Source organism: Panthera uncia, chromosome X, assembly GCF_023721935.1.
Source record: "Panthera uncia isolate 11264 chromosome X, Puncia_PCG_1.0, whole genome shotgun sequence".
Lineage (NCBI taxonomy): Eukaryota > Metazoa > Chordata > Mammalia > Carnivora > Felidae > Panthera > Panthera uncia.
The window spans coordinates 82,854,862-82,999,040 of NC_064817.1; the positions used below are offsets into that span (position 1 = coordinate 82,854,862).

Consider the following 144,179-nt stretch of genomic DNA (forward strand, 5'->3'; position numbering starts at 1 on the left):
TTCAAGTAAAATGTCTTGTTGTTTAAATAAACTCCGTGTTTAAAATGAAAAAAAAAACAACAATTGGGTTGCCCTTATCCTTATTGATTTGTAGTTCTGTATAATTCTGAATCTAAGTCCTTTCTCAGATACAGGTATTGAAAATATTTTCTCCCATTCTGTGACCTGCCTTTCACTCTCTTAATAACATCTTAATTTTAATAAAGTGGAATTTATTTTTTTTGTTTAGGGTTAGTGCTTTTTGTGTCCTTGCTAAGGAATGCTTGAGTATATCAAGGTCATTAAGACATTATCCTATGTTATCTTCAATAACTTTCATTTGTTTAACCTTCCACTTTTAATCTATGATCCATTTGGAATTGAATTTTGCATATAGTTTGAAATCAATGCAAAGGATTATTTGGATTTATTGGCTAACCCAGGTAATCCAGAGCCACTTACCAAAAGGACCATTTTCTCCCCTGCTGCATTATAATGGATTATTTTTATCATAAATGACAATATACGTATAGATCTCTTTTCAGACTCTACCATTGTTCAGTTTTTCTATATTTGCAAAAATCACACATTGGTTAAATTGTTATAGCTTTGTAAAGTAATTTGATTTATGTAAATCATCAAATTTTGTTTTTCTACAAGATTTTAATTGCTGTTATTGCCATTTGCAATTCTATGTACAATTTAGAATCCACTTGTCAATTTCCATTTTAAAAAGCCTACTGGGATTATTAGTTTGTATTGGAAATTGAGTTATAGAAAATAAACATCTTTAAAATATAGAGTTTTCTAATTGGTGGCCAGTGTACAATTCTCTTTTTATTTAGGTCTATGTTAATTTCTCTCAATGTTTTTGTACTTTTCTTTGTAGAAGTATTGCAATCTTCTGTTAATTTTATCCCTCAATATTTGATAATTTTTTAAAATAATGCCAATGGCATTATTTTTCATTTTATTTTCTGCTTGTCATTAATGTATAGAAATAAAAATCATTTTTGTATATTATGATGGTTAATTTTATGTGTTAAGTTGACTAGATCAACGTGTGCTTAGATATTTCACTAAACATTATTTCTGGGTGTGTCTGTGAGGGTGTTTCTGGATGAAATTAGTATTTGAATAGGTGGACCAAAAAAGTAGTTTGCCCTCTATAGTGTGGATTGGCATCATTCTATCTGTGGAGGGGCTGAATAAAACAAAAAAACAAAGGAAGAATTGAGCCCTTCCTACCTGATTGCTTGAGCCAGGATATCAATCTTTTCCTGCTGGCCTCGATCCTCATTCTCAGGCCTTCAGACTGACTGAATTACACCACTGGCTCTCCTGGATCTCCAGCCTGCAGATGGCAAATTGTGGAACTTCACAACCTCCCTAATTGTGTAAGCCAATTCGTCATAATAAATCCTTTCCTAAATATATCCTATTGGTTCTGTTTTTCTGGAGAACTCTGACTAATACATACAGTGATCTTATATCTGGCAAACTTGCTAAATTTATTTATTAATTCTAGTAAGTTTTTTTGTAAATACTTTTAGAATTTCCACACACACAGCCATGTCATCTATAAATAATGAAAGACTTATTTCTTCCTTTTCAATCTTTGTAAGATCCAGTTCTCTTTCTTTATTTTTTTAAGTTTATTTATTTATTTTGAGAGAGATGTAGACAGCATGAGCAGAGATGGAGAGAGAAGGAGAGAGAGAATCCCAAGCAGGTTCCACATTGTCAGCACAGAGCCTAATGTGGAGCTCCAACTTACAAAACCGTGAGATCATGATCTGAGCCAAAACTGAGAGTCTGACACTTAACTGAATTATTATGATTGAATTATTATGATTATAATGGCCTCATAAAACATGTAAAGAAATGTGTCATTCACTCTTTTTTTAATTTCTGGAGGAGTTTAAGTAACATTCATGTTATTTTTGCCTTAAATATTAGTGAGAATTTACTGTGAATCCATCTTGATCTGGTATTTTCTTTGTGGGAATATATTTAATTGTGGAACCAACCTCTTTAATATGTATAAGATTATTTGAATTTTATAATCTAATTGAAATCAGTTTTAGTAAGCTGCATTTTTTACATAACGTGTGCATTTTATGCAAAATATCAAACTTATTGTTCATAATATCTTCTTGTCTTTACAGTATCTATAGATTCTATACCGATGTCCCTTGTTTCCTGACTGATACTTATAATTTATATTTTATGTTTTTCTTATAAGTATTGCTACAGATTTATCAATTTCATTAGTCTTTTCAAAGAGCCAACTTTTGGCTTTGTTAATCTTCTCTATTGTCTGTTTTCTATTTTTTTGTTTTCTGCTCTTACCATCTTTCTCCTCCTTTCTTGCAGTTTAATTTGTTATTTTTTAATCTTTTTGAGGTGGATGTTTATATCATTGATTTTTAACCTTTCATCTTTTCTAATATATTCACATAAGGCTATAAAGCTCTAAGCACTGCTATAGATGCATTGGACAAGTTGTAATGTCATGTAATGTATTACTTAATTTTTCAGTATTTGGAGATTTCTAGTCTTTTTGTTATTGATATCTACCTTAATTGCACCAACTGTGGTCAGAGAACATACTCTGATTCCAGCCACTCGAAATGTGTTGAGAATTGCTTTGTGGCTCAGCATATGGTCAGTTTTGATAAATAGTCCAGGAACAATTTGAAAAGAGTGTGTCTTCTACATTTACTTCATACAACGTTCTAAATATGTTAGAACATATTTGTTAGTCTTATTTATGCTTCTATACCCATACCTTTGTTTTGTCTGCTTATTCTATCATTTTATTGGAGAAGATGTGCTAAAATCTCCACATTTGTTTGTAGATTTATCTGTTTATGTATGGAGTTATGTCAGCTTTCACTTAATATATTTTGGAGCTATTTTATTTTGTTTTTTATAATTTGTTGTTGAATTGATCCTTTAATCATTGCGATATGTCTAATATCTCTCATAATACTTTTTACCTTAAAGTCTAATTTGCCTTATATTAGTATAATTATAGCTGCTTTATTTTGATTCACGTTTGCATGGTGTATCTTTTTCAACATTCACTTTCAAACTTTCTATCTTCTTTAAGTAAGGTGTGTCTGTTGTAAGTTGCACATAGTTGTAGTTTGTTTTCATCCAGTTTAACAATTTTTGTGGGTTATTTAAATGTTTATTTATTTATTTTGAGAGAGAGGCAGTGTTGGAAGGGCTGAGGGAAAGGGAGAGAGAGAATCTTAAGCAGGCTCCATGTCAGTAGAGCCTCACACAGGGTTTGATCTCACAACTGTGAGATCATGACCTGAGCCAAAATCAAGAGTCAGATGCTTAACCAACTGAGTCACCCAGGTGCCCCTACAATCTTTATTTTTTAATTGGACTATTTACTCTATTAATGGACTATTAAATATAAATGTGATTTACTGGGAAATTTGGGTTTTAATCTACCATTTTACTATTTGTTTTCTATTTGCCCTCTTTTCTTTAGCCTGTTTTTTTTCCTTTACTGCTTTATTTTGCATTAACCAAGTTGTTTGTTATTTCATTTTTAACACTCTTGTAACTTGTCTGTGGTGTTTTTTTTATTAATAGTTTCATTTCTCACAATTACAACATCCTTCTTGGCTTATGAAAATCTACCCTAACATAGTGCTCTTACCACTTTTCAGAAAAGGTAAGAACCTTATAACACTTCAACTCCATTTATACTCTCCCATCTTTTGTGCTATTATCATGTATTTTAATTGCGCATATATTTTAAACTCCAAAAGAGACTATTGTTCTTTTGAATGGACAATATTTACGTAGATTTACCTGTATTAACTCATTTTAGTGTTCTTCATTTTTTCTTAAATTAATTGTTTCCATTTGGGATCATTTTCCTTATGCATAAACAACCCCCTTTAGTATTTCTTTTAGTGCATGTCTGGTAGTTATAAATTCCCTCAATTTTTGTTTCTTTTAAGCCTTTCTGATTCACCTTCATTTTGAAAGAATTTTTTCCTGGTTGGAACATATTTTGCTCAGCACTTTGCAGGTGTCAGGTCATTTTATTCTTTCATTATTTCTTTTGAAAATTCAGTTGTCAAGATTATTGTTGCTCTTGCAAAGATGATGTGTCTTTGTTCTCTAGTTACTTTAAAATTTTTCTCTTTGTTTCTGGTATCCGTCAGTTTTACTTCAATGTACCTATTGTCTGGTTTTCTTTCTCACTATATTATTTTTATATTGTTGCCATAAAGAATTACTATAAATGTAGTGACTTAAAACAACATAAATATGTTGTCTTATAGTTTTGTAGGTCAGAAGTCCAGTATGTTCCTGAATGGTTAAAGTTGTGAGCAGGGATGAGTTTCATTCTGGAGGCTCTAGAGGAAAATCCGTTATTTTACTTGTTAAAGCTTTTGACAGAATTCAATTCCTTATGCTTATAGGACTGAGGACACATTATTCTTGCAGCCTGGAAGCTGAGGGCCATTTCTAAATTCTAGAGGTCACCTGCATTCCTTGGGTCATGACCCCCTCCTCCATGTTTAAAACCAGCAATGAATGGTCAAGCCCTCATTCCACATCTTTCACTGCTGCCTTCCTCTTCCACTTTTAAGGGCCCACCAGGATCCAAGATACTCTTCTTATCTTAAATTCAGTTGATTAAAAATATTAATTTCATCTACAACTTTAATTCCCTTCTACCATGTAATATAACATATATGTAGTTCTGAGGATTCGGATGTGGACATTTTGGGGGATGAAATCAAATGAAATGAATCCGCCTGCTGCAGTCATTATTCTGCTTTAGATTCATGTAGCATCTAGAACATGTAGCTTAAAAACTTTCTTCAGTTTTTGGGGCGCCTGGGTGGCTCAGTTGGTTAAGTGTCTGACTTTGGCTCAGGTCATGATCTCACAGTTGGTGAGCCCGAGCCCCGCATCGTGCTTTGTGCTGACAGCTCAGACCCTGAAGCCTACTTCGGATTCTGTGTCTCCCTCTGTCTCTATTCCTCCCCACTTGCACTCCATCTCTCTCTCAAAAATAAAGATTAAAAAAAAAACTTTCTTCAATTTGTAAAAAAAAAAAAAATCCTTGACAAGGATTTCTTCAAATACTGTTTTTGCATTCTTTTCCTCTTGTTCTCCTATTCTAACTACATATATGTTAGATCTTTCCACCATCTTATCCCTGTCTCATTCTTTTTTCTATATTATCCAATGTTTTTCTGAACTTTAGTCTGGATACTGTCTACTGATCTATTACTATCCTGTTCACTAATCCTTTCTTCTGTTCTGTTTAATCTTTGTTAAATTTATCCATTTAATTCTTAATTTCAGTTATTCTATTATTTAATTACTGAATTTTCACTTGACTTTATTTTATAAAGTCCATACCTCTGGTAAAATTATCTATTATTTCCTTTATTTATTGAACATATTATTCATAGTTATCTTAAAGGCCATTCTGTTTACTCCAACTTTTTAATCACCTATGTGTTTGTTTCTGTTGAGTGTTTTCTGGATTTTTTTTTTTTTTTTGTCATTTGGTCCTGTTTCCTAGCATATCAGGTAATTTTTTATTTGTGCATAGAAAATTGTAGTGGTTTTGGATTATATCTTCCTCAGAATAAGATAAATTTTTTTTTTTCTAAACAACAGATAGAGTGGGGATAGATCATCTTAACACAGTTGTGGCTGGCTGGTCTATTGCCAGTTTAAACTTACTCACATGATGCAACCTTCCTTGGGCTCAACTAAAAACCTAGGTTGTTTATTAGGGTATTTGGAGATTCCTGAATTCCTGTTTTTGCCTTCCCAGCACTCTGTGATATTATGACTCTGTTTAGCTTAGCATCATTTTAGCAGCTGATTTATGCTTGGTTTCTTTGCCTCTCACCCTGAACAGGCACAGGTTAAAAGTCAGGTAATGCCTCAAGGGGAAATTTCATGCAGAATGTTGATCACAGGCCTTTGTACATCTATATATGTAAATATATAGATACAGATAATGTTATCTACATCTATATATATAAATATATATATAAATATATAGATGTAGATATATATAGATAGGTAGATATAGATGAAATATATAGATGTAGATATATATGTAGATATTTATATATATAGATGTGGATAATGTTATCTATATATATAATTAATATATAATATAATATATATTATATATATTTTAGCCATAAAAAGAAGGAAATCCTGCCATTTGTGACAACATAGATAAATCCTGAGAGCATTATGCTAAGTGAAATAAGTTAGAGAAAGACAAATATTATATGATCTCACTTATATGTGGAATCAACAAAAGCCAAAATCATAGAAGCAGAGTAGATTGGTGGTTGCCAGGGGATGTGAAGTGGGATAAATGTGGGGATATTGGTCAAAAGCTACAAACTTCAAGTTATAAGAGTAATAAGTACTTAAGATCTAATTGTAGCATGATGATTACAGTTAAAATTACTCTAATGAATACTTGAAAGTTGCTAAGAGAGTAAATCTTAAATGGTCTCACCATAAGAACATCAGCAAAAAAATTGTAATTATGTGAGATGAAGGTTGTATTAAACAACCTTATTGTCATCATTTCACAGTATATATGTGTATCAAATTGCCACATTGTACACCTTAAACTTAAACAATGCTATATGTCAATTATGTCTCAATAAAGATGGAAAAATGTAAATGGACTAACATCTGCAATTCAAAATTCCAGCTGCCATTTTTGCAGAAATTGACAAGCTAATCCTAAAATTCCCATGGAAATGTAAGGGACCCAGAATACTTAAAACAGTCTCAGAAAAGAGGAACAGGGGTGCCTGAGTGGCTCAGTTGGTTGAGCATCCGACTCTTGGTTTTGGGTCAGGTCATAATCTTGCAGTTCATAAGTTCAGGCCCCACGTCGGGATCCACGCAGACTGCTTGGGCTTCTCTCTCTCCTCTTTCTGCCCCTTCCCTGCTTGCACACTCTCTCTCTCAAAATAAATCAATAAACTTTTTTAAAAAATAAATGAGTGAATTATATTTTCTGTGAATTATATTTCAATAAAGCTGTTTTTTTTTTAAAATAAATTAGCATGGACATCTTTAAGTAAATAGCCTATTGAGAACCAACTTGCTGGCCCAGGCCTATTTCAGGTAAGGCAACCCAGTATACATACTGGTATTCATATTTCCAAAATTTTAGCCACACATATCAACAAACAAATTCTTGAGAGGAGAAATATAAACACTGAAGCATGCTGGATATGACAAATGAGAATAAGCAGGAATAAATTAATCTGTAGAATCCTGGGAGTTTGCTGGCAGTACCCCTTTCTCAGTCAGGGAAACAAAGAATTAGTTAAAAATACTCAAATCCAGGGGTGCCTGGGTGGCTCAGTTGGTTAAGCATCCGACTTGGGCTCAGGACATGATCACGGCTCTTGAGGTTGAGCCCCGCATCAGGCTCTATGCTCAGAGCCTGGAGCCTGCTTTGGATTCTGTGTCTCCCTCTCTCTGCCCCTCCCCTGCTCACTCTCTGTGTCTGTCTCTCTTTTTCAAAAATAAACATTTAAACTTTTTAAAAAAATGATCAAATCCATATTCTAATAGTCTCTTACAGATTCATAATATTGAGATTCAGAAGAAAAGCTAACACACCGAAATCTTTACAAAAATAGTAGGATTTGAAAGGACAGAAGAGAAGGGGGAAAAGCATCAATTAACTATTAATTGCACATCTAATATGCACATAGGATAAGCAAGGGCATGGGAACAAATATGAATATTTGAGTAACTGAGGGGCAAAAGGAGTCTAAAACCATTGTTACGGTAAGCTTGTGTTAGAGACCTTTGTGTGTGTGTTTGTGTGTGTGTGTGTGTGTGTGTGTGTATTTGAGTATATATGTGTGTGTGTGTATAAATATATATGTATATATATATATATATACATATCCAACAAATAAATCAAAACGTTTCTGATATCAGAGAGAAAGGTAACACAGAACATTCTTGATTCCAATGAGGTAGGGGGTATTAAAAGCTATGCAGACTCATCCTTGTATGCAGAGGAAATTTGGTTAATAAAATCATCAAGATCAGCCTTAAAAACGAATGATGTTGGTAAAGGGCAGCGCTGAGCCGGAGGTTGTCGAGCTCTGGTTGCCAAGCAGCCACCCTCAGGCCCTCTTTGGTTACCGTGGTGATGTTTGGAGAGCTTACCTAAATACTCTTTGAGATATCATCCGAACTCTCCACATCCCTTTAACACCAGCTAGTCATGCCACTTCTTTTTCTTCCTCCCCCACATCTCTACCCACACTGACAGAATCTTACATATTAGATGAACTGACAAGTGTACCTCCAATGCCCAATGCCTCAGGCCAGGAAATGATTTTGATTAACCTCCCTATTGCAAATAAATGAAAGGACAGTTAAATTAATGAGAAGATCAAACAAGGTTATTCAAAGAAAAATAACTAAAATTATAATAAACAAAGGCTTTTCAAATAAAAAACTTGATATACTTGGTGTTTAATCCAGGATCTAACTTTATGTCATGGAAAGGACATTGGCTTGGTAATCAGGAGACTTGGCTAGCAGTTCTAATTCTCCATCACTTACCACAGGGTGGTCTTGGTCATGTTAGCTCCCTTTTCTGGGCCCCAATTTCGTCATTTGTAATCAAAGGGGGTTGTACTATATAGCAGTTGTATTTATACTTTTCTGGCCACAATCTATGGTAAGGAAATCATTTTACATCACAACCCAGTATACACATACACCAACAAATCTGAAACAAAAATTTTACAAAACAATCCTTATCCTTACTTTGTGTGATGCACTCTGACATTTTCTGTTCTATTCTCTTTTTTAATGTTTATTTATTTATTTTTGAGAGAGAATGAGAGAGAGAGAGAGAGAGAGGTTGAAAGCAGGGGAGGAAAAGAGAGTGAGAGGGAGAGAAAGGATCCCAAGCATGTTCAGCACTGGCAGCTCAGAGCCCCATGCAGGGCTCAAACTCATGACCTGAGCCAAAATCAAGAGTAGGACCCTTAATGACTGAGTCACCCAGGCAACCCTGTTCTATTCTTTTTCATGTTTTTAACTGCTGTGTGTGACCCAATAAATTGACTTCATGACCTCATTAATGCCTCACAATGCTCAGTTTGAAGAACACTGAACTAGTGGCTATCTAATGGCTCCTACAGTTCTAGCATTCTATGATTTTATGTTATGCCAATATCTTCTTTTTAAAATAATATTAAGAATCGCTACCATTCATTGAATTCTAGGTATGTGCCAAAAACTGCTTTAGGCACTTTATCCATATGAACTTATTTAATTTTTCAACAACCATGACTATTTCATTAGTCCAATTTTAAAGATAAGAAAAATTAATGGGCTATTATCTGCATACCAAATTTGGTGGTCTACCAAAATTAATTTCATGATGTATTTAAAATGTTTTGAATATCTTAGAATATCACCATTTAATAAAATAAAATATTATCTTGCCTGCTTTTATTATTTTACACTCTGGAGGGCACTATAACAGGTCATCCAGATCTGAGGGGAAAAAAAAAATCAATAACCTAAATGATATCCATTATTGGCTCTAAAAGTCATTCTCTTACTTTTTTTGTTATTGTGTAAGTAACCCTAAAACAGACACTTCTAATACCACAACAGGGAACATTTATACATAGGTGTGATAACTACCCAAGTAGGTACCTTAATTCTTAGAGAGATGTACTGTCAGCAGATTGTCAGTAGAACAATACAAGACTCCAAATGTGTTATCATAGTCACTGTGCATATTTATTGTGTGTAGTATTGCAAAAAAAAGAAAAAAACATAGGTGCTATTTTTTCCTGATTCCACTAATTACTGAAACACTGAGCACCACTGCCAATATTTATCTTTTATGAATTAGCTAGAAGGACTTAGAAAATGATGATACAATACTATTCTGCATAAACTTTACTGAGTATATAGTTTAGGGGGGTGCTAATGGATCAAATATGAAAGATTTTGAACAATTCCTCCTGGATAAATAATAGAGATGGCTGGTATTTAATGTCTCTTGTAGTAAATCCAATAAAAATCCAAAATGTCATTTATTCATTTAACAAATACTATTGAGCACCTTCTATATGCTAGATACTTATTTTGGCACTGGGGATTCAGCAGCAAACATAACAAAGTACTCTGGGAGCTTAATTATTTTGTGTTTTGTACGTCTGGATTGTTTAATGTATTTGTTTATAGAGAGGCATACTTATGTGTATTCACTTTGGTGGAAAGGTGGTAGGAGTTACAAGTTTCATTTATTTAAAATATTTGAGTGCCTTTTATGCATGACAGTAATGAAAGAACTATGCAAAACAAAAAAGAATAAATCAGTTTATGCTCTTAAAAGGCTTACAGTCTAGTTAACTTAGTGGTTCCTAACCAGTGGTAATATTACCCCTCATGGGATCTTTGTCCATATCTGGAGATACTTTTGGTTGGCAGGGGAGGGAGATTAGTTCTACAGGCATGTAGGTGGGTAGAGCTCAGGAATGCTGCTAAACACCCCCCAGTGCACAAGACACCCCCACAACAAATAATTCTGTGGTCCAAAATGTTGAAAGTGTCCAGATTGAGGAACCCTGAGTTAGAGGGACAAACTACATACATTAGAAGTTTTGTTTTTAATTACAAGGTATTAGATGATAAATGCTAAATAAGCGACACATACCAGGTGATACCAATAAGAGACAGAGATCATTCTAGAATGAATTAGTTATGGGAGTCTTCATGAAGGAAGTGGGGCTTAAGCTGAAGTATGTCACTCTCCTGCTCAAAGCAGAGGAAAGCCCACAGAGACCTGCTACCTCTCTGACTTCATCTCCTACCACTCTCTCCCTCCCCCTTCCACTCCAGCGGATGGCTTTAGCATTTCCTTGAAAATATCAAGCATCCTCTTGTCTTATGGAATCTGCTTTTGCTGTTCCCTCTGATTCAAATGTACTTTTCAAAGATATCCACACATCTACTCCATCACTTCCTGTAGGTCATCACTCTGTTCAGTCTGTATTTTCATAAAGAGCCTTTCCCTAATCTTCATATTCTAAATAAAATATTAACTCTTGCCCATCCACTCCCTTTCCCCTTATTATGTTTTTTGGTCTCCATAGCAATATTGTACCCTGCCCAGGGCAGATACTCAAGAAATATGTGTAGAATGAATGAATTGGTTAAATAATGTCAGGGGTTTTCAACCCAAGCAATGAGAAGAAGCTTGGCTAAAGGATCCTCACTACGGTTATTCCCAGTGGCCTAGAACAGTGCCCGCATCATGGTAGGGACTTCATAAAGAGTTAATAAATAGTGATGAAATAGTAAAAGGTGATTAATATAATCAAAACAAGCCTATAGCCACCTTTGCAAAGTATTTTTAGGACAATTACTACATTCTGTGTACAGGCATACCTCATTTTATTGCACTTCACTTTATGAGCTTCACAAGTATTCTGTTTTTTACAATTTGAAGGTTCAAGACTTCAGTGGAGAAAGTAACTGCAGATGTGGTAGAGATAGCAAGAGAACTAGAATTAGAAGCCTGAAGGAGACTGAAGATGTGATAGAATTGCTGCAGTCTCATGATAAAACTCTCAGGGATGAGGAGTTGCTTCTTATGGATGAGCAAAAGTGGTTTCTCGAGATGGAATCTACTCCTGGTGAAGATGCTGTGAAGATTGTTAAAATGACAACAAAGGATTTAGAATATTACATGAACTTGGGGTGCCTGGGTGGCTCAGTCGGTTAAGTGTCCGACTACTGCTCAGGTCATGATCTCACGGTTGATGAGTTGGAGTTGCGCATCAGGCTCTGTTCTGAGAGCTGAGAGCCTGGAGCCTGCTTCGGACTCTGTGTCTCCCTCTCTTTCTGCCTTTCCCCATTCACACTTTCTCTCTCAAAAATAAATAAACACTTAAAAAATTAGAATATTACATAAACTTAGTTGATAAAGCAGTGGCAGGGTTTGACAGGATTGACTCTGATTTTGAAAGAAGTTCCACTCTAGGAAAAATGCTATCAAACAGCATCTCATGCTATAGAGAAATCATTCATGAAAGGGAAGAGTCAATCAATGGGACAAACTTCATTGTTCTTATTTTAAGGAATTGTCACAGCCACCCCAACCATCAGCAACCATTAACCCCTGATCAGTCAGCAGCCATCAACAATGAGGCAATCAACAAAATGACAGAGCAAGCTAGAGCAGGGGAGGGGCAGAGACAGAGGGAGAGGAGGGGAGAGGCAGAAAGAGAGAGAGAGAGATAGAATCCCAAGCAGGCTCCATCCGCGCTGTCAGTGTAGAGCCTGACAGGGGCCTCAAACCCACAAACCGTGAGATCATGACCTGAGCCCAAGGCTCAGACGCTTAACTGACTGAGCCACCCAGGCACCTCCCAATTTTTAGCAATATTTTTAAATTAAGGTATGTTCATAGTCCTTTTTAGACATAATACTATTGCACACTTACTAGACTACAGTATAGTATAAACATAGCTTTTATATGAATTGGGAAACCAAAAAATTCATTTGACTCGCTTTATGGCGATATTCACTTTATTGCAGTGGTCTGGAACCAAACCTGAAACATCTTAGAGTTATGCCTTTATACTAGCACACGTGGGGACATGTAATAAATATCTTATTTTTAATTTGGACTATTCTTATCAGCTTTTTCACTTTACATTCATTCTGTATACATTCCTTGTAGTTTAGAAATGCAGTTTCTGACCTTCTATACCCTAGCCCTCTGTTACACCAGTTATTGTATAAAACATAAGTACGTTTTAAGAATTCTAAAGACAGCTCTTTACCAAGCCAGTTCTATAATTTTCTGTTTTTATTTGCATTTAATCACTAATTCACCAACCCTGCACTTAGGGAGTCACTACAGACAATTATGCTAATAATGCTTACAGCAACAGCAACTAAGGTTTAGGGAGGACTTTTTGTGCGAGCGTCTTTCCTGAAGGCTGTGCCTACATTATCTGGTTCCGTTCATAGTGTACAAGACTTGTGGTATCACATTCATGTATATTAATGAACTCTAATTTACTTTCTGTAGCTGGCCCAAGGCCCAAACCCCCAAATACCTGAGCTACGACTACATAGCCCGCTTCCAGACACTTTCTCTTTCCCATTGCCTCCCAGCACCCTCCTTTCTAGAAGAGCTCAGAGCGCTCCTCCCCCTCCCTCCTGCTACATTTTGGGAACCATGGCGACCAACGCTTTCTCCCCCCGCCCCCCAGACATTCAGGCAAGCACCAGGTGGGAGGATCTGCTACGTAACCGCGCGTGTGATTGCCTAGTAGCAGCGCTTGTGCGTTGGAAGCTAGCCGAGAGAGGGGTGGGGCTAGAGGGCTGACGCGCGCGCGCGGATCATCTTCGCAGCCTGGCTTCGGGGCGGAGCCTTAGCGGTCGGCGGGATCAGAGTAGTGATCGTCGCCTAGCGCGCGGTTTCCTGGTCTCTCAGCTTCTGACGGGACAGACTAGCTTTGGGGAGTAAGGAGAGTACGCAGTTACCTAAAAATGTCTGGTGAGTTAGGTCAGCCTCAGGCCGGCCCCTCACATGCTGGGCTAGATTTGCCGAACCCTGAGAGAAATCGGGCTGGGGTCCCGGGAGGGGTGATCCGAAGGGCCGGTGCCCAAGGGCGCAGGTCCTGGATCCAAAAGGTTCTTGAACAAATAACGGATTCACCTCTGCAGTGGGTCACCCCCTCGGAGGTGGTGCCTGTCGCTGTGCTGGCCGTCCAGAGATACCTGTTAGAGGATGAACCACGCGACACAATACCGAAACCTCCCCTTTACTGCTATGATGTGACGATCTCAGACGGGGTATACCAGGAGAAGTGCTACCTGGACCCCAGCCTGAACTTTCTCGTATATAAAAATATTCTTAAAGTCGGCATAGAAATGAAAATTTCCAGAGTCTCGTGTCTTTACAACGAGAAAAGATTAGGCCAAGGGATCCTGTGCATAGATAACGTCCACTGTGGGGAGACCTTAGAGGATATTTCTTTAGAAACTCCATTCAGAAATAGTGCGCACGAGGAGGTACCCGAGAGGCCTTTAAGAGGCGGGAAGAGTCATTACCTGGCCCTGTGGAATAACGAAGATCCATATGGAGATATTTGGTTAACCAACAAGCAACCTGAGGAGCACAATTTTAACAGTAAGTAATTGGAGGGAATGACGGAGGGGTTAAGAAATAGTTTTCGGGAGCTTGCGTTAATGGGAAAGGAAACGGGGGTGCGTTGGTATTGTTCATTTCAAGCCGCGAGTGGAAATAGACAAGTTTTCGTCAATGTCAGATTGGCACTCGCTTAATGAAAATTTGCGCAACCCGTCATTGCTTTGATTGTTTAAGTGGCCATTCAGGAAGTGTCTGAATACATCTCAAATTTAATCTGGCACACATAGCGTGTGTGCGTTTGCCTACGGTTTAATCTTCGTTTCGTTCCATTTGTGGAAATAGTACTCTCTGTGTTGGTTGGCGAGTATATAGATTTGAAATTGGCATGAAAGGCATAAATATTTGTGGGTTTGTGTGTTTTAACCGTGATTCAAAAACGGATGTTCCGTGATTTATTCCTTAATAATTTGCATTAATGAAACGCCATCTTTATGTCTTTGTAGCAGTTATGTAAATATTGCTTTTTTTGAGCGTGTGATTTTTGTGGGCAGGCTTGGAATTTTCATTTTTATGTTTCTTATTACGTATCACAGACAATACTGAGAAGTTTAATTCTTCAGTACCAGAAGTAGGCAGTTAACGTGAAAATGCCTGTTCATCATCAGCAAGTGATGTAAAACATATTTTATCAGATATGGAAGGGGAATGATAGTACTATAGGCATGTACACGCATGGGATGGGGAACAAATATACACAAAAAAATAAAAGTGCAAGTACTGGAGGAAGATAGATGATAATTTTCTACATTTACTGCTTTTCAGGTTTTTTTTTTTTTTTACATTGCAGTCATAATACTAGCTCATATATGGTCTTACTATGACGTGTAACAGCAACAGGCTTGAAAGTGAAAAGGTGGGTCAAAAATAGGCAGTTAAACTAATATCCAATTATAAGGGGAAAATATTATAGAAATGTGTAGACAAGGATGATTTAAATAACTTAAGCTTTAAAAGCAAGATAGTCATTTCAGGGATGCAGTAATGGAATGAATTTTATCTCAAGTATGGAATAAGACAGTAGTGCATTACTACCTCTTAAGTGCTTATCATTTTTTATTTTTAGGATGGAATATATAAATGAAAAATTGGTGTCTAGAAGAATTAAGAGGGGAATAATAATTTGTAAAAATCTTTTTCTTGAAAGTAATATCTATTCATTATTCAAACCATATTTTTATTACAAAAGGCAATGTCCATGTGCTAAAAAGCCAAACTGTATATTTAAAAGTATATTGTTGACTAGAAAAAAAGCATTATAGACTGAAAAGCAAACGCATTTGCACAAGATAATATTAAAAGTCCATTATTTGTATAAACATAAAAACGTATATTGTATTAAAAATGCAAGACCCAAGTATAGTAAAATTTTGATGACAAAATTTAGAAGTAGGTATATATTGGTGGTCTTTTAGGCTTGCTGTATGAAAATTTTTAATAATAAAATGTTGGGGTGGAGTGAAAGACCCCTTTACCTCCTCCAGTGCCTTCAACTTTCCTCTTAAAACTCCAAACGTTCAGCAGTTTGGTATGTATCATTGAAAAAAAAATATTCTATGGCATGGCATGATTTGGTGTTTACACATTAAGCATCTTTAATGTACATCTGCATATATATACTTCCCTTGTATGAGGGTACCATAATTTATATAATCATGCCAATGTGAATAGGTAATTATCAATTTTAGGCAGTTACTGGTTTTTCTGTTTTAGATCCATGCTTAACATCATTAGGATATACACATACTTGTTCATTATGTTCAAGTATATCTGTTAAATAGATGGATTCCTAGAAGTGAAATTGCTATGTTACAGAGTATTTTACATTTTTTAATTTAATGGATATTGACAAATCATCTTCTGAAAAGGTTTTACTAATTTACATTCCCACTAACATATATATGAGTGCCCATTTCCCCATATCGTACTAATTTTTAAATTATATCTTTTGATTTTTCTCATTTCCTTGCTAATGGGTATTAAGGCTTTTTGTGTGCTATATATTGCAAATTGCTTTCTCACACTCTGTCCCTTTTCTCTTAACTTTGGTTATGGTGCATTTTTTGTGCTTTTTAAAACTTTTATATTAAGGCATGATGTGTACAGAGTAAAGTGGAAAAGTCTTGAAAATACAGCTTGAAATACCAAAAAAAAAAAAAATACAGCTTAAAAGTAAAGCTTGATAACCGTCTTCCCATATCAAGATCCAGAACATTTGAAGCATTTCATAAGTCTCCCTCATGCCCTCTCCTGGTCAATACCTTACTCCAAAGGTAACCGCTTTTCAAAATGGAAGTTAGGTGATGTCACTCCTGCCTAAATCTCTCCAGTGTCTCCCCATTGCAGTTAGACGACAATCCATACCTCCTAGCGCATGCATGAGGCCATGCAGCATCAGCAAACTTTCTTTAAATAGCCACATAGTTGGGGCACCTGGGTGGCTCAGTCGGTTAAGCGTCCGACTGCAGCTAAGGTCAGGATCTCAAGGTCAGGATCTCCCGGTCCGTGAGTTTGAGCCCCGCATCGGGCTCTGGGCTGATGGCTCAGAGCCTGGAGCCTGCTTCTGCTTCTGGTTCTGTGTCTCCCTCTCTCTCTGCCCCTTCCCCGTTCATGCTCTGTCTCTCTCTGTCTCAAAAATAAATAAACGTTAAAAAAAAAAAAACATTTAAATAGCCACATAGTAAATCTTTTTTTCTTCACCACACATGTGGTCTCCAGTCACAGCTATTCAACTTGGCCCTGGTATAGGGAAAGCAGCCATAGGTGATATGTAAATGATTGGGTTTGGCTGTTTTACCATAGAACTTTATTTACCGAAACTGGCAGTAAGGGGATTTGGCTCATGAGTTGTAGTTTGCAGACCCCAGCCCTACAGAACCCCCTTACTCACCTCTCTAACCCCTCCCCTCCACCATTTTGTTTCTGAAATACTAGCCTTCATTTTGGTCTCAAACCTCCTCACTCTTTCCTGCGTCAAGTACATCAAGTACATTGCTCCTGCTTTTTCCTCCTTCTGGAAAGTTCTTTCCATCCTCAGATTTCAACTCAAATTTATAAAACAGGTTAGAAAAGGGCTGTTTAAATATGTATTCCCTCCCCACTTATTACATCACCACGGAAATGCTCTTCATAGAATTGATAACACTCTGAAATTATTATATCTGTTGTTTTCCTTTTTTCTCCCATTGGTTTATGAAATTGATGAGGGTAAGGACTTTCTTTTTTTCACGGTTCTGGGGCATTTCTCTTATACCCAGAACAGTGTCACATGGTAGGCATTCAGGAAGTGTTGCATAAAAGAATGCATAAATTACATTAATGTATTTTCTGATGTTGAACCACTTTTATATCTCTGCTTGGTCATGGTTGTTACATTTACATCTGTATGTTTAAAGCAAATTTGTTCCATAGATTTTATTTGTAAAAGGGGTTACTGGGGCGCCTGGGTGGCTCCGTCAGTTAAGCATCCGACTTCGGCTCAGGTCATAATCTCGCGGTCCATGGGTTCAAGCCCCGCATCGGGCTCTGTGCTGACAGCTCAGAGCCTGGAGCCTGTTTCAGATTCTGTGTCTCCCTCTCTCTCTGCCCCTCCCCTGTTCACGCTCTGTCTCTCTCTGTCTCAAAAATAAATAAACGTTAAAATATATATATAAAATAAAAATAATAATAAAAATAAAAGGGGTTACTATTTTAGTCCAGTATTCATATTGGGTTAATTAATATTAGCCTAGTAGAATGAATTGGGAAACTTGCCTATTTTTCTCTACTTAAAATCATTTGTTCACTGAAGGTTTGGTAGAATTTACCCCTAAAACTATTTGAACCTGGGGCCTTGAGCCAGTATTGGGGGTTAGAAGAATGACTCCTTTTCAATTTCTTGTAGAAAAATTCATGAAATCAATAATGCTTCTTCTTGAGTCCATTTTTGAGAGTTGATATTTTACTAGGAAATTTCATTTCGCTAGATCTCAACATTGTATGCAGTAGTTTTACATTTTAATTTAAATTTAATATATATATATATATAATTTATATGCATATATAATTTAAATTTTAGTTTATATTTTTAAAATATTTTAGTCTTGTTTCATCCTCTATTACATTCCTCATGTTTGTGTATTCACCTTTTTTTATTAAAAAATTTTTTTAATGTTTATTTTTGAGAGAGAGAGAGACAGAGCACAAGCAGAGGAGGGGCAGAGAGAGGGGGAGACAGAGAATCAATCCAAAACTGGCTCCAGGCTGTGCAGCACAGAGCCCTATGCAGGGCTCAAATCCACAATCTGTGAGATCGTGATTAGAGCCAAAGTCGTACGTTTAACCTGAGCCACCCAGGGGACCCTGTGTGCTCACCTTTTTTATGATCAGCCTTGCCAGGGGCTTGTGTGTTTAATTGGTATTTTTAAAAAAAGACTTTGGGCTTTACTAGTTAAGTGTATATTGGGGAGATATTTTCTACTTTATTTCTGCTATCTTTTACTTTCCTTTGTTCATATTTTTTTTGTACTATGTTCTTGAGTTTAATGCTTGATTCATTTATTTCCTTGTTTCTTTCTTTCAAAAGCTTTTTAAAATTCTGAAATTTCCCATGGATATTGCTTTGGCTGTATACCATAGGTTTTGAAGTGTAGAGATTTTTTTTCACTCATTACTCATATTTTCTGATTTTAAATTTGAGTTCCTCTTCAACCCTCAAACTTTTAGAAAAGGTGTACTTATTAGGTACGAAGTCCCTATTATACCAAGTTTTAAAAATTTAATTGAAGTATTCCATATTCTTCTTATTAAATGTATTTTGCTTGCCCATTTCTTTGAGAGGAATATTGACTTCTCTTTTTGACAGTGATTTTGTTAATTTCTCCTTGTATTTCTAAAAATTTTTGAGTTAGGTGTTACTACAATGTTCGTTTCATAACATAGTAATATCTTGTTGGTGGGTTTTACCCTTTATCAATTTGCAGTTTGTCTCTTTGTCCTTTTTTTGTGTTTTGAATTCTAATTTGTCTGATAGATCTATTTACTACTGCTGTCTTTTAGTTGACATTTGGTGCAGTGGTTCTCAAACATGAATAGGCATCCATATCACTTCCAAAGTGTTTTAGAATGCAGATTTCTGGCCCCCCAACCAGTTTCTGATTGAGTAGGTTGTGGTAGGGCCTCACCATCCACTGGTGGTACAAATGCCTCGTTTTGAGAACTGACCTAGTGTATGTATCTTTGTCCATCCTTTTATTTCTATTTTGTTTTACATTTGTCTTTTTAAAGAAATATATAACTAAGATTTTGTGTTTTTGACCCAAAACAGTTATTTTTCATTTAAGAGATAAATTTAATCCACAATTAAATTTAAAGTCATTACTGATGTTTGTACCTGTTCTTGCAAAACTACTTTATGTTTACTGTACGCCTTGCTTTATGATGCTTTTTTTTTTTACTTTTGCAAGATTTAAATTTTTTTCTTCTAGTGCTTTAGAAGTTATCCATTAATTTGTATTTTCCTAGTGGCTTCCCTTAATGTTTTAACAAAATTATTTAAACTTAAGATTATTGTGCCAGTCTCCAGGATTACTCACAATTTATTGTATCTTCCTCCTGAACAATACAAGATGTTTAGGACTCTACTTGGTCATGAAGCAATTTGGCATACTGCTATATTGGATTTGAAAGTATTTGATTTAGGATATTTGCCATCATAAATGATTTGGATTTATAGGGTTTTTTTCCCTTTGTACTACTTTTGTCATAATTTTTCAGGAATTATCTATGTTTTCAAAATGAATTGTTAGAACCTGGTGCCATTTTTGGAGGTCATTATTTGTGAACTTTTTCATTTTCTTCCATGGTTATTGACGTATTCTAGGTTTCTTCTGCTTCTTGAGGCAATATTGATAATTCAGATTTTCCTAGAAGATTATCTATTTCACTGGTATTTTCAAGTTTAGTGATATGTAATCATATATAACAATATTTTTCTCTAGATTTATAGTTGATCACATTTCAAACATATTTTTGTTTTCTTTCGTCATGATTGCACTTGTCAGAGATCTACCTTTTCATTAATTTTTCCAACGAATTGGATTTAACAGTTCGTTTTTCTAATACCTTATTTTCAGCTTTTATCTTTATTCCTTTTGTCATTCCTTAGGTTAGTTCTTTTGCAGTGATTTTCATTGTATGGTTTAAGGACCCCGAGAGGTGTCCCCCAAGACCTTTTCAAGGGATTCACAACATCAAAACTATTTTTATGATATTCATTTACCTTTTATCACTCTAATTTTCTGAAAGTATATAGTGGAGTCTTCCAGAGGCTACATGATATATGACATTGGAACAGACTGAATGCCAAAGAAATAGGAGTATCCAGCTGTCTTCTGTTAAGCTAGACACTAAAAATATTTACAAAAATGTAAACCAGTACCACTCTTTTCACTACATTTTCTGTTTTAGAAAATAGTCACGTGTGTGTGTGTGCGTGTGTGTAAACATACATATATATTATACATAATAGGTTTGTTGTTATTTTAAAGGAGTTATGAATAATTTTTTATTTCTTAGTTTTGCTTCATAATATGGCAAATGTTGATAGATATTACCCACATAAATAAAAGCTTTTTGAGGGCTACGGTAATTTTTTTAAGAATGTAAAAGCTTTCTGAGATGAGAAAGTTTGAGAATCACTGTTCTATTGCTTACTATCTAACATTTTATATTGGGTATCTATTTATTTTCACTCTTTTTATAATGAACACATTTCTGTGAATTTATACAGATTCTTCATTGTCTATGTATAGCCTGTAATTTCTTTTTGGATTTGAGAGATATGTATATTCTATGGAGTTTGCAAGTTAAAAATCCAAACTGGGAAAACATTAATCAGGCAGATGTCTGATCACAGCTAACTCTCTGGATCCAATTATAGCAGAAGCAGGGGCTCTTAGAACTCTGGTTTACAAAAGCATATAACTCTTGAATTTATTCTAATCGGTGAAGGTATATGTGCCCTCCTTGATCAAGAGTGTTCTACATACATTCCAGATAATTCACATCTGATCCACAATTTATCTGGTCTAACTAAAAAGGAAATCACTTAATAATGTCAGTTCAAATATTGGGACCTATGATTCTGGGCTATTAATATTTTGGAAGAATCTACAAGGAAAATTATACAAGATGGCCTAACTCTAAAAATAGTATTTTTTATGATACAGGTATAACTACAACATTCCATTTAAATTCTTATTAAAAAGAAATTACAAGTACAGTTTCATGCCAAAATGTTGAGTAAGTGATATATTATGTAAATAAAAATGGAAGTGGGGGTACCTTGTGAAATAAAATATTGAACAAATACAAATTCAAGTTTTAAAAATTGGGACTGGCCTGTAAGGGAGCAAAATTGTAGAGAGGAATGCAGATGGAACCTCTTTTAACTCAAGGAAGAATAAAATAAAAAATACAAGTTAATCTTTAAAGATGGTGAATAGCTTTTAAGCAATTTTTGTACTTGCCAGCAGGCATGGAGATTAAAATTTCAAAGTAAATTGTATGGTGTATGAGAAGATAATAAGTGCTATGTAGAAAAATAAGATGGGAAGGGGAGTAAGTAAAGGGATCAGTTTACAGTAGAGTAGTAAGGGATAACATCACTGGGAAAGTGACCTTTGAGCAAAACCTAAAGGAGAGGAGGAGGGAAGTCACTCTGGTGTCTAAGAAGAAGACATTCCAGACAGAGGGAACAGCAAATGCAAAGGCCCTAATGCAGGACTATGTCTGGAATGTTTGGGAAATATAGAACTTACACATGAAACCACGATGAGGGCAATACAGAAATATGTCATGAAACAATTGTATAAATTAAATATGTAAGTCCTTAGTAGTGGGAAAACATTCCATGGTATTGAGTTTTTCCCACAAAATTTCTTAAGGGAGATGAGTTTATTAAGGTATAATTAACATATGGTGTTATATTGGTTTCAGGTGTACAATATAATGATTTAACTATTCTGTACATTTATTGATACTCATCAGGATTTGTGTTCTCTTAATCCCCTTTATTTGTTTCACCCATTCCCCCCACCTAGTGGGGGATGAGTTTAGATTCAAGTCTTTCAGGAAGCAATTACCCAGTTTGACAAAGTGGAGGGCATTCGAGATGGAACACTATGTTAGTTAATATAGATATTTACCTTTGTCCCAGGCATATAGTAAGGCATATTTATATATTAGCTATTATTATTAAGGATAATGAGTATTATTAAGTTCTATATGAGAAGTATATATACTGGCTTAGCTGGTGAGAAGGAGTTGCTTTAGGGATGATGTCGCTACCATTTTTAACCATGAAAACAGAATTTTTAAATTACCATGACATATTAAGTAGGATTTTTTTCTATTCTATTTTTTTTATTCTAGATACCAAAATAATTTCGCTTTCTCACCTTGAGATGACCTGGTCTAGCAGAAGGAATTTTCCTGCATTGCTTGTGAGAATCTTGCATAAATCCAAACTGCGATACTATGGAAAACCTGACAAAAAGATGATTGAGCCATACCAGGTATAAATCATGATTAACATATGACATGTTAATGTAACATTTATAGGTTATAGCTTACAGGCATGACTCCTTATTAGGATAATTTATGTTCAAATTGTATTTTATAAAAGTAATTTAATAATTTATAATTTACATAAATGTGTGTTTCAAGGTATTATTTTTATGTAATTTCTTGTACAAAAAGAAATTCTTTCTGTATTGGCACCTTTTTAGTCCCCTGATTCAGTTGGTCTACTTCATACTTTTTTCTGTATCTTCACCCTTTTCTTCACTAGTATGCTTTCTACACCAGCATATAGACATACTCTGGACTTTCATTTTAAAAAAAAGAAAAAATCTCCTTTGACCTCAGGACTCCTCTATTCCCTCTCTCCTTTTCTTCTGGTAGGCTCCTTGAAGTAGTCTCCACTAGATATTTTCACTTCCTTGTCTCCTATTTACTTCTTAACACAATTGGTTTGGCTTTTTTCTTCAGCTGGGCACTCACTAGAGACCTTTTAATTGTCAAATGTAGCTGATACTTTTCTGTTATCTTGACTCTCTGTGCTCTATAATGCCAATGAGAACTACTTCCTTGATTTCTGTCCTGTTTGTTTTTTTACCTAACGTTTTACTGTATTTTCACATGTTGTCAAGAATTATTTTAGGTGTTTTATTAAGCTTTCATTATAAAAGTTATACATACTTGGAGGCAATTTGGAAATGTAGAAAGCAGTATAAATAAAGCTGAAAAAATATCACCCCAAATTCTACCAGAGAGGGTCACTGTTAATATTAAAGTGTGTTTCATCCCCTTTTTTCATATGAACATATCACATGTTTACGTACATATATGTATGTAATATAGATCACATCTATATGTATATGTATGCATATAATATATTGCATGACTATGTGATAAATTATCTTACAAAATGGAAATCATATTGTATATACAATTTTATATTATTTAACATTTCCTTAAGCATTTTCTATCACTAAAAATCCTTCATTCATAACTTTGCATAGTTATAGATTGTACCATATAATAACTTATTCAGTCATTCCCCTGTAGTTTTGCTTTCTCATTCTTAAAATTAGAATACCCTGTAGATAAAAGTAACAAATACGTATGTGCTTTTTTACTCTTTTTTCCTAGACCTTTTTGGAAGTGGCTGACAGTTCAGGCACAGTGTCAGTGATCATGTGGAATGCCCTGTGTCCTGAGTGGTATAAAAGTCTGCGGGTTGGTTTAGTTCTTCTGCTTCAGGATTATTCTGTTAAAAAGAGTTATCCATTCAGGATGCAGCCTCTCCCTGTGGATCCACAGATCAAACTAATTTCTACAATGGGTTAAGTATTCAATAAATTTGTTGTTTTATGGCTATTTTGTTTGTATAAATGTGAAAAGAACCATATCAGCCAAAGGCTGTTAAACGTTGCTGAATCTGGGGCGCCTGGGTGGCTCAGTTGGTTAAGTGTCCGGCTTCAGCTCAGGTCATGATCTCACAGTCTGTGTGTTCGAGCCCCGCGTCAGGCTCTGTGCTGACAGCTCAGAGCCTGAAGTCTGCTTTGGATTCTGTGTCTCCTTCTCTCTCTGCCCCTACCCTGCTCATGCTCTGTCTCTCTCCGTCTCAAAAATAAATAAAAACATTTAAAAAAATTGCTGAATCTGTTAGAACCTGGTAAACTTCTAAGTTCCTTTATAACATTTTTAAGCAATCACTTAATATCTATACTTATTTATGAATACATTTATTAAGAAAAAATATGTGATATATTTATTGTTGATTATGAATGAGCACCACTTAGGATGTACTTATATCTGTTTTCTTTTTTGTATTATAATACTAAATTAATGACTTAAATATACTTTTACTGTAAGGTGCTATTCGAAAGGGCTTTGTCAGCATTTTATTTTGAAATAATTTCAAACTTACATAAAAGTTGAAAGAATAGTATAAAGAACTCGCATATACCCTTTTCATGGATAAAACAGTTGTTAACATTTACCTTTATCATTCCCTGCCTCCATAAATCTAAATACATATATATATTACAAATATATATGTATATGTATTACAAATATTTATATACATGTATTGTATATATTTGAGAGTAAGTGGCAGCCATCACACATACCGTTACCTCAAAATACTTCAGTAATATTTCAATGTTTATTTCCTAAGAACAAGAACATTCTATTCTATAATCACAGTTCAGTTACAAATTCAGCAAATTTAAAATTGATAAACTGATGTTATCTAAGCTGTGGTCAATATTCAAATGCAATTGAATTGCTGCTCTTCCTAATTAGTACTAAAACAAAAGTTTTGACATCTTGGCATCATACTAAATATTTTTGGAGCATTAATATATTAAGTGATTGCTTTCAGATATGGATATAATATATGATATGATATATGATATGGTAATATAATTAATATATTAAGTGATTGCTTTCAGATATGGATATGAATTTTTTGCCTTTCTATTTTTAGAATTGTAGATTATATCACTCAACAAGTTTAGGTATTGTTATTGGCTCATAATAGTTTTATACTGGACCTGTATTTCTTTGTATTCTGAATTCCCTACTGATAGATTAAGCTTAATTACTTGGAGAATGTGCAGATAATATAGCTTTTGTTCACTGTTTCCTTAGATAGATGTTTATTTGGGGAATCTCATATGATTCCTTATTAAAATCTTAAGGATTTGGTAGGCATCAATCATGTCTTTCTGGATTAACAAGTTATTACCTAGTAGTTTGGCACAATTAGTCTATTATCTCATTACTCTTTATCATAAAGTTGAGAAATTACACTGATATTGATGTTGGGACTTACTTGAAAAAATACAGTAAAAACTGGCAAAAAGAAGCGAATTCACAACGTGTTATTATTTCTATCAATTTGTAAATTCTTTCCACAACCAAGCATATCTAGGTGAAAAAAATTGAGACATTTGCCAATAAGAGATAAGGTAAGTGACTTTGTTGATGTCACATGATAAATCACTGGCATAGTGAAAACCTAGTTTTTCTGATACCTAACCTAGTGTTCTTTTTATGAGATACACTGTTTTCCTGGTGTAAAGAGAATTAATTTAAATCACAATTTTTACATGGCTGTGGGCAATCTAGAAATGTGTCTGGTACTAATAGCTGTTTCTAAACCTTAAAAATATATGGAAAGTAGAACAATAGACAGCATGTGGTCAATAGATAAACAGCTACTAAAACTTAACACTGAAATTGAATCAAGCACTATGCTACCTCTACTATATACAATTCTAGGGCCATATTTTCATATGGACTCCTGAAGATATGAGAGGTTATTTATACTTTCAAGTAAATAATTGTAAATACAGAAATTATTTTTTCAAATGGGAGTCTTGATGAGAATATATTGAAAATGTTTCTTTTAGTCTTTAAACAGTTTTATTTTTTATCAGTATTAGCATCAGTCTACTTTATCCTATACCCTTTTAAGAAAATTTTGTTTATTTCTTTAGAGAGAGAGTCCCAAGCAGGCTCCAAGTGGTTAGCACAGAGTCTGATGTTGGGCTCGAACTCACAAACTAGATGATTGTAACCTGAGATGAAACCAAGAGTCGGACACTTAACCAACTGAGCCACCCAGGCGCCCCTATCCCAAACCTTTTTAATAAATAATAGGACTTTTTCCCTGTTTATCAGGGGTTAGCAAGCTATTTCTGTAAATAGCCAGATAGTAAATATTATAGGCTGTACAGGCGATATAGTTTCTGTCATAAATACTCAGCTCTGCCTTTTTAAAAAATGTTTATTTTGAGAGAGAGAAAGAGAGCATGAGTAGGGGAGGGGCAAAGAGAGAGGGAGAGAGAGAGGATCCCAAGCAGGCTCTACTCCATGAGCACAGAACCCATCATAGGGCTTGAACTCACGAACCATGAGATCATGACCTGAGCTGAAATCAAGAGTCAGAGGCTTAACTGACTGAGCCACCTAGGTGCCACCTCAGCTCTGCTTTTATAGAGTGAAGGCAGAGATAATATGTAAGGAATGGGCATGGCTGTGTTACAGTGAAACTTGATTTGCAAAAACAATCATCTAATCTGCAGAGTATAGTTTGCTGAGCCTATACATATATGCAGATCTCAACACTGCCTGGACATTAGTATCACTTGGGGAGCCTTAAAGAACCGTAGACACGCCACCCTCTGAGATTCTGATTTAATTACTCTGAGGAGGGAACCAAGACATTGGCGCATCTTTAAAATTCTTCAGGTGATTCTTATATGCAGCTACAGTTGAGATCTACTGATTTATGATCTTTAAAAAGTTCAAATGTGTTAATAATCTTTTGAAGAGAAATGACAGTTCCGTAAACCATTCTAGACACAGGAGATATAAAGATAAGTAATACAGAGTTCTACTTTAAAAAAATTAGTCTAGCAGGGTAATACATTACACTGTATGTTAACTAACCAGAATTTAAATAAAAATTTGAAAAAAATTAGTCTGACGGTAACAGATTAGTAAAATGGACAGTTTACAGTAAAATGAAAGATTAATGACAGTAAACAGTAAGAAGGTATGATGAACAAAAGGAGAGAGTAAATGAACAGAAATGTAGTTGAGGAAAGAATGAATGGTTGGGAGAGTGGGAGAATGAGTTGGATGGGAGAAAGTGTAAGTGGGGGTTAGGAATAGTATCAGGGTAGTTTAAGTGTTATGACTAGGATAAATGAGAAAGAGTATGTAGTGGGGGCTGGTGTTGGACAGTAAGGGAATAAAGACTTGTGGTACCATCACTGCTTTCTAGATGCTGATGTTGAAAGACAAACTATTGGGGTAATTATCTTGGTTTATCTTTTCATATTTACATGTGTAGTTCCAAGTTACAGAGACGGAGAGATAATATTTTTTAAGACCAAATAAATGTGTTGTAAAACACAGGACATATTTGCTGGTAATGTGTGGTTTTGGAGATTGGCATTTTGCATATCATTCTGTCCTTGCCATTTTGCATATCATTCTGTCCTACCTTTTATCTTTTTTAAAAAGTTTTTTTAACATTTATTTTTGAAAGAGTGAGACAGAGCACGAGTTGGGGAGGGGCAGAGAGAGAGGGGGGACACAGAAGTCCTACCTTTTATCAAATAGTACTCACCTAGCATACCCACATAAACATTTTATTTTTTAAAATTTACTTATTTAAATTCAAGTTAGTAAACATACAGTGTAGTATTAGTTTCAGGAGTAGAACCCAGTGATTTATCACTTCCATGTAACACCCAGTGCTCATCCCAACAAGTGCCCTCCTTAATGCCCATCACTCATTTAGCCCATCCCCCCCGACCTCCCCTCCAGCAACCCTCAGTTTGTTCTCTTTAAGAGTCTCTTATGGTTTGCCTTGCTCTCCGTTTTTAACTTATTTTTCTTTCCTTTCCACTATGTTCATCTGCTGTGTTTCTTAAATTCCACATATGAGTGAAATCATTTATTTGTTTTTTTTGTCTTATTTCTCTTAGCATAATACACTCTAGTTACATCCACATTGTTGCAAATGGCAAGATTTCATTCTTTTTTTTTTTACAGTGAAACTCAATATGTATTTCTATTTAATCACAACAATTAGAAAATATATCTTTTAAAACTACAATCTATCACAGCGTCAAAAATAACAAAATAAACTAATTGATAAATATAACAAACTTGTATAAGGTTTACACTCTGAAAATTATGAGACATTATTAAGAAAAATTAAGAAAACACATATTGGGAGAAAGTTAATAATATTCCTGGACTGGGAGACTCACTATTATTAAGGTGTACAATTATCTTGAAATTGATTTATACATATAATGCTGTCCAAAACAAACTCCCAGTAGGCTCTTTTATGAAAACTGATAATCCAGGGTGGTTACATGGGTACACTCATTTGTCAAAACTTATAAAACTAAACACTTAGAATGACAGGTAAATTACGTGGGTAAAGTTGATTTTTAAAATGAATAATGTTTTACCCAGTAGACAACACCTTAGAAATGAAGTAATTTTATTTAGATAAAGTCCTATAGAATGTATTAATTAATTAATTAGTTTTTTATTTTTAACTTGTTTTATTTTTCATTTTTTAAAATTTACATCCAAATTAGTTAGCATATACTGCAACAATGATTTCAGGAGTAGATTCCTTAGTTCCCCCTACCCATTTAGCCCATCTCCCCTCCCACAATCCCTTCTGTAACCCTCAGTTTGTTCTCCATATTAATGAGTCTCTTCTGTTTTATCCCCCTCCCTGTTTTTATATTATTTTTGTTTCCCTTCCCTTATGTTCATCTGTTTTGTCTCTGAAAGTCCTCATATGAGTGAAGTCATATGATTTTTGTCTTTCTCTGACTAATTTCACTTAGCATAATACCCTCCAGTTCCAGCCACGTAGTTGCCAATGGCACGATTTCATTATTTTTGATTGCCAAGTAATACTCCATTGTATATATATACCACATCTTCTTTATCCATTCATCCATCAGTGGACACTTGGGCTCTTTCCATACTTTGGCTATTGTTGATAGTGCTGCTATAAACATGGGGGTGCATGTGTCCCTTCAAAATAGCACACCTGTATCCCGTGGATAAATGCCTAGTTGTGCAATTGCTGGGCCATAGGGTAGTTCTATTTTTAGTTTTTTGAGGAACCTCCCTACTGTTTTCCAGAGTGGCTACACCAGCTTACATTCCCTCCAGCAATGCAGAAGAGATCCTCTTTCTCCTCATCAACATCTATTGTTGCCTGAGTTGTTAATATTAGCCATTCTGACAGGTGTAAGGTGGTATCTCATTGTGGTTTTGATTTGTATTTACCTGATGATAAGTGATGTTGAGCATTTTTTCATGTGTTTGTTGGTTATCTGGATGTTTTCTTTGGAGAAGTGTCTATTCATGTCTTTTGCCCATTTCTTCACTGGATTATTTGTTTTTTGGGTGTTGAGTTTGATAAGTTCTTCATAGATTTTGGATACTAACCCTTTCTCTGATAAGTCATTGGCCAATTTCTTCTCCCATTCTGTAAGTTGGCTTTTAGTTTTGCTGATTGTTTCCTTCGCTGTGCAGAAGCTTTTTATTTTGATGAGGTCCCAGTAGTTCATTTTTGCTTTTGTTTCCCTTGCCTCTGGTGACGTGTTGAGTAAGAAGTTGCTGTGGCCAAGATCAAAGAGGTTTTTGCCTGCTTTCTCCTCAAGGATTTGGATGGCTTCCTGTCTTATATTTAGGTCTTTCATCCACTTTGAGTTTATTTTTGTGTATTGTGTAAGAAAGTGGTCCAGGTTCATTCTTCTGCATGTCACTGTCCAGTTTTCCCAGCACCACTTACTGAAGAGACTGTCTTTATTCCATTGGATATTCTTTCCTGCTTTGTCAAAGATTAGTTGGCCATACGTTTATGGGTCCATTTCTGGGTTCTCTATTCTATTCCATTGATCTGAGTGTCTGTTCTTGCACCAGTACCATACTGTCTTGATGATTACAGCTTTGTAGTATAGCTTGAAGTCTGGGATTGTGATGCCTCCTGCTTTGGTTTTCTTTTTCAAGGTTGCTTTGGCTATTTGGGGTCTTTTCTGATTCCATACAAATTTTAGGATTATTTGTTCTAGCTCTGTGAAGAATGCTGGTGTTATTTAGATAGGGATTGCATTGAATATGTAGATTGCTTTGGGTAGTATCGACATTTTAACAATATTTGTTCTTCCTATCCAGGAGCATGGGATCTTTTTTCCATTTTTTTTGTGTCTTCTTCAATTTCTTTCATAAGCTTTCTATAGTTTTCGGTGTATAGATTTTTCACCTCTTTGGTTAGATTTATTCCTCGGTATTTTATGGTTTTTGGTGCAACTGTAAATGGGATCAATTACTTGATTTCTTTTTCTGTCGCTTCATTGTTGGTGTATAGGAATACAACCAATTTCTGTGCATCGATTTTATATCCTGCAACTTTGCTGAATTCATGAATAAATTCTAGCAGTTTTTTGGTGGAATCTTTAGGGTTTTCCGTATAGTGTATCATGTCATCTGTGAAGAGTAAAAGTTTGACCTCCTCCTGGCCGATTTGGATGCCTTTTATTTCTTTGTGTTGTCTGATTGCAGAGGCTAAGAATTCCAATACTATGTTGAATAAGAGTGGCGAGAGTGGACATCCCTGTCTTGTTCCTGATCTTAGGGGGAAAGCTCTCAGTTTTTCCCCATTGAGGATGATATTAGCATTGGTTTGTTCATATATGGCTTTTATGATCTCCAGGTATGCTCCTTCTATCCCTACTTTCTTGAGGGTTTTTATCAAGAAAGGATGCTGTATTTTGTCAAATGCTTTCTCTGCATCTATTGAGAGGATCATATGGTTCTTGTCCTTTCTTTTATTGATGTGATGAATCACGTTAATTGTTTTGCGGATATTGAACCAGCCCTGCATCCCAAGTATAAATCCCACTTGGTCGTGGTGAATAATTTTTTTAATGTATTGTTGGATCCGGTTGGTTAATATCTTGTTGAGGATTTTTGCATCCATGTTCATCAGGGAAATGCATAAATGTTTATAATTGTATATAGTTCTCCTTTTTAGTGGGGTCTCTGTCTGGTTTTGGAATCAAGGTAATGCTGACTTCATACAATGAGTTTGGAAGTTTTCCTTCCATTTCTATTTTTTGTAGCAGCTTCAAGAGAATAGGTGTTAACTCTTCCTTAAATGTTTGGTAGAATTCCCCTGGAAAGCCATCTGGCCCTGGACTCTTGTTTTTTGGCAGATTTTTGATTGCTAATTTGATTGCCTTATTGGTTATGGGTGTTTTCAAATTTTCTATTTCTTCCTGTTTCAATTTTGGTGTGTCTATGTTCTAGGAATTTGTTCATTTCTTCCAGATTGCCCATTTTATTGGCATATAATTGGTCATAATACTCTCTTATTGTTTTTATTTCTCCTGTGTTGGTTGTGATCTCTCCTCTTTCATTCTTGATTTTACTTATTTTGGTCCTTTCCTTTTTCTTTTTGATCAAACTGGCTAGTGGTTTATCAATTTTGTTAATTCTTTCAGAGAACAAGCTTCTGGTTTCATTGATCTGTTCTACTGTTTTTTTGGGTTTTGATAGCATTAATTTCTGCTCTAATCTTTATTATTTCCTGTCTTCTGCTGGTTTTCGGTTTTATTTGCTGTTCTTTTTCCAGCTCCTTAAGGTGTCAAGTTAGGTTGTATATCTGAGATCTTTCTTCTTTCTTTAGGAAGGCCTGGTATATACTTTCCTCTTATGACTGCCTTTACTGCGTCCCAGACGTTTTGGGTTGTGGTGTTGTCATGTTCACTGACTTCCATATACTTTTTAATTTCCTCTTTAACTGCTTGGTTAGCCCATTCATTCTTTAGTAGGATGTTCTTCAGTCTGCAAGTATTTGTTACCTCTACAATTTTTCTTGTGGTTGATTTCGAGTTTCATAGCATTGTGGTCTGAAAATACGCACAGTATGATCTCAATCTTTTTGTACTTACTTAGGGCTGATTTGTGTCCCAGGATATGGTCTATTCTGGAGAACATTCCACGTGCACTGGAGAAGAATGTATATTCTGCTTTAGGATGAAATGTTCTCAATATATCTGTTAAGTCCATCTGGTCCAGTGTGTCATTCAAAGCCATTGTTTCCTTGTTGATTTTTTGATTAGATGATCTGTCCATTGCTGTGAGTGGGGTGTTGAAGTCTCCTACTATTATGGTATTATTACTGATGAGTTTCTTTATGTTTGTGATTAATTGATTTATATATTTGGGTACTGCCATATTTGGCACATAAATGTTTACAATCATTAGGTCTTCTTGGTGGATGGACTCCTTGATTATGATATAATGCCCTTCTGCATCTCTTGATACAGTCTTTATTTTAAAGTCTCAACTGTCTGATACAAGTATAGCTACTCTGGCTTTCTTTTGTTGACCATTAGCATGATAGATGGTTCTCCATCCCCTTATTTTCAATCTGAAGGTGTCTTCAGGTCTAAAGTGGGTCTCTTGTAAACAGCATATAGATGGATCTTGTTTTCTTATCCATTATGTTACCCTATGTCTTTTGATTGGAGCATTGAGTCCATTGATGTTTAGAGTGAGTACTGAAAGATATGAATTTATTGCCATTATGATGTTTGTGGAGTTGGAGTTTCTGGTGGTGTTCTCTGGTCCTTTCTAATCTTTGTTGCTTTTGGTATATGTGTGTGTGTGTGTGTGTGTGTGTGTGTGTGTATAAAATATAAATATTTATATATTTATATATTGTATTTTATATAACATTACGTATTATATATCATTATATTTTATATATAATAAATATAATATTTTATAAAGATTTTTAAATAAAAAATATACAAATATATATAACTATATATAAATATATATATATATATATATATATATATATATATATTCATCTTTTCTCCTCTCCTTCTATTTTGAATGACAGCCTCGTTGGATAAAGAATTGTTGGCTACATATTTTTCTGATTCAGCACATTGAATATATCCTGCCACTCCTTTCTGGCCTGCCAAGTTTCTGTGGATAGGTCTGCTGCAAACCTGAGCTGTCTTCCCTTGTAGGTTAGGGACTTTTTTTCCCTTGCTGCTTTCATGATTCTCTCCTTGCCTGAGTATTTTGTGAATTTGACTATGATATGCCTTGTTGATGGTCAGTTTTTGTTGAATGTAATGTGGGTCCTCTGTGCTTCCTGAATTTTGATGTTTGTGTCTTTCCCCAGGTTAGGAAAGTTTTCCACTGTGATTTGCTCACATAACCATTCTACCCCTGATTCTCTCTCTTCCTTTTCTGGGACCCCTATGATTTTGATGTTGCTCCTTTTTAATGAATCACTGATTTCTCTAATTCTTAAATTGTGCTCTTTTGCCTTAATCTCCCTCTTTTTTTCTGCTTCATTATTCGCTATAAGTTTGTCCTCTATATCGCTGATTCTCTGTTCTGCCTCATCCATCCTTGCCGCCGCTGCATCCATCCGTGATTGCAGCTCAGTTATAGCATTTTTAATTTCATTCTATTTTTTTTACTTCTTTTATCTCTGCAGAAAGGGATTCTAATCTGTTTTCAACTCCAGCTAGTATTCTTATTATCATGATTCTAAATTCTGGTTCAGACATTTTGCTTGTATCTGTGTTGGTTAAATCCCTGGCTGTCGTTTCTTCGTGCTCTTTCTTTTGGGGCGATTTCCTTCATTTTGTCATTTTTAAAGGAGAAAAGGTATTAATGAGGTAGAGAAATTAAAATTTAAAAAATAAAATTAAAAAATATTGTAATTAAAAATTTAAAAACACACACACACAAAAATCTAATAAATGATGCTAGATCCTAGGTGTGTTTTGGTCTGGGTGTTCAAAGTGGTTTGACAGATTAGAGAAAACAAAAGGGTGGAAGAAAAAGAGAAAAAAGAAATCACTTGAGAATTTGAAAAAATGAATACACTGAAGTAGACTAAAATGAGATGATGGGAGTAAAATAGAATTTGAAAGAATTTACACAAAAGTAAAAAATATAGTAAAAAAATTAAAAATATTTTTAATAAAAATTGAAAATAAAAATGAATTTTTCTCCTTCTGTATTCAAGAAAAACAATAGTGTAAAAGAAAAAAGAAAGAAAATTGATAAGATGGACCTGCTAACAGATTGAAATAGGAATGAGATGACTTCATTTTCCCCTAGAAGTCAGACTATGTAGCGCTTTTTAGTCCATAAACTAAGTAGGTGTGGATACTTGTATTCTTGAAGAGCCAGGTTGGCCCAGTTGGGCGGGGCTCAGTGTAACGGCTCTGTTCTCCACTAGATGGCGCCGCTAGCCTACTGGAGTGGGTTGTTGCAGTGCCCGTAGGTGTGTATGCGTGGGAGCTGTAAAAATGGCGTCACCCAGCTACCCAGTCTCTAGTATGGGAACTGTTCTCTCCAATCAGCAATTGGACACCCGTCCTCTGTCTTCAGCTTTCATCCTCTCCCTGCTTCTTCACTGTCCATGACCAAGCCCCAGGCAGTACCTTTCTCCCAAGTTTTGTCTCAGATGTGGCTGTTTTCCCCTGCCCCTTACTTCTGAAGGACTGCGGCTTTGACCTGTTCCGCCCCTCTGTGGGAGGGTCTCACCCAGCAATGGCCAAATGCTGGCTGCACCCAGGAACACCTGCTGGACCCTGCTGCTGCTGGTGCCCTGAGACTGCCGCCAGGTGCCAGCCCGCCCCAGAAAAAGTTTGCGAGATGGTGTAGCAGCAGCATTTCAGGGTATGGAAAATCACAACACACATCTAGCACCAGGCTTCACCCTTAATGACCTTGTTCCAGCACCAGCGAATGTGGTCATTTTCTGGGGTCTGCTGGGACCAGGTGGCTTCAACAGTCTCTACCAAATGCCCTTCCAGCATTGGAACCACTTTTCCCCATGTGGCCTGAGAACCTCTCAGACCCCCCCTCTGTTCCTGGGGATTCACCCTTCCCACCAGAGCACTGCCAGGTTTCGAGCTGCAGAGTTGCAGACTTTGTGCTCCCCTTGTTTACAGTCTTAATGGAATTTAAACCCTCTCCTTTCTCCCTTTTTAGTTTAGTCCCTGTGGCTGTTTCCAATTTTCCACTTTCTCTCCAGCTGCTTTTGGGGAGGGGTGCTTTTCCTGTATTCTCCCCCGCCCCAGTCTCTGTCCTCTCTCTGCCTGCAAAGATGGCTTCCTGCCCACTGCCAGCTTCTCTCTCCCCACGTTCACCACTCTATGCCACGTACCTGCTGAATTCTGTGGCTCAGGTTGTGCAGATTGTTGTGTTAATCCTCCAATCAGTTTTCTAGGTGTGTAGGATGGTTTAATGTTGGTCTGGCTATATTTCATGGACACGAGACACACAAAAAACTTCCATGCTGTTCCGCCATCTTGGCTCCTCCACTCATTCTTTTTGATCACCAAGTAGTAATCCAACATCTAAAAATCTTGAGTTTTTCAGACTGTTTTGTATAATACCTATTGAGATAAGTGTTTTGGGTTTTGGTGGGAAGGGGCTGTTTATTTCATTAAAAACCCTGGCATTTTGTAGCTGGGAGGGAACTTAAATATAATCAAGTAACTATGACTATGAAAGTGCTTTGTAAAATGCAGACTGTTGTCTGGGTGCAAGGTAATATGTAACACAAACGTTCCTCACTTATATGCGAAAAGACTAAAACTCATAAAGGTTAAATGAATTTTCTAGTCACATGGCTGATAATAGGCAGGATGAAAAATTAAGTGTCTTTGTCCTGTTTTAATCTTTGTTTCCTACACAGCAAATTCTTAGAAAATATTTCCTACTGCATAAAAGGAGATAGAAAGCCCAGATAGCTATATAACTATTAAAGAAATTGAATCAAAGTTTTAAAATCTTTCCACAAAGCATCCGTCATTTTATAGGCAAATTCTACTGAAAATTCATGGAATATATCAATACAAAACTATTCCAGAGAATAAAATAAGAAGGCATACTTCCTAACTCATTCTTTGCTACCAATATGACCTTGATAAAACTAAAGAAAAATAGTATGAAAGAGAAAAATTAAAGGCTAGCTTCAGCCTTGAATATATATAGATATTTTAAATAGAATATTAGCAAACTGAATTCACTTCTATGTAAAAAGTGATTACTCAGTGTGACTAAGTTGCATCGTTCTCCAGCAATGCAAAGTTGATTTTACATGTGAAAATCTGTAGTGTCACTCCTCACATCAACAGATTAAAGAAGATAATGGTCATCCTAATAGAGGCACAAGAGGCATTTGTGAAATTTTTACACCAATTCATAAATTTAAAAAAGAAAATAGCAAGAGAAGGAACTTTCCTTAACCCGATAAAGGATGTTTACAAAATAAAAACAAAACAAACACACCTCTAAGTAGGGAAAATTTAAAAACACTCCTTTTTCAAATGGAGAACATGGATGTCTCATATTCCTGTTTTTATTTGTTATACTGGCTGCCCTAGCCAAAGTGAAGATAAAATGCATTAAAATCATAAGGATTTTAAGGAAAAGCACAAAACTGTCATTATTAACAAATTAGAATTTCTACAAAGAATGTACAAAATAACACAAAGTATTAAATAAAAATAGTAAGATATTGGCAAAGTTAGCTATGAGACCAGTATACCAAAGTCAGTTGATTTTGTGTACTACAATAACAGTTAGGAATTGTAATTTTAAAAAAATAACTTACCTTGTCAACAATAATTACAAGGTATCTAGAAATAAATCTAACAGAAGATAAGTAAGACCTGTTTGGAGATATTATAATACTTTATTGAAAGACATTAAAAATTCTCTAAATAAATGGAGAAATATCCCATGTAGGAAGTCAGTCTCAATTTTGTAAGTGTGTCAAGTACCCCCAAATTGATCTGCAGATTCAGTCCTATTCCATAAGATTTTTTTTCCTGGAACTGACAAACTGATTCTAAAATTTATATGAAGGCACATAATTATCAAAAGTAGTCAAAACAGTTCTGAAGAAAAGTAGTAGGGAGCTGCAGAGTGAGTGAAGACTTGTCCTACAAATATCATAAGTTAATATAAAAGAATTTATGGTCATGTAATATTGGTATAGGTGTAAACAGAATGATAAGAAAATCACAATTCAATTGAGAAATAGCCCTAAACACACAAAATTTTGATAGGGTATATGTGCTGTACAGATCATAAAGAAAGGAAGAACTATTCAGTAAATAGTATTGGAATAATTAAAAATTGGAGAAAAAATGACATTATATCCCTATCTCATACCGTATAAAAAGCCAATTCCAGATATATCAAATGTAAAAGCCAAAATTTTTAGAAGAACTTGTAAGAAATATGTGTTTGACCTTGGGATAAGGAAGGATTTCTTGGATAAGATACAGGAAATAGTATTTGTAAATGAATGATTATTAAACCTGACTACATTGAAATTAGAAACTTTTTTTCATCAAAAGACACCATGAAAAGAATGAAAAACAATCCACAGACTGGGTGAATATATTTGCAATAATATAATCAACAAAGTATTAGTATTCGATATATATGAAGAAGTCCTTCAAATAAATAAGAAAAAGACAATCCAATAGAAAAGTGGGAAAAAGACACAAACAGGTATTTCACAAAAAAGAATGCATGAATGAATGATAAGTATATGAAATGTTCAACATGATTAATGATAAGGGAAGTGCAAAATAAAACTACCACAAATTGTCATTTTGTGTCACTGGATTGACAAAAAATACATTTGACAGTAGCAAAATTTGGAGAGGATATTGATCAATGGAATTCTTACACATTGCTGGTAGAACTATAAATAGGTTAATTACTTGAAAATAGTTAGGAATTAGCCTGTAGAGTGGAACATTTTCACATTATACAATCCAGGGTTTCCCTCCTGGGTATAATACCCTAGAAGAATTTTGCCTGTGTGCACAGGGAGACATGTACAAAAAGTTCATAGTGACCCTGTTTGTAATAGCAAAAACAAGAAATAACCCAAATGTCGATCAACACAACAATGGGTAAATAAAATTGTAATATGTCAACACCTTGGAACATTATTCGGCAGTGGGAATAAGAAAATAAAAGCACTACATGCAGCTACATGGATGAATTTTAGGACCATAAAGTGTAACCTTAGAACACTGGATGTGGTATGAGTCTATCCATATAAAGTTAAGAAACAGGGATGCCTGGGTGGCTCAGTTGGTTAAGCATCTGACTTCAACCCAGGCCATGATCTCATACTCCCTGAGTTCAAGCCCTGTGTGGGGCTCTGTGCTGACAGCTCAGAGCCTGGAGCCTGCTTGGGATTCTGTGTCTCCCTCTCTTTCTGCCCCTACCCGACTTGCACTCTGTCTTTCAAAAATAAAATAAAAGCATAAAAAATTTTTAAAAACAAAGATAAACAGTATTTTGGGCAAAAAATATAAATGATAAAAAACTTTTTTTAAAAGAAAAATGATAAAATTTAAAGAATGGCTAACTTTTGGTGGAGAGATAAGTAGATATGTTAATGTAGGAGTAAGTAGAAGAAAGTTTTTGATGAAGGTTAGTGGTGGGCTCCAAAGAGTTCAATCTAATATTGTGCTGTGTGATTTGTACACCTGTGTATTTTTTATCTGTATCAAATGTCATATTAAAGTAATATATTTGTTTTTCAGAAATCTGCCTCAACCTCCGAGATCCTCCAACTAACATAATTATCATTCCAGAAAAGCAGGTGAAACCTGAATGGAGATTGCCAAAATTAAATCACCGCTTTATCACAAGGTAAAATGGCCTTGTGTAAAATACCTTAAGTATTAATTTTTAACATTAGACACTGAAACAATGTATTATTATGGCTCAAAATCTACCCCTAAATTATGTCCTATCAATTATATAGGTAAACATTTTCACAGTCATAATTTTAGAATGCTTTTTCAGTGTTTAAAGATACAGTATTTAATAATTTTCCTTTTTTTAGATCAGAATTGGATGATATGCCAGAAAATCATATCTGTGATGTTATTGGCATTTTAGTTTTTGTAGGAAGGGTCCAGAGGTCAAAAAAGAAAGGTAAGCTTTTAAAATTGAAAGTCATGAAAGTATTTCAGTGAATAGTTCTGTGTTCATACATGCATAATTGGTTACCTTCATTTATTCTAATATTCTATCCATATAGAAAGCCGTGAAGATTTTTGGTCATATCGCTGGATTCACATTGCTGACGGGACTTCAGAACAACCATTTATAGTGGAGCTGTTTTCTACTTCTCAGCCAGAAATCTTTGAAAATATTTACCCAAGTATTCAGTCCAATATTTTTATCTTTTTATTTTTGGAAGTGGGGGGCATTGACTTAAAAAAATGTTACAGTGTACTGACTTACAGAGGAGCATGATACTGAGTTAGCAAATTCAAGCAGTGTGATAGCATGTTTAAATTTTTTCTATATTATTATATTTGGTGTTACAGAAATTAACCACCTTCTGGTTTTCTATTCAGAGTTGATTTGGGTTTGAAACCAGTTTTTCAGAAAACAGGTGCTTTTATCATTGCTCATTATTAGCATTTCAGGCATAAAAGCTTAACATTCAGTGAAACTAAAGCATAGGTACTCAATTCCCTTTGTATCCATTTGAAAATTGACTAAGTAGACCCCAAAAAAGACAACGAAGACTTTACTAGTATAGAATTGATTGGTAGGGGATTGACATTTTTGTGTAATTAAGTAAGGACAATGTAAGTATGATTTCATTTGAGTTTTAAATTAATGTTAGATTGGTGGTATTTTAGCAGCTGGTCAGTGTTTCACTTTGGTGTTGACCTTTCCTCCTTGCATTTATTCAGATATTTAGGTATTTTTTCCACTAATTTTATTCATTTGAAAACATTTTAGGTATGCCCTACTATATATTTTATACAACAAGTTAGTTTTCTGATCTATTATGATAAGAAAAGAAGTATATTTAATACTTTTTAGCAAATTAAATGAATTTTTCCTTGTATCAACTTGTAGCATAAAGCTATTTTAGATACTGTATGCTATTTTACTATTTTTCAAGTGATTATATGAATAAAATACTGATTGTGAAATGTTTGCCAACATTGGGAAATCTTCCAATCTTGACCACCTGTAATTTTTAAAATCGTCAACAAGGTAAAAATTGTAGAACATCAGGATATCTAGAGACCGTATACAGAGCTGTTGTGCTACCCCTTTAGTGGCTGTTGCAAAACAGCATTACACACCATTCAGATATTATTACCTTATTAGATTCTGTCATCGGCTTGTGAAATTAAAACTTTAAAATATATCTGAATAGAATTAAACCTCACCCCAACTGTTCAGAAGGCAGAAAGAGTTTTTGCTAAACCAAGGCATGAGCTTCCAAGGTGAGCTGGGCTATGATTTCTCATGTAACTTCTCTCAGGACATAAGTGATTGGTAGTGATGACTTCTGATGACAATTCTGTTACCTTGTTTTATGTAGGTTTTATGGCCAGAGCCTCTCTCTTTGTAGCCACTTCAAACAAGCTGGCATAACTTTCAGATAATTATTTTTTTCACAGAAATGTTGCCAAGTATACATGTTCTGTTTCTTATGATAATGTGAAGTGCATCTCTCTAAGAAAGGTGACCTTGGTGAGATTTACTCTAGCACAATAGTTGACAATGATCACAATTTATTTTCATCTTTTGACCAAGATGAAAAAAAATTATTAAATGAATGATGAGTATTAAGGGGGCTTTAGGCCTATGAAGGGGAACATGACCAACTGTCTTCTGGAATAATACCAGAATCCTTTGGGAGTAGAGCATCTTTTTCACTTTTGATTAAGGAAACTGAAGAGCTAAGGGGGAACTAATATTGTTTACTATGTACCAGATGCTTGTTGATGCTATCTCATTTTGTGCTCCTAGTTACCTTTTTAAAAGTTGATGTTTTTACAAATTTACAGGTAAGGAAACAAAGGTCCAGAAGGGTTAAGTAATTTCCTGGATGTCAGACAGCTAAAAGGTGTCGGGTCGGAATGTCTGGTTTTTAACAGTCATGAAGTGAGAAGTAGATGTTTCTTTAATATTCCTATATCAACATCTTTAACCATGAATAGTGACGTATTTGTATGGTTTTTAAATAAAGGACAGTAATATAAAGTAGGAATTATTCTTAGTCATTTCAACAGATTTCCCTTATTTTTATTGCCCAAAAAAGAAGTAGGAAATGTTAGATATAGTAAATGAGTTTATAGTTATTATCATACTCTAGGGAAATATTTATTTCAAATGAGAACTTAACCGTTATTGTGAGATTATAAGTATTTACATTTATTTCCTCATTTCCTAGTTCATAAGACCATAACTGTTTGGGTATGTAATGAGTTAAAAAAATTTTAAATGTTGTTGGCTTTAAGAAACTTTACCTTAGTAACTGACAGTTAAAAACAATTCAGCAAGGTGAATAGAAGAGAATAGGTTGTATAAGCCCTGTCATGAGGCTTAAGGTCTAATTAAGATAAACACCTGCATAAACAAATTTAAGTTAATAATGCATACCCCTATCTGGTGGAAGGAGAGTAATTCAGGTATCAGTGTTAGATTGGGTTAATCAGTAAAAGCATCCTGGAGAAACTAAGCTTTTTTTTCTCTGTAGGAAATAACTATTCATACTCAGTTGTGTGCCTGATTAGAAAGACTGTTGCAGTCTTCAACTGTGCAGCAAGCAGTGACTTCAGTTAGGTGCAGCCATTGTACTTTCTAAAGGAAAAGTAAGTGTTAGATCCCATATCTAAAGGAAAAGGTTAACTGTTAGATCCTTGTTGTTCCAAGTGTGGTCACAGGACCTGCAACACTAGTATCACCTCGAGCTTATTAGAAGTAGAGAATCTCAGGCCCCACTCTGAAACTACTGATTCTTAATTTGCATTTTAACAACTGTCCCAGGTGATTCCTATGTTTATTAAGGTTTGAGAGGTACTGTGTTAGATCCTGATCTTGATATGTCCTCTTTGAAATGCAGAAGTTATTTCCTGTTTCCATTTTCTACAGTGACATATTTTGTGTGTACTCAGTTGAAACTTGTCAGGAATGATGCTCAAGTACCTAAACTGCTTTACCTAACCACTACAAATGAGAGCCGAGTGTTTCTTACTGGTGAGCAATTTGTTTATATTTTATTGGAGATGTAATATATTTTCTACTGACTAAGTTAACGTTTACATTAAAACATTTGACCACAAGATAGCTTTATTTTAATTTCCTTAATCATTGCGAGAATGTTTTAACAAAGAATATTTAGCCCATGAAATATATTGCTTCTGAATTATTTATGACTGAAGCAATGATTTTCTGACTCACTGGAGAATTGCTTTGATGTCCTTTGGTTAACTTCTAATTCCTACCTGATGTAAGGTAGATAATCATAAATTGCTTGATAGATTGAAGATTGTTAGGCCCTATATCACAATATGGATACAATTAACTATTTTTAAATACTAACTAAAAATATGAATCAGATTTTGGTCCCTGATCTCAAATTTTACTTACATAGCAAGAAGAGTCTCACTAGTTGTCTACAAGTACATTATTTTTCTCTATTCTTTCTTATAACAGGGTCAAAACAATAAAGATAAAAGGTTCCAAATGAGTAAAGAAATAGTGTGGTGTGTTTACTAAAATACTACCATGTTAATCATTAAGAAATTTGTCAATAGAAGAATCCTAGGAAGGATGTAATACACATCTTTGTCAACACTTCCTTTTATAAATACTAACAATATCAGATATAAATGGCACTGTTAAGTATGTTTTAAGAACATGAATTTAAATGCTGATCTATATTATAGGCTATTCATTTTCAACATGATGCCATACCTTTAGGTGAATACATGATTTAAAAATCAATTTTTAAGAAGATGCCAACCATTTTGATAGTTAGAAAAATCCAGATTATTAGTTTTTTTTGTTATGACTTTTCAGTATCCTATAGATAGCTACACTTTAGTCCACTTAAACTCTAATATGTCTGATTTCCTTCTCAATTTAGGATTGGTTTAGTGTCTGATAATTTTTGTATACATATCAAGTGTAATCTGCTACACGGTGAATAAGTGAACTTGACTTCTTTTCTTGGTGACATAAGAGACTATTGTAATATTAAACTGTTTTTATACAAAAAAATCCTTTAAGTTTATTACAGCGATTTTTTTTCTCATTTTTTGGTTTTACCCTTCTTACAAAAGGTCACAGAGGCCAGCCATACACCAACGATATCAAGGTAAAAAACTTTATTCATTGGATTAAAACAAGGACTGATTCTGAGGAAGTGAGGACTACTGTTATTGGTGGATATTACCCCTACCCACCAGTGCCAGAGACATTTTCGAAGTATAGTAATTCTGTCAAAGGTACTAAGTAATTGCTAGTTATGTATATGTTTATGTGCTATGTATATGTATATCGTAACGTGTAACAACACTCACTGATAAAAATTTTGTCTTTATTAAGACCTAAAAATACGTGTGGTGACTCCTAAAGGTTAATACTTGGATTTTATTAGATTAGAATAAGGGAGAACATAGATGATGACTAACTGGGCGTCATATCTTGATTTAATGTTACTGAGATCAAATCTGACTTTAATAGATCCCAATTCCTATGACATTACCTAGAGAGACTAAAGATATCAAAGGAGACACTGGATAATTTGATATCAAGATATTGACACTGTATTATGTTACTCTTGTGGAATGATACATATTGGATATTACACAATTGAGCACTACCTTTAAATAAAAATGACACCAAAATAAATTAGATGCAGAACAAGTACTGATAAAAAGCCTAACATTAATTTATTTTAGAAGAATTAGATATGATGGTTGAAAAGTTTAAAATAAATGCATTCTTTTTTTTTAAGCTGTGGGATAATTGCATGGTTCGGGGGAAAAAAAGAGAAACTTTAAAATACTAATCTATCATCATCTAAATACTGGCATCGTCTTGTACTTCATTATGCCAGCAATACATAATATATGGTTGTGTATATTAAAATGTGTGTTTCTGTGCACTTTATAGTTTGAAATATGTAAATTACAATTGACCCTTGAACAACACAGGTTTGAACTATACAGATCCACTTCTATGCAACTTTTTCAGTAAATATACATACAGTACTGTAAATGTTTTTTCTTACGATTTTTTAAATAACATTTTCTTTTCTCTAAGTTACTTTATTGTATGTGCTTATCAGCTGTATGTTGTCACTAAGGCTTGTGGTCAATGGTAGTCTATTAGTAAAGTTTTGGGGGAGTCAAAAGTTATACATGGATTTTGGTCTTCATGGGATTTGGTTCCCTTAACTCCCATGTTGTTCAAGGGTCAGCTGTCCATTCAGTATGTAAAATTTGTTTAAAATCAAGACTCCAGGCTAGAAAACTGTATCACAGTTTAACTGATAAGTATATTTTGCCTATTTTATAAAAATTACATAAGGGATGATGCCAAGTATAAAAAGAAATCTCACAAATTTAACTTATGTAGCAAGTTTATGATTCCATACTGTAAAATGACATTGCAAATCTAATTCTTATTTTTATCATTTCAGTTCTTTAAAACTTACAGTTTCTTTGGAATTATTCTTTTTCAGTTGAGTCGCTCTTGACAGCTATAAGTGAAGTGAGGAAGGAGATTGAAGACTTGCAGTATAGGGAACAAAAGCGCATTGCAATTCAGGGGATAATTACTGTTATAAAGTATATCCCCCATGCCACTGCAACTGAAAATGCCTCAGCATCAGAAACACTTCGGGTATGGTGCCAGAGAATTAATAGCATATCTTTGAAAGCACTGTGATCAAAATTACAATCGGTACCTTGTACGTTTTATTCTGAACTCACATGTATTGACTCTTGATGATAGTAAACCTCAGAAAAAAAAATCATTTATGTTTTTTTGTTTATTTCCTTTTTCTATCATTTATTTTGGAGCAGGCTGGGCTAAAGGTCACAGCCTCTGATATTTCCCAAGGCCCTCAAAACTTGGTGTTTTGTTTTTGCTTTGTGCATAATTGAATCCCATTGTGATTCTCTTTATTTAAATTCCCAGGTGGTATATATGATTATTCCATTCCTTTTGTCCAGGCCAGAGAAGTATAGGAACACTTTCACAGGAAGTTTTTACCTTTATATTTGGCATGGCAGTCTCACCCAGATTTTGTAAGAGGTAGCAATGACTTTGGTATGATAAAGGTTCTAGTAGAAAAGGCCACTACTGGAATCTAGGCACAATCAAGACAAATAAGTTAATTTTTTCCCTGAATTTATATTTGTAAAAATTATTTCTAAGGTTTATATTCATGGAAATAAGTATCTAATTCAATTTTTCAGTTATACAAGCATAAGAAAAACTTTTGTTTATCTTCCTTTAAAAAAATGTTTAATACCAGTTGCATTAATTAGGATAAATATAATCCTATCTATAAATTAGCTTTATAAAAAGCACTTTTATGTTGTAAAATGTTGTCATAAATCTTAAGATTATAAAAAATGGGTAAACTAAAATTATACAGTCTTTTAAGAAAAATATTTTTTTTTAATTAGTTTAAAATGTTTTCTCTGAATTTTTGGTTTTAGAATGCTAACCGACCCTCAACATCCCAAGCAACTAGAAAAGAAAATCAAAGTCAGGAAAGAGATAATAATAAACAATATCAAGATGATGATCCTATGGGCTCTCAGTATTTTCCAGCTACACATGAAAGTTTGAGCCCTACCAAGAAAAAAAGAATTCTGCAAGGGCCATGTGCCAAATTGTAAGTCATTTGTATTAAGTATACACATAGCATATTAATTGTTTTGGCTTATTTCTACCCTGTAAAATGACCAATTATACTAGAAGTGGTATTAGTTTTCTAGGGCTGCTGAATTCCAAGATCAAGATACTGGCAGAGTGACTTCCTTCTGAGGGCTGTGAGGAAAAATCTGTTCCATGCCTCCCCCCTAGCTTCTGGTGGTTACTGGAAATCTTTGGCATTCCTTGGCTTCTAGAAGCATCACTCCAATCTCTGTCTTCACCTTCACATGGAATTTTCCCCTGTGTGTGTATCTGTGTTCAAATTTTCTCTTCTTGTAAGGACACCAGCCATATTAGATTAGGGACGTGCTCTGGAGTACTGATCTACTCCAGTAAGATTTCATCTTAAGCAATTATATCTTCATTGATCCTGTTTCCAAATAAGGTCACATTCTGAGGGTTGTTGAAAATGTAATTGGTTATATATTAGTCCTGGTATTTAGTAGGGACATAATTCAGCCCATAATAGTCTGCCATCTGGTCCCTAAAAATTCATATCCTTTTCACATGTAAAATACATTCAACCCATAATAACATCCCAGAAAGTCTTAAACCATACCACCATCAACTCTGAGTCTAAACTCTCATCTAAGCATCATCTAAATCATATGCGGATGAAGTGCAGAGTGATTCATCCTGGGGCAAAATTCTTTACATCTGTGAGCCTGTGAAACTAGACCTGTTTATCTGTCCAAAACACAACAATGGGACAAACATAGGATAAGCATTCCCATTTCAAAAGGGAGAAATTGGAAGGGAAGGGGGTCATGAGTCACAAGCAAATTGAAAGCCTAGTAGTATCAGGACTTTACCCTCAGGATCATTGTCCCATTTCTTGAAGGATAACACATGATCACAGCTGAATATCTCTTATCAACTCATTTCCTGAATAGAATCCTAGACAGCCCTTTCTTCATTTCATCCTACCTATGTCCCTTTCAGTCCAAGCTAGTAGCATGCCTACTGAGATGATTGATTGGATCCACAAATCACAAACCTAATCTCTTGGGCAAAGGACTGTCCAACAACAACCTTGGTGTTCCCTCCAGAGGAAGCTTTCTAATTTTTTGCAGTATAGATAAGCTGAGAATTTTCCAAATATCAAAGCTCTGGTTCCTTTTTTGTTAATAATTTTATTTTCAATTTCTCTCTCCCTTCTTGTATTGTACTGTAAGCAATAAGGAGAAACCAGGCTGCCCCTTCACCACTTTGCTTAGAAATCTCTTCACCTAAATATGCAAGTTGATTGCATACAAGTTTCACCTGCCATTCAGCACAATTCAGCCAAGATTTCTGCCACTTCATAACAAGGATCACCCTTCATCCAGTTTCCAATAACCCATTCCTCATTTCTGTCTGAAACCTAACCAGAAGTACTTCTTACATTCATATTTCTAGCAACATTCTGTTCATAATGATATATATATTCTCCAAGACAACAAGTTTTCTCTACAGCTCTCTTCTTTCTGAGCCCTCAACAAAGTCTCCTTCAAAATCCATATTTCTACAGACATTGTCTTCAAGAAAATCTAGAGTTTTTCTAATATTCACCTCAAAACTCTTTCAGCCTCCATGTAATACTCATTCCCAAAGCCACTTCCCCATTTTAAATTATTTGTTACAGTAGCACTCCACTGTACTGGTGGTAGTGCTGGTAACCAAAATCTGCATTAATTTTCTAGGGCTGCTATAATGAAGTACTACAAACTGTATGGCTTAAACAATGGAAAAGTACTGTCTCACAGTTCTGTAAGCTAGAAGACCAAGATCAAAGTGTCCACAGGGTCAGTTTGTTTTAAGGACTTTGAGAAGGAATCTACCCCTTGCTTTTCCCCTAGCATCTGTTGGTTTGCTGGCAATCTTTGTCATTCTGTGGCTTGTAGAAATATCACCCCCACTCTGTGTCTATGTCTAAATTCTCCCTTTTCAAAAGGACATCAGATACGTTTGATGAGGGGTCTACCCTACCCCAGTATGACTTTAACTTAACTAATTTATATCTTCAGTGAAATTATATCCAAATAAGATTACATTCTGAGGTACTGGCGGTTAGGACTTCAACAGGAAATTTGGAGGAGATACAATTCAACCCATAACAGAAGCCCTCTTACCTGCTACACTCGGCATGGACTAAGTGACAATGAGTTTAAAAAGGAGGAATTACAAACAATACATTTTATTTAAGTATTTTACTTGAATTTAAAATATTATAGCTTACATTTGTTCACCAGTTATCTAAGCATGAATCTTTCCTATATAAAATTCATCCACTATGAATCATAAATGATTAACAGATTTGATTTTTCTAAAGTAGAAGGATAACCAAGACAAAGATTAAGGAAGTTTCCTTCTAATCCTAGCTTTCTAAATTTTTCTCATGAATGTGAGTTGAATTTTGTCAAATGTTTATACTGAATCTGTTGATCTGTTGAGTTTTATTTTCTTTTCATGTAGTTAATTAAATTAATTTTTTGAGTATTGGATCATCCATGCATTCCTAGAATGAGTGTTACTACTTTTTTAAATGTTTAGAATTAATGTTCAATGAAACTATCTGGATCAGAGGCTTTTTTGGGAAGATTGTGATTTAATTTTTCTAATAGATTTTAGAATATTAATATTTTCTATTCCTTTGTCAGTTTTATTTTTCAAAGAATTTGATATTTACCTCTAGATTGTAATATTTTTGGTATAAAATTATTCATAAGATCTTATTGTCTTATATTTCTGTACAATCTATATTAATGTCCCCTTTTAACTCCTGATACTTGTAATTTGTGTTTTCTTTTTTTCTGAATCAGTGTTGCTATTCTTTTTCTAGCTACTTGAGCTAGATACTTAAGTCTTTGAATTTTGGCTCTTCTTTTCTAATATATGCATCTAATGCTGTATATTTCTAGGCACTGCTTTAGCTACCTACTACTTCAATTTTCAGGTAATTAAAAACAATTTTTAGTTTTCCGTGTGATTCTTCTTTGACTCATGGGGAAGTGTATAGTTTAATTTCTAGTCACTTGAGGATTTCTAGTTAACTTTTTTGTTATTTACCTCAGCTTATCCACTCTGGAAAGAGAAAATATTGTGGATTATTTTCATCCCTTGAAATGCGTTGACTTTCCTTAAGTTGATCATATGGTCAGTTTTGGTAAATGCTTCATATGTACCCGAAAATAATGTGAATTCTTTCAATGTTGGATACAGTGTTCTATTATGTAAATTAGGTCCAAGGATATTGATTGTGTTGATTATATCTTTTGTATCCTTACTTATTTTCTGTCTGCTTTTTCCATCAACTAATGAGACAGGTGTGTTAACATCTTCCACTATGATTAAAGATATATTTCTCCTGTTCTGTTTTTGTTTAATATATATTGGAAATATGTTACTGGATACATATTTAGAATTGTGGTATCTTCCTGATAGATTGCTCTCTTTGTTACTATGAAATTTCCTTTATCTGTCACAGTGTTTTCTGCCTCAAAGTCTGCTTTGTCTAATGCTAATATACCTGTAGCAGTTGCCTTTTGATTAGGCCTTTAACAGTATATTCCATCCATCTTACTTTGAACCTGTGTCTTCGCATTTAAGGTTGTCACTTTTAAGTAGCACGTAATTGGTTTTTTAATCTTATATAGCAATCTTTGTCTTTTACTTAAACTATTTGTTCCCTGTATTAGTGAAGTTAGTGATATATTTGGGTTTATATCAATTTTTGTACTGCTTAATCAAAGAGTTTTAATTATTCAGTTTCCCCTCTTTTGGTTACATGTTGTTGAGTGGTTACTCTATAAATTACAGTCTGAACACTTAATTTATTGTAGTTAAATGCAAATTATTGTCCTATATTCCTGATAATGCTAGAACCTTAGAACACTTTAACTCCATTTATAACCATTTTAATTATTTTTGACTTGGAGGAATCTAAGATGCAGAAAAGATAAAATATAGCATTTATACATGTGTGTATATATATTAAGTACTTTTAATTTCTTTGCGTGAGACACTTTCTAAGACTTCAATAATATTATAATCCTGTTACGCAGATGAGGGAATGGCATTTTTTAGCATCTGCATGACTTTTATCTAAGGTTGATAAGTTCATGAAAAGGACAAGGTTAGAGTATAACTTCCAGCCTGTGACATAATTCTATACTATTCTGCCCCTACCCAGCATATGCAGTATTCTCTTCTTTTAGCTCTTTTCCCTTTCTTCCTCTGTTATTTTTCTATACTTTTTATCTTTTCACTTTTAATTTTTTTTTTGTTTCCTCAGTTGATACCCATTGACATTGTATACCTCCACTTCTGTCATTTAGCCCCTTACCTTTAAGACGTTTATGTCATACAAATTACATATTCCAGTAAAAATCTCCTAAGCCACTTTTTTAAAACTTCTGTACAATGTAATAATGCTATTAGGGTTTGGGAAACTATTTCGTCTAATTTGTTTCAGATGGAAAAAGTCACTTCCTAATCACATGTATTAAAAAGTAGATACATGCTGTTAAAGGATCTCAAGATACATGTAATTTAACTATTTTTTTAGTTAGATTACTTTCACAGTTGATGTTTTCAGCTTTCTAATTTCTGGAGATACCAAATTTTTGGTGATTAAAAAAAGGTAAAATTACAACTATAATTATGCCTTTATTTGCAGGGGTTTAAAGGTAAAGAAATGGATGCATTCTTCCTTCATGAAAGCTGCTTCTTTTTAGTTCATTAATATATCTCACTAGCAAAGTAACAAATACTACCATTGTAAGAAAAAAAATCCATTGATAAAATAAGTTGAGCAATATTATGGTGGCATTCAACAATATGACATTTCTGTTTTACTTTATGCTTTTAGTTGTGGAAATAAAACAATAGAAAAATCTCATCACAGGAATATGCTGATAGCCCACAAGATGGAAATCTTTCCTTATAAAAGTAGGCTTCTCCTCAGTTTCAAAATAAGATACTTCCCTTTTCCTCCATTTATTTCAGTTCAGTAAAATGTTATTGAGTAGATATTCTATAGAGATACAAAAATAAATAAAGTCTATACTTTTGTAGACCTTATAGCAGAGCTTATAGCAGAATCTGGTGGGAAAGACAGACTCATAAGCCTGTAATTTCAATACAGAGTGATGAATGCTATGATAGACGTTTATTTCTGGTGCTATGACAGCATGTACAAGGAGCAGTGAGCCTTGACTAGAGATCAAGGATGGCTTCTTTTAGGAAATAATGCTGGAGTTAAATTTCAAAAGAGGAATACGAACTGGAAGGAGCATAAGGCTTGTAGAAAACTTTGAATTGAAGCTAGAGAATTAGGCCAGATGGTTTCCCAGAATATTTGAACAAAGCAACGATGAAAATAGGCCATTGAACTAATTTTTAAATTTCTGTCCAAAAGAATGAAATATATACACACATATATTATATATATATATATCCATATTTCATTGAAATTTAACAAAGATAAATACTTCCTTTTGTGGGATTCTCCTTATTAAAAGAATATTTAAATCTACTGAAGTATTTGAATTATGTTATATATGCATGCTTATTCATAATATGAATATATGCTCCTTAATTTTTTAATGCAGTGCTTTAAGAAACTAAACCTATACAATTTCTAAATCTATTGAGTTAGAATAAATTCTGAATGGACCAATTAGTTTTTTTTTCATTGAAGTCTCTTTTTGTAACTATTGGTTATCCTTTTTTTATCTTTTGTAGAATTCCTGTACCTCAGCCAGAAACTTCTGCACAAAGAGGAAATAGACCTGACACACCAAACATTTTCCAACGTATGTTGCTTTGATGATGTTGATTATTATTTTTGAAATCTTTATGGAACATTATTATATACAGATTACTGTTTGCTTTGATTCTGCATTCTTTGTGTCATGCCTATGTTTAGCACGATAGAAGTACTTTAAATAAAAAAGAGGTTAGAGTGGAAGAGAGCCAAAGCATAAGAGACTCTTAAAAACTGAGAACAAACTGAGGGTTGATGGGGCGTGGGAGGGAGGGAAAGGTGGGTGATGGGTATTGAGGAGGGCACCTTTTGGGATGAGCACTGGGTGTTGTATGGAAACCAGTTCGACAATAAACTTCATATATTGGAAAAAAAAAAGAAAGTGAATATAGCTGAAGATGAGCAAGGCTGGTGTTAGTGACAAATACTGAAGATTAGCCTTCTTATTGGGGTAGAAAAAAAGATATGTAGATGGCTAATTTGTAATGAAAATTAAAATAAAACCTACAGTTGCTAAATAAAAAACAAGCAAAAAAAAGAAAATAACATATTTTGTTTTGGATTGAAAGAAAAAAAACCCAACTTGTCAAGCCACATTACACCAAAAATGATATCATCTCTGGAATTGAAATAAAAATATTTCATTTAAAAAAAAAAAGAAGTACTTTAAATAGATTTATAGATAGTTGTTTTTCTTTTGTTTTTTATTTATATTAGTTTAGGTCCTTGTCAAAATCCTGGTCCCAACTTTAAAATAATTTGGTATCATCACCAAAGTGGAAGTAAATGTAAACAAATTTATACTTAGCAATTTGTTTATTTGACAGTATGTCCGGTCAGATATACTGTTTTTAATTGCCAGAAGAATAAAGTAGGAAGTTTAAATTTTATTTGAAAATAAATATAGGTAAAGCTTAAATAAATATAGGTAAAGCTTTCTTTGCTATTGGGTTGACTGGTTTGAATATTTGGCTCATTTCTGAAGTAATTTTGTAGGACAATTTAGTGCCTCAGAGTGATTGGTTTAAATCTGGTCTTATAAGGGGTCATCTCGCTGGACTAGACTTTTTAACACTTTATGTCTTTTGTGCTCTTTGAGTTATTCTTTATTTTATTTTTTTAATGTTTGTTTATTTTTGAGAGAGAGAGAGAGAGAAAGAGTGAGAGTGGGGGAAGAGTGGAGACAGAGACACAGAATCTAAAGCAGGCTCCAGGCTCTGAGCTATCATCACAGAGCCTGATGCGGGGCTCAAACTCACAAGCAATGAGATCATGACCTGAGCTGAAATCGAACGCTCAACTGACTGAGCTACCCACGAGCCCCTTGAGTTGTTCTTATTTTGCGGTTGATTTCTTGTCAGTCTGGCAGATTAAAAGCCCATGAAAGGATCTGAAGTCTGCATCCCCCCCACCAAAATTAAAGCATAGAGAATAAGGGAAAAATCATTATACTATAAATATATGACAAAGCTCAGAGCAAGAATGAAAAATCCTTGGGTGCTAGAAATAAAACATCTTAAATTTAGTAGTGAGTAGGAACTAAAATTAAAACTGCTCTTGGGCATTTCAGAACTGGATAGAGACCTGAATGATTATAGGCTGAGGTATAATAATTATATGGCAAGGAGAGTCCAGACCACAGGCCTCCTGCATGTGAAGTAGAACTAAAATAATGTTGGAAGTTTATGAAGGACCAGAGAAAGTATGTCCATTGGTGTGGGGAAGTATCAAGGAGCTTTCTTTATCCTCTGGACAATAGTTAGGAAAAAGTCACCTGAGAGAAATTGGAATCTTAGACCTGTGCAACGTGGAGGTGTGGTCACAGTTCAGTGGACTATAATGGTGAGGACACTGAGCTAAGGAGTTAACAGTAATATCTGATCTCAAATCAGTGAAACCCTTAAGGTCTTGACAAGGGTAGGTGTGAAACTGCCTCAAAGAGGCATCTTATAACCTAGGGTATTTGGGACTCCCATAGAAAATGTAGAAAATTCATGATTAAAAAAATTACAGATTTGCCAAGAAAATGAACCACTTTGAGGCAATGTGATCAGATGTAATATGTAGGGAAAATTTATAGCCTAGGAACTAGAAATATGAAACCAATCAGAAAGAGGCTTTCAAGTAAATACATGTTTAAAAGGTTAAAGGAGTGAATAGAAACCATAAGGCATATATTTACAATGGGTTGAAGAGGAAGCAAATGTAGATGAAGAGAGAATTAGAACATTTGGAAGATAGGTACAGAGGAAATCACACCAGAGATAGGTAAAGAGTTTGGCAAGGTAAAAGAAAAGAAGAATGTATGTAACCAAACAAAGATCACACTCCCAATATTATGGAAATGTGTGTAATTAATTAGTAAACATCTGGGAAACTGGCATGGTGGATAGGGTGAGAAGGTTCAATTTATATCTAATAAAAGTTCCAAGAAGACAGAATAATCAAGAAGAATCAATATTTGAAGGATACATTTTCAAAATTAAGGATTATATGTTAATCATTAGGTTGAAGGATCACAATGAATCCTGAGCAGAAGAATTAAATTCATATGCAGATGCATCGTAGTGAACCTCCACTGCATCACAGATAGTAAATATCTTAAAAACTGCCAGAAAGAGGGGCGCCTGGGTGGCTCCGTCAGTTAAGTGGTTAAGCGTCTGACTTCAGCTCAGGTCATGATCTCATGACTTGTGAGTTTGAGCCCCATGTCGGGCCCTATGCTGACAGCTCAGAACCTGGAGCCTACTTTACTGTCTCTGTCTCTGTCTCTGTCAGAGACTGTCTCTGTCTCTGTCTCTCTCTGCCTGTCCCCTGCTCGCTCACTCTCTCAGATATAAAAATTAGAAAAATTTAAATCTTAAATTGCCAGACAGAAAACACATTTTCATCTACAAAAGAAATATAATTAGACTGGAAGATTTCTTACCAGCAACAATAGATGCCTTAGATAATGGAAAATGTCTTCAAAATCTTGAAAGAAAATGTTTTCCAACCTAGAATTCTATGTCTATCTAAACAAACTTTGAGGGTGAAATATATATATATTTTTAGATATTCAGAGACTGTGAGAGTTATTACTCATATTGTCTCAATGAGAGTTACTAAAGAATGAAAATAAACCAAATAAGTATCAAAATGCTAGAAGAAATTATGAGGAAAGAAGTTGGTGAAATATTGGTAAATATAACTAAAAATAGGCAGTAAAAATTAATAACTATGGTAAATAATTTCATGTGATTTGAAACAAAGTAAAACTAAAATACTATTTAAAATAAGATAGGTGGGAAGATGAGAAAGCATTGTTAGGTCATTTTATCTTTATTGAGAAAGGAAGTGATTGATGAACTGTAGGCTTTGTAATTTCAAACATGAAAGTTAAATTTTTAAGGGCATGCTGAAAGAATAGGTATAGGGGGTATAACTTTCAAAGCAGCACAGAAAAAAAGGGGAATTGTGAAAATTTGATCAGGACAATGGAAGGTAGAAAAGAAAATGCATGATTAAGAAAAACCACAAAATTATATAGCACAAATAATTCCAAATACATCAACAATTTCAACAAATGAAAACATGTTAAGCTTTCATGCATCAGTTTTAAAAATTAATCTAGTTATATGCTGCATATAAGAGACACACTTGGGGCACCTGGGTGACTCGGTTAAGAATATTATACTGTTTACAACTGTCGAAAACATGCTAATCCTAAATGTGTAGGTACCTTACAATAAAGCTAGGTAAATGGCAACTGACAAATTGAGTGGAGAAACAGACAAATCCACAATTATGTTTAAGGACTTTAACATCCCTTTCCCAAGAATTGATAGGAAAAACTAGACAGTAAATCAGTAAGAATATATAACATTATCAACCAACTTGACATAATATTTATAAAACACTCTACCTAATAATGGCAGAATACATATTCTTTTCAAGTACACATGGAACATTTACCAAGATTAACCATAATGTGGCCATAAAAAAAAGTTTCAATATGTTTAAAGGAATCTAATGGTATGTTAACTAACTTATATTTAAATAAAATTTAAAAAAAAATCTAATGGAGAAAATCAAACCCAAATTAAACAGACAGAAATTCTATATGTCATCAATTCCAAGATATCCATTTTTGCATATTTTAACATCTCTGATACTGGGATGCACATTCCAAAATGAATTATACATCATTATTTAATTGGCAATCTATTTTTTTAGTGGCACATGAAATAATGACGTGTTTTAAAATTTGCAGCATTTTATTGTATTTTTAAATATTTTATTTTTAAGTAATTCAAATCCCAATATCAAGAGTCACATGTTCTACTGACTGAGCCAGCCAGGCACCCCTATACCATTTTAGAGTCAGTAAAATACGAGAATAAAATTACAAACAAATTAGTGAAATATAAAACAAAAAAGAGAATAGTGGAACGTAAAGCTGGTTCTCTTAAGAGATTTACACAGTAGAGAAATCTCTAGCAATACTGACCAAGAATAAAAAAGAAAACTACAAATGAACAGTTGTAGTAATGAAAGAGTATAAAACTTATAACTGTTTTTAAAACTACAAGAGGGTATTATAATTTAATTTGTACACATTTCTAAGAACGTCCAAAGCCAAACTATTTATTTTTCATAGATACATATATAGGAATCTATTCTGGAATGGAAAGATATATAGCTAATTAATGATATAAGTTGTCTCTAGGGGAGGAAAGAAGAGAATGTGGCCAGGAAGGGTAAAGAAAGGTGATTTAAAACTCATCTTAAGTGTTCTGTTTATTTTATTATTTTATTCATATTTTATCTGAAGCATCCTGATGTGAGCAAACCAAATTCAAATAATTTATGAGACCATGGAAAAATTTGACCACAATATTTGATAATACATTACAATTATTATTATTAATAGTGTTATGATATCATGTTTTTTGTTTTAAGAAGTCCTTTAAAGATACACGTTGAATTATTTATGGGTAAAATGATATCTCAAAGATTTGCTTTAAAAAGAACAGGTTTGGGAGTACATAGAATATACATGAAAGAAGGGTGGCCATGTGGTGATAAATGTTAAAACTGGATGGTAGAATCATGGGGATTCGTTGTACTCTCCTACCTACTGTTGATGTTTTAAAACTTATATAGTAAAATATGTGACAGTATTTGAAGCAAAGATGGCAAAATGTAAGTCTGAAAATGTGAATTCTGGGTGTTGGATATACTGGTATTTACTATGGTATTCTATGTATTTTTCCAATGTTTCTGTCTAAAAAAATAAAAGATAAGTTTAAAACACTAGAGTATACAGGTGATACTTGAACTAATTCTTAAAAGATGAATAGACGTTTGTCAAATTAGCCAAGTGTATATAAGCCTACAAGAGTTTTAGCATAGGTACAAAGATAAGACATTTCATGGAAATCTCATGGAACCACCAACTGTTGTGGTGTTGCTAGAGTATAAAGTGTAAGGCAGGGAGTAGTCAAATGGCTGAAGAAATATTAAAGATCGACATTAATGGAGGACCTAGTATGCCATATGAAGAAACTTGGACTTTATTCTCTAGTCACTAAGGGAGAGATTTTGGAAAACATTAAGAGGCATAATTTGATTTGCATTTTATTTTATTTAAAATAAGTAAATGGTTTTATTTTTTCATTTTTTTTAATACGAAATTTATTTTCAAATTGGTTTCCATACAACACCCAGTGCTTACCCCAAAAGGTGCCCTCCTCAATACCCATCACCCACCCTCCCCTCCCTCCCACGCCCCATCAACCCTCAGTTTGTTCTCCGTTTTTAAGAGTCTCTTATGCTTTGGCTCTCTCCCTCTCTAGCCTCTTTTTTTTTTTCTTCCCCTCCCCCATAGATATCTGTTAAGTTTCTCAGGATCGACATAAGAGTGAAAACATGGTATCTGTCTTTCTCTCTATGACTTATTTCACTTAATACTCTCCAGTTCCATCCACGTGGCTACAAAGGGCCATATTTCATTCTTTCTCATTGCCACATAGTATTCCATTGTGTATATAAACCACAATTTCTTTATCCATTCATCAGTTGATGGACATTTAGGCTCTTTCCATAATTTTGCTATTGTTGAGAGTGCTGCTATAAACATTGGGGTACAAGTGCCCCGATGCATCAGCACTCCTGTATCCCTTGGGTAAATTCCTAGCAGTGCTATTGCTGGGTCATAGAGTAGGTCTATTTTTAATTTTCTGAGGAACCTCCACACTGCTTTCCAGAGCGGCTGCACCAGTTTGCATTCCCACCAACAGTGCAAGAAGGTTCCCGTTTCTCCACATCCTCTCCAGCATCTATAGTCTCCTGGTTTGTTCATTTTAGCCACTCTGACTGGCGTGAGGTGATATCTGAGTGTGGTTTTGATTTCTATTTCCCTGATAAGGAGCGACGTTGAGCATCTTTTCATGTGTCTGTTGGCCATCTGGATGTCTTCTTTAGAGAAGTGTCTATCATGTTTTCTGGCCATTTCTTCACTGGATTATTTGTTTTTCGGGTGTGGAGTTTGGTGAGCTCTTTATAGATTTTGGATACTAGCCCTTTGTCCGATATGTCATTTGCAAATATCTTTTCCCATTCCATTGGTTGCCTTTTAGTTTTGTTGATTCTTTCCTTTGCTGTGCAGAAGCTTTTTATCTTCATAAGGTCCCAATAGTTCATTTTTGCTTTTAATTCCCTTGCCTTTGGGGATGTGTCGAGTAAGAGATTGCTACGGCTGAGGTCAGAGAAGTCTTTTCCTGCTTTCTCCTCTAGGGTTTTGATGGTTTCCTGTCTCACATTCACGTCCTTTATCCATTTTGAGTTTATTTTTGTGAATGGTGTGAGAAAGTGGTCTAGTTTCAACCTTCTGCATGTTGCTGTCCAGTTCTCCCAGCACCATTTGTTAAAGAGACTGTCTTTTTTCCATTGGATGTTCTTTCCTGCTTTGTCAAAGATGAGTTGGCCATACGTTTGTGGGTCTAGTTCTGGGGTTTCTATTCTATTCCATCGGTCTATGTGTCTGTTTTTGTGCCAATACCATGCTGTCTTGATGATCACAGCTTTGTAGTAGAGGCTAAAGTCTGGGATTGTGATGCCTCCTGCTTTGGTCTTCTTCTTCAAACTTACTTTGGCTATTCGGGGCCTTTTGTGGTTCCATATGAATTTTAGGATTGCTTGTTCTAGTTTCGAGAAGAATGCTGGTGCAATTTTGATTGGGATTGCATTGAATGTGTAGATAGCTTTGGGTAGTATTGACATTTTGACAATATTTATTCTTCCAATCCATGAGCAGGGAATGTCTTTCCATTTCTTTATATCTTCTTCAATTACCTTCATAAGCTTTCTATAGTTTTCAGCATACAGATCTTTTACATCTTTGGTTAGATTTATTCCTAGGTATTTTATGCTTCTTGGTGCAATTGTGAATGGGATCAGTTTCTTTATTTGTCTTTCTGTTGCTTCATTGTTAGTGTATAAGAATGCAACTGATTTCTGTACATTGATTTTGTATCCTGCAACTTGGCTGAATTCATGTATCAGTTCTAGCAGACTTTTGGTGGAGTCTATTGGATTTTCCATGTATAATATCATGTCATCTGCAAAAAGCGAAAGCTTGACTTCATCTTTGCCAATTTTGATGCCTTTGATTTCCTTTTGTTGTCTGATTGCTGGTGCTAGAACTTCCAACACTATGTTAAACAACAGCAGTGAGTGGGCATCCCTGTCATGTTCCTGATCTCAGGGAAAAAGCTCTCAGTTTTTCCCCGTTGAGGATGATGTTAGCTGTGGGCTTTTCATAAATGGCTTTTATGATCTTTAAGTATGTTCCTTCTATCCCGACTTTCTCAAGGGTTTTTATTAAGAAAGGGTGCTGGATTTTGTCAAAGGCCTTTTCTGCATCGATTGACAGGATCATATGGTTCTTCTCTTTTCTTTTATTAATGTGATGTATCACGTTGATTGATTTGCGAATGTTGAACCAGCCCTGCATCCCAGGAATGAATCCCAGTTGATCATGGTGAATAATTCTTTTTATGTGCTGTTGAATTCGATTTGCTAGTATCTTATTGAGAATTTTTGCATCCATATTCATCAGGGATATTGGCCTGTAGTTCTCTTTTTTTACTGGGTCTCTGTCTGGTTTAGGAATCAAAGTAATACTGGCTTCATAGAATGAGTCTGGAAGTTTTCCTTCCCTTTCGATTTCTTGGAATAGCTTGAGAAGGATAGGTATTATCTCTGCTTTAAACGTCTGGTAGAACTCCCCTGGGAAGCCATCTGGTCCTGGACTCTTATTTGTTGGGAGATTTTTGATAACCGATTCAATTTCTTCGCTGGTTATGGGTCTGTTCAAGCTTTCTGTTTCCTCCTGATTGAGTTTTGGAAGAGTGTGGGTGTTTAGGAATTTGTCCATTTCTTCCAGGTTGTCCAATTTGTTGGCATATAATTTTTCATAGTATTCCCTGATAATTGTTTGTATCTCTGAGGGATTGGTTGTAATAATCCCATTTTCATTCATGATTTTATCTATTTGGGTCATCTCCCTTTTCTTTTTGAGAAGCCTGGCTAGAGTTTTGTCAATTTTGTTTATTTTTCCAAAAAGCAACTCTTGGTTTCGTTGATCTGCTCTACAGTTTTTTTAGATGCTATATTGTTTATTTCTGCTCTGATCTTTATTATTTCTCTTCTTCTGCTGGGTTTAGGCTGCCTTTGCTGTTCTGCTTCTATTTCCTTTAGGTGTGCTGTTAGATTTTGTATTTGGGATTTTTCTTGTTTCTTGAGATAGCCCTGGTTTGCAATGTATTTTCCTCTCAGGACTGCCTTCACTGAGTCCCAAAGCGTTTGGATTGTTATATTTTCATTTTCGTTTGTTTCCATATATTTTTTAATTCATTCTCTAATTGCCTAGTTGACCCACTCATTCTTTAGTAGGGTGTTCTTTAACCTCCATGCTTTTGGAGGTTTTCCAGACTTTTTCCTGTGGTTGATTTCAAGCTTCATAGCATTGTGGTCTGAAAGTATGCATGGTATAATTTCAATTCTTGTGAACTTATGAAGGGCTCTTTTGTGACCCAGTATATGATCTATCTTGGAGAATGTTCCATGTGCACTCGAGAAGAAAGTATATTCTGTTGCTTTGGGATGCAGAGTTCTAAATATATCTGTCAAGTCCATCTGATCCAATGTATCATTCAGGGCCCTTGTTTCTTTATTGACCGTGTGTCTAGATGATCTATCCATTGCTGTAAGTGGAGTGTTAAAGTCCCCTGCAATTACCACATTCTTATCAATAAGGTTGCTTATGTTTATGAGTAATTGTTTTATATATTTGGGGGCTCTGGTATTCGGCACATAGACATTTATAATTGTTAGCTCTTCCTGATGGATAGACCCTGTAATTATTATATAATGCCCTTGTTCATCTCTTGTTACAGCCTTTAATTTAAAGTCTAGTTTGTCTGATATAAGTATGGCTACTCCAGCTTTCTTTTGGCTTCCAGTAGCATGATAAATAGTTCTCCATCCCCTCACTCTCAATCTAAAGGTGTCCTCAGGTCTAAAATGAGTCTCTTGTAGACAGCAAATAGATGGGTCTTGTTTTTTTATCCATTCTGATACCCTATGTCTTTTGGTTGGCGCATTTAATCCATTTACATTCAGTGTTATTATAGAAAGATACGGGTTTAGAGTCATTGTGATGTCTGTATGTTTTATGCTTGTAGCGATGTCTCTGGTACTTTGTCTCACAGGATCCCCCTTAGGATCTCTTGTAGGGCTGGTTTCGTGGTGACAAATTCCTTCAGTTTTTGTTTGTTTGGGAAGACCTTTATCTCTCCTTCTATTCTAAATGACAGACTTGCTGGATAAAGGATTCTCGGCTGCATATTTTTTGTGTTTAGCACACTGAAGATCTCGTGCCAATCCTTTCTGGCCTGCCAAGTTTCAAAAGAGAGATCAGTCACGAGTCTTATAGGTCTCCCTTTATATGTGAGGGCACGTTTATCCCTTGCTGCTTTCAGAATTTTCTCTTTATCCTTGTATTTTGCCAGTTTCACTATGATATGTCGTGCAGAAGATCGATTCAAGTTACGTCTGAAGGGAGTTCTCTGTGCCTCTTGGATTTCAATGCCTTTTTCCTTCCCCAGTTCAGGGAAGTTCTCAGCTATTATTTCTTCAAGTACCCCTTCAGCACCTTTCCCTCTCTCTTCCTCCTCTGGGATACCAATTATGCGTATATTATTTCTTTTTAGTGTATCACTTAGTTCTCTAATTTTTCCCTCATACTCCTGGATTTTTTTATCTCTCTTTCTCTCAGCTTCCTCTTTTTCCATAACTTTATCTTCTAGTTCACCTATTCTCTCCTCTGCCTCTTCAATCCGAGCTGTCGTCGTTTCCATTTTGTTTTGCATTTCGTTTAAAGCGTTTTTCAGCTCCTCGTGACTGTTCCTTAGTCCCTTGATCTCTGTAGCAAGAGATTCTCTGCTGTCCTCTATACTGTTTTCAAGCCCAGCGATTAATTTTATGACTATTATTCTAAATTCACTTTCTGTTATATTATTTAAATCCTTTTTGATCAGTTCATTGGCTGTTGTTATTTCCTGGAGATTCTTCTGAGGGGAATTCTTCTGTTTGGTCATTTTGGATAATCCCTGGAGTGATGAGGACCTGCAGGGCACTTCCCCTGTGCTGTGGTGTATAACTGGAGTTGGTGGGCGGGGCCGCAGTCCGACCTGATGTCTGCCCCCAGCCCACCGCTGGGGCCACAGTCAGAATGGTGTGTGCCTTCTCTTCCCCTCTCCTAGGGGCGGCATTCACTGTGGGGTGGTGTGGCCCGTCTGGGCTACTTGCACACTGCCAGGCTTGTGGTGCTGGGGATCTAGTGTATTAGCTGGGGTGGGTAGGCAAGGTGCATGGGGGCAGGAGGGGCAGGCTTAGCTCGCTTCTCCTTAGGTGATCCACTTCAGGAGGGGCCCTGTGGCAGCGGGAGGGAGTCAGATCCGCTGCGGGAGGTTTGGTTCCGCAGAAGCACAGAGTTGGGTATTTGAGCGGAGTGAGCAAGTTCCCTGGCAGGAACTGGTTCCCTTTGGGATTTTGGCTGGGGGATGGGTGAGGGAGATGGCGCTGGCGAGCGCCTTTGTTCCCCACCAAACTGAGCTTTGTCGTCCGGGGGCTCAGCAACTCTCCCTCCGTTCGTCCTCCAGCCTTCCCGCTTTCCGAGCAGAGCTGTTAACTTATGACCTCCCAGACGCTAAGTCGCGCTTGCTGTCGGAACACACTCCGTCCGACCCCTCCGCTTTTGCCAGCCAGACTCGGGGGCTCTGCTTGGCCGGCAGGCCGCCCCTCTGCCCCGGCTCCCTCCCGCCAGTCCGTGGAAGGCGCACCACCTCGCCGCCCTTCCTACCCTCTTCCATGGGCCTCTCATCTGCGCTTGGCTCCGGAGCCTCCGTTCTGCTAATCCTCTGGCGGTTTTCTGGGTTATTTAGGCAGGTGTAGGTGGAATCTAAGTGATCAGCAGGACGTGCGGTGAGCCCAGCGTCCTCCTGCGCCGCCATCTTCCCTGATTCCTCAATTTATATTTTATAAGTGGTTTAATTGTTAAAGTTGACTAAACTATTCCTCCTTAATCTGTGCTTTTTTGTACTGAACGACTTAGTTTGTTTGATTTATAAATAAGGTCCATTGTGTCTGTCTCATTGTGTCTTTAACAGGTCGAGAAAGCACAAGCGCTGGTGTCCAAGGGAAAGCGAGAAAAACTATAAGCGATAGATGGGAAAGTCCGCTGTGGAGAGAGAAAAAGTTTGGCTTAATAGATCACTTGCATTATAGCTGTGTTCATCCTGAAAGTATTCCACGGAAATTTATTTTCGAGCAGAGAAAGTTTCTCACTGAGCAGTTTAATTCTCAGCCTGCAAAATACATACCACCAGAGGGAAGGCCTCCAAAACTTGAGGACTTTAAAAGTGCCCGAAGCCTTGGACATTTCGAAGTAACCATTCTAGGTAAGTCAAGTGTTATTTTCTTTGAAAATTGTTAACTTAATATATTTTCAATATAGATGATACTATTTTGCTTTAAGAAATTATGCTCCCCCCTCCAAAAGAAATAATGTCCAAGGAACGCTCCTGCTTGGCTCAAACCAAAGGAATGGAGCACTAACTCTGGAATACATTAAGCTCTGTGGGCTTTTAAACATTGGCAAGTCCTAGGAAAGTATTTGGGCAGAAGAGAATGGGAACCAAGGGAACTTTCCTCACCCCTGACAACCTGACTACTTCTAAAACTGATTTTGTTCTTTAGCCACCACTTTCTTGCTCATGTTTTCTGCCTCTTTCTTGGAGTATCTGAACTATTGAAAGGTAAAATGTAGGTTAAAGAAAAAAGGTACCAATCATACTAATTTAGAGAGGCTTCTATGAACAGAGATATGTTTAGCCCCTGAAGAAAATAAAATTCTCAGCTAACTCAGGTTGTAACAGAAAGAAGCTACTTAAAAAACTTCCCTGGTCTGTAAGGGAAAATAAACTGATTTTTCTCAGGCAGTTCAAAACTGAGAAGTGCTTTAAAACTTACATAAATTTAAAAGGCAACACTTTTTTTTTAAGAGAACAAACTGATGGTTACCACAGAGAAGGTGGGTGAGGGGAATGGATTAAATAGGTAACAGGGATTAAGGAGGACATTTGTTTTGATGAGCACTGAGTGTTGTACAGAAGTGTCAAATCACTATATTATACCCCTGAAACTGGTATTACACTGTATGTTCACTAACTTGAATTTATATAAAAACTTTTTAAAAAGTCAACACATTCTTAAAGTTACATTTAATTTTACATTTGTTTCCAATGAATGAAAAATGTACACACAAAAAAATTCCTAAAATAAAATCTTAGCCAAAATAAGCTATTCTCATAGTTAACAACAAAAAAAATGTATTTGTATTTGTATCTTAAGGGAAGGTCATGTTACCTTAAAATAAAAGAATGAGGAAAAGTCATTAGTAAATTAATGGTTGAAAGAAAATGCATTTCAAAGATTTTTGTATCTACAGCACTGGAATGCATTACCTTGACCTTTATCAAGATTCTTCCTCCTTTTTACTCTCTCCAACTCTCTCTTCTCTGCCTCCTCACACATAAGTATGTACATACATGTGATTGTGCATGTGTGAATAATCTATGAAAAGTAATGAATTTCCGCTGACTCTGTTAGACATGTGAGACCTAAGTTTCAAATTTTTTTTTTTTTACTAGACTGCATTACTTGGTCTCTTTGTATCACTTAAAAGCAAGAATCAAATGTGAAGAGGGAAAATTTGTTATTCTGCCCAATCATCTCTAATCTATATTAGAATTATGCTGTTTTATATCCTACCCATTTTCGTGCTGTTTTATATCCTACCTGTTTTCAAGGACTTAAGGTGGTTTACAGGGATGAAATACAAGGAAAAATAAGCCACAGATGGATAAAACAAAACAATGTTTAAAAGGAAACAGAAAAAGTATGTTTTATTAGGTACTTGCAAACAACTAAATTACCATTTGGCAGTAATTTTTTGTGAGCTTTCTGGAAAGAAGAAATAAAGGGGATTCCTGATGAGGTATTTGATTTTAAAGTTAAAAGAAGTTTGGATATCATTTAGTCCTACCCCCTGGATAGATAGAACCCAGGCCATGATTAGAAATCATGTCTCCTGAGTCTCTAAACGTATCTTCTATTTCAGAGAAAACAAACACTCATATATAGGAAGCCTGTTATTTTTTTCCTCTATCAAAACTCAAGTCTGAATTTACCATATGAAGTTCTTGTGTAAATAGCACAGAATAACAAATGGATGGATATTTGCAACTATAGTTTTCCTTTTTAAAATGTGGAATTGCTCTTCAGATAATTGAGTCTTACATCAACCTTATAATATATAATCAGTATAATAGTCAAATCTTAGTAAGACATTTCTGTAAAGGAGTATATTTTCGCCTTATTACAAAATCCAAGAATTTAGCTCTCTAATGGTTTAACTTAATACAGAAATGAAATCTAGAGAACTAATATAAATGATAGTGATTCACTGATTCTTATGGAATCTTGGTAGGAGGGGGTAACCTATCAAAATCATCTGAGGGGAGACCTTACCACACTCCTTAAAATTCTGGCATACTCCAGAGAAGCAGCCCATCCAGTCTCCCTTACCTACCTAAGGGAGGCTTACAGCTACACTAGAGCCAATGACAACAGTGTGTCCAGCTTGTGAAGTATGCAACAGTGGAATTAAGATTGAGAAATACTACTCTCCTAATAGCACTGGAAGTATACATATTCTCAGATTTTGGTTAAAATAACTGGTGAATATCAGGTGTGAAGGTGGTGAATTGATTATACCTTTTGTAAAAGTATGAAACCGAAGTTGTGTTATGAGACCAAATAACCTGTCCATTTTAAGCATGGCATGAGCAATGGACTCAGAAGAGAGGATTACATCTCTTAATACTGTACTATTTGTTAAAAGATAAGATCCTAAAACCAAAAGATAACCTTAAGTGTGTTCTGTACAAGGGAGTAAATTTGTCCTGTAAAGGGCCAAGTAGTAAATGTTTGAGGCTTTGCAGGTCATACAGCATCTGTCTGAACTACTTAGTTCTGCTGTTTTAGTGTGAAAGCAGCCATAGACAATATATAAATGAATGTGCATGCTCTTTGGGGATAAATATTTATAGACACTGAAATTTGAAGTGCATATAATTTTCACAAAATTTTCACAAAATATTCTGTTGATTTTTTTCAACCATTTAAGATTAAAAACAAAACATTCTGAGCTCATGGGTTGTACAAAGCCTGGTGCAAGCAAGATTTGACCCCCCCAGGTTATAATTTGCTGACCTCCGTTCTAGACCTCTGTTTTTAGATAAAACTAGCTAAACCAATTCCAGGCGGGTAAATCTGTATGATATTTAAAATTCTTCCAACATGAAAATTGTCCACCTACACTGATACTATCTTTCAGTGATTGATTATCTCTCTGCGGTAACTTGCTGATCTCTGGAGGACCCAGTAATTGTGAAGTGTCTTATTCTGAGAGCCAGAAAGGTTACTCACACCACAGCCCTCTTGCAGTCATTATCTCTGACTGGTCTAGGGTAAATCATTATTGAGAACATTGAACACAATGATTAATTGTCCTTCCCGCAGTTCTCATGGCTCCCAGCAACCAACTGGGTACTGCTGCAACATCAGAAACCTATTCCAGAAATGTACATTCTTGTATTAAAATCCTTGCTATGCCATCTCACTTGCCTCAAAGAGATATCTCTAGTGTTACCTCTAAGCGTTAAAACCTCAGTCCATTGCTTATTATGAAATAACACATTTCAAAAACAAGCTACTGGAATGAAGTAACAAACTAAATTTTCAGTGCCTTTAAGCCCAGGTACAAAATCTATTGGTCATTTTCTTCTGATTTTAAGAACTATTTTTTACTTTAAATATAAGAAAAGTTTTCCAAACCTAGATTGGACTTCTAGATGTTAGTATAACATTGGCTCTACTAGCATTGATTTAGTTACCCATGAAATGCCGTGAGTCAATCAAAGCTTAAGAGTCCTCTCTTCAATTTATATTTGACTTAGGCAATAAAGATCATAATCCAGCCAGCCTTTTGTAAGCCTCTCAAAGTCATCTGTTTTGTCTCTTGGAAGTCAAGAGAGAGAACCCAGCCCCAATTTTTATATGGTTTGTTCTTTTCCTTTTTTGGAAAATGCATTTAAATCATAATTAAAAGTTTCAGTATCATTAATTATAGCATCAAAGCAATTTCATATGCTGTAGCTATATTGAAGTAATAAGGATTTACTTACCTTGACTTTTTTCTTCTAAAGCAACCAAGCAGACCAACATAACTCCCCCCTCCCCTTCCTTGGTACTAGCCTGCTGGCTCAGGACCAATATTTTATACCCATGAGGTATGCCTCCTTCCTTGTTGAAGCCTACTTGAACCATTAGCTGAGTAGCACTGGGTTTTCTCTACTGTTGGTTCCCTCACTGGCTACATCTTAAGGATATCCTGTCCCACTGAGATGCTTCCCACTATTATATCTCAGTGGAACAATACACTAGGTTATATGGATTACAGAGTTAGATTGATATTGTCACACTTTAATTCTGTCCCTTATTCCATTTATAATGAAAGTAATTGTAATTTTGTAAATTTAAATTCAAGTTAGTTAATATACAGTGTAGTCTTGGCTTCAGGACTAGAACCCAGTGATTCATCTCTTGCATGTGACACCCAGTGCTCATCCCAAAAAGTGCCCTCCTTAATGTCTATCACCCATTTAACCCATCCCCCCATCCACCTCCCCTCCAGCAAGTAATTGTAATTTAATCATGAAACCTGAAGTACCTGCTATCATATTTCATCATCATAAGATACCCTTTTTTCCCCCATATTTTAACATCTTTGAAAATTGGTATGCATCTTGCAATTGAAGTCATGCCTTTGTTTAGTCAGTAGCATTTTTCTTTTTTTTAATTTTTTTAATGTTTATTTATTTTTGAGAGAGAGAGACAAGCAACAGAGAGACAGCAGGGGAGGGGCAGAGAGAGAGGAAACACAGAACCCAAAGCAGGCTCCAGGATCTAAGCTGTCAGCATGGAGCCCAATGTGGGGCCCGAACCCACAAACTGCAAGATCATGACCCGAGCCGAAGTTAGACACCCAATCAACTGAGCCACCCAGGCGCCCCGGTAGCATTTTTCTTAGTGGCATCTTAGATTGAGTAAAATATGATATATGCCAAGCATTATGCTAGGTGCTGGAATCACAGATTTCCTCCCATCCAACACACACACTCAACACTCACACTCTCACACTTTTTATTGGAAAAGAAATTCAGTGATAACAAAGAATTGAGGAGGAAGATACATAAATTGCATATGATACATCTTCCAAAGAGCAATATGAGCTTCCTTGCTTGATATTTTCCTGTAATTTTGGATATAGTCCAGACATATTCTCACATTTACCTAGATAGTATGTTGTAAGTTACTTCAGTAACACATAAGCAGTAAGTCCCCATTGAAGTGCATATGTATGCACACTGTGGGGAGGATGTTTGTGTTCATCTCCTTTGGTAACAGGAATACAGATAAATCCATATTTGAACACTTGATGCACAAATGTCTTAATGTCTAGTATTTGAAAATTTTAGTACAAAATACACAAATGTACATTCATTTGTTCAATTTACAAATACTTCCTGAGCACCTAATGTATGCCCAGCAGTGTTCTAAGTGCTAAGGTTACATAAGTGAACACAACAGATACAAGAGCTTAGTGATAAAAGAAATGGTGATAAGTGGTGGAAGAAAAGGATTGGAAAGTACTGTAGTAGGAAAGGATTGCATTTTAAATGGAGTGGTCAGGGGAGGTCTCCCTGAAGAGGTAATATTTCATAAGAATTCCGATGGAGCTGAAGGAACAGTCTGGTTATCTGAGGGAAGAACATTCTACGCACAGAAACAGCAAGTATGGAGGTCCTGAGGCCTGTTTACTTAACACATTTGTATTCTGACTCTAGTTTTAACCAAAGCACTCAAAACAGATTTTATCAGTAATGATGAAGCTAAAATCACAGTATTTTGTAATTTAGAAAATAATTCAAAATAGTATCAATGACACACTGATAAGCTACCTTCCAAGAATATCAGGATTTCCAACTTCTGATATTTTCTCAATTCTAAGGCACTTTTTCTTTTTTTTTTTTTACATTTGCAGGTTGGAATGCATCTTATGGTCAATGGGTACATTTAATGCAGTGTTTCCTTTTTATTAAAATTGTTTTATTAAACTATTAAAAAACAGTGTTGGGGGTGCCTGGGTGGCTCAGTTGGGTAAGCGTCCTACTCCAGCTCAGGTCATGATCTCATGGTTGGTGAGTTCAAGCCCCGCCATCAGGCTCTGTGCTGACAACTCGGAGCCTGGAGCCTGCTTCGCATTCTGTGTCTCCCTCCCTTTCTCTCTCTCTGCCACTCCCCTGCTTGTGCGCTCTCTCTCTCTCTCTCTCTCTCAAAAATAAATAAACGTTAAAAAATGTTTTAAGAGAAATAAATAAAAATAAAACAGTTTTGTATCATTTGTCAAGTTGATAGTATATCTTAGAGTTAAATTTGGTCTTAAAATCAAGGAAATAAGATAAAGCATGTGCACATTCACATGAGTTTTGCAACATTGGTAAGAGTTATCGGGTAGTTATAATACTGAATTGAAATCCTCAATAAATTCTAGATATCATGACTATTATAGTTTATGAATACCACATTTTCATAATCCTTAAAACCTTTAAGTAGCCCTTAGGTGTATATTAAATTAAAGCTGTGGAATTTTAGTGTCATTTGCCTATAAAAAGCAAAGAAAGGACTTGCATTTCTGGATCAGTCACAGCTTAACAGGAAGGGGTTTGTTTACCTATCATTGACTCATGAACAGTTGTTAAGAATTGCTGTAGCGATGAGTAGAAGACATTAAGGTCATAGAATCTATAGAACTTGCTGGCTAAGTATCAGGGAAGAACAAAAGGAAGGAGTTAAGGATAACTTTCCAGGATTCTGTTTCGTGTTACTGGGTGGAATTTATAGTTTTCAAGCTGTGCTTTGTGTGTTTACCGTTCCTCCAGTTAAGATGGTCTCCTTACTCTGATCTATAATTTTGGCTACTCTCTGTCCTGCCTCAAAACCTTCTGTCTGTTTATTTACATGCTATTCATCCTTTAGTACCCAGCTCAAAGCCTTGCCTCTGAAAAGTCCTTTTTATCCGCCCTAGCTGACATTGACCCATACAAAGAGATGACAGTCACAGGTTAGGATTTACTTTGTTTTTTTCCCCCCATAGCCACTTTTCTAGTGCAACTTCTTATAGCCCTAATGGTGAGTAATTGAAGTTTGTAATGTATAATTGAGGACACATGGGACCCTGTCACTACCATCCTGGCTTTGTTTGAGTCATACATCCCTAAGTCCAAATGGCAATAAGGGAACCAGTAGTCATCTCTGAATTGATCTATCCTGTAATGGCCCCTCACATAATAACCAAGAAAGTGTTCTACATGTCTTCATTTATGTGACCAGGCCATCCTCTGGATATTAAAATTGTAACCTTCTATCAGTAGGTAAAACATTTTGGATAGTTATTTTCAGCAGTGGTGATAAACTGCACTGAAGTGTCTTCTCTTTCAACCAGTAGCATGTATTTGTAAAGTTTTGCACAGCAAAGGGTTTAGTTCCTAGATTTGAAATCATGCTTTTATAGGTGTGAAGCTGTTTGGCACATGTCAGGATCAAACCAGCAAACCTGGCCTCATTAGCTTCATGTGTTAACCCACTTTTAACAAACTGTGGTTTTTCTATAACAGGACTGAACCATGAGATAGCAATCGATGTTGCATTCCTGCCCATGTATTCTCCAGAAGATCTCCGTACATCTCAAATCGACACATTACTAACCTGCATGAACTACAGCTGTGTGTATCCGCAGGAAACACCTGGCAATGACAGACTGCCAAGAGCACTTGCAGGTAAGAGCATCTCAGTATTCCTTTCACCCCAAAAACAAAATTAATATTGTAAACAGTTCCAATCTTAAGATGTTACCATGTAACCAGTTACAGCCTTAACATTTAATATAATTTAAAGGGTTATTTGGCAAAGGTACCCCAAGACTTATATATCAGAGTATTTTTTTTATTTTTTTAAATTTTTTTAATGTTTTTTTTTTATTTTTGAGAGAGAGAGCAAGAGCACGAGCAGGGTAGGGGCAGAGAGAGAGGGACACACAGAATCCAAAGCAGGTTTCAGACTCTGAGCTGTCAGCACAGAGCCCAATGCGGGGCTAGAACTCATGAACACAAGATCATGACCTGAGCCAAAGTTGAACGCTTAACCGACTGAGCCACCCAGATTCCCCATATTTTTTTTTAATTTTTTTTAATGTTTATTCATTTTTGAGAGAGAGAGAGAGTCAGAACATGAGCAGAGGAGGGGCAGAGAGAGAGACACAGAATCTGAAGCAGGATCCAGGCACCAAACTATCAGCACAGAGTCTGATGTAGGGCTCGAACTCACAGACCACGAGATCATGACCTGAGCCGACGTTGAACACTTAACTGACTGAGCCACCCAGGAGCCCCAAGAATATATTTTTAAATAAAGCTATATAAATTAATGGTTTTTATTCCAGGCATACATTAAGAATTTTCTCTTATACTAGATTTCTAAATGTAAGTGTTCATTAGATTTAAGTGGTATGCACATGGAGCAGTACAAATTCAGCTCTTATTTTAACTCAGGTGAGATGATTTGTCCTTTCACCTTACAATTGCCTGAAATTTTAATACCTCCATAGCATAATATAGTGTGGTTGTTTTTTCTTATAAATGTGTAGTTATTCATGTGCTGTGCAATAGATTCCTTGAGGACTGCTAGGAGCTTATGTAATCCCAATAGTGAAACCCTTCAACCAACCAATTGTTTAGGCTGCTACATAACAAACTGAACTTTAAATTACTTCTCTATTCCTGTGAAATTATGTGTCCAGTTATAACTGTCTACTTCCTGTTGTCATTTGTACTTCCTAAGCATGTAGTAAAGTTGCTAGCAGTTTTCACTGAGCTCATAAGGATATTACATTTAAAAGAGCTTTTAAGACAGCCATTATTATCTGGGGATTTTGCGGTGGGTCTTTGTAAGCTGATGAAACTCTTGAGTGTATATTGTTTTTCAACAAGTCTTATGAGCTATGCCTTTTGATGAAGTAACTCTTGGCAATAATGGTTACTGCAAACTGAGCTTGAATATCTGATTTGACAAGAGTCTTATTTTTTTTCAGTTCATTTTTAGAAATAGTTTATTAGTTGACTTGCAGTATTACTTCCTACAATGCAGCTCTTTAGATTTCCAGAAATTCCAGATTTCTTAATTAGTGCCCTAATACATGGTTTAAATATTTATATACTCATTTTCTTACTTCATACAACATCTACTTCCATTAAATTTCTTCTGCTATATATATGTTATTATTGGCATGAAATATCAAGGCAAAATTCTCAGCTACTTACTAGTTGCTAGTGCCAGTTTTTCTCCAGAAGTTACTAACATGGTCAAATGAAAAAACCTGGTACCCTTCTGCCAAAGCAGTTAATACTTGAGACATGAAGGGCAAGAAAATCAAAAGCAATCTAACTAAAAAAAATGAAAAATAAAAAAAATGGGGCACCTGGGTGGCTCAGTTGGTTAAGTGTCCAACTCTTGATATCGGCTAGGTCATGATCTCACAGTTTGTGAGTTCAAGCCCTGTGTCGGGTCTGTGCTAACAGCACAGAGCTTGCTTGGAATTCTGTCTCTCCCACTTTCTCTCTGCCCCTCTCCTGCTCTCTCAAAAAATAAATAAAAAATAAAAAAATAGAATTTTGATATTTTAAAAAAAAGCAATCTGATTTGTTTCAAGTAGAATATGTCATGTTTTTCATGACAATGAATTATTAATAATAATAGTATCCATTTAGCTCTGTGCCAAGCATTGTGCCTGGGCATTTTACATAAGTTACAAATAATCCTACTAAGAGCCTTGAAAGGTAAACATTATTATCCCCTATTTATAGATAGCTAGAATGAAAAACAGAGAGATTCACCAGCATGGGTAACAGCTATCATTTCAGCTCAGATCTGTCAGATTCAAAATATTTCCGTTCTTTCCATAACTCCAAACTGAAAGATAAAAATAAGTACAGAATAATGAAATGCTAATAGTATAACATTTGTATCACCTTTAAACATTTCTATAGCCTGTTTTCTTTTTTACTATACAAGCTATATATGATCACAATTCAAAAATTCAAACAGCACACAAAGTTATAGGGTAAAAGTGAAAGTTCCCCTCCCTGCCTAGGTAGGCCCATCCCCTGCTGCCAACTCACTCATCTCCTCTCTAGAGATAACCAGTATTCTTTGAATTCTTTAAAAAAATTATTTTTGCATATAACAGTATATATTTCTCCCACCCCACACTTTTTTTAAAGTCAGTATAGCTAGCAGAGTGTTCTATGCGTTTCAGGTGTACAATATAGTGATTCAACTATCCCATACATCACCTGGTGCTCCTCACGACAAGTTCACTTGTTAATCTCCCATCACCTATTTCACCCATCCCCCCAACCACTTCCCCTCTGGTAACCATCATTTTGTTCTTTGTAGTTAAAAGAGTCTGTTTCTTGGCTTGTTTGTCTCTTTTTTTCCTTTGCTCCTTTGCTTTGGTTCTTAAATTCCACATATGGGTGGAATCGTATGATATTTGTCTTTCTCTGATTTATTTCACTTAGCATTTTACTCTCTAGCTCCATCCATGTCGTTGCACATGGCAAGATTTCATTCTTTTTTTTACAACTCAGTAATATTCCATTGTACATATATACCACATCTTTATCCATTCATCTATCCATGGACACTTGGGCTGCTTCCATAATTTGGCTAGTGTAAATAATGCTGCAGTAAACATAGGAGTGCATGTATCCCTTTGAATTAATGTTTTTCAATTTTTTGTGTAAATACCCAGTAGTGCAATTACTGGATCGTAGGGTAGATCTATGTTTAACTCTTGGGGGAACCTCCATACTGTTTTCCAGAGTGGCTGCACCAGTATGCATTCCCACCAACAGTACAAAAGGATTCTTTTTCTCCACATTCTTACCAACACCTGTTGTTTCTTGTGTTGTTGATTTTAGCCATTCTGACAGGTGTAAGGTGATATCTCATTGTACTTTTGATTTACATTTCCCTGATGATTAGTGATGGTGAGCATCTTTTCATGTGTCTGTTGGCCATCTATAGGTATTCTTTGGAGAAACGTCGATTAATGTCCTCTGCACATTTTTTATTGGATTATTTGAGTTTTGGCTGTCGAGTTTTATACGTTCTTTATATATTTTGGATACTAACCCTTTATTGGATATGTCATTTGCAAATGTCTTTTCCCCATTCAGTAGATTGCTTTTTTGGTTTTGTTGTTTCCTTTGTTGTGTGTAAACTTTCTATTTTAATGTAGTTCCAGTAGTTTATTTTTGCTTTCGTTTCCCTTGCCACAAGAGACATATCTAGAAATATGTTGCTATGGCCCATGTCAGGACATTACTACCTGAGCTCTCTTCTAGGATTTTTATGATTCCAGGTCTCCCATTTAGGCCTTTAATCTATATTGAGTTTATTTGTGTGTATGGTATAAGAAAGTGGTCCAATCTCATTCTTTTGCATGTAGCTGTCCAGTTTTCCCAACACGATTTGTTTAAGACATTGTCTCTATCTCATTGGATATTCTTTCCTGTTTTGTCAAAGATTAATTGACCATATAGTTGTGGGTTCATTTCTGGGTTTTCTGTTCTGTTCTGTTGATCCGTGTGTCTATTTTTGTGCCAGTACCATACTGTGTTGAATACTACATCTTTGTGATATAACTTGAAGTCTGGAATTGTGATGCCTCCAGCTTTGCTTTACTTTTCCAAAATTGCTTTGGCTGTTCTGGATCTTTTGCAGTTCCATATAAATTTTAGGATTCTTTTATCTAGTTTTATGAAAAATTCTATTGGTGTTTTGGTAGAGATTGCATTAAATGTGTAGATTACTTTGGGTAGTATAAACATTTTAACAGTATTCTTCTAATCCATGAGCATGGAATGTCTTTCCATTTCTTTGTGTTGGCTTCAATTTCTTTTATCAATGTTCTATAGTTTTCAGAGTACAGGTCTTTCACCTCTTTGGTTAGGTTTATTCCTAGGTATCATTATTATTTTGGGTGTAATTGTAATGAGATTGTCTTCTTAATTTCTCTTTCTGCTGCTTTCGTTATTACTGTATAGAAATGCAACAGATTTCTGCACACTGATTTTGTATCCTGCGATTCGTTTATCAGTTCTGGTAGGTTTTCTACGTATAGTATCATGTCATCTGCAAATACCGAATGTTTTACTTCCTCCTTACCAATTTGGTTGCCTTTCATTTCTTTTTGTTGTCTGATTACTGTGGGTAGGACTTCCAGTACTATGTTGAACAAAAGTGGTGAGGGTGGACATCCTTCTCTTGTTTCTGACCTTAGGGGAAAAGCTCTCGGTTTTTTCCTCCTTACGGATTATGTTAGCTGTGGGTTTTTCATATATGTCATTTATGTTGAGGTTCCTTCTAAACCTACTTTGTTGAGAGTTTTTTTAAATCATGAATGGATGTTGTGCTTCGTCAAATGCTTTTTCTGTGTCTGTTGAAATGGTCATATGGTTCTTGCCCTTTCTCTTATTGATGTGATGCATCACGTTGATTGATTTGCAAATGTTGAACCACCCTTGCATCCCAGGAATAAATCTCACTTTATCACCCGCACACACAGTCTTAAGGAAATACACATAAATGGAATTATAGTAAACATATAGTTCCATAACCACCTTTTTCCTCCTGACAATATATCTTGGATATCTTTCATATTTAGTATATAGAGAGATACTTCATTCATTTTAATACCTATAAATACATCACTGCGTGGATGTACCAAAATTTACTTAATCCCCTAGTGATGAACGTTGAGATTGTTTCCAAATATTTTGGCTCTTAGCAAAGAGTACTGCAGTGAGTATCTCTCTATCTTTCTGTGTGTATGTATATATAATCTTTGTGTACTTTACATACATATCTGTAAGATGAATTCTTGGAAGAGAAATCACTGACTCAAAAGATGTAGGCATTAAAATTTTGGTAGATACTGTCATCCAAAAAGTTTATGCCAATTTACACTTTTACCAAAGGCAAGAGTGCCACTTTACTCACACCCTTAGAAATGCTAGGTATTATTGTTCTTGTTAGTCTTTGGCAGACTGATGGCAAAAAGTTATTATTATCATTGTTTTCATTTGGTTATTTCTAAGCTTGAATATCTTCATAATGTTTGTCAGTTATATTTCTTCTTTCTATGAATTTTGTATGCTAGTTTTATTTTTCCATTTTTCTGTGAGTGTTCTTTTTCTTGTTAATTTGTAGGTTTTCTTTGTATATTAGAGTTAACCCTTTATTGTGTGTTGCAAATAATTTTACACATTTTGACTAAATTTGTTCAGTGGGAGGCTTCTTTTGGTATTTTAAGTAATTTTATTTTTATATACTCAAATATATGTTTTATTTTTGTGACTGCTGGTTTTATGTCATACTCAGAAAGGCATCACTTAGTCCAAGATTATTTTTTTAATTCACTGTGGGTTTTGGTACTTTTATAATTTCATTTTTGTACTGATATAATCTTTATTATGGCAAAATTTGCATAAAATTTACCACTTTAACCATTTTTAATTGTACAATTCAGTGACATTAAGTACAGTGTTGTGAATCATCATCATTATCCATTTTTAGAAGTTTTTCATCATCCCAAACAGAAATTCTGGTACCATTAAATAGTAACTCTTCATTGCCCCCCTCTCCCCAGCCCTTGGTAACCTCTATTTTACTTTCTGTCTCTATGAATTTGCCTATTCTAGGTGTCTCATATAAGTGGAATCATATAGTCTTTGCCCTTTGAGTCTGACCTAGGTCACTTGGTCATCCATGTTGTAATATACAGAATGTAATATCCATGTGTGTAATATCAGAATTTCATTCCTTTTTATAGCTGAAGAATATTTCATTGTGTCTATATACCACATTTTGTTTATCCATTCATCTATTGATGGACATTTGGGTTGTTTCTACCTCTTGGCTATTATGAATAATTATTGTGAATAATTCTGCTATGGATATTGGTGTATAAGTATCTGAATCCCTGCTTTGAGTTCTTTTAGGAACATATTTAGGATTGGAATTGCTGAGTCATATGGTAATTCTGCATTTAACTTTTTGAGGAACCACCAAACCATTTTCCACACCAGCTGCACGATTTTACATTCCCACCAGCAATGCATACAGATCCCAATTTCTCTACATCCTCACCAATATTTGTTATTTTCTGTTTTTTTTTATTTTTTTATGTGTATTTTTTTTGAGAGAGAAAACACATGCGTGGGAGGGGGAGAAAGAGAGAGAGAGAGAGAGAGAGAGAGGGAAACAGGATCCAAAGTGGGCTCTGCACTGACAGCAGAGAGCCTAATGCAGGGCTCAAACCCATACACTGTGAGATCATGAGCTGAAGTCAGATGTCACTGTTTTGTTTTGTTTTGTTTTGTTTTTTTAATAACAGCCATCCTAAAGTGGTGTCTCATTTTGGTTCTGATTTGCATTTACCTAATTATGAATGATGTTGGGCATATTTTAATATGCTCAGTGGCCATATCTTCTTTGGAGAAGTGTATATTCAAGTCCTTTGACCATTTTGAATTGGGTTGTTTAGGGTTTTGTTGTTAATATGTCTTCATTTTTATAGTTTAAAATTTTAATCCATTTGGAATTTATTTTGGTATGGAAAGTGAAATAATGGACCTAGCTTTATTTTTTTCCAAGTAGTTAGCTCTATTTCCCAAATCATGTGCTGAATAATGCTTACTGCTATAATGTCCTAATTGGTATCATCTTTAACTATGAACTACAAGGATGTGTGTGTGTGTGTGTGTGTGTGTGTGTGTGTTAAAGCTCTTCCATATCATGTTTCTGAAATGTTTATCAATGGAGAAGTTAACGCAATGCTTTCAAATAGGAAGAAAGTGTGTATGTAATGCACATAAACATTTCATATATATATGCACATACATACACACTTTCTTCCTATTTGAAAGCATTGCGTTAACTTCTCCATTGATAAACATTTCAGAAACACGATATGGAAGAGCTTTAATACATATAAAAATACCAATTTTATTATTCCCTATGTAATCAGGGTTTACCATATTATTTTTACAGGCAAGAATACTGTACTGTATTACAAGATAGGTTAGATGGTGTTTCAGTTACAAAGCCACTTCAAAGTCCCTGTGACTTAACACAATAAATGTTTGTTTCTTGCTCAAGTTGAGTCTGAGGCAATCAGACATTAGCTTTCTTCTCAGCAGTGATTCATGAATCCAGTCTGCTTACATCTTGTTGCAGCTTCAGCAGGAACAAGTAGCTTCTAGGGTTGTCTAGGCAGAGGAAGGAAGAGATGAAGGAGACACTAGCTTTTAATTACATTGGAGTGGAAGTGACATATCATTTCTACTCACATTCTCATTTCTCAGAGCTTACCTACATGATCCCATCCTAGCAACAAGAGATGCCAGGACACTTTGTCTTCCCACGTGATCACCCATAAGAAAATGGAGTGAACACTCCACTGCCTTTGTCTCACTTTTTTGTATTTGTGACATTTCTAAAAGTGTACAATTTTTGTAAACAGTACTAGAATTTAAAGTGAAATTTAGAAAAACCCATTTTTTAGGTAAAAATCTGTAGTCCTTTTAAAAGAATCTCTATGTGATGTAAATAATAACATCCTCATTTCATACTAGGTTTTCTTAAGTAGAGACTGATTGTTGATGATAATTTGAGTGCTTGCTGTGCATCACCCACCATCCTAAGTGCTTTACAGTCTATTTAATCCTCACAACATTCTGTGATGTAGTACCAGATGAACAGATTGAGAGGTTGTCATTTGCTCGAAGTATTAACACAAGTAGGCAGAGCTCTTCACCAAAACAGTAGATTTACTTAGACTTCATGTTTCAGGCACTCTGTAAGTCATTATTTATAAAGGTCAATATATGATAACAATTAGAATTATTAAGGTTTGAGTTGTTGCTGTTGGCATCAAATCTAGACATCTCAAAATCTTTCCAAAGCATCTAGGTTAAAGTCCATCCCCTTCAAAGAAGAAGAAAGTTATACAGTAGCAGCAGTTGTTATTATACTCATTGTGCATTAGTGAACTTGCACAGTTTTAAATCATTCATCAGATTTTGTGACATGTCTAGCAGAGGTGGCTTTAATTGTGAAGCTCATGGGGCACCTGGGTTGCTCAATCGGTTAAGCATCTGACTTCGGCTCAGGTCATGATCTCGCTGTTCATGAGTGTGAGCCCCGCATTGGGGTCTGTACTAACAGCTTGGAGCCTGCTTCAGATTCTGTGTCTCCCTCTCTCTGCCCCTCCCCCACTCACATTTTCTCCCTCTCCCTCTCCCTTCCTCCCTCCTTCTCAAAAATAAACATTAAAAAAAAATTGTGAAGCTCTTGAAGCCTAGGCTTGAAAAGCCCTCACTTGCTTTGGTACTCTTTTGTATTTTATATTCTTTTTCATAAACAGCATGCCCTTCAGGTCCCACAAAACCTAGATCCACCACTGGCTTTTAGGCACAGGTTTTTTTTTTAATGTTTATTTATTTTGAGAGAGAGCGTGCATGTGCGCATGAATAGGGGAGGGGCATGAGAGAAAGGGAAAGAGAATCCCAAGCAGGCTCCACTCCCATCAGCACAGAGCCCAACACAAGGCTGGATCTCAGGGACCTGTGAGATCATGACCTGAGCCGAAACCAAGAGTTGGGTGCTTAACCTACTGAGCCACCCAGGTGCCCTTAGGCACAATTTCAGAGATGTAACCCTAGTATACAAAGGTTAAGATCACATGCCTCAAAGCCAGACTGTGTACATTAGAATCACCATGTGACTTTGCTTAAGTTACTTAACCTCTAAATGATTTCATTTTTTCATATCTAAAATCAAGTCTTTATCATGTGTAGCCACTGAAGTCTGTAATCCATTAGCTTAGTAGCTGTCAGATAGTGTTTTGAAAGAGTTTCCTTAAACACCTGGAAGCGAGAAAGGAAACCAAGGAAAAAATTATCTCCAGTTTTTGCAGTTGGATCTGTGTCACGGCACCCCTTCAGTGCTTACCCAGGCTGTTTACAACTCTGTCTTAGCTTTCACTTCCTGCTGTGCGGAGCCTGATGATCAGCCAGAGGTGAACAATTGGAGTTTTTATCAGGTCTTTTCTGAGCATGCGTCCAGCACTGTGTGTACATATAGCCTTCTTGATGCCCCAGTGTATACAGAAGCTTTTAAAAGCCCCTATTTCCCCCACATATCTTTTCCCCAACCCCTTCCTCCCCAGCTTTTTTAGTCTGGCTAATGTTTTTGTCTTAATGTGTTTTCAACAAAAGCCACTGGGGAAGCTACCCCAGTCATGGGAATGCTCCAAATCAGATGAAATGAAAGCAAGCCCTCATGTCTCCTTGAGCGAGCTGCCTTACAGGGCAAAACATACAACTACATCTTTGAGAATAAGTTCTGCATCACACTATCTGGTACTAGCAGCCAGCACCAGGTATGCCAGCTGCCATCTTCATGGCTGCTGCTGATACAGGTAGTAGGTGGGCAACGTAAAGTACCGCAGCACATTCTTACCACAGTGCAGCAGCTCTTTCTTTATTAATCCTTCCCCCATCATTTTAAGTTTGTGTATAGATTCCAGAGTTCTGCAGAAGTTGATCTGAGAGTTTTTGCCAGCCTGTGAGTTGCTTTAGTTGAGGGACCCAGCCCTGAAATTGCCTACTCTGCCATTTATAGCAGTGTCACTCACCTGACCCATTTTTGATAAAGCTTCTTGAGAGTATCCAATGCTAAGTGTTAGTCAATAAAGCTACTTCAAAGGAAATATACCTTATTATTTTTTTAATAAGCTAAGTTTAAAACTAGATCTCTTTTATTTTTTTAAGTTTATTTCAAGAGAGAGAGCAAGTGAGGTAGGGGCAGAGGGAGAGAATCCCAAGCAGGCCCTGCACTGCCAGCACGGAGCCTGACACAGGGCTGGAACCCATGAACCATGAGATCATGACCTGAGCCGAAATCAAGAGTCAGTCGCTTAACTGACTGAGCCACCCAGGTGCCCCCAAAGGAAATATAGTTTAAAAGAAACTTCAATTTCATATATGTATTTTGCTTTATGTCTTGTAAGTTTTGTAAGTAATTGGTAATTATGTTTCAAAACGGAAAAAATTATTTTTGTACTTCCTTGAAGTATAGCAATAAGTTGTTGACTTGGCACCATATAAATAACCTTGAAAACATGTAGACTGACTTTACCAAAAAAATTTAACAAGTAAAAATAACTAAATATGACTTTGGAATACCAGCCTGTATCTTGACATTATTAGTGGCATCTGTTTGATATATTCACTGTTGTGTGCAGAAGTTAGCATAACGTAACTTTGATGACTGTGTGATAAATTGGAGGGAAGAGGGAGAAGATGAGGGACAGTGTTAATGTTATAATAAGAAAAAAGCCAGCTTATGTGATACTAAATCCAAGTAAATATTTAAGTATTTTACAATACCATCTGCTTTTTACTTTCAGGTGATATTATCAAAGCTGTAACTAAACTGGATAAAGTGCACATCGTCGGTATCTTGGATATCTGTAACTTGGGTAACAATAAGGTAGAAGTCTACTTGCACAAAATTTATAGCCCAACTAATACTTCTTAAAAGTTGGCAGATGAATTGGTTACAGGTTATAAGGAGGGCACTGCATTAAAGATACTCTGTCATTTTGTTGGTAATTTTAGTACTTGTTTTTCGACAAGAATATTACATAAGCTTTAAAGTTATTAAGTGGTTTCATGGTCATATTGTGTTTGGAGCTAATGCACTTTATTTAAAGTTCATTACTGAAAAGTTCACTAAAACAGATTTTGTGTATCAAGAAAATTTACCTTCTATATAACTATTATCTTGACTTGTACTAATTTGTGTTCACTGTTCTATTTGTGGTGTTCCTTTATTCAAAAGCCTCAGCATAAGGCATCCTGACTTACAAGAGTAACTTCTCTTGAACATTTAACATGCTTTCACTTTTATTCACCTATAATGGGAAATTTTGCATTGCTTATTTGAAGATTAAACTCTCCTAAAGCGGTCAACCTGCATTTCTCACAACTATGGTAGTTACTGTCATTTTCAAAAGCACACATGGATCGTTATGGTTCAGTTGCCTTGGTCTTCAGTTTGGTGAACTTTACAATGAGTGTGTTAAATTGTCTTAAGGCTTTCCACTCTTTATTGTGACCTCATATCCTTTGAATTTCTAAGTATTTTGACCAGTGTGTGAGGTTAAAGCCAGAGGCTACATATGCCTCTATTCTTGCTGTATTGATTTGTAGTTTTCGTACATGTAATGTGAGTTTAGTGAAAATTTATCTCGTATTAACGCTTTAAGTGTGCATTTTGAAAATATAAAACAGTGACTAAGGGAACTGATTTTATTCTGGTTATCTGTTTTACTTCATCTTAGCTATAAATTGCCATTCCACATTTGCAAAGCCGTGTGGTTGACATCTATGTGGTTAGTGGATGAGCCAAAATGACCATCACATGAGAAAAAATATTCAGTGTCAAGATCAATCTGATTGTAGTTCAGCAATTAAATTGTGGGGTTTTCTTCTAGCCCTGTGATTCAGTGACTTCATATGCTGTATACTTTAAATGTTTCTGTGCAGCTCACAAATCTAAAGATAGATGTTGTACTTTGTTCATAAATGTGTTCAGCCTTTTGTTCTTTATAATTGTGTTTAAATGGTAATTAAAATAGTGAATCCTTCTTGGGTTAAAATTTTGAGTGTATTATTAAAGTTAAAACACAATAACTTTTCTGGTCTCTTGTCTCATTTTGAATGTATTTGATGCCTCTCCTCTGTATTTTTGGCCTATAATAGACCTGCATGTACTTGCCAAATAGCCAATATGATTCTTCCATATGGTTTAAAGACTTATCAGATGGAATCTGGGTTTTTGTATGAAACTTTGCAAAATTTTTTTAAGTATTTGAGAGAGAGAATGTGAACCGGGGAGGGGCAGAAAGGGGACAGAGGATCCAAAGCAGGCTCTGCACTGACAGCAGGGAGTCCAATGTGGGGCTGGAACTCACAAACAGTGAGATCATGACCTGAGCTGAAATCAGATGCTCAACCAACTGAGCCACCCAGGTGCACCAAACCATTATAAACTTTAAAAGGCAATTCAATTTTACTGACATATAAGTGTTGGGGAAGGAAAAAATTAATACTTAAATAGCTATTGACTAAAAACCTCAGGCTGAGATTTCAAAACTACACACTTTAACAGGTATAATTTCTGTTCTCATATTTAATGAGAAATATGGCTATTTTTGAAGTTTTAGGATCTTTAAAAACAACTTCCCTGGCGATTTATTTTATATTCTAGCAGTGTTTCTATCTATATTTGAAGTTAAACATCTGTGTCCACATTTCTGGTTGTTGTAAAATTGGATACCTATGGTAGCAGTTTCCAAAGAAAAATACCAAACTACCATCAGAAGAACTTAACCTTTAAATGACAATATGTGTTCATTAGTTCCAGAGACACACAAATATATTACTGTAATGTCACCTTCATGTCAATAAATCAATTAGTAAATTCTGAAATATTAATCTACTGGAGGACCACAGTCTCTAACTTTAGATGGATCATGAGATATACAAATTGAAATCCTTTGGTAATCTATTAAAGAAACAATCTGAGGGGTGCCTGAGTGGCTCAGTTGGTTAAGTGTCTGACTTTGGCTCAGGTCATATCTCACAGTTCACAAGTTCAAGCCCCGTGTTGGGTTCTGTGCTGACAGCTGAGCCTGGAGCCTGCTTCAGATTCTGTGTCTCCCTCTCTCTCTGCTCCCCCCCTGCTCACACTCTGTCTCTCTCTCTCTCTCTCTCTCAAAAATAAATAAACATTTTAAAAAAAGAATTTGAGCACGTTCTCTCTGCCATTTTTTTTCTTCAGGGAATTAGCCTGCATTCATTTTATTCTTATTAAGAAAGGGCTTTTTAAGAAATTAGTCTCATCCTTATCACCAAATAAGGGTGACACTAATAACATTCGATATTTTTAGCTATATACCCTCTGCCAATATGGACTGCTGATTGTAACGAATTCTGTTATTCTAAAGTCATTTTGTGGAGCGCCTGAGTAGCTCAGTTGGTTAAGTGTCCAGCTCTTGATTTAGGATCAGGTCATGATCTCACAGTGGTGGGATCAAGCCTGGTGTTGGGCTCTGTGCTGATGGTGCAGAGCCTGCTTGGGATTCTGTCTCTCCCTCTCTCTCTTAATATAAATAAAATCATTTGTATGGTTCATACTGGTTACTGTTTCACTGGTTTCCTTTACATTTCCTTTATTTTTCTTTTTTAAGCTTTGCTACCTAAGAATTAGCAGGTAAATTGATGGGAGGTGAAATATGTATTATTTGGTCCAGATTATTTTAGTAATCAACTACTTTTAATAAAGAAATTTTAGGAAAAAAAGATTAAAAAATGATCAGCAAAACAAGATTTGGATATTATCTGATGATTTCAGTTCTTTGAGATTATTTTCTAGTCAAGTCATATTATATTTGTGTCTATTGTCCAAAATAAGAACATTGCATATAAACTTACTTCTTGGTCCAGGTCTTACCACTCATTATATTATCTTCATTCTTACATTGTTATGTTGATACCACTTGTAGCCCTAAGTTTTTGTTTTCCTTTATGATAAGAAACAAAAAGTAGATTTTGAAAAAACAGATTTAAAGCTAGCCACGGGTCTGTCCCTAAGTGCCTGTGAAATTTTAAGGAAAGCCACTTAAACTGCTTGGCCTTCGTTTCCTTATGTGTAAAATTTGCACAATAATGGTCCCATCCAATTCTACGATTCTTTGGGTCTATTAACATAGTTATTAGAACACTGAAAATGTGTTTGTGTTATTTCTATGTCTTTCATGAAGATGTGATTTTCTATGAAGAACATTTTAATATGATTAGACCATTTGTCAATTATAGCAGCTCATTGTAACAAAAAACAATTGAAGTATTTTAATCCCAGGTGTTTTTTTACTGCTAGTGTTCTTCCTAACTTGTCACCTTTCAGTGACTTTTTTTTCAAAAAATAAATCTAAAATATTTTAGCTGCTTTATTTTTTTTTATTTTTTAATGTTTATTCATTTTTGAGAGAGAGAGAGAGAAAGAGAGTGAGCATGAATGGGGGAAGGGCAGAGAGAGAGGGAGACACAGAATCCGAAGCAGGCTCCAGGCTCTGAGCTGTCAGCACAGAACCCGATGCAGGGCTCAAACTCATGAACCATGGGATCATGACCTGAGCCAAAGTCGGATGCTTAACCGGCTGAGCTACCCAGGTGCCCCATGTTAGCTTTTTTTTAAATGATAGGCACATCTTCATTGAAAAGCAACACTTTCTCAAGAATTTGAATATCCCTTATGTGATTCTGAGATTATTGTATCTGACTCCTAGTAGCTTAGGATCTAGAAGTTGCCCCTAACAAGGTTTTAATATCTATTTTGTATGTGGAGGAACTAAAACAGAAAAAGACTAAATGATTTAATGTAAAATTGCCAAAGCAATTAAATTATTGGGTTAGGCTTATAAATTCAAGGTTTATTTCTTTAAACTTTCATTTGTGCATAAAATAAAATGTCTGAATAATAGTAAAATTTCATGTAGTATACCAAATCACTGTGAGATAAACTTCTCCAAATCCTGGGGCTCATAAAATAATAAGCCAAACTATTGCAACATACCTCCAAGTATGTGAATGCCCACTCTGTGGCAAGCACTGGGGTTAGCACCAGGAACACTTCACAATACAAGCAAAAACACATGGCCCCTATTGTCATACAGCTTACAATGTTGTGGAGGAGAAAGACATTCAAATAATTGCACAAAAAGTGAGATAAGTGCTACAAAGGAAAGATGTGTGGTTTATATTAGATCTTTTAAACAAAGGAAACCACGTTGGGCAGTGGGGTGTGCACCATGAAAGTTTTTCCTGAAGGAGTGGATGTGTGTTTGAGGACTTGAGTCAGAACTCATATGGCTGAAGTGCAGAAAGTGGCTTACAAGATGAGACCAGCAAATAGACAAAGGCTCCTGCAAGCAATGCAGAACCTTATAGGCCATAATAAGGATTTTATTTTTTAGTTTCTATCTTCAGAGCACTGGGAAGCCGTTAAATGGTTTATGGCCAATATACATCATGATTCAATTTATGTTTTGGAATGGTCACTGTCTCCTGGAAGGAGAATAGATATAAAGAGGTTGCCAGAGACTCATAGTTGGACCCTAATAACTACTCTTCTGTAGTAATATATCTGTCCATCTTTAGCTGGGTGCATGGCTACCTACAATAAAGAATACTTCCCCATGCTTTCTTTGTCACTAGATGTGGCCTTGTGACTAAGTTCTCACTAAGTTCAGGAGTGAGCATCAGTGATCTGTACAATTACTAAACCATTTCCTCAAAGGTTGTAAAGGAATGCTCTCTTTTCCCTTTCCATCCTCCCCACCGCCCCATCCTTCCTGCTGGCTGAAATGTGAGCATGGCAGACATCTTGGATCCAACATTCTAGGGATGTCAACCCAACCAGCTAGTAGGAGACTAGGCCCATGGCAAGGCCATACCAGCTTTGTACTTCTTACCTGTTTGGGCTGTTACATGAGAGAAAAATAAGCTGTCTCATTTATGTCACCACTATTTTGGGTCTCTGACCAACAGCCCAGTGTGTATACTACTAATGCAGGAGGCAGAAGTGAAAGCAAGGGGACCAGCTGAATGACAAATGAGATCAATAGAGGTGGATATAGTCCTTATAAGTTTCAGAGATAACCTTAAAATATAGATTCAGGCATCTTGCCTGATTCTATTGGTCCAGTTCTTAACAAATTCTTACTGAAAGAAAAAAAAATTTTAACACAAAAAATTCTCCTCACCCTTCCCCAAAATCACAAAGGCAATTTCTTAGTAACCAAGTAAAATGTAGATGACTTTCATGTATCTTTGCTGTCATATAATCCTAGGCATATTTGACTTTGAACATCAAGTGTTTTGTAATATCAGATCTCAGTTATTTCTTTTATTCAGTGTGGGCTAATATTAAAATTAATTTTTATTCATTTGAAACATACACCAAGTTAGAATCACCGAGTACAGATTTTGAAGTGTGCAACAGGTAATCAAGGGTTACCTGTATTCTATTAGAGACACAGTTCTGTGATTCCTCATCTTTAAAACATTGGGTTTGCCATAATGGTTGTTCAATCATATGGAGAAATTTGAAATGTTCTTTGCCTAAGAGATGAATAATTCCCCTCTCTATGCCTTTATTAATATTGATAATGTACCTTTGCTAAGATACATAATATTTATTAAGGTAGTTAAGATGCAAGTAATTGAAAAAGTCCAATAATATTAAATGTTTGAACAATAATGTAGAGCAATGGTTCTCAAACTCGGCTTCCTAATGGTATTACCTGGCAAGTTTTAAAAATTACTATGCCTACGTGTCACCCCCAAGTTTCTGATTGGGGTGTAGCCTGAGCATCAAGGCAGTTAATAGCTCCCCAGGTGATTCTAATGTGCAGACAATTTTGATAAACACTGATATATATTACTGTTTAAAATTTTTTAATGTGTATTTATTTTTGAGAGCGTGAACAGGGGAGGGGCAGAGAGAAAGGGAGAGAGAGAATCCAAAGCAGGCTCCACGCTGTTGGTGCAGAGCCCGATGCAGGGCTCGAACTCACAAACCACAAGATCATGAGCCAAAGTTGGATGCGCAACCAAGCCACCCAAGCGCCCCTATACAGTACTGTGTAAAGCACTTGTCAATTTTATTAGAGCTCAAGCTTTACCCAATACCTTGACCTCCAGTTTAGGTACTACAAGATTCAGCTACTCCCAATGCAGTGTCATCGTGAATTGTGTTGAGAGGAAAGAAAACTTAAAAATTGATAGTTTTTAAACAACTTTTATTTTCATAGAGTTCTGGCATGTCAGATCTAGGAAAGGCCTTACAGATAAATAAATTCAAATCCAACCTCCTTTATTGTGTAAATGAACAAAAAGCCCCAAAGAGGTTTTTCTTTTCCTGAGGATATAATACTTAGATGTTGCAGAGCCAACACCTGTGCAAACTTTTGATTTGTAATATACTTCAAAAATGTTCGGAATATCACCTAAAATACAGATAAACATAGAAATATAGATTGTACAATGAGTAAATGTACAATATGTAGATAAGACAAGTATAGATTGGAAGTTGAAGCACAATGAGGTTGAAATAAAATGGGGCGCCTGGGTGGCTCAGTCGGTTAAGCATCTGATTCTTGATCTCAGCTCAGGTGTTGATCTCAGGGTCATGAGTTCAAGCCCTACATTCAAGCCTACTTAAAAAAGAAAAAAAAAGATGTCAGCGAGTCTGTCAAAACTACAACTAGATTCTATATGATTTTCATCATGTCCAGGTTGTATGATCTAAAGTTTTTCAATTGTAAAGTGCTTAAGAATTACCTGGAGAGCTTATTTAAAATGTGGATTCCTAGATATTTCCCTCAGATTCTGATTCAGTATGACTTGGGGTAGGACCCAGGAACCTTCGTTTTTAATAAAATTCCAAGTGTGTATAATGTAGGTGTTCCATAAACTAAACTTTAAAATCACTGAACAAGCACTAGACCACTCACGCCCCAGCAAATTACCTTAAGAGTTAACAGAGGGGAGCCTGGGTGGTTCAGTCAGTTAAGTGTCCGACTTTGGCTCAGGTCATGATCTCATGGTTCCTGAATTCGAGCCCTCCATCAGGCTCGCAGCTGTCAGCACAGAGCCTGCTTCAGATCCTCTGTCTCCCTCTCTCTCTGCCCCTCCCCTCCTCTCAAAAATAAACTTAAATTAAAAAGAGTTAACAGAAAAATTACATCAATCTAAGATTGTCAGTTGCAACTCTCTTAAAGGCATAAAAGGAAACAAATGCACTTATATACAAGGAATATAATGCTGGTTACCATATAAAGTCATGCACTTTATATATACTTTTACCATATAAAGTCATGCACTTCAACCTTCAGAGAAATTTTATTTTTTTAATTTTTTTTAATTTACATATTGATTTTGGTGCAGAGAGAGAGGGAGAGAGAATCCCAAGCTGGCTTGTGCTGCCAGCACAGAGCCTGACACAGGGTTCAGTCTCACAAACCATGAGATCATGACCTGAGCCGAAATAAAGTGTCAGATGCTTAACCAGTTGAGCCACCCAGGCACTCCAGAGAGTGATTTTAAATAGTTTAGTAAAATTCTCTTTAATACACCAGCACTGCCACACGGTGTTATGGGGAAGTTGTCATTTTTAAGGCCTTTAATGACTTGACTTCAGCAAAAACTATAATGTGAAGACCTGTAACTACTATGTTAAGACAAAATTTCTAATGGATTTCGCTCACTTGTCACTAATCTGTTTTTAAACTATTTCATGGGAAGTTTTTCCTTTGGAAGCCATTCAATAACTGGTAGGAAAAGTGAAATCAAACTTCTGGGACTTGACTATTTGCATGTTGAATGCTGATGTTGCATTTACCATAAATGTCTACCAGCAATCAGAAAGCTAATGGTTTTTGGCAATAATAACACTTCTGTTTTCAATTTGATAGTTTTCTTTGTCCAGTGAGTACAGGCTTTATTATGAATTTGACCATCAAAATCATAGTGCTAATAGCGAAATAATGAACTATTTGAGTTTATTCTTAAGTAGATCACAAGCTGATACACCTAGACCTTTAAACTTTCAGTTCAATTCCATGAATAATTATTAACTGATTACTATGTGTAAGGTGCTTATAATAATAGATATGGGGGAGGAGGATACGCAGATGAGTAATAAACAGCTGTAATATGATAGAAAGGTTTATATTTGTATTGTGCATCTGTTGGGATTTTATTCATCAGGTTCTACTGCAGATTTCCTGAACTCCTCCCCTCCTCTGAATAGTGTTCACTTTTGGTTCCCACCCACAGGGACAACTCCAACACTATTATGTTAGATGCCTAAAGACAGATAAGAAGTAGGGGAAGAAATAGCTTCATTGATTATCTCATTCAATAATGTCTCCAGGGTGCCTGGGTGGCTCAGTAGGTTACAGCTGACTCTTGGTTTTGGCTCAGGTCATGATCCCACAGTTTTGTGAGTTCGACCCCCACATTGGGCACTGTGCTGACAGTGCAGAGTCTGCCTGAGATTTTGTCTCTCTCTCTCTCTCTCTCTCTCTCTCTCTCCCGTTTCCTCCCTCCCCCATTCACACTGCCTGTCTCTCTCAAAAATAAAATAAATTAATTAAAAAAAAACGTCTCCTATTTTCCTATTTTCTGTTGTCCTGTTCCCTTGACTCTAGTGGTCTGATTCCAGACTACTTTCCTTGGACTTCAGACTACGATCATGCCTGCCTTCCTTTTGACCCAGTGTCCTTCTGCTTCTCTGATAGCCTGATGCCTGTTTGTCTTGTTTGCTGACTCTTGGCCCAGACCCCTGATATCTCTGTCTTGTCCATTTATCTACTTCTTCACCCGCCCTTAGCACATATTGGAATCTCCCTACCCCAGCTACTTGCCTCAACCAATTGACCCTCAGCAATATTTATCAGTGCCCTCCTGATTAAAAGCAGAGCTTACAATAAAGGAAATAATGGCATAAATAAATCTGTTTATACATCTGAAAGAACTAGAATTAAAAATACTGTTAAAAATTAAACCTTGACTGATCTTTTGTTACAGTATAACACATGGGACATAAAAATTAATGGAATGTGGCAACTCAAGTATCAGGCAATCAACAAATATTTGAGTGCCTACCACGGGCAAGGCATTGTACTTGAAAGGGTCCCTAGCCACTGACATATGTTTACTTTTCAATGAACAAACAAAGTGGCAGAAGATATTCCTTGGGGAGCCTGTTAAGAAAAATTCCACAAAGAAATAAGAGGGTAAAGGGCTTTAAAATCAATTCTACTGCTACCATAGCAGTTAAACTTACGGATCTTCACTTATTTCTGGCAGAACTGGTTGATAACATATTTCAGCAGGGCTTGGAAAACCAGTTTTGTGTTTTAGATATTCTGAGAGAGGTGACTTTCAGCCTGGTCACGTGGGGTTCCCAAGAGTCCAGTTCCTCATTCCAATCCACTCCATGTTTATGAAACTGCATTAGCTGGAACATTAAGAAAAAAAATCTCAGTGCAGGAAGTCATCCAATCCTGATAAGTTGACATGTAGAATAAAGTTTATGGTGTTATTTATTGCGAAGGTAGTCCTCGTTAAAAGTTACGTGTGTACAGTTGGAGGAGGGGCAGACAAGGGAGAATGTAGATAACTAAAGTGAAATAGAGCTGATGTATTCAGAGCTTATGTTGCTAGACGGGAGATCAGTTACCAGCTTGCAACTGAAATTTCAAACTTCTTAGCGGGGACGTGAGTGGACAAATGTTGACTGATAGCTGGAAATATCAGCAGTCATCTTAAATTTTATGCTCAAATGAACAAGCAATGAACCAGGAGAATAAGTCCAGTTGTTTTTGGCTGCTTATAATTTGTACCTTTTTATTTAGAATCACAGTGTCTTTTTCAATGAATGCCTATGTGACTGTGACTTACTACAACGAAACCAGCAACTACACTTCAATAGAGACGTGTGAATGTGGTGTTTATGGATTAGCTTCACCAGTGGCTACTGCTATGGGGGTGGTGAGCATCCCTAAGAACAATAACTACCAAGCCTGTGACTACAACACTGAGTTTACTAATACTAACAGTCCCTGGATTGCGCTGATAGAAAGAGGTAATTGTACATTTTCAGAAAAAATTCAAGCAGCGGGCAGAAGAAATGCAGATGCTGTTGTGATTTACAATGTTCCAGACACTGGCAACCAGACGATACAGATGGCAAATTTTGGTAAGTAATGACCAAGACCCAAAAGGGGGTTATGTCTTTGTTTATCTTAAAATGGTATTTCCATCTAGAACTACTCTAGGATCTGGCAATGATGTTGTAAAACAATTTTACTTAATTTTTTTTTTTTTGCCAAGCACTACTTGGAATTTCTTTATTACTTAATATTTGTAATTAATTTATTCCAAGGATAAAAGCAGTTCATTAAGTGAGCCCTATTTTTTTTCATGATTTTCTTAGCTGTATTAGTTTTCTCACTGTTTATTATATAACTACTTTTTAAAGAAAATGTACCATACCTAAAGGAATCATAAATATTTTAATTTCATTTTTAATTTGCACTTTTCAGTTTGATTCATTTTCTCATACAGAAAGGATTGTATGTATTCAAGTTATGTGGTAGCTACAAAACTAATTCATTATTATGAGTAAACAATAGCATATTGTAAGTATGCAAAATGTTTACAGAAATGAGAATTCAACTATCGGCTATATGCATGTGAGATGTGAATCTGTGGGACTAATATATATAAAACTACTCTCTAAAAAAATTATACATTGGAAAAAGCATGGTAGAAATAGGATCACACTGGAATTTACATTAAAAGTAAAGATTTCCCTTAGGAGTATTTACTTATGACTTCTTGAGTAAATATAATCATCTAATTTATTAACTTTGTATTGGAATTTACTTCCAAGAATCACTGTTTTTGTTTTGTAAAATAGTGCCACTTTCCAAATAAATAGTTTTAAACTAGTAAAGAAGTAGACTTCTGACCCAAGTTTTCTATACCATGGATGGGTAGGGGTGTTTTTAGCCCCAGATGGCTGAAAAGAAAAAACTGATAATAATTTAATTTCAAACAAGGTAAGAGCTGAAAGAACACAATATCAGAATAATTGGTTATCACCACTCAATCTGGCCTCTGAGAAAATTAATTCAAAGTAAACGTATTTTAAAATTGTAAAAGAAAATCAAATTTGTGGCATGGCAGTTTAGTAGTAATACTCGAACAACAAGTAGCTTTTTTCTCTGGGTGTCAAAAAAGCAGGTAACATGGTCTTTCAACAGTACAAAATTATGGTAAATGTAGAAAACTCCCCTCACTACTGGACATTCCCAGTATATATCCTGGACATTCCCAGAACTCAGGCATTCATGCTTTTTTTTTTTAGTGTGCATTTATTTCTGGTCTCCCTTATTTTTCTACTCTCCTCCCTTCTCCTCCTAACTTCCATTTGTCCCCTCTTCCCCATTCCTACTCTTGATTTCTTTCTTTTCCTCTGGGTCCATTGAATCTCTTTCAGTATCTTCAGTTCCATTTTCCTTTATTTAATCTTTTTTGTTTGGTTGCTTGGTTTTGGTGTGTGGGGGGATTGTTTTTAATTTTATTTAAATCCAAGTTAGTTAACATATAGTGTAACAATGGTTCCAGGAGTAGAATTTAGTGATTCATCACTTACATACAACACTCAGTGCTCATCCCAACAAGTGCCCTCCTTAATGCCCATCGCTCATTTAGTCCATCCCCCCACCCAACACCTTTCCAGCAACCCTCAGTTTTTTCTCTGTATTTAAGAGTTTTTTACGGTTTGCCTCCCTCTCTGTTTTTATCTCATTTTTCCTTCCCTTCCCCTATGTTTATCTGTTGTATTTCTTAAATTCCACATATGAGTGAAATCATATAATATCTGTCTTTCTCTGACTTATTTCACTTACTGTAGTACATTCTAGTTCCATCCATGTTGCTGCAAATGACAAGATTTCATTCTTTTTGATCACCAAGTAATGTTCCATTGTGTGTGTGTACATGTATGTATGTATGTATATATATACATGACATCTTCTGTATCCATTCATCAGTTGATGAACATTTAGGCTCTTTCCATAATTTGGCTATTGTTGATAGTGATGCTATAAACATTGGGCTCCATGTGCCCCTCTTCAAATCAGCATTTTTGTATCCTTTGGATAAATACCTACTAGTGCAATCGCTGGATCATAGGGTGGCTCTATTTTTAATTTTTTGAGGAACCTCCATACTCTTTTCCAGAGTGGCTGCACCAGTTTGCATTCCCACCAGTAGTCCAAAAGTGTTCACCTTTCTCCTCATCCTTGCCAACATCTGTTGTTTCCTGAGTTGTTAATTTTTGTCATTCTGACAGGTATGATGTGGTATTTCATTGTGATTTTGATTTGTATTTCCCTGATGATGAGTGACGTTGAGCATCTTTTCATGTGTCTGTTAGCCATCTGGATGTCTTTGGAAAAGTGTCTGTTCATGTCTTCTGCCTATTTATTCACTAGATTATTTGTTTTTTGGGTGTTGAGTTTGATAAGTTCTTTATAGATTTTGGATACTAACCCTTTACCTGATATCATTTGCAAATATCTTCTCCCATTCTGTCAGTTGACTTTTAGTTTTGTTTGTTAGTTTCTTTTAGTTTACTTTAGTTAGTTTGTTTAGTTGTCATTGTTCCTTAGCTGTGCAGAAGCTTTTTATCTTGATGAGGTCCCAATAGTTCATTTTTGCTTTTATTTCCCTTGCCTCTGAAGACATATCTAGTAAGAAGTTGCTGCGACCCAGGTTACAGGTTGTTGCCAGTTTTCTCCTCTAGGATTTTGATGGCTTCCTGTCTTACATTTAGGTCCTTCATCCATTTTTAATTTATTTCTGTGTATGGTGTAAGAAAGTGGTCAAGGTTCATTCTTCTGCATGTCACTGTACAGTTTTCCCAACACCATTTGCTGAAGAAAGTGTCTTTTTTCCATTGGATATTCTTTCCTGCTTTGGCAAAGATTAGTTGGCCATATGCTTGTGGATCCATTTCTGGGTTCTCTATTCTGATCCTTTGATCTATGTATCAGTTTTTGTGCCAGTACCATACTGTCTTGATGATTATAGCTTTGTAATACAGCCTAAAGTCCATAATTGTGATGCCTCCAGCTTTGGTTTTCTTTTTAAACATTATTTTGGCTATTCAGGGTCTTTTCTGGTTCCATATAAATTTTAGAATTGTTTTTTCTAGCTCTGTGAAGAATGCTTGTGTTATTTTGATAGGGATTGCATTGAATGTGTAGATTTCTTTGGGTAGTAGCAACATTTTAACAATATTTGTTCCTCCAATCCATGAGCATGGAATGTTTTTCCATTTCTTTGTGTCTTCTTCAATTTCTTTTATAAGCTTTCTATAGTTTTCAGTGTACAGATCTTTTAACTCTTTGGTTAGGTTTATGGTTTTTGGTGCAATGGTAAATGGGATTGATTCCATGATTTCTCTTTCTGCTGCTTCATTATTGGTGTATAGAAATGCAACCAATATCTGTACGTTGATTTTATACCCTGCGACTTTGCTGAATTCATGGATCAATTCTAGCAGGTTTTTGGTGGAGTCTTTCGGGTTTTCCATTTAAAGTATCATGTTGTCTGTGAAGAGTAAAAGTTTGACTTCTTCCTTGCCAATTGTTTTCTTTTGAAGCTCAGAGTACTTCATAAGCCTTCCCTGCATGTTCTTATTATTTTCACAAGTGACTTTTATTTTTGTAGAAATAAAGAGAGACAGCCTTCTCATGAAAGTTAGAAACTAAACCTGTTCTAAAGAACCTACTTCCCTTATGTTTCAACTTAGATTCTGAGTACTCTAGGTTTCCTTTTACATGGACAATCACATTCTTTTCACCCCCTGCTATCTTTAAAGCATAAACAGTACCAAACTGAATAGTAGTCCTCTTTTCAAAAATTGCTTTGCAACATGCAGTAGGCACCAACATCTAGTGGAATGTAGGTACCCAACCATTGATTTTAAAAGATTTGCCAGAGGTCACTTACAGTAAATCTCACCAAAAGGCATGCCTGCAGTCATTTGAATGCATGACCCCGAGCAGAGTATTAAAAACAAGGAAGCTACATTTGATACATGATCAAAAACGTATTTTGAAACTACTGCATTGTCCCTCTTTTAAAATAAGCGCATTGAAAAAGATAGCACAATGATAATATTTGTAATAGTTTATAGTTATTGCCATTTACTATATGTCAGGCACTGTTGTAGGGCCTTTATTTTATTTAATAAATATTGATCTTATCTCAACCCTAAAGAATTAAAATTGTAAGTTTAGTGTTTTGAAGTTATAAGACCTGTCAACTAGTGTGTTACTGGAGTTCTTCCCTCCCAGAAATTTCCCTTTATGTAGAAATTTTTAGATGATGCAGTTGACAAACAGGGAAACAAGTGTGTATACAAAAACTCTATGATCAACTTCTAGACCATTAAAGATTGAGTCATTATTTTATAACATAAGCCAAAATTTTGTTAGTATTTGCTAACATTTCATTAGTGTTCTGTTTTGTTTAAGCACACTACAACTCCTCTTCCTCCTACAAAAGCTCATGGCTTCATCTCCATCACCGCATCTTTTATCACCCCTAAAAACCACCTTTTCAGAAAACCACACCCTAGCCCGCTCAAGGCTGTAGAACCCTTTCATTCTTGCCCTGTTTCACCTACCTCCATTCCTTCAGTCCCATTTTTCCATGCTAGGCCTTAGTAGCTTTTCCACAATGCTGTGCCTCTTCACTCACTGATGTCAATGACTTCCAACCAAAAACCACTGGAAACAGACCTGTAGTTGAAAAAGTTGGGTTTATTATTTGCTGCAGCAAAGGGAGAATGTGCACCATGAGAAACCATGGGCCATTTCAATAAGAAGGTTTGTGCACTGCTGCATTGCCTGGATTCTCAGACAATTCTTGTTATTTAGATATATTCCTACTCTCTTTTCTCCTTCTTATCTCTTCCCTCCTCTAGTCTGGTTACTCTGGTTGTTGGTTTGTTTAAGCAGACATATTTAATCCATTCTCTTCATACATGTTCTACACCTCCTTCTTTATTTTCCTTTCTCTCTCTCTCTCTCTCTGGAATAATCAAGCCATATAATCACTCTGTCTGGGTAAATTTATCTTCGTTTCTTTTTCCCCAACTCCTTCTTTATTTTCCTTTCTCTTTCTATCTGGATTAAGCCATTTGGTCTCTCTGCCTGGTCAATCTTTACTTTTTCTTTTTCACTGCCCCTGTCGTTTCTCTCTTATACGTGCTCTTACATCAGCACTGCATCCAACTTGTTCTTTACTTGTAGCTGGTGGTTCTGGTTTTTTGCTTTTGGATTGTTTTTGTTTGTTTGTTTTATTTGTGTGCTTGTGTGTTTTTGTTTTCTGTTTGTTTGTCTGTTTGTTTTCCTTTCCAGGGCTACTTCAAGGAACAAATCAAAGCACACCTGGTAGAGGGTCCAAAACATCATTACAAGTAGGGAAATAAAATAACCAAAGTCACAACACGAGACAGCAATAACACTCTCCAGAAAACACCTCCTGAAGGTCCAGGCCCTGGACAGTGTATGACCCCCTTTAATATAGCAGTGCTTGCAGGTGCACAGCACATAACAAGCTTTTAAAACTCATAAAGGACAGAAAACTAGCCAAAATGACAAAATGGAAGAATTCTCCTCAAAAGAAATTCCAGGAATTAGTGACAGCTAAAGAATTGATGAAAACAGATATGAGCAACTTAACTGAACAAGATTTTAGAATAATAGTCATAAGATTAATCGCTGAGCTTGAAAAAAGCATACAAGACAGCAGAGAATCTATTGCTGCAGAGATCAAGGAACTAAAAAATAGTCATGATGAATTTAAAAATGCTATAAATTAGGTGCAAAATAAAATAGAGGTGGCCACAGTATGGATTGAAGAGGCAGAGGAGAGAATAGGTGAATAAGAAGATAAAATTATGGAAAAAGAGGAAGCTGAGAAAAAGAGATAAAAAACCCAAGATCATGAGGGGAGAATTAGAGAACCAAGTGATATAATCAAATGGAACAAAATCCATACCATAGGGATTCCAGAAGAAGAAGAAGAGAGAGAGAAGGGGGCTGAAGGTGTACTTGAACAAATCATAGCTGAGAACTTACCAAATCTGGGGAAGGAAACAGACATTGAAATCCAAGAGGCACAAAGAACTCCCTTCAGACATAACTTGAATCAATCTTCTGCATGACATATAGTGAAACTGGCAAAATACAAGGCTAAACAGAGAATTCTGAAAGCAGCTAGGGATAAACAGGCCTTAACATACAAAGGTAGACACATAAGGGTAGTAGCAGACCTATCTACTGAAACTTGGAAGGCCAGAAAGGAATGGCAGGAAATCATTAATGTGATAAACAGGAAAAACATGCAGCCAAGAATCCTTTATCCAGCAAGTCTGTCATTCAGAATAGGAGAGATAAAGGTTTTCCCAAACAAACAAAAACTGAAGGAATTCATCACCACTAAACCAGCCCTACAAGAGATCCTAAGGGGGATTCTGTGAGTGAAATATTGCAAGGACCACAAAGTACCACAGACATCACTATAAGCATGAAACCTACAGATAACAAAATGATGCTAAAACCATATCTTTCAATAATAACATTGAATGTAAATGGACTAAATGCTCCAATCAAAAGACATAGGGTATCAGAATGGATAAAAAATAAGACCTATCCATTTGCTGTCTACAAGAGACCCATTTTAGACCTAAGGACACCTTCAGATTGAAAGTGAGGGGACGGAGTACTATCTATCATGCCACTGAAAGTCAAAAGAAAGCTGAAGTAGCCATACTTATATCAGACAAACTAGACTTTAAATTAAAGGCTGGAACAAGAGATGAAAAAGGGCATTATATCATAATTACAGGGTCTACCATTAAGGAAGAGCTAACAATTATAAACATCTATGCACCAAATTCAGGGGCACACAAATACATAAAACAATTAATCACAAACATAAGAAATCTTATTGGTAAGAAGGTGATCACTGCAGGGGACTTTAATACTCCACTTACAACAATGGACAGATCATCTAGACAGAAAATCAGTAAAGATACAATGGCCCTGAATGATACACTGGACCAAATGGACTTGACAGATATATTTAGAACTCTAAATCCTAAAGCAACAGAATATACTTAATGCTTGAGTGCACATGGAACATTCTCCAAGATAGATCACATACTGGGTCACAAAACAGCCCTCAATAAATATAAAATAAATGAGATCATACCATGCACAGTTTCAGATCACAATGTTATGAAACTTGAAATCAGCCACAAGAAAAAGTCTGGAAAATATCTAAAAGCATGGAGGTTATAGAACACCCTACTAAAGAATGAATGGGTCAACCAGGCAATTAGAGAAGAAATTTAAAAATATATGTAAACAAGTGAAAATGAAAATACAACATCCAAACCCATTGGGGTGCAGCAAAGGCAGTCCTAAGAGGAAAATACATTGCAATACAGGCCTATCTCAAGAAACAATAACAATCCCAATTACAAAATCTAAGAGCACACCTAAAGGAACTAGAAGCAGAACAGCAAAGACACCCCAAACCCAGCAGAAGAAGAGAAATAATCTCTTAGAAGAGAAGAGAAAAAAGATCAGAGCAGAAATAAAAAATATAGTATCCAAGAAAACAGTAAAAGAGATCAATGGAACTACGTGTTGGTTTTTTTAAAAAATAAACAAAATTGATAAACCTCTAGCCAGTCTTCTCAAAAAGAAAAGAGAGAGGACCCAAATAGATAAAATCATGAATAAAAATGGATTAATTACAACCAACCCCTCAAAAATACAAGCAATTATCAGGGAATTCTATGAAAAATTATATGCCAACAAATTGGACAACCTGGAAAAATGGGCAAATTCCTAAACAACACAAACTACCGAAACTCAAACAAGAAAAAATAGGAAATTTGAACAGACCCATAACTAGTGAAAAAATTGAATCAATCATCAAAAATCTCCTAACAAATAAGAGTCCTGGACCAGATGGCTTCCCAGGGGAATTCTACCAGACATTTAAAGCAGAGTTAATACCTATCCTTCTCAAGCTGTTCCAAAAAAATAGAAACGGAAGGAAAACTTTAGACTCATTCTATGAAGCCAACATTTGTTTCATTCCCAAACCAGACAGAGACCTAACAAAAAAGGAGAACTACAGGCCAATATCCTTGATGAATATGGTTGCAAAAATTCTCCATAAGATACTAGCAAATCGAATTCAACAGCAAATAAAAAGAATTATTCACCGTGATCAAGTGGGATTCATTTCTGGGCTCCAGGGCTGGTTCAATATTCTCAAATCAATCAGTGTGATACATCACATTAATAAAAGAAAGGATAAGAACCATATGATCTTGTCAATCGATGCAGAAAAAGCATTTGACAAAATTCAGCATCCTTCCTTAATAAAAACCCTAGAGAAAGTCAGGATAGAAAGAACATACTTAAACATCATAAAAGCCATTTATGAAAAGCCCACAGCTAATATCATCCTCAATGGGGAAAAACTGAGAGCTTTCGCCCTGAGATCAGGAACATGACAGGGATGCCCACTCTCACCGCTGTTGTTTAACATAATGTTGGAAGTTCTAGCATCAGCAATCAGACAACAAAAGGAAATCAAAGGCATCAAAATTGGCAAAGAAGAATTCAAACTTTCGCTTTTCACAGACGACATGATACTCTACATGGAAAACCTAAAGACTCCACCAAAAGTCTGCTAGAACTGATACATGAAATCAGCAAAGTCTCAAGGTACAAAATCAATGCACAGAAATTGGTTGCATTTTTATACACCAATAATGAAGCAACAGAAAGAGAAATCAAGGAATCTATCCCATTTACAATTATACCAAGAACCATAAAATACCTAGGAATAAACCTAACCAAGGATGTAAAAGATCTGTATGCTGAAAAATATAGAAAGCTTATGAAATAAATTGAAGAAGACACAAAGAAATGGAAAAACATTCCATGCTCATGAATTGGAAGAATAAATATTGTTAAAATGTCAATACTACCCAAAGCTATCTACACATTCAATGCAATCCCAATCAAAATTGCACTGGCATTCTTCTCAAAGGTAGAACAAACAATCCTAAAATTTGTATGGAGCCACAAAAGACCCCAAATAGCCAAAGTAATTTTGAAGAAGAAAACCAAAGCAGGAGGCATCACAGTCCCAGACTTTAGCCTCTACTACAAAGCTGTAATCATTAAGACAGTATGGTATTGGTACAAAAACAGACATATAGACCAATGGAATAGAATAGAGACCCCAGAATTGGACTCACAAATGTATGGCCAACTAATCTTTGACAAAGCAGGGAGTATCCAATGAAAAAAAGACAGTCTCTTTAACAAATGGTGCTGGGAGAACTGGACAGCAACATGCAGAAGAATGAAACTAGACCACTTTCTTACACCATACACAAAAATAAACTCAAAATGGATGAAAGGCCTGAATGTGAGACAGGAAACCATCAAAACCCTAGAGGAGAAAGCAGGAAAAAACCTCTTTGACCTCAGCCGCAGCAAATTCTTTCTCGACACATCTCCAAAGGCAAGAGAATTAAAAGCAAAAATGAACTATTGGGATCTCATCAAGATAAAAAGCTTCTGCACTGCAAAGGAAACAATCAACAAACTAGAAGGTAACTGACAAAATCAGAAAAGATATTTGTAAATGACATATTAGATAAAGGGCTAGTATCCAAAATCTATAAAGAGCTCACCAAACTCCACACCTGAAAAACAAATAATCCAGTGAAGAAATGGGCAGAAGACATAAATAGATACTTTTCCAAAGAAGACACCCAGATGGCCAACAAACACATGAAAAGATGCTCAATGTCACTCATCATCAGGGAAATACAAATCAAAGCCACACTGAGATACCACCTCATTCCAGTCAGAGTGGCCAAAATGAACCAATCAGGAGACTATAGATGCTGGAGAGGATGTGGAGAAACGGGAACCCTCTTGCACTGTTGGTGGGAATGCAAACTGGTGTAGCCTCTCTGGAAAACAGGGTGGAGGTTCCTCAAAAAATTAAAAATAGAACTACCCTATGACCCAGCAATGGCACTGCTAGGAATTACCCAAAGGATACAAGAGTGCTGATGCATAGGGGCACATATACCCCAATGTTTATAGCAGCACTTTCAACAAAGCCAAATTATGGAAAGAGTCTAAATATCCATCAACTGATGAATGCATAAAGAAGATGTGGTTTATATATACAATGGAAATACTACTTGGCAACGAGAAGGAATGAAATCTTGCCATTTGCAGCAACATGGATGGAACTGGAGGGTATTATGCTAAGTGAAATAGGTCAGTCAGAGAAAGATACCATATGTTTTCACTCATATGTGGATCTTGAGAAACTTAACAGAAGACCATGGGGGAGGGGAAGGGGGGAAAAGTTACAACCAGGCAGGGAGGGAGGCAAACCATAAGAGACTCAAATACAGAGAACAGAGTTGTTGGGGGTTGGGGAGAGGGGAAAGTGGGTGATGGGCATTGAGGAGGGCACTTGTTGGGATGAGCACTGGGTATTGTATGGAAGCCAATTTGACAATAAATTATATTTTTAAAAATTTTTTTTTCAACGTTTTTTATTTATTTTTGGGACAGAGAGAGACAGAGCATGAACGGGGGAGGGGCAGAGAGAGAGGGAGACACAGAATCGGAAACAGGCTCCAGGCTCCGAGCCATCAGCCCAGAGCCTGACGCGGGGCTCGAACTCACGGACCGCGAGATCGTGACCTGGCTGAAGTTGGACGCTTAACCGACTGCGCCACCCAGGCGCCCCTAAATTATATTTTTAAAATGCAACAGATTTATCTTGGTTGATCCTGCTACTTTACTGAATTTGTGTATCAGTTCTAGCAATTTCTTGATGGAGACTTTCAGGTATTCTGTATATAGTATCATGTCATCTGAAAATACTATAAATGTTTTACTTCTTCCTTAACAATTTGGATGCCTTTTATTTCTTTTTGTTGTCTGATGCTGTGGCTAGGACTTCCAGTAATATGTTGAATAAAAGTGCTGAGAGTAGACATCTTTGTCTTGTTTCTGACCTTAGGGGAAAAGCTCTCAGGTTTTTTCCCCATTAAGGATGATGTTAGCTGTGGATTTTTCATAAGTGGCCTTTATTATGTTGAGGAATATCCCCCCCTAAACCTACATTGTGGAGGGTTTTTATCATGAATGGATGTCATACTTTGTCAAATGCTTTTTCTGTGTCTATTGAAATGATCATATGGTTCTTATCCTTTCTCTTAATAATGTGGTATCACATCAATTGATTTGCAAACATTGAACCACTCTTGTATCCCCGGAATAAACCCCACTTGATTGTGGTGAATAATTTTTTTAGTGTATTGTTGAATTCAGCTTACTAGTATTTTGTTGAGAATTTTTGCATCTGTATTATCAGGGATATTGGCCTGTAGTTCTCTTTTCTAGTGGTGTCTTTATCTGGTTTTGGTATCAGGGTAATGCCAGCCTTATAGAATGAATTTGGAAGTTTTCCTTCTTTTTCTTTTTCTTTTTTTTTTTTTTGGAATAGTATTAGAAGAATAGGTATTAATTTTTCTTTAAATGTTTGGTAGAATTTACCTGTGATGCCATCTCATCCTGTACTTTTGTTTTCTGGGAGTTTTTTTTTTTTTATTACTGATTCAATTTCTTTGCCGGTGATCATTCTATTCAAATTTTCTATTTCTTTCTATTTCAGTTTTGGTAGTTTATATATTCCTAGGAATTGTCCAATTTGTTGGCACGTAGTTTTTCATAATATTCTCTTTTGATTTTTTGTATTTGTCATGTTGGTTACTTCTCTCTCATTTGTAATTTTATTTATGTGAGCCCTTTTTCTCCTTTTCTTCATAAGTCTGGCTAGAGGTTATCAATTTTATTGATTTTTTTCAAAGAACCAGCCCCTGGTTTCATTGATCTGTTCTTTCTTTCTTTCTTTTTTTTTTTTTTTTTACTTTCTATATCATTTATTCCTGCTCTTATCTTTTATTATTTCCTTCCTTCTGCTGGTTTTAGGTTTTGTTTATTGTTCTTTTTCTGGCTCCTTTAGGTATAAGGTTAGGTTGTTTATTTGACATTTTTCTAGCTTCTTGAGGTAGGCCTGTATAGTTATAAACTTTCCTCCTGGAATGACTTTTGCTGCATCCCAGAGGTTTTGGACCATTGTGTTTTCATTTTCATTTGTTCGATGTGCTTTTTTATTTCTTTGATTTCCTGGTTGACACATTCATTATTTAGTAGCTTGTTACTTAACCCCCATGTGTTTGTGGTCTTTCCAGATTTTTTCTTGTGGTTGACTTTTAGTCTCATAGCATTGTGGTCAGAAAAGATGCATGGTAGGACTTCAATCTTCTTGAATTTGTTGAGGCTTGCTTTGTGGAGTAGTAATATGTGATCTAAATGTCTCTTATTCTGGGAGCTCTCCCTCAACCATATTATTTTCCATCAAACCCCACTGCTCATTTCTTTTTAAATGTCTTATAATGTGTAATTGTTTTGTTATTTATTATCTGCCTCTCCCACTTGACTGTAAGTTCCAGGAAGGCAGAAACCATGTCTGTCATGCTTGTCATTGTATCAATTGTACTAAGAATAGCTCATGGTCTTCACTAGTTGTTGAATGAATCAAAGTTTAAGCAATTAGAAAGCAATTCCCTTTTACATAAGAAAAGATGGGCAAATTTAGCATCCTCTACTGACTGAGCCAGCCAGGCGCCCCTGAAATAATTTTAGATTCCCAGAAGAGTTCTATATACCCTTTCCCTTAATGTTAGCATCTTACATAACCTTGGTACATCTATCAGAACTAAAACAAAAATTAACATTGGTACAAAACTGTTAATTAAATTACAGACTTTACTTGGATTACATCAGTTTTTCCAATAATGTCCTTTTTCTGTTGCAGGATCCAATCCAGGATACCAAGTTGCATTTAGAATTATTGCTTACTTTTTTCCTAACTTTTTATTTTGAAGCCATTACAGATTCACAGGAAGTTGCAAAGCTAGAGGTACCCTTCACCCAGTTTTCCTTAATGGTTACTTCTTACATAGTTATAATACAGTATCAAATCCCAGAAGCTGACACTGGCACAATGTGGGTGTATAGTTCTCTGTCACAAGTAGATTTGTGTAACCGCCACTTCAGCCTAGATAGAGCTACCCCATCACCACGAGGATCTCCCTCCGGGCACCCTCTGAGAACCACACCCACCCCCTTGGCCTCCATCCCTAATCCCTGGCAACCACTAATCTAAGATTTTGTCATTTCAAGAATGGTGTGTGAAATCATACAGTATGTAACCATTTGGGATTGGTTTTTTTCACTCAGCATAATACTCCAGAGATACATCCAGGTTGTTGCATGTGTCAGTAGTTCATTCCTTTTGATTACTGTATTGTATTCCTTGATATACTCCTTGTCCCATTGAAGGACATCTGGGTGGTTTCCAGTTTTTTGGCTATTCCGAATAAAGCTGCTATGAACATTCAAAAAAAAAAAAAGAAAGAAAGAAAAGATGGGCAAATTTAAATGACATTTATTAGATGAATTCAGCAAGCTGTTGCATTTTAAAACTGTTTTCATTTTTACCTATACAAGTAATACTTTCTCCTTTAAAAAACAAAACACTAGTGTGGCACCTGGGTAGCTCAGTCAGTTAAGCATATGACTCCTGATTTTGGCTCATGTTATGATCTCAAGGTTAGTGAGTTCAAGCTCCGTGTGTAGCTCCGTGCTGGCAGTGCGCAACCTGTTCGGGATTCTGTGTCTCTCTCTGCCCCTCCCCTGCTTGTGTTCACTCTCTCTCTCAAAATAAATAAATGAACTTCAAAAAAATAGGAAAAAAAACAATTGAGGGTTGCCTGGATGGCTCAGTTGGCTGAGTGTCTGACTCTTGATTTCGGCTCAGGCTGTGATACCAGGGTCGTGGACTAAGCCCTGCATCGGGCTCCACACAAGAGTGAACGCTGCTTGGGATTCTCTCTCTTCCTCTGACCCTCTCCCCTGCTCGATCTGTAAATACATAGATACATACATACATACATACATACATAAACCACTAGAGATTAAAGTCCGCATTGACTTCCACCCCCAATCTCAGTCCTCTCCTAAGAAATAGCCATTGCTATTCATCCAGTAGGTAACCTTGCAAGCTTTTTCTATTGATTTTCACGTATAAAGTATAGAATATATAGGCAACTTGTGTTTTTTTTAATTTTTTTAATGTTTATTTTTGAGAGAGGGAGACAGAGAGTGAATGGGGGAAGAGCAGAGAAAGAGGGAGACACAGAATCCAAAGCAGGCTCCAGGCTCTGAGCTCTCAGCACAGAGCCCAACGCAGGGCTCGAACCCATGAACCATGAGATCATGACCTTCAGTCAGACGTTCAACCAACTGAGCCACCCGGGCGCCCCAACTTGTGTTTTATTTGTAACATTAACGAAGTTATTCTGCAGCTTGATTTTGTTACTCAGCCATAGGGATTGGGCTATTTCCATGTCAATATGTTTACATTTAAATCTAATTAATTCTTTTAACTACTGCATAATATTTCGTAGTGTATACACACACATAATCTATTTAACCACTCCCTTATTAATGAACATTTGGGTTGTTTTCAACTCTGCCCTTCTACTTTGATGAACATAATTATTGCTGATACCCAAGGAAGCTATTGATATTGATCTTGCATCTGATCACCTTGTTGAACTTCTATTAATTTTAATAGTTTGACCATTGATTCGCCTGAATTTTCAAGATAAATGATAATTTTCTCCACAAATTTTTGCCTCATCTTTTATATTAATTATATCTCTTAATTCTTTCCAGTGGTCTTATTCCATTATCTAGGGCTCTAGTAGGGATAATAGTACACATCTTTGACTTGATCCTGACTTTAGTAAAAAATGTTCCCACGCTTCCACTATTAAGTGTGTTGCTTGAAAGAAGTTTCTGGGAGATACTCTTTATCAAGTTTCAGGACTTCAATAAGGCCTTTAATCTTGTTATTCTTATTGGCAAGCTATAATATAAATGTATATGTATATTGATACATATATGTGTAGATCAATGTAGATATAGATCAGATATATTTGCTCTGCTTGCACTCTGTATCTCTCTCTTTCAAAATAAATAAACATAAAGCACTGGGTGTTGTATGGAAACCAATTTGACAATAAATTATATTAATAAAAAATAAAAGGCAAGACTGAAGTGAAAAATAAATATAATAAAAATAAAATAATTAAGTAATTAAAAAATAAAAATTGGTATGATCGTGACATGTACTAACAAATACATAACATGTTATGTCTGGAAAATACCTCAGCTGTGCTTGGAATTCATGAAACTGCAAACATCACAAGCCTTAATATAACCTAGCTTACACTAACAGTATTTTAGTACTTCTGTCTCATATATTCCCAAGGATCTCTATCTCTTTCTCTCTCTCTTCCTTCCCCTGACTCCATAGAAGTAGATACATATATAACCACACAAGAGTTTACCTTTTTATAAGGTAATTAAAGATACAGAACCTCTGGATGCTGGTTTCCAGAAAAAAACGAATACATTCACTATGAGCTCTTTTTTTTAATGCTTATTTCTTTATTTTGAGAGAGAGAAAGTACAAGTGAGGGAGGGGTAGAGAGAGAGAGGGAGAGAGAGAATCCCAAGAAGACTCCATGATGTCAGTTCAGAGCTCATCTCAGGGCTCAAAATCACAAACAATGAGATCATGACCTGAGCCAAAATCAAGAGTTGGATGCTTAACTGACTGAGCCACCCAGGTACCCCAGAGCTCTTTAATGTACATTTTATCTCCCTTTTCTCCATTTTAAAATCAAGAAATATTTTTTAAGAGTCTAAACACGTGTTTTTTGTTCATTAACATAGTCTTTGCTTAACTCTTGGCCTCTTCCTCCAAAACTTTTAATGTTTGTTGATTATATTATGATTTGTTGTGGACACAGATTTCCCCCTAAATTACTGATAACTATTGGGAAAGAATGTACACATGCACCTGTGTGTCTGTGTGTGAAAACATTCAGAGAAATGCCTGAGTGGGATTGTACAAATAGGCTCGTTCCTCTTAAGTACCCTTTCCCTCTCTTTTCAGCAATCCTTGGTTTCTAAGTCCTCTTACCCCAGCTACCCCTCTTCCTTTACTCAAGCCTACCTTTCCTAGGCAGCAAGTACTTCATGTAAGTAAATTGTATCCATTTCCATCTAAACTCGCAAGTCCTATGTCCTACTCATTTAGGGAATTGTTAGATATGCAGGAACTACTTTGATAGAGTATCCAGGTGGGAACTTTACTTATTGCACCTGGAAATGACTTGAGTGAAGAAATCTGATTTCCAGCTGGTGATAATAACAAGACTTTTGACAGAACCATCCAACAGTAAATTTGAGAAAATGGTATGTTAGACTCTCCCTCATTACATCATGTAAGCAACAACCTATTCCATCTACACTCAGAACCTTCCATGATCACACCAAAGTTTAACATTATAACAATGTTAGTTATGACTTTTTGGATTTTTTATGTATAGCATATTTTTATCCAAATTTTTAATAATATATAGTCTCAGTGTGACCTTCTAATGACTTCACCATGCAATGATAGTGACACCATGTGGTCAAATAAACAAGTCTCTGGCAAAAATCAATAAATACATTGACCTCTCCTCAGTGGAAAGCACAAATAGAAATGAAAATTTGCTTAATAATTCATTTTCTTTCAATTTCTCTTTTAAATGACTGTCTCTCAGTATCATTATTCCATAATTGGAGCTCTGTTTTCTTTCACTGTTGTACATAATTCCTATTAAAATGTTTTCCCTTGCCCTTTATGAAGGCAATTGTTAATAGTATTTTATTAGCCCTGTGCCAAGCATTCTTCTAAGTGTAATCATCTCAACAACTCCATGAGACACATAGTGTTAGTATCTTCATTTTATATATAAGGAAACAGAGGCATAACTAACTTCCCCATGGTCATACATCTCATAGGTTGCAAAACCAGGATTTGAACCCTAATATCCTGACTCTGGAGCCTGTGGTCTCATTTAGTTCATGATAGCTCCTCTCTAGTAAGCATATACTATGCAAAGAACTGTACAAAAATGGCACAAAAATATGATAATTGCCCTCAAGGAGGAAAATGTAGGGAGAACTGATATTTATATAACTAGTAGAAGGCAGAATATGACACTGTAATAGAAGTGTAAAGGTTATTGGAGCTGAAGAGATTAAGAAATTATGAGGCCAGGGTGCCAGGAGGGTCATCAGCATGGATGTTAAAATTATGGAAGATGTTAGCAGAGAAGTCAGAGATCAGTAGTGGGCATATTGAAAGGGAGAGCAACAGGGTAGGCCAACAGAAAGTGGGGTACTTCTGTTAGGATTTAGGAAGTTGAACCACATCTTCTTTATCCATTCATCAGTTGATGGACATTTAGGCTCTTTCCATAATTTGGCCATTGGTTTATATATACAATGGAACACTACTTAGCAATGAGAAAGAATGAAATCTTGCCATTTGCAGCAACGTGGATGGAACTGGAGGGTATTATGTTAAGTGAAATAAGTCAGTCAGAGAAAGACAGATACCATATGTTTTCACTCATATGTGGGTCTTGAGAAATTAGCAGAAAACCATGGGGGAGGGAAAGGGGGCAAAAAGTTACATAGAGGGACAGAGGCAAACCATAAGAGACTCTTTTTAAAAAAATTTTTTAATGTTTGTTTATTTTTGAAAGAGAGAGAGAGACAGAGCGTGAACAGGGGAGGAGCAGAGAGATAGGGAGACTGAATCAGAGGCAGGCTCCAGGTTCCAAGCTATCAGCACAGAGCCCGACATGGGGCTTGAACTCACAAGCCGTGGGATCATGACCTGAGCCAAAGTCGGACACTTAACCGACTGAGCCACCCAGGTGCCCCAAACCATAAGAGACTCTTAAGTACAGAGAACAAACTGAGGGTTGATGGAGAGTAGGGGAGAGGGGAAAGTGGGTGATGAGCATTGAGGGCACTTGTTGGGATGAGCACCGGCTGTTGTATGGAAGCCAATTTGACAACAAAATATATTTTAAAAATAGAAAATAAACTTTAGTTTCATGGACAAAAGAAAAAGGATTTCAGAAGTTGAGCAGATCAGGATGACACTAATGTCTTGAGTATGGCCATGGCAATTGGATGACTAAGGTGGCAAAGTTCCCTGAAGTTGTATCACAATGAGGTGAGAGTGTTGGATGATGGAAGGACATAGGGTGGAGGGGATGACTGTGATTCAAATGACAGTCTTCATATATGTGGGAGAATGACTGGGATGTTGGTCCATGACTAAACAGGCAGGGAAGAAAGAGAGGATGGTAAAACCAAATGCCATGAGTTTCTTGACTACCACAAATCTCCAAGAAACAGGGGTTTTATTTGTGAAGGTGGGAGGAAAGTGGTCAAGAAACCATGTGGGAGTGAAAGAACCCCCTATAGCCCAGAAATATGTGAGGTACAGAATGATGGGCTGCCTCTACCGAAAGTAGCTGAAGAAGTGGTATCTTCAGGGTTAAGATGGGTTAAGAGAAATGTCATAAACCTTAGTATAACCCTCAGTGAGGAGGAATGAGAAAGAAAATCTTACCTGTTATGCATGTGTCATGTAGCCAGAAATCTTGAAGATACAGTGGAAACTTCTGGGAGGAGAATAGTGGAAGAAGAATGAGCAGTATAGAGTGGGGAGAACAGAAGTGAATATGAACTAAATTAGCTTCCATTTGGGATAACAACTAAGGATGACATGAATGGGAGACCAGGGAGGCATTAGCGTAAAAGTTTCAAACTAAATTCTGGAATAAAGTTATCTCAGACAAGTAGAGCACTTGGTTGATTGGTATAGAAGGCTGGTGGTGTACACAAAATGTAAGAGAATTACTCACAAGAAAGCAGGCACTGTTGGAGGAGCTGAGAAGGGCAGAGCTGAATATGGTAGAGATAAAAATATGGAAGAATTTAGACCAGAAGGGTCCTAGAGGTGAGATTGTAGATTACAAGGATGAAGGAAGGGCCTGTTAATGTCTGGGCAGGAAGGGGTAATACAGTGGAAAGTAATAAGTGCTGAATGACCTGAATGTAAAACTAACCAGCAGTAAAGTTCCAAATGGAACTGCTTTAAAGTCTTAAATCAGGTGAAAGTTGGAGCTTGAGTTGAGTGTTACCTAAGTATCTGGAGGATGTTGCATGGACATATGAAATCATTATAAAGAATGAGAACACAACAAAATTCTTTTAGGCCATTTTAATAAATAAAATGTCCTGGGAAATGATCTGTTTGTTATGACTAATGCTAATTCCCTGTCTCTGCATTGAGGAGATTAAGATTTTAGTAAAAACTGACAGAAACCTAGTAAAGGCCTTAGGGTGTCAAAATTGCAATCATTAAATGCCTGAATGCCCCGCATTCCAGAATTGAATTAAATCCAATCTACATTTGCTTGTGTATATTTTTAGCTTTTAAATGAAATGCAAATTGAGTTCTTTTCCTCAAAGCAGTCAATTCAGTGGAGGAGGAGGAGGATGAGGAGGAGGAGGAGGAGGAGAAGGAGTGTATAATCAGTCAAATAGGATGTTTGACATTATTTTAGCTCTAAAAACATCTGCATAGACTAAATAACCATTTTTCAAAATAATTTTTGCACTGTTTTTATTAGTCTCATACAGGACATAACTAGCATCGAAATGCTCAGTAACTTATACATGGTAAAATTAGCTGCAGTCGGAGGCCACAGTGGTTTATTCTGAGACATTTAGTACCATTCCAAACACAGAGGCAAATGCTCTTTAAAAAAAAATTAGCCTTGTCAAAAAGCCAGGATATACAAAAAGGCCATATTTACCAAAGGGCTTTGTGCAGAATTTTTGGAACAGAACTCAGATGGAGAGAGGGGTAAGTTGCATGTTGGCTAAAGGAAGATGTGCAGTTTCTCTGACGGTTTCACACACACACACACACACACACATCCTTTTCTCCCCTGAAAACTGCAGCCCTTTGACTCAAGAAGGGAAACCTAAAGAAGTCCTGAAGAGAAATACTAGGGCTCTAACCTGATGTGTATTACTACAGGATACCTGAGGTTAAACCCTAGGGTATAAAGCCCTGGAAAGCTATTTGTTCTTGTTTACATAGCTAAACCCTGGACCAAGGGAAGTTCTGCAGCGAGTAAGCTCTTAGGAGGTCAAACTCAGCCTGACAATTGGGTTTTCCAAATGGGAATAAAAGAAGACATAAAAATGTGTGTTTCTTTTTTTCATCTAAAAGGCAAGGGTTTGGGGCACCTGGGTGGCTCAGTCGGTTAAGCGTCCAACTTCTGCCCAGGTCATGATCTCACAGTTTGTGAGTCCGAGCCCCGTGTCGGGCTCTGTACTGACAACTCAGAGCCTGGAGCCTGCTTCAGATTCTGTATCTCCCTCTCTCTCTACCTCTCCCCCACTCACGCTCTCTCTTTCTCTCAAAAATAAATAAACATGAAAAAAATAAAAAATAAATAAATAAAAAGCAATGGTATACTTAGTCACTCAACAAATATTTACTAAGGGCTATTTGTCCTGCCCTGCCACGTTTCACACCTCATAGTTCTCTGAGAACATGCGTTTAATGAAAAGCAGTGAATGTAGTATTGATTGAGAGCATGGGCTTTGTAGGGAGGTGGACTTGTGTTTGAATATCAGATCTTCCGTTTTCTAGCTGTGTGATTTTGGACAATTTATTTAACCTCTCTGTATTCCAGTCTTCTCTGCTCAGTCACCCCATCGGTAAGATGGGGATATGACAGTACTACTTTACAGGATGGTTGTAAGGATTAAATGAAATAACACATGTAAAAAAAAAAAAGCACTTAGCATGATGCCTATTCTGTAGTACACTCTCAAAAAAATCGTAGTAGTAAGATGATGCTGATGAAATCATCCCCCTTCTTGATTTATTCTACCTCTTCTTCTTTACCTGACCATGTCTCTTTCTCACTTTAAAATCTTGGGCAAAAATTACGTCCTATTAGAAGCCTGTCTTGACTAACAGTTTGCCCTGAGCTCTCCTTTATTTGGCATCTATCCAACACTTACAAACATGGGTAATAATTTACTCCTTACCCATTTGTATGTATTCATATGTATTATTTGTGTCTTTCCTGGGTTCCCAATTATCATATAGTAATAGAGTCAGAGGCGAAACATAAAAGAATATAAATCTTCCATGTACATCACAAACCCCTTCACCTATAGTTCTGTCTGATGGCCATCCATTCACAACTTGAGCACTTTCAGGGACAAGATTTCATCTCACAAGGGCTGTTCAGTTCATTGCTGGACAGCTTAAGTTTCCAGGAACTTAAGTTTTTCAAACTACACCAAAATGTACCTCCTTCTATCTTTCACACATTATTCTTAGTTGTGCCCTCTTGAACAATATGACTAAATATAGGTTTAATTTAGGCTTGCTCTAGGATTAAACTGTTCACTACATGAAATTGTCTTCTACTTAGTTTATATCATCCATTCAATTCTCAATCAGTGGTATTGACTTTTTTTTTTAAACTCATGGCAAAGTTGAATTTCAATGTTTTTAACTACTACAATCTTTTTTTCCCCCATTGATGGGGAGGGGGAATTGCCTTTGCTTTTTGAGAATGACTTTACTTTTTGAGTCTTGGAGAGGATGTGGAAGCCAGTCACCTGTGTGATGTGACTTGTTGGGTCCCAGGAATTCCCCTGCCCAACAATATCCTCCTCTCTATGATATCTGAAATTCCATCCATCATTAAAGCAGCATTCCTTTGGAGTTTAAAAGCTATAGGGTTTTTGAGTCCCTGTTTAAAAGGAACGTGCTCCTGGGAAAGGTAACATCTTAACCTTAACAACTGATACCACAGTAGCGACTACATCATTGATAGTGACTTGAGCACAAAATATCAGTTAGGCTAAGGTGTGACCTGGATGCAGTACTAAACAGCTGGAGATCCAGGGGGCTTTTTCATTCATCTGAGTACACACAACACTTAGCACAGTGACGAACCCTAGGCTCTCACTGACAAAAGAATGAATGAAGCTGAAGAGGGGAGTATATGCCCTTTCAAATAAATATTACCCACTTCACAATTCTATGTATAGCCAATGGAGTGTGGTAACACCAGAAATATTGGGGCTTTTCAGCTTAATGACAGCCTTGCTGGCTATTAACAGTGTTCTTTTTCTCCCTATTGGCTCTCCCTGAAGCTATTTGGTGTCTCACCTTCAGCTGGCAGTCGGGGACATGACTTCTTTGTTAGACAGTTTCTATATAAAGCTCTGGCAATAGGAACTGCCTATATTGCCACCAGTGATTCACACACCTACACAGAGAGCTTACACCCACACAGGGTCATGGAGTGAAGGAACCAGATTCTAGTTCAAGCCTTGTGTCACTGCGCAGTACTGTGGAATTAACATTACTCTTTCACTTATTTGTATAAAGCTATTGTAGATGTGGTGACCTGCATTGTACTATGTGAATTTGGGAAGAGTATAATAGAAACCTCATTAATTCTCACCAGTGTTTAATCTAAGTTAAAAATATGGGGTTGGAACTTAAAGGAGTGGAGAGACGGTTAAGTGCCTTCAGAGAATAGAAACTCTTTTTAAGCAGTACATAAGAGCAACTCTTTTCCTGCAATCTTTGCCTTCATTAAAGGATATCCAGCAGTGCTTCTCTTTGGCATGATTTTAGCAGCAATTCGTTTGTGCTATTGTATCACTTGAAAATAATAAAGCTGCATTTTGTATTTTGTTAAAACTTTAAGAGGAAGGCCTATCTGACAGGAAATCAATGAACTATGGAAGAGTGTTTTTTAAAATATCTTTTTCGATATATACAGTAATGTAATCAAAGCTAATGAACTCTAGAACTCTACTTCAAAGAACAATGTAAATGATTTTAATTAATAGTCCAATTGCTTTTATGTAAATGAGTATTTCCTAAGGCACTAGAAAAATTGGTTTTCTCATTCAAGGTAACTGCTCCCAGTGCAGAACTTATATACACCATGAATTTCCTTTCATCATATAAGGAACAAAGTAACTTCCTCCAAAGGAAGTTTGAACTTCCTCCAAAGTAACAAAATCTTTCTATATTGTATAATTGCAATGATAGAACTTGCCAACTTCAAGCAAGTCTGATTTAGTAAGGCTTTACTCTATTTGCAAAACAATTTCATAATGCAAGTAGAGTTCTACTGTCTTTGTATGCTTGGACTATATTTCTAGCAATGAAAACAAAAAGTTAAACCTAAAAGAATATCCACATTGTTTATTTGTGAAAATTGTTTAAACTATTGGATATACTATTAATACTTCTCTAAAGAAATACTTGTCCACAGCACATTAATCCTCACTCTATGAATACTTAAAATGTTAGTGAAGTGGTAAATACTGACAAAAGGTGTCTCCTTCCAGCAGTCATACATTACAAACCTGGTACTTTAGGCTCCCATTTAATGGCCTGTGCCCTTAACCTGTAATTACATTTTACTTGTTCATTTACAAAAAAATTTTTTTAACGTTTATATATTTTTGAGAGACAGAAAGAGACAGAGCATGAGCAGGGGAGGGGCAGAGAGGGAGGGAGACACAGAATCCGAAGCAGACTCCAGGCTCTGAGCTGTCAGCACAAGACCCAACTCGGGGCTCGAACTCACATACTGCAAGATCATGACCTAAGCCAAAGTCGGCCCCTTAACCAACTGAACCACCCAGGCACCCCTGTAATTACATCTTAAAAACATGAAGTTGTGGTGGTTTGTGGGGTTTTTTGACATTCATTTGGGACATTTATGGTATAACTTCTTATGGGGATACTTCCATTTCTTTACAGTAAGATCTAAGATCATGGAGAGAGTGAATCTTCTAAAAATGTCTTCTGAACTCACCCTATTTGCTCTTTAGACAAAGAAACTATTTCTCAGAGTACAAGGGTTATTCAAGATTTCTTTGCCTTCTGCCAAACAAAATGGCAAAAACAGACGGATAAAAACTGTTACCCTTAATTACTGCCTAGATTGTATTCTGATTTCTGAGAAGCTAAACAGTAAAGTTACGACATTCTATTGAAATATGAAAAAATACATAATCCCAATTCCTTTAAATATATCTGTGTTTCTGTCCTTGAGTCTGTGTTACCCTTGCCTTTGACACACCACTAACATCCATAACAAAAGAAAAGCGGTGATGACTGACACACCAATAGGCAAATTTCACTTAGTGCTCCAAGCATTAATTTTGCACCTGTTATTATTTAATAATGGTGTAAGCAATTGGAAACAATGTTTTAGATAACTCAGAGAACAATGATTTAATTGAGGGCATTGACTGAAACAGTCTAGAAGAATTTTCACTTTGATAGAATGAAAATCTTTTTGACTCCCAGGGGTATGAAAAGCTGATCTTTGTGCCTTAGGGAGAAATTCATAAAGAAAATAGCCAGCTATATTCTGGCCAGTTCTATTTTTTGAGTGCCAGTTGGCGCTGGGGAGAGTAAAAACAATAGTCTCTCTAGATTCCCTGTAGTTTCATGATTTGCTTCTTTTGAAGCTATAAGCAGGAATGTGTGGTCAACTAAAATGAGGCTATGTGTACAATTTATACAACTGAATTGCATACAACCCTACTGATTGTGAAAGTAGTTGTCTGGAAGATACTTGCTGAATATTTGTTACTTTATCACATAGGATATTAAAAAATATTTTGATCCAAGAAAAATGTATAAATATCTTTTGCTAAAGAAAGCATTGACTCTAATTCTCCAATCTTCTCCATAAGCAAAACATCCACTTAATTTATAGGAATATGATTTATAAGATTGGGCCTCAGATAAAACCGCAGGGATGGGGGCAGTGGATCGAAGTGACTCTTTGCAAACTCTGCAAAAATCTTCAATTAAAATTCACCTCTTCACAGATGTCCTCTCATGGAAGAATTATTGAGTTGGTTTACATAATAATGTAATAATTACATAATAATATAATAATGGTAAAATTATTTAGTTGGTTTACATATTTATGGACAGATGATCTGATGATAAAATTATTTTATTTCATAAAACACAGGAGAGTTCCTAGGCACATCACAAAATTTTACTTTCTTGGTGTCTAGACAGCATTTTAAAATCTTCCTTTTCAAACTAAGTGAGCCAGACGTATCCATTCCAGAAAGACTTGTGAATTGGTATTTATCGTTTATTCATTGCATGTGATAGTTACAGAGGAATTCCTTTCTCAACCCACTGTATAACTAGATGACACAGCATTTTTCTGTTCCAACCTTAGAAAGGCCCAGCAGAGGGCACGTTGAGCATTTTTATGGCTAATACAAACACCTTGGTACTTAAGCATATTTAAACAGTAACATGCTATATTGGCATCTGAATCAAAATTGCCAATGTCTTCTGACACCATATGGCAACTCTTTCAATTAAGAAAACACCAAGATGCTCAGTTAGTCAAGGTCAGCCAAATAGATTTGAATAAAACAAAAATTAATCTAATCGATTACTTTAAAACCAAGCACCTTGAAGATGTAAATAAATTCCTGGAATGAATAAGAACCATGCGTCCATAGATTCTCTTTAATGGTTGGTTACATGCTCATGGGAGTAAGGCGATATTCAGAATATACATATGCTAAGTTATACCATTAATTTAATTACATGCATGCAGCAAATCCACTTGCAAGGTTGAAATCAGAGGCTGTCTTTGATCATTCATGCTACTTCAGAGTCACCTCTTAGGGGTCTGGAGGGAATGCCTGAGTAAAACATAAAATGAAAATGTGCTGAAGAATGCATTTCAAAGCCAACACCAGGGGTCTTTTGATTGTCTGCTGTTTTGTATCATCTACATCACCGCTTCCCACCTACTAGTATCTATAACTGAATTCTAACTCAATTCTTTTATAGAGGACTAATAGACAATGACCTGAGAAAACTATACCTTCAAATAATGATTCTGGTGTGTACTTAGCTTTAGGTGGAAACTGAAATTCAATTCAAAAAAGAAACAAGGGGCGCCTGGATGGCTCAGTTAAGTGTTGGACTCTTGGTTTCGGCTCAGGTCATGATCTCACAGTCGTGGGACTACTGAGCCCGGTTTTGGGCTCCCCACTGACAGTGTGGAGCTTACTTGGGATTCTCTCTCTCTCCCTCTCTCTCTGCCCCTTACCCCACTTATGTGCATGCTTTTTCTCAAAATAAATGAATAAATATTTTAAAAAATTTTAATGATTTCAATATTTGAAGGAGAAAACCAAGAAGGATGTTGTTTACATTTTAAGAATATAATTCTTCTAATAAAAGAAAGATCATCAGAGCTTCGATAAATGCCTACCACTTGAAGCATGAATGCCTTCCATTCCTAAATACTTGACAAATTACAATGAACCAGAAAGCTACTTATTGCAAGACACAAGTTCCCTTACATTTTCTACACCTTTTCTCTGCCTACACATCTAAAATGTCATTCAACTTGGCTATTTATTTTCCCATCACAACATTTAAAATCTTGTTCTTCTATTTCTATTTTAATAACCCTTTGCCACAGTATCATATGTGTTTACATGACACTAAAATAAATTAAAGATACTAGTTGAACAAAGCAACTGAATGTTCCACTTTTAACCAACTGTTTTGGTATTATGTAGATGAGCCCGACTCCTGACTATCTCTTAATATCTATTCATCTGTATCTATTCTCCTCCAAAAGTACTTCATGCACTTGAAACAATGCTCCCTACTTGCAAATGTCAGCCCTGTCTTCTTCTGCCATTGTATATAATTGTTGAAATGATAATTTTGGTGTATAGTCTACCTAATTCAAAGGGGATTTAAATTAGTCCCTTGATTAAACCTGATACAAAAGAAAACAATTATGGATAAAATAGCATCCATCTAAAGAAGAGGTTCTTAGGCTGGGGTCCTTGGAGGTGCACAGGTGGGCTGCACAGGGTCTTTATACAAATGAAGTATTATTGAAGTTAAGTACAGGGAGTTGATTTTTAAAAAATAAAGTAGGAGTGCCTGGGTGGCTTAGTCAGTTAAGTGACCAACTCTTGGTATTGGCTCAGGTCGTGATCTCATGGTTCGTGAGATTGAGCCCCACGTCAGGCTCTATGCTGACATTGCAGAGCCTACTTGGGATTCTTTATCTCACACTCTCTCTCTCTGTTCCTACCTGCTCTCTCTCAAAATAAATAAATATTAAAAAAGTAAAAATAAAAAATAAAGTAAATCTTGTCCTAAATTTTCCAGAGCAATTCTGTTCAATAGAACATTCAGCTCTATCTCTATACTGTCCAATACATAGCCTACAGCCACCTGTGGCCATTGAGTGCTTGAAATGTGGCTAATGTACCTGAAGAACTGAATTTTTTATTTAATTTTAAATAACCATATAAGGCTACTGGTGACCATTTAGAACAGTATAGCAGCAGATAAACATTAACATAGGATCATTGGATAAGCTTCATGAGGCCCATAACACCCCTTGAAATTGGGCACAAAATTGTGTGTGTTCATTTATTCTGTACATAGGTTTCATCAAATTTTCAGAAGTAGCTCTGACTCCAAAAAAAGGTTTAGAACCACTATAGCAGAAGCAGTGGTAGTTGCTCCTGTTTGGATTCTGTGTTTCCTGACAACATAGTTGAAACTAGAAACATGGTGAATTTTACTGTTGGTTGCTTTTTGTTGTTGTTGTTGATTTTGCTTATTGAGCATCTTTTTATTAAGCATTTACTGTATGGCATATTTGCAATTTGACAGGGATACAGGGGTGACAAGAGGTGATCCCTGCCTTCAGTGATTCTACATAAGTGGACATGTATACAGATAATTACAATAATACAATGAAATAATTTCTAAGAGAGCTGCTATTACTGCAGTAGAAATGTTGAGGCTAGAATGACCAATTAATAAGACAATGAAGGAGGCAACAGAATGTCACCAGAAGTGACATCTAAAACAAGTCCTAAAAGAAGAACAAGATTTTAGCATGTAAATTAGGGGGAAGTACACTTTAGGCAACATCAATAAATAGCATGAGTTAATAGCATGAAGGAAAGAAAATAGGTAGCTTGTTTGAGAAACTTTGTTTTTTAAAAGTAATCTTTACACCCAACATGGAGCTTGAACTCACCACCCTGAGATCAAGAGTCTCATGCTATACCAACTGAGCCAACCAGATGCCCCTTGTTTGAGAAACTTTTAGTGATTTTGTGTAACATAATATGAGGGAAGGAAGAGAAGATGAGGCAGAAAAAGTAGTTTAGGATCAAATCATGAAGGATTTTAATTTTTTTTAATGTTTTTATTTTTGAGAGAGAGAGCATGAGCAGGGGAGGGACAGAGTGAGAGGGAGACCCAGAATCTGAAGCAGGCTCCAGGCTCTGAACTGTCAGCACAGAGCCCGATGCAGGTCTCAAACCCCCAGACCGTGAGATCATGACCTGAGCTGAAGTCAGTCACTCAACCAACTGAGCCGCCCAGGCGCCCCTAAAATCATGAAGGATTTTAATGTTATGCTATTTTTTCCTTTAGGACTGGTGGTGAGGAGTTCCAAAAGATTTCAAAAGAATCACATGGTTAGATCTTTGTTTTTTGAGGAGCAGTCTTGGTGATAATGTGGAAAACATTGTCTAGAGGCAATCTACCAGGAGACCAGGTAGAGTTATGTAGTAGAAAGGACAGTTAGAAACAAACTGGAGTGCAACAAAATCATCTGCATGGAGGGAGACAGATTTGGGAGTCATCAACCAAAGTAGTGAAGGGTGTAGGAAATATACGCCTAGGAAAATTTGTACATCTCTAGAAAAGTAGAGGCTAGAGAACCCTGGGGATGATCAGCATTTAAATAGCTGGCAGGGAAAAAGAAAACAGTTGGAAAAACAGCCAGAGAAGTAGGAGGACCAGGAAAGATTGGGTTTGTGAGATACAAGGCAAGGGAGAGTTTTTGAGAAGACAATTATTAACAGCACTCAAATGTCACTTTAAAGGGAGTATAAGTATCAAAAGCTGGGCTATTAGTGGAGTAGTAGGTATGGAAGCTCACTGGCAATGGGTAAAAGGCTATAAATAGTGAGTGTTACAGCTCTGACAGTGCTTGAATAAGTGGATGCAGAGGGTAATATTACCATGTAGGGGCACCTGGGTGGCTCAGTCGGTTGAGCGTCCGACTTCGGCTCAGGTCATGATCTCACAGCTCGTGAGTTCGAGCCCTGCATCGGGCTCTGTGCTGACAGCTCAGAGCCTGGAGCGTGCTTCAGATTCTGGGTCTTCCTCTCTCTCTGTCCCTAACCCACTCACATTCCGTCTCTGTCTCTCTCAAAAATAAATAAACATTTTAAAAAAATTAAAAAAAAAGATTACCATGTAAAAGATATGTGTATGTACACTTCCATGATGGTAATTTTTTTCTCCAGTTTTAGTTTTTGGTAATTCTGAGGAGACTTTGGTGGGTGGGGCGATGTGGAATGAGAAAAGTCTTCTAGGTTAGGCATTCCTTATCCACATTAATTTTTCAGTAGACTTAAATGTAAGTTGATATTGTATTGCATTAAATATAATTTGTGCAAATGGGACGTGAATCCCAGATGTCAAAAATGTATTGGAATATTAAAATTTTGTAATTCCACACATTAGAAATTCAGTAGCATGGATGATATTCTCTGGTACTTTTATATATATAATATACATAAAATATAATATATATATTAATTTACATTCAAATTAGTTAGCATTTGGTACAATAATGATTTCAGGAGTAGAATCCAGTGATTCATCCCCTGCATATAACACCCAGTGCTCATCCCAAGTGTCCTCCTTAATGCCCCTTGCCCATTTAGCCCATTTCCCCTACCCAAAATCCCTCCAGCAATTTCTCAGTTCTCTGTATTTAAGAGTCTCTTATGTTTTGTCCCCTCCCTGCTTTTATATTATTTTTGCTTCCCTTTCCTTATGTTCATCTGTTTTGTATTTTAAATTCCACATATGAATGAAGTCATATGATATTTGTCTTTCTCTAATTTCGCTTAGCATAGTTGTTTTTTAATGCCATAAGAAAACATCCAAATTCCTTGGCAAAAAGAAAACAAAAATAATTTCCTAAATTTAATTAAGGTAATATATCATACATTTCTATAACCAACACTATTCCTCCCTTTAAAAAACTTTTTATTTTGAGAAAATTGTGAATTCACATGCGGTTTTAAGAAACAGAGATATCGTATACTATTCGCCCAGTTTCCCCCAATAGTATTACCTTAAATAACTATATATAGTACAATATAGCAATCAGGAAATTGACATTAAAGCCAAATTATGGAAAGAGCTCAAATGTCCATTGGCTGTCAAATGGATAAAGAAGATGTGGTATATATATACACAATGGAATATTACCCAGAATCAAAAAGAATGAAATCCTGCCATTTGCAACAACATGGATAGGACTAGAGTCTATTATGCTAATCAAAATAAGTCAGTCAGAGAAAGATAAATATCATATGAGTTCACTCATATTTGGAATTTAAGAAACACAACAGATGAACATAGGGGAAGGGAAGGAAAAATAATATAAAAACAGAGAGGGAGGCAAACCATAAGTGACTCTTAAATACAGAGAAGAAACTGAGGGTTGCTGGAGGGGAGGTGGGTGAGGGCATGGGCTACTTGGGTGATGGGCATTAAGTATGGCACTTGCTGGGATGAGCACTGAGTGTTACATGTAAGTCATGAATCACCAAATTCTACTCCTGAAATCATTTATACACTATATGTTAACTAACTTGGATTTAAATTTTAAAAATAAAAATAAATAAATAATAAATAAATAAATTTACCTTGATACAATCCACTCACCCTATTTGGATTTTACAACTTTTAATGCTCTCATTTGCATGTGCTATGTGATTTTATCACATGTGTGGGTTCATGTGCCATGGCCACAGTCAAGATTCAGAATAATTGCATCACTACAGGCTCCCGCATATTGCCCTTTTATAGCCACACGCACCTCTATCCCATACCCTCTCTTTTACTGTGGGCAACCACTAATCTGTTCTCCATTATTATAATTTTTTCATCCCCAAAACATTATATAAATGGAATCACACTGTACGTAGCCTTTTAGGATTGGCCTTTTTTTTTTTTGTAACTCAGCATAATTCTCTGGAGATTCATCCAGATTGTCCCATATAGTGATAGTTCATTCCTTTTTATTAGTGAGTAGTAGTCCATGGTATGGATGTACCACAGCTTAACCATTCATCTATTGAAAAACACCTGGGTTGTTTCCAGTTTGGGGCAATTATGAATTAAGCTGCTATGAACATTTGTATTCAGGTTTTAGTGAACATAATTTTTCATTGATCTGAGGTCAAGGCTCATGACTGAAATTGCTGAGTCATATGGCAGTTGCATGTTTAGTTTTTTTGTTTGTTTGTTTGTTTTTTAATATATGAAATTTATTGTCAAATTGGTTTCCATACAACACCCAGTGCTCATCCCAAAAGGTGCCCTCCTCAATACCCATCACCCACCCACCCCTCCCTCCCTCCCCCCACCAACCCTCAGTTTGTTCTCAGTTTTTAACAGTCTCTTATGCTTTGGCTCTCTCCCACTCTAACCTCTTTTTTTTTTCCTTCCCCTCCCCCATGGGTTTCTGTTAAGTTTATCAGGATCCACATAAGAGTGAAACCATATGGTATCTGTCTTTCTCTGTATGGCTTATTTCACTTAGCATCACACTCTCCAGTTCCATCCACGTTGCTACAAAAGGCCATATTTCATTCTTTCTCATTGCCACGTAGTATTCCATTGTGTATATAAACCACAATTTCTTTATCCATTCATCAGTTGATGGACACTTAGGCTCTTTCCATAATTTGGCTATTGTTGAGAGTGCTGCTATAAACATTGGGGTACAAGTGCCCCTATGCATCAGTACTCCTGTATCCCTTGGATAAATTCCTAGCAGTGCTATTGCTGGGTCATAGGGTAGGTCTATTTTTAATTTTCTGAGGAACCTCCACACTGCTTTCCAGAGCGGCTGCACCAATTTGCATTCCCACCAGCAGTGCAAGAGGGTTCCCGTTTCTCCCCATCCTCTCCAGCATCTATAGTCTCCTGATTTGTTCATTTTGGCCACTCTGACTGGTGTGAGGTGATATCTGAGTGTGGTTTTGATTTGTACTTCCCTGATAAGGAGCGACGTTGAACATCTTTTCATGTGCCTGTTGGCCATCCGGATGTCTTCTTTAGAGAAGTGTCTATTCATGTTTTCTGCCCATTTCTTCACTGGGTTATTTGTTTTTTGGGTGTGGAGTTTGGTGAGCTCTTTATAGATTTTGGATACTAGCCCTTTGTCTGATATGTCATTTGCAAATATCTTTTCCCATTCCGTTGGTTGCCTTTTAGTTTTGTTGGTTGTTTCCTTTGCTGTGCAGAAGCTTTTTATCTTCATAAGGTCCCAGTAATTCACTTTTGCTTTTAATTCCCTTGCCTTTGGGGATGTGTCGAGTAAGAGATTGCTACGGCTGAGGTCAGAGAGGTCTTTTCCTGCTTTCTCCTCTAAGGTTTTGATGGTTTCCTGTCTCAAATTCACGTCCTTTATCCATTTTGAGTTTGTTTGTGAATGGTGTGAGAAAGTGGTCTAGTTTCAACCTTCTGCATGTTGCTGTCCAGTTCTCCCAGCACCATTTGTTAAAGAGACTGTCTTTTTTCCATTGGATGTTCTTTCCTGCTTTGTCAAAGATGAGTTGGCCATACGTTTGTGGGTCTAGTTCTGGGGTTTCTATTCTATTCCATCGGTCTATGTGTCTCTTTTTGTGCCAATACCATGCTGTCTTGATGATGACAGCTTTGTAGTAGAGGCCAAAGTCTGGGATTGTGATGCCTCCTGCTTTGGTCTTTTCTTCAAAATTACTTTGGCTATTCGGGGTCTTTTGTGGTTCCATATGAATTTTAGGATTGCTTGTTCTAGTTTCGAAAAGAATGCTGGTGCAATTTTGATTGGGATTGCATTGAATGTGTAGATAGCTTTGGGTAGTATTGACATTTTGACAATATTTATTCTTCCAATCCATGAGCAGGGAATGTCTTTCCATTTCTTTATATCTTCTTCAATTACCTTCATAAGCTTTCTATAGTTTTCAGCATACAGATCTTTTACATCTTTGGTTAGATTTATTCCTAGGTATTTTATGCTTCTTGGTGCAATTGTGAATGGGATCAGTTTCTTTATTTGTCTTTCTGTTGCTTCATTGTTAGTGTATAAGAATGCAACTGATTTCTGTACATTGATTTTGTATCCTGCAACTTGGCTGAATTCATGTATCAGTTCTAGCAGACTTTTGGTGGAGTCTATCGGGTTTTCCATGTATAATATCATGTCATCTGCAAAAAGCGAAAGCTTGACTTCATCTTTGCCAATTTTGATGCCTTTGATTTCCTTTTGTTGTCTGATTGCTGATGCTAGAACTTCCAGCACTATGTTAAACAACAACGGTGAGAGTGGGCATCCCTGTCGTGTTCCTGATCTCAGGGAAAAAGCTCTCAGTTTTTCCCCGTTGAGGATGATGTTAGCTATCATCAACTTTTCATAAATGGCTTTTATGATCTTTAAGTATGTTCCTTCTATCCCGACTTTCTCAAGGGTTTTTATTAAGAAAGGGTGCTGGATTTTGTTAAAGGCCTTTTCTGCATCGATTGACAGGATCATATGGTTCTTCTCTTTTTTTTTGTTAATGTGATGTATCACGTTGATCGATTTGCGAATGTTGAACCAGCCCTGCATCCCAGGAATGAATCCCACTTGATCATGGTGAATAATTCTTTTTATATGCTGTTGAATTCGATTTGCTAGTATCTTATTGAGAATTTTTGCATCCATATTCATCAGGGATATTGGCCTGTAGTTCTCTTTTTTTACTGGGTCTCTGTCTGGTTTAGGAATCAAAGTAATACTGGCTTCATAGAATGAGTCTGGAAGTTTTCCTTCCCTTTCGATTTCTTGGAATAGCTTGAGAAGGATAGGTATTATCTCTGCTTTAAACGTCTGGTAGAACTCCCCTGGGAAGCCATCTGGTCCTGGACTCTTATTTGTTGGGAGATTTTTGATAACCGATTCAATTTCTTCGCTGGTTATGGGTCTGTTCAAGCTTTCTATTTCCTCCTGATTGAGTTTTGGAAGAGTGTGGGTGTTTAGAAATTTGTCCATTTCTTCCAGGTTGTCCAATTTGCTGGCATATAATTTTTCATAGTATTCCCTGATAATTGTTTGTATCTCTGAGGGATTGGTTGTAATAATCCCATTTTCATTCATGGTTTTATCTATTTGGGTCATCTCCCTTTTCTTTTTGAGAAGCCTGGCTAGAGGTTTGTCAATTTTGTTTATTTTTTCAAAAAACCAACTCTTGGTTTCGTTGATCTGCTCTACAGTTTTTTTAGATTCTATATTGTTTATTTCTGCTCTGATCTTTATTATTTCTCTTCTTCTGCTGGGTTTAGGCTGCCTTTGCTGTTCTGCTTCTATTTCCTTTAGGTGTGCTGTTAGATTTTGTATTTGGGATTTTTCTTGTTTCTTGAGATAGGCCTGGATTGCAATGTATTTTCCTCTCAGGACTGCCTTCGCTGCATCCCAAAGCGTTTGGATTGTTGTATTTTCATTTTCGTTTGTTTCCATTTATTTTTTAATTTCTTCTCTAATTGCCTGGTTGACCCACTCATTCTTTAGTAGGGTGTTCTTTAACCTCCATGCTTTTGGAGGTTTTCCAGACTTTTTCCTGTGGTTGAAAGTATGCATGGTATAATTTCAATTCTTGTAAACTTATGAAGGGCTGTTTTGTGACCCAGTATATGATCTATCTTGGAGAATGTTCCATGTGCACTCGAGAAGAAAGTATATTCTGTTGCTTTGGGATGCAGAGTTCTAAATATATCTGTCAAGTCCATCTGATCCAATGTATCATTCAGGGCCCTTGTTTCTTTATTGACCGTGTGTCTAGATGATCTATCCATTTCTGTAAGTGGGGTGTTAAAGTCCCCTGCAATGACCACATTCTTATCAATAAGGTTGCTTATGTTTACGAGTAATTGTTTTATATATTTGGGGGCTCTGGTATTCGGCGCATAGACATTTATAATTGTTAGCTCTTCCTGATGGATAGACCCTGTAATTATTATATAATGCCCTTGTTCATCTCTTGTTACAGCCTTTAATTTAAAGTCTAGTTTGTCTGATATAAGTATGGCTCCTCCAGCTTTCTTTTGGCTTCCAGTAGCATGATAAATAGTTCTCCATCCCCTCACTCTCAATCTAAAGGTGTCCTCAGATCTCAAATGAGTCTCTTGTAGACAGCAAATAGATGGGTCTTGTTTTTTTATCCATTCTGATACCCTATGTCTTTTGGTTGGCGCATTTAATCCATTTACATTCAGTGTTATTATAGAAAGATACGGGTTTAGAGTCATTGTGATGTCTGTATGTTTTATGCTTGTAGCGATGTCTCTGGTACTTTGTCTCACAGGATCCCCCTTAGGATCTCTTGTAGGGCTGGTTTCGTGGTGACAAATTCCTTCAGTTTTTGTTTGTTTGGAAAGACCTTTATCTCTCCTTCTATTCTAAATGACAGACTTGCTGGATAAAGGATTCTCGGCTGCATATTATTTCTGTTTAGCACACTGAAGATCTCGTGCCAATCCTTTCTGGCCTGCCAAGTTTCAAAAGAGAGATCAGTCACGAGTCTTATAGGTCTCCCTTTATATGGGAGGGCACGTTTATCCCTTGCTGCTTTCAGAATTTTCTCTTTATCCTTGTATTTTGCCAGTTTCACTATGATATGTCGTGCAGAAGATCGATTCAAGTTACGTCTGAAGGGAGTTCTCTGTGCCTCTTGGATTTCAATGCCTTTTTCCTTCCCCAGTTCAGGGAAGTTCTCAGCTATTATTTCTTCAAGTACCCCTTCAGCACCTTTCCCTCTCTCTTCCTCCTCTGGGATACCAATTATGCGTATATTATTTCTTTTTAGTGTATCACTTAGTTCTCTAATTTTCCCCCTCATACTCCTGGATTTTTTTATCTCTCTTTCTCTCAGCTTCCTCTTTTTCCATAACTTTATCTTCTAGTTCACCTATTCTCTCCTCTGCCTCTTCAGTCTGAGCTGTCGTCGTTTCCATTTTGTTTTGCATTTCGTTTAAAGCGCTTTTCAGCTCCTTGTGACTGTTCCTTAGTCCCTTGATCTCTGTAGCAAGAGATTCTCTGCTGTCCTCTATACTGTTTTCAAGCCCAGCGATTAATTTTATGACTATTATTCTAAATTCACTTTCTGTTATATTATTTAAATCCTTTTTGATCAGTTCATTGGCTGTTGTTATTTCCTGGAGATTCTTCTGAGGGGAATTCTTCCGTTTGGTCATTCTGGATAGTCCCTGGAGTGGTGAGGACCTGCAGGGCACTTCCCCTGTGCTGTGGTGTATAACTGGAGTTGGTGGGCGGGGCCGCAGTCCGACCTGATATCTGCCCCCAGCCCACCGCTGGGGCCACAGTCAGACTGGTGTGTGCCTTCTCTTCCCCTCTCCTAGGGGCAGGATTCACTGTGGGGTGGCGTGGCCCGTCTGGGCTACTTGCACACTGCCAGGCTTGTGGTGCTGGGGATCTGGCGTATTAGCTGGGGTGGGTAGGCAAGGTGCACAGGGGCAGGAGGGGCAGGCTTAGCTCGCTTCTCCTTAGGTGATCCACTTCAGGAGGGGCCCTGTGGCCGTGGGAGGGAGTCAGATCCGCTGCTGGAGGTTTGGCTCCACGGAAGCACAGAGTTGGGTGTTTGCGCGGAGCGAGCAAGTTCCCTGGCAGGAACTGGTTCCCTTTGGGATTTTGGCTGGGGGATGGGCGGGGGAGATGGCGCTGGCGAGCGCCTTTGTTCCCCACCAAACTGAGCTTTGTCGTCCAGGGGCTCAGCAGCTCTCCCTCCCTTTGTGCTCCAGCCTTCCCGCTTTCTGAGCAGAGCTGTTAACTTATGACCTCCCAGACGCTAAGTCGCACTTGCTGTCGGAACACAGTCCGTCAGGCCCCTCCGCTTTTGCCAGCCAGACTCGGGGGCTCTGCTTGGCCGGCGAGCCGCCCCTCCGCCCCGGCTCCCTCCCGCCAGTCCGTGGAACGCGCACCGCCTCGCCGCCCTTCCTACCCTCTTCCGTGGGCCTCTGGTCTGCGCTAGGCTCCGGAGACTCCGTTCTGCTAATCCTCTGGTGGTTTTCTGGGTTATTTAGGCAGGTGTAGGTGGAATCTAAGTGATCAGCAGGACCCGCAGTGAGCCCAGCGTCCTCCTACACCGCCATCTTCCGACTTTGCATGTTTAGTTTTATGAGACACTGCCAGACTGTTTTCCAGATTGTCTATACCATTTTACATTCCCATCAACAATGTATGTGTATATGTGATTGTTATGCCCAGAATTCGTGATCCCCAAAGACCACTAGGGAGCCGAGTCCGATGCAAAAGCAAAAGAACCTTTATTCGAGCTAGCTCGAGCTCAATCCCCTACCTGCACCGACACAGCGGTGAGATACCAGGGAGAGAGAGCGAGTTTCAAAAGCACAAAGGTTTTATAGGGGTCTAGGGGCAGTTGGTGAGGTAATGGCTGTGGCCTCAGCCGATTGGCTGGGGAAGGATCGTGGCCTCGGCCGATTGGCTGGGGAAGGGTCGGAGTCCTGTTACGCAGGTCGCTGGGCGTGTTTTGATCAGGAAGTTTGAACGGGTGAGCGGGAGGTTACTCAAGGGGAGGAGGCGCTGTCTGAGGTTTCTGTGATTTTCCCAGGAAAGGGGTCATGTCGGGGACATAGTCACTCAAGGTGGAGAACACAGAACAAGATGGAGTTGGCCGGCGTAGGCCCGCCCTTTCATGATCCCGTTTCTCCACATCCTCATTGTCACCTTTGGTGTCACCACTTTTTCTTAAGCCATTCTGGTAGGCACACTGTGATATCACATGTGGTTTTAATTGCATTTCCCTAATGGCTAACGATGTTGAACATCTCTTCATGCACTTATTTGCCATTTCCTCTTTGGTCAGATGTCTGTTCTTGTCTCAGAGAAAAAGCATCCAAAATACGAAGGGGGTTCTTTTTATGTAGAAATTTGAGTAACATTGGTGGGTAATAAGGTTTTACAAAAGAAACTAATGCTGTTAAGTTGGGACTTGTTTATTGGATAAGATAGAAGCCCTAACATTAATTCTTACCCCTGTGAAGACATTGTTTTTTAATGTCATAAGAAAACATCCAAATTCCTTGGCAAGTACTCCTGTGGAGAACTAGGAAAATGGGATCCAGGAACTATACTTGGCTTTTTGATACTTTGACTATAGAGAGAATACAAATGAATAGAGAGATAAGAGAGCTTTTTGTAGGTATTGGATTCAGTCATTTCATGAATACATTTTCTAGCAAGTACCGGTAATGCAGATATTTTATATTTTTGGCATGCTTTAGATATATTTGGATACCGTTTGTTGCCCTGTTCTAAGAGTCACTGTTGTATACTCACCCTGACAGAGACCAGTCTACTTCAGCTCTGGCGGGGCAGCATAATTACCTGTCAGCAGAACTACTACTCCCTTCAAAGAAGAGTTTGAATCAAAAACCTGCAATGACAGACCACTGCCTAACAAAATCAAGACCAAATTCCTAAATATATATTCAAGGTCAATAAAGCCCTAACCTACATTTTCTGCCCTCCCACTCCTTCTCTTGTGCTCTAACCAAACTGAAACAATGTTTTCTAAATCCATTCTGCTCTTTCCTGACTTCGAGCTTTTGTCCCTACTATATCGATTGCTGAAATCTCTTCCCTCACCATTTATACCTATAAAAACCCCACCTATCCCTTAAGGCCCTGCTTAGATGTTACTTTCTCCATGAAATCTCCTCTAATTCCTTGAGTCAGAAGCAAACATTCCTGCCTTTGTACTCACACAGAACTTTGAACCCCCTTACAGCACCCATCTTTCTGACCACCCTTTTGTGTAACTGTCATGCCAACACAGTAACATGGACGAATTTGAAATGCATTTTGCTAAGTGAAGGAAGTTAGACACAAAAAGCTACATACTGAATGACTCCATTTATCTGACATTCTGGAAAAGCGAAACCATAGGGACAGAAAACAGACTAAGGGTTACTAGGGTAAGGGTGGGGGGCAGGGTTTGACTATAAAGGCATAACACAAGGGAATTTGGGGGGTGATGGAACTGTTCTATGTCCTGATGGTGATAGTGGCTACACAACTGTATGTCTGTCAAAAAATACAGAACTGTACACTAAAAAGGGTGAATGTTACTGCACTTAAATTACACCTTCACAAAAACAATGAGAAAAATTTATACCAGCCAGCCAACCTGCCCTTTAGCTCTGGTCATCCATTTACTTGTTCTTCAAATGTACTGTAATGTACCAGGCTAAGAGCTGGGGCTACAAAGAAGAAAAATATGTGGCTCCTCCTCTCAAGGAACTCAATCTCTGATGGAGGTGATAGGTATGCAGGTAAATAAATGCAGCAGGGTATAAAAGATGCTATATATAACACAGGCATATGTCAGATACAGTGGAGGCATAAAGGAAGGAGTGGTCATATGGACCTAGATTGTGGAGGGGCTATCCTTCCAAGTTTAGAAATTTATATTTTATTCAATATGCAATGAGAAGTGACATAATCGTAGCTATGTTTTCATAAGTGTAATATGGCAGTTAATATGAAGGATGATCTGGAGGTGGGGGAGAGACAAAAAGCAAGGCGGTCAATTAGAAAGCTATTTACAATAGTCTAAGAGAAAATTAATATTACTTCCCCATTAGTAGACGATTGAGATTGGACTAAGCTTTCAATTAAAGCTTGTATGGCTAATAATCCAGATGCATGTAGGCAAAAACAAACAGACGGCCCACAAAATTTTTCTTGCTACAATTTACCCCCGGTAGATTGGCATACTTAATGGAGGGATCACATTGCATTGATCCTTTTTTTAATGTTTTTATTTTACTTCTGAGAGAGAGAGAGAGAAAGCATGAGCAAGGGAGGGGCAGAGAGAGACGGAGACACAGAATCCGAAGCAGGCTCCAGGCTCTGCGCTGTCAGCACAGAGCATGATGTGAGGCTTGAACTCACAAACCACAAGATCATGACCTGGGCCGAAGTCAGATGCTCAACCAACTGAGCCACCCAGGTGCCCCAACATTGATTTTTTTTATCTCCCCCAGCAACTATCATAAGACTTTGCAGATATTAGAAGCTCTAAAAAATGTTTATTATTCTAATGAATAAATTACAGAACAGGGGAATTTTCTTTTAAATTACTGAAATTCCAAAGGAGAAAATTATAATTCCTTCATGCCCGATGTCACTAACTGCTTACAATTTTGTATGTCAGACAGCCCAGAGGGTAAAGGTTAGTAAAAATGTTTTATTCCTAAATTTGTATACAGATTGAAGTGATCAGGTGGAATTAGTCTAGCACTTTTCCCCTCAGAAAGTCTGCTTCTTCTTTGCTCACTGCTACCTAACACAACTTTCAGTGACAGGGGTAAGATTCTGTGAAAAAGAAAATGGAATAACAGCAGGTATTATAAATACACTTCTGTTTTTTCTTTTTCTTTTTTTCTTTTTCTTTTCTTTTTCTTTTTTTTTTTTTTAACTATGGCCTCTGTCTTGAAACTTTGAAAACATCTGCTGAAAATGCCTATAAGGGGCATAATTGAAAGCACTAATATAAGATAGCCTTCTTGAAACGTGTGAAGTTTTCATCCTGCCTTGAATCTAACCAAATAGAAGGTCCAAAAACCAGCAGAGTGCTATGCTGTAAACACCATGTAGGGCCCAAACGTATGCTCTCATCAGGTCCCTAAACACCTCAACTATCTGCACCTAAGAAAAATGAAGGCATTTAATGAACTTGGTGGGATTATTGAAGGTAAACTTGATGAGCCTCTTCTTCAAACACACAAGAGCTTCAGGCTTTCAATTTCTGCTTTTTTTTTCTCTTCTCTCCCAAAGAGCAAACATTGCTGAGCCACTTCATTGCCTCTGGTGAAAGGCTTTCTGTGGCTCCAGAGTTGACAACATCCAGAATATTAAGCAGTCAGTGACTTCTGCATCTGAACTAGTTTGCTATGAAGAACATGAATTATACTGACGCTATCGGCACCCAAAGTTACACAGAGACAACTTAGAAAAAAGTGTACCTACTCCCTGCTATTTGAAAGTTTGTCAGCTAAGGGAGAAGTGATTTTATAGATTCCAGAGTGTGCTGTGGTTCAGTGGATCAGGACACTTTTTTTCCTTTGGATGTTCCCCTTAGTATTTTTCCTCATTAAAGTTCCTGTGCCTTTACATTGCATGATTTGTGATGAAGTCAAACCAAAGTAATTTTTGTAGCCACAAAATACCCTTTTGTTGAAGGCCTGCTTGCCCCTTGCCTGTTTCCTGTGACCAATATAACCATAACACTTACCTAATTCTGGTGTGACAAAACTTAATTACTGTGCGAATTACAAGTGGTAAGCCAGCTGATTTCAGCTGTCTCAACTATGTGACAGCACCCAGTCACTTAATGCCAAATACTTGTTTACTACATGTTATTGATCAGTTTTGAGCCCTGGCCAGTTGTGGCTAATCCTAATGCATATAGCTGGCAGCTGTGAATTTGTGACTTTGCCCCTTGGAATACAAAGGCTGCCTTTGCCCACACTTGGGCAGACTTGAGCTTCTAAAGGGCAAGCCTTGGCCTCAGTAGGTGATTGTGATTACGCACTCTAATACAAGTATGTTTATTCTTAAACTGCTTTTCAGAAATCCCAGCTTTACTAGGAATTATCAAATTATGTTCCCATTAAAAATGAACCCCTGGGGGGCGCCTGGGTGGCTCAGTCGGTTGAGCGGCCGACTTCGGCTCGGGTCATGATCTCACGGTCCGTGAGTTCGAGCCCTGCGTCGGGCTCTGTGCTGACAGCTCAGAGCCTGGAGCCTGTTTCGGATTCTGTGTCTCCCTCTCTCTGACCCTCCCCGGTTCATGCTCTGTCTCTCTCTGTCTCAAAAATAAAATTAAAAAAAAAACGTTAAAAAAAATTTTTTTTAAAAAAATGAACCCCTGGGGCAGCTGGGTGGCTCAGATGGTTAAGCATCTGACTTTGGCTCAGGTCATGATCTACGGTTCGTGAGACCCACTTCGGGCTCTGCGCTGACAGCGCTGAGACTGCCTGGGATTCTCTCTCTCTGTCTCTCTCTCTCTCTGTCACTCTGCCCCTCCCCAACTTACATGCTCACTCTCTCTAAATAAATACACTTAAAAAATTAAAATTAAAATTAACCCCATTCTGTCTGTAGGTTAAAAAAACCACCCATTGTCCATGTACATTTTTAAGAACTCAACTCCTCCCTAATTTAGTAAACTGATCCGATCTATGCCTGCCAGGCCCACCCTCCTCTATAGCTCTTCTATCATTTGTGCTAGGCAGTGGCAAGATCATAGATACTTCTTCAGATATACTATTTGAGTTGTTAGGCTTTAATTTGAGGGAACATTAAGTGGTTCAGAATATAGCTATATAATTTTTCATTATTATCCCCATTTTATAGTTGAGCAAGAAGAAAGAGAAACTGGGGTGCCTGGGTGGCTTATGGTTTGTGATCTCACAGTTTGTGAGTTTGAGCCCTGCATCAGGCTCTGCACTGACAGTGTGGAGCCTGCTTGGAATTCTCTCCCTCTCTCTCTGCCCCACCCCAACTTGTGCATGTGCTCTCTTTCTCTCTCTCAAAATAAATAAACATTTTTAAAAAGAAGAAGAAAGAGAAACTTCTTCAGTGTCAAACAACCAGTCAACAGTAAATCTAAAACTAATAGCAGATGGGCGCCTGGGTGGCTCAGTTGGTTGAGCGCCCGACTTCAGCTTAGGTCATGATCTCATGTCTTGTGGGTTCGAGCCCCGCATCGGGCTCTGTGCTGACAGCTCACAGCCTGGAGACTGTTTCGGATTCTGTTTCTCCCTTTTTCTCTGGCCCTCCCCCACTCGCACTTTGTCTCTGTCTCTCTCAAAAATAAATAAACATTAAAAATTAAAAAAAAAAATAACAGCAGAGGCTGGAGTGTGGGTGCTCTGTGGATCTAGTCTACTGAGTAGCATTAATGGATTGGAACTAAATCTCACATGTTTTCATATCTGTAGGGCAAATTCATTAAAAACATTGTTCTCGCTCATTTTCCCCAAGTAATTACTTTTCTTTCTTTCAATAGCATATACATAAATCTCTTGTGGTCACAGATCTAATTCTTTTGGAATCTTCATCTTACTAGAAACCTGAAAAGGAAAGAGAGGAGACTGCCTGAGACCAGATGAGTTTCCCAAGTAGGCTGTCCTGATGCCGGCAGTGGAGGGAAGGTAAAAATCAATTGTGCCATGTCCATCATTTCCCCCCAGCACTGGCCCTGCCCAATGTTCCGCCAATGCCATTCCTGTTCACCATATCTTGGGCCCTTCCCCACTCTTGTTCCTCTTTAGCAATCTGGGATCTCCTCAATCATCTCCCCAAACTCAATAGCTAATCTAATCCCCAGTAGCAACCAAATTGACACAATTTAGTACAAATTTTCTGCATTGTCATCCATCAATACAATTCCTTTCTGTACTCATTTTCATCCACGGACATAAAATACCCTTTCTGCACATAACACACACGTGTTCAGGCACTGCTCGCCACACACTCATGGGAGTGAGAGTGCTCACCTGAAGATGTAAGCATTTATAAATGATGATGAAGCACTTGACTAAATGTACTTTCATAATCTGTTTAGGAATTTGGAGGCTGCAAAGCAGGAAATCTGGGCCCTCTGGTGAGGGGCTTCGTAGAATACTAAAATATGTTACTGGATGTACTGTAAAACACCCATTCTTTGCACCCTGTCATAATTTCCTTACTATGTAAGTGGGGAGATGGTATAGGAGAGTGAAAATGGCATAGAATTTGGAGTCATACTCCTACTGTGAATTCCAACTCTGCCACATACTGGTTGTATGACCTTTGGCAAGATACTTTACTTTTCTGAGCCTCATTTTCCTCATCTGAAAAAAAAAAGGGAATTATAATAGGATTTTATTACCTGTTGTAAGAATTGACTGATATATATAATTCATGCATGTAAAGTATCTGGCACATAGTAGGTTTGCAATAAATATGTTGCCTTCCTACCATTATTTTTGAAAGTACTATTGAATAGAGTGGAATGTGGTATAATAGGACAAGTGTAGTGTTTTTTTTAATGTTTATTAAACATTACCTGAGCCGAAGTCGGACGCTTAACTGACTGAGCCACCCAGGCACCCCGGAACAAGTGTAGATTTTATTTAAGATGGGTCAAATTCCAATTCTGCCATATGGTTACCATGGGTGACCTCAGTAAGTTACTTAACCTGATCCTCAGTTTCTTCTTCTGTATGATGTAGCATATACTTATCTCATAGGTAGAAGTACCTGGCCTATAGTAGGTTCTCAAGGATAGCTGTTAATGGGGGCTCCTGGGTGGCTTAGTCGGCTAAGCATCTGACTCTTGGTTTTGGCTCAGGTCATGATCTCACGGTTCGTGGGTTTGAGCTCTGCATCGGGCTCCGCACTGACAGCATGGAGCCTGCTTAGGATTCTCTCTCTCTCTCTCTCTCTCTCTCTCTCTCTCCGTCTCTCTCTCTCTAAATAAATAAATAAATAAACTTTTTGGTAATTTTTAATATTTATTTATTTAATGTTTTATCTTTTTTCCTTTGTTGTTTATTTTTTAATTTTTTTAATTTTATTTTTTAAATTTACATCCAAATTAGTTAGCATATAGTGCAACAATGATTTCAAGGGTAGATTCCTTAATGCCCCTTACCCATTTAGCCATCCCCCCTCCCACAACCCCTCCAGTAACCCTCTGTTCTCCATATTTAAGAGTCTCTTATGTTTTGTCCCCCTCCCTGTTTTTATATTATTTTTGCTTCCCTTCCCTTATGTTCATCTGTTCTGTGTCTTAAAGTCCTCATATGAGTGAAGTCATATGATATTTGTCTTTCTCAGACTGACTAATTTTGCTTAGCATAATACCCTCTAGTTCCAGCCACATAGTTGCAAATGGCAAGATTTCATTCTTTTTGATTGCCGAGTAATACTCCATTGTATATATATACCACATCTTCTTTATCCATTCATCCATCGATGGACATTTGGGCTCTTTCCACACTCCGCTATTTTTGATAGTGCTGCTATAAACATTGGGGTGTATGTGTCCCTTTGAAACAGCATACCTGTATCCCTGGGATAAACACCAAGTAGTGCAATTGCTGGGTCGCAGGGTAGTTCTATTTTTAATTTTTTGAGGAACCTCCCTACTGTTTTCCAGAGTGGCTGCACCAGCTTGCATTCCCTCCAGCAATGTAAAAGAGATCCTGTTTCTCTGCATCCTTTCTAACATCTGTTGTTGCCTGAGTTGTTAATGTTAGCCATTCTGACAGGTGTAAGGTGGTATCTCATTGTGGTTTTGATTTGTATTTCCTTGATGATGAGTGATGCTGAGCATCTTTTCATGTGTCGGTTGGCCATCTGGAGGTCTTCTTTGGAGAAGTATCTGTTCATGTCTTTTGCCCATTTCTTCACTGGATTATTTGTTTTTTGAGTGTTGAGTTTGATAAGTTCTTTACAGATTTTGGATACTAACCCTTTATCTGATATGTCATTTGCAAATATCTTCTCCCATTCTGTCTGTTGCCTTTTAGTTTTGCTGATTGTTTCCTTCTCTGTGCAGAAGCTTTTTATTTTGATGAGGTCCCAATAGTTCATTTTTGCTTTTATTTCCCTTGCCTCTGGAGACGTATTGAGTAAGAAGTTGCTGTGGCCAAGATCAAAGAGGTTTTTGCCTGAAATAAACTTTTTTTTTTAATTAAAAAGGGGTAGCTAGTAATGTTATGGTCGTGAGAAGACTGTTTCAGAGAGAGCATACTCACTCTTGGAGATCCCTTCGTTGAAAGTCTGTCCTGTCTTTGAGTGCAGGAAAGCTTGGTTTAACAACAATCCCCTGTTTTCTAATAGTTGCATACCCACTTGAGTTGACTGAAGTTTACCTGCACTCGGAAATGATGTTATTTGAAAGTATGCTGCACCATCACATTGTGGGCTTTTTGCTTTGTTTGGCTGCTCACTCTCTCCACAGCCCCATCAATTCCCTCTTGCTATCCACAAAACAGCTGCCTGGAGCAGAAAATTGTTGCCATCCCCTCTCTACACATTTTCTACACCTATATTATGAGCCATGTAGCCATGACATTGCTTAGTTGTCAAGACACTATTTGTCCCAGATGGTGCTTTGCCATTTATTTAATGGTAAGAAGCCAGATGTGATGTCTCATTTCTTGCAGACATATTAAAGGCTGAATGCTGTTGTCCATCTCTGCACCTCTGCAGAAACTCAGGGTGATTGGAAACATAATTGGTCACAATGGTGCCCTGCTGTTGCTTCTGCATGATGCTTCTCTGCTTATTAGTTCATTATTTTGATGGCACACTGCTCAAGGCACCTTTTGGCTCAGTACTGCTGATACAAATATTTAGCAGGGTTAGCCTTTGTGGTAGGATTTGAGAAATCCCAAAAGGTTCCTGGCCCAAGTGTGTCTCCCTCACTGGTTACAGTGCCTGAAATGCATATGAGAAATATTTCACTTGAACTTACTTTGGTATAAGGCCATGTTAAAGTGCGAAAGCCACTCTCCAAAAGGAAGATACGGAGTCATTATCAGCTATTAACACTTAGAGTCAGGACTGCATTGGAATCCTGATTCTGTTACTAGTTATATGACCTCAAGCAGGTTGTAAATTCTCTCTGAGCTGGTCTCCTCTTCTGAAAACGGGGATAATAGTGGATGATTGTGAAAATTAAATGAGATAATAGGGGCACCTGGGTGGTTTAGTCGATTGAGCTTCCGACTTCAGCTCAGGTCATGATCTCGCAGTCTGTGAGTTTGAGCCCCGCGTCAGGCTCTGTGCTGACAGCTCGGAGCCTGGAGCTGCTTTCAGATTCTGTGTCTCCCTCTCTCTCTGCCCCTCCCCCACTCATGCTCTGTCTCTCTCTCTCTGTGTTAAAAATAAACATTAAAAATTTTAAAAAAAATTAAATGAGATAATGCATGTACAGTACATAGTGAATGCTCAATGAGCAGTAGCTGTTATTTAGCCTTACGGACAGTAGGACCCCTAGGGAATACTTCTATGGCTAGTCCATTTGGTTGGAGGGTTGGGAATAAGGTGAAGTTTGGTACAGGAAAATTGCTCAAAGCAAACGTCCTGGTGCAGTGGCAATATAGCCATGAGTAGCAAGGAAACTCTAGGGACTCGGGCTTGCAGGAGCTGGGTGGGAGGAAGTGGAAGGACTGAAGCAAAGTCAAACTACACTTTCATGAACTTTCCAACAAGCAAAATGTAGTACTATTCAGGATGCGATGCTCTGTGAGGTAGTAAACTCTGACACTGGGAGTGTTCAAGCAGAGCCTGGGTGCTGGCTACCCATCAGCAATACCCTAGTTTGCCCCAGGGCTTCTCAAACTTGTGTGCATGTGTACAAATCATCTGCGGATCTTGTTAAAATGTAGGTTCTGACTCAGCAGGTCTGGATTGGGACCCAAGATTCTTCATTTCTCACAAGCTCCCTGCTGATGCTGATGCTCCTGATCAACAGGTCTTATCCATAGGAGCAAGGCTCTGTTGCAGTTTGAAAAGAAATCACAGACAGAGGGATATGATTGGGGAAAGCCACAGAGTTACCCAGACAAGTCTCCACAGAGTGGAAGGACTTTGATGCAGTCATGATATGCGGTCTGGTTCTTAGCTTTGTAGGTTTTGAGATTTGATTGGTAGTATAACTAGAGACTGGGCTCTTGGGGACTGACTCATATTTAACCAAATTCACAAGAGACCAATATCCATGCCAGAATGCCAACTGATTAATTTATAATGAGAAGTATAACTTCCAAGCGGACCAGATACTAGTGTTTGCTGATCAGTGCATTATCTCCCTATAGGCATATTTACATGGGGAGCTAGCTGATAATAAGAAGGTTGCTTGATGAGGATGGACTCGTAGCAAGGGGAGAGTTCATAGGATGATTTTAACAGTTACATGTCTTTAAGCTATAATAGTGTGATATCTCCATCTCCACAACTGGGCTAGACCTCCAGAATAGTGCTGCGGATGTTAGCTTCCTCACTAGTCTTTCTGCCTCCTGTCTTGTCTTCATACAATTCAGATGATCTCTTTGAGCCTAGGTATGATAGTAATCATTTATTTGTTCCACTGACTTCAATATAAATTCACAGTTTAAAACATCATTACAAAATGCTTAAAACATAGAGACAAGGGGCACCTGGGTGATTCAGCTGGTTGAGTGTCCAACTCTTGACTTTGGCTCAGGTCATGGTTCCAGGGTCCTGGGGTCAAGCCCTGTGTCGAGTTCCACGCTGAGCATGGAGCCTGCTTAAGATTCTTCTCTCTCTCTCTCTGTGTCTCTCTCTCTCTGTCTCTCTCTCTCGGGAGTCTGGGTGGCTCGGTTGGTTAAGCATCCAACTTCAGCTCAGGTTATGATCTCACAGTTCATGGGTTTGAGCCCCGCATCAGGCTCTCTGCTATCAGCACAGAGCTTGCTTTGGATGCTCTGTCTCCCTCTCTCTCTGCCTCTTCTCTGCTGATGCTTGCAATCTCTCTCTCAAAAATAAATAAACATTAAAAAAAAAGATTCTAGCTCTCTCCCTCTGCCCCTCTCAACCACTCATGCATGCTGTCTCTAAAAATAAAAAAATTAAAAATTAAAAAATAGAGAGAAGTTGAAAAAAATAGTACAGTGAGCACCTATAGACCCACCATCTAGACTCAACAATTGCTATCATTTTGCCATATGTACTTTATGTAGGTGTGTGTGTGCCTGTATGTACATATGTGTTGAATCCATACTCTTTAACACAATTTTCTAAACTCTTCATATTCTGGCACAGCCTACTTGTCCAGCTTCACTTTCCCTGGCTCTCCCTTTGCAACTTGCATCCCTGCCATACTTAACTATTTAATGTTAGTTCCTTGAATGCTCCTGGTGTTTTCATGTAATATATTATTGCCTATGCCTGAATATCCTTACTCCCTTTTGCTTGATTAACTCTATTTGTTCTTAAAGACTCAGCCACACCCATGTTGCCATAGCACCCTACGTTTTTCTCAGTCATAACAGTTATTAAACTGTACTGTTATTGTCTACCTCCCTGACTTTCCTACTAAACTGTGAACTCATTGAGGGTAGGGACTTTTTTTTTTTTGTCTCTGTATACCTATGCCTCTCCAGTGGCTTGCACTTGGTAGGTGTTCAATAATCACAAAATCCAACTGCCCACTGGAGGGTTCTACCTAGTTACATCATAGGCAACTCAAAATCAACCTATCTATACTGAGCTCATCTCTCTTCCACCCGCTTCTGCCCATTTACACCCCTCCTCTGGGGTGCCTGGGTGGCTCAGTCTGTTTAAGCTTCCGACTTTGGCTCAGGCCATGATCTCAATGGTTCGTGAGTTTGAGCCCTGCTTTGGGCTCTGCACTGACCCTGTGGAGCCTGCTTGGGATTCTCTCTCTCTCTCTCTCTCTCTCTCTCTCTCTCCACCCCTCCCCCATTCGTGCTCTCTTTTTTTCTCTCTCAAAATAAATAAACTTTAAAAAAATAAATAAAGCCCTCCTCCTGACTGAACGTCATCCAGTCTTCCAAGCCAAAAACCTCAGAGCAAACCCTAACTCTTCCCTCTCTTTCATCCTCCAACATAAGTTTCCAATCTGTCCACCTCTCTTTATCTCTGCTACCTGTCTAGCTTGGGCCAGCTTCTTCTCTCACCTGGAGCACTCCTGAAAATCTTCTATCTTGGCCCACTGCTTCTCATCTTATCCCCTCCAGCCTATTATCCACAGAGGAGCCATAATGATCTCTAAAATTCTGAGCTGATTATATTACTCCATGTGTAAACCCTGATTGTATTACTCCCTGCTTTTGGATAAAGTCCAAACTCCCCAGCTTTGATGAAAGGACTCTCGAGAACTGACCTCTGTGCACCCATAGAACTTTGTGTCTTGTACTCTTAGGTTCCAACCATTTTGTGTTTATAGAGCCTGTAGTACTTTTTGTCTCCCAACATTTTCAGTTTCATGCCTCAGCGCATTCCCTTGTATTGTTTTCTGCCTAGGAAGGCTAACCCTCTCAAACTCAGCACGGACAGGTGTCAGCTCCTGTGGGCAGCTTTTCCTTACTTCCCAGCCTGGGTTAGGTTCCTCTTCTCTATTACCCGTTACTGCCCTGTGCACACCTCTGTCACAGCACTCACACTATACACATATAGCTCTCTATACTGCAATAATAAGTTTGCTTGTTTGTCCCATTGAAACTAATTTATGAATTTTTTGAGAGCAGAGTTAATGTCTTATTTGCTTTTTTTCCTTTTTACCCCAGTGCTTAGTTGAGGGCTGGCATATAGTAGATGTGCAAGAAATACTTGTTTAAGAATGAATATTAACAAATGTCTCTCCAAGCTTCATTTTTGTAGATGCCTTATAAAAGATCTCTTTATTTTTTTTAATCTTTATTTATTTTTGAGAGAGAGAGAGAGAGACAGAGTGCTAGCATGGGATAAACAGAAAGAGAGGGAGACACAGAATCTGAAGCTCACCAATCATGGCTGGAACTCACCAATCATGAGATCATGACCTGAGCCAAAGTCCAATGCTTAACCCACTGAGCCACCCAGGTGCCCCAAAGATCTTTTTAATTTTAAATACATTGTTTCTTTAAAGTACAACATAGTCAATTGCCACACAGGTAATCGTTATTGAATTTTGTGTGTTCTTCAACAAATTCAGACAATTTCTAGAATTGTACTTTCTTAGAGATGGTCGATCCTACCCTTTCCTTTTTCTGTAGGTAATTTTTATCTCAGAGATAAACATCATCCGTAGTTGGGGGTGTCATGCTGTTGGCCTCACATACCCACTTTGATCTCTTATGTTCCTTTTAGTATAATAGGGTTCATGTTTCACAGATTTGCCCATTTAATTTGGATTCTAGTGCTGTTTAGTTATGGTGTGAATTTTCCCTTAGGTTTGTCTCAAGCCATGAGAGTATCAAGTGAAAAATTGTCCCATTGCTTAATCTTTGGGAATAATATTGATTAAGTAAATGTTGGTCCAGGGACGGAGGGGAGTGTGACTGGGAATTTAACAAATGCTGGGCTGGATAAAGTGAATTGTCTCTTTGAACTGAAAATGTAGCTAAAACTGAACATCCTGAACATCACTGTCTCTGATTATTATCTCAAAGTGACAACTTTAAGATTATTTACAAGGTATGGGGTCCCTGACCCTGTTTACTAATAATAGTATTTAACAGATATATTTTTTACACTGTGCTAAGCACTGTTCTAAGTGCTTTACATGTATGAACCCATTTAATCGTCTGAACAACT

The 144,179-nt window shown here is 36.7% G+C and overlaps 3 protein-coding genes across 6 annotated transcripts in view; all 3 read left to right on the forward strand.

Moving 5' to 3' along the window:
• The window catches only part of LOC125931884 (small ubiquitin-related modifier 2-like), a 145,001-nt gene extending 143,625 nt beyond the window's left edge, over positions 1-1,376 (forward strand). For all 4 annotated transcript variants that reach the window (XM_049644153.1, XM_049644154.1, XM_049644155.1 and 1 more), the window contains one exon: positions 1-1,376. This exon is cut by the window's left edge and continues 945 nt beyond it. The gene's annotated coding sequence lies outside the window, so the exon portion shown is untranslated.
• A 12,064-nt stretch (positions 1,377-13,440) lies between these two features.
• Positions 13,441-82,417, forward strand: RADX (RPA1 related single stranded DNA binding protein, X-linked). The gene is made up of 14 exons (XM_049644157.1): positions 13,441-14,221; positions 22,652-22,794; positions 23,933-24,125; positions 38,968-39,076; positions 39,273-39,364; positions 39,471-39,593; positions 42,338-42,442; positions 43,531-43,695; positions 44,937-45,097; positions 45,922-46,100; positions 51,866-51,936; positions 63,602-63,892; positions 71,294-71,455; positions 82,213-82,417. Exons 1-14 carry the CDS (start codon positions 13,579-13,581, stop codon positions 82,341-82,343), a joined length of 2,568 nt encoding a protein of 855 aa, XP_049500114.1. The 5' UTR covers positions 13,441-13,578; the 3' UTR covers positions 82,344-82,417.
• A 9,552-nt stretch (positions 82,418-91,969) lies between these two features.
• The window catches only part of RNF128 (ring finger protein 128), a 114,006-nt gene continuing 61,796 nt past the window's right edge, over positions 91,970-144,179 (forward strand). Inside the window, exon 1 of the mRNA XM_049644731.1 lies at positions 91,970-92,636. Within this exon, the coding sequence (XP_049500688.1) occupies positions 92,231-92,636 (406 nt within the window). The 5' untranslated portion in view covers positions 91,970-92,230. The remainder of the gene's footprint in view (positions 92,637-144,179) is intronic.

Excerpts from the sequence above, each read along its gene's own strand:
- RADX (XM_049644157.1), top strand. The coding sequence starts at position 13,579 with ATGTCTGGTGAGTTAGGTCAGCCTCAGGCCGGCCCCTCACATGCTGGG. Across the intron at positions 24,126-38,967 it reads CAAACTAATTTCTACAATGG|AAATCTGCCTCAACCTCCGA; the intron begins GTTAAGTATTCA and ends TTTGTTTTTCAG. Across the intron at positions 51,937-63,601 it reads CACACCAAACATTTTCCAAC|GTCGAGAAAGCACAAGCGCT; the intron begins GTATGTTGCTTT and ends TGTCTTTAACAG.